The sequence below is a fragment of the Protopterus annectens genome, chromosome 4.part0 (assembly GCF_019279795.1).
Source record: "Protopterus annectens isolate FY-2018-M chromosome 4.part0, PAN1.0, whole genome shotgun sequence".
Taxonomy (NCBI): domain Eukaryota; kingdom Metazoa; phylum Chordata; order Ceratodontiformes; family Protopteridae; genus Protopterus; species Protopterus annectens.
Window position 1 is genome coordinate 1,685,727,184 of NC_056733.1, and position 144,179 is coordinate 1,685,871,362.

The window sequence follows — 144,179 nt, forward strand, 5'->3', positions numbered from 1 at the left end:
TAATCACAGTAAAGAGGGACACTACATCTAGGGTAACCAACAAACATGTATCCACCCTGGTGTTCATATTGTGTGTGTATAAATATAAGTCTCTCAAAAAGTGTTTCGTATCCTTGAGTATAAACTCTAATTTATCTAGAAGAGGTCTAAGATGATTTTCGATATATATAGAAATAGAGTCCAATCACCAGCTCCTATTAGATACTATGAGTCTCATCAGTGGATTTGTTTGTTTTTATGTACCTTAGGTAGATCCTGTATTATTGGTGTGATAGGGTGTTGCATAACAAAATATTTTCATAAATCAGTATCTATCAAGCTTTTATGTAAAAGGTCATTAATTTTACTTTTCACATTTTCCACCATTTGTTTCACTTGGGTTTGTGATATTCTCTTATAAAACTCAATGGTATTTAACATATTAAGCATAGCTTCATCATACTGCATTTTATCAAAAACGACTATAGGGCCACCTTTATCTGCTGGCCTAATCACTATGTGTGCATTTGTCTGTAAATTTTTTAAAGCTTCATTTTCCTCCTTTTTTTAATTGAAATGTGAATATTTCTTCCTATGTCATTGTTTATCCATATTTAGTTTGTACACATCTAAGGCACATAATTGCTCAAAAGCATTAACTAAAGAATTAATCTTGGGAACAAACATACTTGGCTTTCTATACACTTCTCTTTGTGCATTACAAACATTATTATCATTATTAAATATCAATTTCAACATTAAGTTACGTGTAAACTTTTTAATGTCAAAAATTACCTCAGTGAAATCTGAGTAAGCTGTGGGAATAAACAGAAGTCTTTTTAAAACATTTAGTTCATGTACTGATAGTTCGTAGCTGGATAAGTTACAAACTAATTATTTTTATTGTTGAAAAATGCTTTCTTGATGTTGTGTAGATTTTCTGTTGAAATATCCTGCTTGCGCTTCATTCAACTGTGGCTCTTTAGACTGTGACTCCTCCCTCTCCATTGTTTGTCTCCCAATAATGTCATCTTCTCCTTTATAGATAACAGAAAAGTTAACTTTTGAGGGCAAAGGGAGTGTAAAAAGGCCCTTTGTTTGAACTACCTCCAGTAAAACCATTCGGTATATCCGCTTGATGAACTTGCGCAACCACCAATGTGGTTTTGGGTATAGCTCCCAATTCCTTTTCTACGTGCGATGGTTCTCTGTGTTCACCCTGCCACTCACTGAAAGCACATTAGTGTGATTATTATTGATGAGGGAAGGCATAGGCAGAGTTACTCTGGAGGCATCATTTTGCATATCTTCAATTGTAGTTTGTGAACGAGGCCAGGAAAAAACATGTCCAAGGTCAAAGTCTCTCCTGTCCCTCGATAACTTTTTAATTTTAATCTTCATGAGCTTTCTATTGTACACTGACACTGACTCCATCAGTTCTATTACGTATTTTCAAGAACATCTTCACTAAAAAGTTGAACAAACTCACGATACTTCGTCTTTATAGACATCAAGAGATTTCCAGCTTCCTTATCTGCATAGGAAACCAGAAGTCTCATATATTCCATGCTAGTGCTAATATTCAATTTCTGCCATTCACTCAACATGCCAGGATCACAGTTAGTGTACGAGGGCATTATGAGTACATTTGAGTTTGAGAACTATATTAACAAGTCTACACAATTTTTAAGGTTCACTCTGAATTGGTCAGAGATAGAAAAAGATTTCTTAGATACGACAATATTCGTTGAAAATAGAACAAATGTATGTACAAGGATGCACAGAAAGAGTTGTCATGTAAATCATTTGTTAAGTAGAAACAGCATGCACCTCCTGTACATTTCCAGAAATGTGGTACAGCATCAAATATATAGGGCTTCCAGGTTCAATGCAAGAGATGCCGATTTTGAGAAACAGGTAGCCCTCACTAACAACACACTCAGAGAGAGAGGATACAATGATAAAGACATAATGGGTAACATTGCTTTGATAAAGGCTCATAGACAAATGGCAGCCAGACCCTATTTTTTTCAGAAAAACATCATAAATCTGTTATAGATAGGAATAGAAAGGATAACAACAAGCTTAGGGTTTATTTATCTTCTTCAAGAAACATTTCCAGCTATATAGATATAATAAGGAGGAACTGGAATATTTTGACTACAGATAAAGACATCAGCAGACTTATAGACTCAGAACCTAAGTTCACTTTTAGAAACATGAAGTCCCTTAAAAGTCGCCTTTGCATCCCCAAATTTCTGGTAGAAAGAAGTGTTGAGGGATGGACTAGACCCTGTACTAAATATTCTTTTTGGAGTTATATAGACACAAGCTCACGCTTTGTGCATCCTGATTCAGGGCATGTATTTAATTTTAGATTACAAGCTGCCTGTGAGAGCGAGCATATTGCCTATTTAGCAATAAGCCAAATATATGATGTTTTATGTTGGAAAAACTGACAGAGCACTCAAGGAAAGAATGAGAGAACATGTATGCCACATTAATAAGAAAAGCTGACTCAATGCATTGGTGAAGCACGTTATAGATACAGACGTTACACATCATTTCAAATTCATGGTCATCACTAAGGTATTTGTAAATAAAAGGGGAGGAGACATTAGGAACTTCACACAAGAGATTGAAGCTCAGTGGATAGTAAGATTAAGGGCTAATATAGGACATGGACTGAATGATCATGTCCCTTTAAGACCTATATTAAAGTCCAGACCCCTACATAGATAAGGAAGAGCTATAGGTATTTGTCATCCCCCTTTATTTGTATGTAATTCTGAGACTTTTTGTATAAATTTAATATTTCTAAATGTGCTACTAAGATCAAAAATGTGTTTTAGTTTTAAGATGTTTATTTTTTGTGTTATTTGGTCTATATTCAGTTACACCTGTTTTGTATAGTTTGATTAAAGGGACACTTCTACACTTTCTCTAATGTATAAGCAATTTTTTTTTATGAAGTTACAAAGAAGGTTTTATATTTAGAATTGTCAGTATTTGAATTGTATTTATTTTTAGAGTTGATGTAGCTTTTAGCTTATGGAAATTTGATTTCATAGGTCATGTGATATTATAGTGCTGTTTAAGATCCCTAATTTGTCAGTGGAAATATTAACACCTGAGGAAGCATTTGGTGAAAGCGCTTGTGTAATTTACTACAATAAAAGTTTTAAGAGACTGGAGCTTGAAGCCTTCCCTGCATTCATTTTTTTCTCATTGTTTGGACTCTTTTGGTTGAATACTGGCACCTGGATATTAGTGATATTTTTTATTGTTTGCATTAAATACCAAATAATGTTGACCATTCCTCTTGTAAATGTCGGTGGCTAGTGTCAACCAAGGTAGTTCAGGAATCTGGTTTAGCTGAAGTGGTTGCTTCTGTTGATATGGTGTAGTACTATTATCCATGGAACAAGGCAACAGTGCTGTCTCAATGTCTTGTGACACAGAAGGCCAAAATATTAGACCTCTCACCCTTCTTTTGGTAGAGTCGGTTCCTGGGTTATCAAAGTACAAGACAGTAATGTACTCTTTTTGCAAGGACTTTGGAACAATTGCTTTCAGGCTTTCATAATGATACCTTTGTCAGATAAAATCTCATCTCTGTATGGAAAATAAGATTGCATTTCTTAGGGTAAACTAAATTGCTTTGATGGCCATCCTTGACTGGTAAAGTAGCTGAGTGTTTGTAAAACTGGATCTGTGGCTGGGTGGTATCTCAGCTCATCAAGACAAGGAAGAAACATTTCTCACTTCCATGACTTTAAAATCAAGGTTCTCATTTTCATGCTGTTCTGTGGTATTTCTGGGCGATCTGGATAATGTATCCGCAAGATAAAGACATTTGCCTTTCTTGTAGACAGGAGTGAGATTGTACTTTTGCAATCTCAGCGTCATACATTGCAATCTGTCTGGAGCTGAATGCATAGGCTTTCTCAAGATAGTGAATAGAGGTCGGTGGTCTGTTTCAATCTGGATAGGTCTACCATAAACATAATCATAGAACTTTGAACAAGCAAACATAATTGCTAAAAGCTCTTTCTTGATCTGGGTATACTGCATCTCAGTTTGGGTAAGAGTTCTCGATGCATAGGGAACAGGTTGGCCCTCTTGTATAATGACTGCACCAAGACCAAATTTTGAAACATCACAGGAAAGAGTAACTGGGTTGTGAACATCATAGTATTTGAGAGTTGGTGGACTGGCAATTCTCTGTTTCAGGACATCAAATGCTCTTTAGTGTTGATCTAACTAAGACCAAGATACATCTTTACATGTCAGCTCTCTAAGCAGTGCTGATATTTATTTATTTATTTATTTCCAGTTTGATGACCGGGGAAGTCCACTGGGCCCAAAGAGCCCATTTTCAGTGGAGGCTCGAGAGAAAAGCTCCAAAAATACAAAATACAGTGGGATACAGAATACAATACAAAATACAGTGGGATACATATTCAAGCACATTCAAGTAAGCTGCTGGTCAGCTTCTCATCTCTTTCTCATTAAACAAGAAATGGAATTCTTTCCCTTCCACACTCAGGACAATAACTAACTCAGAAAACTTAAAAACCCAGCTTTTCACTTACTTGCACTCCAAATGGAAATGCTCCTGCTTCCACCCTGTCTGAGTCCTTCTAACTAGTACCCAAAGGAGTTTTTACTCCTTGCCTGCTTATTCTCCCTAACACCCCAACAACTAGTTCCCTGAGCTGTCTCTAGCTCTCTGCAACTCCTTCTGAAGATTCTATATCTATCTACCTTGTAAATATTGTAAATAGCGTCTTATGTCAAATGAATGCTTTTAAATGGTTCCCTTACTCTAACATACTATATCTATCTTCCTTGCAAATATTGTAAATAACCACTTTTATCAAACTAGTGCCTGTAAATGGTTTCGTTACTTTCATCAATTGTTTCTTATATGTTTGCTACACTTTAATTGTTATGATGATTTTTCCCAAGTGAATCTCCACAGTTCAGCCTTCCAGATACATCATAATTGTCTTTTGTCTACTAAGCCTGATACAGAATGTTCATTCATGTAAACTGCACTTTATTTTTGTAACTTCCATACTTTTGTATCTTAAATGTTTATGTAATTGTTGGTGCTTTTCTCCCCGGGCCTCCACTGAAAATGGGCATTCATGGGCCCAGTGGACTTTCCCGGTCACCAAACTGAACTAAATAAATAAATAAATAAATAAATAAATACACAGAATATAAGTACACAGCAAATGCAAAGTAGAAATACAAAAATATATGCTGTTTAGAGAAAACTATTTACAATATTGGTCTAAAAACTATTGTAGTTATCAAGTTCAGGACGTTAGTATGTTTGGAGTTATATTTATAATAGCATATTGGAACAAACAAGGTTTTCTAGATATGGGAGGTTGCAATGTAGAAAAAGATAGAGTATTGACGAGAGTTGTTATTCCTTTTATAGAGAAGGTTAGCATAGAGCTTAGGTGTTTAAGGGTTAGACGGGGGGGAGGGGTGAACTGGGTTGGGAGAATGTAGGCACATTTCCAGATAGGGGAGAGGTAGGAATGAAGCTGAGTTTTAAAGATTTCCACATTCTCCATTGTCCTTAGGGTAGGAGGAAGAGAATTCCATTTTTGACTACGGAAAAAGAGAGGAGAAGTTGTCCAGGTGGACGATTAGGTTTATGGACAATAATTAAGTTTTGATGAGCTGACCTAAGAGTCTATTATGGATGTAAGGCAGTAGGATGTTTGTAAGAGCAGGGGATTTGGTAGGGTTGAAGAATAGTTTATGGGCTGTGATGAGCTGGAGGTAGTCCAGATAGTTTGGGAGTTCTAGCCAATTTAGAGTTCGAAGGGCAATAGTGATGGAAGGAGTTTTTGGAGTTAGTGGCAAATTTGGAAATTTTGTTATAGTAGTTTTCTAATTTAGAAGTGATGGATGCAGATAGGTTGGTTAATCGCGGCGTGCCATATATTAGGGAGGGAAGGAGGTAAGTAGAGACAAGAGTATGTCTGGTATGCTGTGAGAGGAAGCGATTGTTTCTGTATAGCATACCAAGTTTATGCTGGGTTTTCTTTATGTTTTGAAGAATATGGTAGTCAAATTTTAGCTGCCCATCTATAGTTACACCTAGCAGTTTGGCATGAGGGATGATTTCAATAGGGGAGTTGTTTTGGCTTAGAACTTGGAAAGTGGTTTTGTCGAAAGGGAAGGATTTTGATTGGTGGGAAGATTAATATTTTGGATTTGTTTGCATTTAAGGAGAACTGGTTTTGGAGCATCTGGGCCTCAGTGGTTGAAAAGGCGAACTGAGTCTTTGTTAGAAGTTCAGGGAGATTAGTGGCAGAACAGACTAAGGTTGAATTGTCTGCATATTCGATTATTTGGCATTGTGTACAGTAGAGTGAAATGTATTGATAAAAATATTAAACACCATTGGACCAAGAATAGATCCCTGGAGTACATCAGTGGGGACGTGAAGAAAAGGAGATATACCTTTTTCTCCATTTTACAGCCTGAGATCTGTCAGTCAAGTAGCTTGAGAACCAGGAGATGGTACTTTGAGAGAGATTTAGGTTTGAAAGGTGGTTCAGTAGATGGGTGTGGGAAATAGTATCAAATGCCTTAGAGAGATCCAGCAGCACTGAGGAGACTATTTCCCTGGAATCCCGGGCATGGTTGACTGTATTTAGGAATGAGAGGGGGAGCTGTTGTTGTGCTGTGTCCAAGTCAGAATCCATGTTGTGCTGGTGTAAGAAGTTGGTTTTGGGTTAGGAAAGACTTAAGTTGCAGATGAACACATTTTTCGAGGAGTTTGGAGATATGGAAGAGTATCGTTATGGGACAGAAATTGGAGATATTAGTGTTTTTACCACCTTTGTGAAGAGGTAGAGTATATGCTATATGCCAGAGTTTGGGGACATAAGATTCCTGTAAGGCTCTATTGATTAGGATGCTAATATGGAATGCAATCCCATCAGCAGCAAGTTTCAGAAAAATTGAGGGCATATTGTCTGGGACATTGGGGCAGGGTTTTAGTTTGGACAGAAGTCTTTTAATGTAGTTGGTAGATATAGGTTTAAGGCTGGAAATGTGAGTGGGGAGGGGTGAGATCAGTGGGTAGGTTGGTAGAAGTGGCAGAGGTACCCGTGGAGAAAGGACTGTTTTTGGGGAAGGTTTTGGTTAGTTCAGATATGGAGTCAATAAAGAGTTGAATAATGAGGCTAATTCTTGATCAGATTTTCTGGGGTCTGGGCAGGAATTATTTTTTGGGCCTGGATTGAGAAGTGCATTTAGAGAGTTCCAGAACTGTTTAGGGTTTTTTGTTTGGGTGGACTGAAGTTTGATATAGTAAGATTTTTTTGTCTCTTATGATTTGTTTTTTTACGAGGTTATGGAGCTGAGTGTAATGAAGTAGGGTTTGGGGGAGTTTATTTTTCTTGTATTGTTTCCAGATTTTGTCCCTTTGGTGCTTCAGTTGTTTGGTGTCTTTGCTTAGCCATGGGACAGTATTGGTTTTTATTCTTTTTGTTCATATTGGTGCTATTTGACTCAAGTCTGAAATGAACTTGCCTAGATAGTTAACTGTGCCAAGAAAGCTTTGCAGGGCTTGAACATTGTCTGGAGCTGGCATCTAGAGAATGGGTGTTTGCTAAAAAGAGTCTGGTCATAGGATTGAACTAGTAAATAAATGACCAACATAAGCAACGTCTTATAGCCTGAATTTGCATTTCTCTGGATGGAGCTTAAGATTCACTTGATGTGCCCTTTCCAGAAATTTTCTGAGGTTTCTTCCATGATCAGCTTCACCATTACCTCCTACTAGTATGCTGTCTACTAAAATAACACAAGAATACCCAGAAACAAATTGCTCCATTGCATATTGAAAGACTTCACTTGCAAAATTTGTACCAAATGGCATTCTCAAAAATCTGTTCCTGCCAAATGGAATACTAAATGTAGAGAACAATGATGATTTCTTGTCAAGCTGAATTTTCCAAAATGAACTCTTTGCATCTAAGACAGAAAAGAGTGGCATTTGGCATCAAAGCTGCAACTTCTTTGACTGTGAGCATTGGAAGATGAGGTCTTTTTAGTGCTTTGTTCAAATGTTGTGGATCAATACATATTCTGATGTCATCTAGCTTTTCTTATGAGCTACCATCATGGAAGATACCCATTCACTTGGTATTGCAACTGGACAAATTAACCTTGTCACACCATTTTATCCAGTTCGGCTTTAACTCTGTCCTGTATGGCTATTGGAACTTTTTGAGCTGGCCTGATAACTGGACTGACATCTGGGTCTAATTTCATGGAGTACACAACTGGAAGCTTCCCTGGTTTGTGTTCGAAGACATCAGCACAGGTAGAAAAAATGTACTGGGCAAAATTAGGGTAGTGGTCTTTTAATCTAACTCAATGGACTTCCTTATTAAATGAAAGCAGTCCCATTTTCAAACTGTCTCTGAGCCCTAACAATGACTGGACATGCCTCTTGACCACATAAAATAACAAGTTGTAGCATCTCCCAGCAGAGTAACATGAAAGCACTATTGAACCTTCAGTTTGAATTTCTTCACCACCATAAGCAACAAGCTTCGCACACCTTGCCAAATCAAGCCTTTCACCATGACATACTCTAGAAAATGTTTCTGCTGACATAACATTGCCCGTGAAACCTGTGACAACTTTGAGCTCTATGCGTTTGACATTTATTTAAACAGTACAAAATACTTCATTCTTTGCCCTTAAATCTACTGCATTGACTGTTTCATGAAGCACTGACACACCATCCACATAAAGAGTAGGGTTGCATCTTTCTAATTGATCAATTTGTTTCTTAAAATGTTCCCTTTTAATGAAAGAATATGGGCCTTTTGATTTACAAACCTTTTTGAAATTATTCCATTTATTGCATTTGTGGCACTGTTGACCAAAACAAAAGCTAAATATTTTTCCCTTTTAGATTCATGATTACCTCGACAATTACAACAGTTGTTAATGAAACTGGGTTGGGACCCATGCATTCAGTTTGCTGACTCACTCTTATGCTTCACTGAGACTGTGCAAACTCTGGAATTTGCTGGAAAGATCAAGGGTTTACCAGTGAGTGTTGCAGGGGCTACAGTTGTTGCCATGTGTTTGGGCCTGTTTCTTTTAACCATGTGCGGCATACTATCAACATGAGCTTTGTCACCATGCCTTCTAGAGCTATTCTCATTTGTAAGCATATCTGTGTGCTTTTCTGTGAGCTCGTATATCTGACAAATCTCAATAGCTTTATTCAAAGTTAAATCGCTGTCACAAAGCAAAATCACTCTCACAACATCATCTTTAATACCTCACATAAGTCTGTCCTTTATCAGCTCATCCCTTAAATCACAAAATCTGCATGTTTTAACCTTGTTTCTCAAGTCAGTTATATATGCTGCAAAAGTTTCACCAGACTTTTGATCCCTTGTATAATATAAGTGCCTTTCCATTGTAAAATTTATCTGGGGGTTACACATTTTCTAAATTTACGTTTTAAACACTCAGGGTCCTCCCTTGACTCAACCTGTAGAGCAATATGATGATTTCCCCATTCTCCTCTATAGATAGCAGGTGCATACACAAATGAACACTCCCTTTCAATGGCTTTTGACCCAGCTTAGTTAAGCAGAATAAATGCCTTTGTATGGTCATCTTTATCAGAAAATGCAATCTGCATGAAAATGTATTCTTACTCAAACACTCTCCAGTTCTCTGCAATATTATGGTCAAACACAAGTGCACTAGATTTTAGAAATCTATCTGCTATGCCCACAAAGTATGCACAAACACAATGAAAAAATGGCCCAACATTCAAATGCACAATAAAATCTTCGAAATACTGTACTTTGCGAAATATGCTCTGTAATGGCTGTATTTTAAGAAATAACTTTACTATAGTACTGCGCAAACATGTAAACACTTTATACACTTCCGATAACTCGGATATCTTTAATTAATATGAAAATATGTACTTATAGAAAATGCAGTTGTTTCCTCTTATTTTATTCATTTTATGCAATTCAGACTTTATTTCAAACATTTTTCGTATTAATTTGAATATTTTATCAATATCAGACATAGTTCATTCAAATATCATTTAGAGCATTCTGTATGCTTCGTTTCATATTTTGCAAATAAGAAATAGTTTTTAGCAAGTTTTAATATCTGAAATTTGTTTGTGACCTGTTTTGCAAATTATGTGTGCAGTAGGGATTATCCACTCTTGCATATTCCTCCAATGGCAACCGTGTGCCTCTCGGACTTAAGTGGAAGAAACTCCATCTCCTTCTAGTAAAAAAATCATTTTGGCCATTCTTCTTCTAACACCATGCCCTTTAGACTTGTCACTTCTGACACCATGTTGTTCGTCCCTCTATAACATAGATGACAAGCAGGTGGGATGTTTCATTTAGATGCTTTAATACATAGAAACACATCAGCATGGAGAGCAGCATCATAAAATATAAATTAATTTATTAACAGACAAACCTTACATACATACATGCTTACATCTCAACAGCATACAACAAAATGGCTTGCATGTGCTAACCCTATTTATACACTTGTGCAAGCCCTTGGATAGCTTCTTAAAGTTACATACACACATATTGATCTACACCTTGTAAGCCAGGAATAGATCATCCCTCAACAATCTATAGGAGACTGAGCAGAGGGAAAGGGCTTTAAGGTGCTCTGTTTCAGACATGCTTGTTACGCCTTGTTTTCTTTTTATAAGAAGCCTCTAAGGCCACTCTAATTGCTGCATATGCTTGGGCAGGTACATTCCAAAGGGAGCATTGCACTCAATGCCTGGTCTGATAAGGGCAGAGTACAGTGGTATAATAACCTGTTTGGACCTAGATGCCATGCACTTACTTATAAGTTGCTCATCATAAAAAGATTTTCTCACCATTGTGGCACATGGTGGTCAAAATTAAGGCTACTGTGTATGTGTGTACCAAGATCCCTGACCATTGGGTTGACTATTCAGGGCATATTATCAACATGGTAATTAGCTGGGTTGGTTGGCTTTCCAAAGTGTCCAATTATGCATTTCTTAGCATTGTGTTTAAGACCATGGCTTTGGCACCATTTGTTAGTCAGAGATAGGCCTTCTTGAAGAATGATAGTGTCTGCAGTGAAGTCGATGATAACTCCCAGCTTGCCTTCATCTACAAACTTAGTCAGCCATGAACCTTTAGCATTTTCTTCTGCTTAAGAGAAATAGATGCCAAAAAGCAGCATTCCCAGTACCAAGCCATGGAGGACTCTGCTAGCGACTGGCCTCTTGATGCAGGTGACCTCACCAGTTTTCACCTCTTGGGTCCTACAAATGAGCCATTTGGCTATCCAGCAGGAGATAAAAGAGTTTATATCTAATTTAGTGAGCTTGTCTATAATGCCTGGGTGGTATATTGTATTGAAAGTCTTGGATAGGTCGAAGTAAGCTGTGTGCACAGTCTTGCGCTCATCCATTGCTTTGGTGATCCTCTCAAAGAAGTACACCAGATTTAATAGACATGACCTTCCTTTAACAAGCCTGATCTGTGATAGGCCCAGTGTTTGCAGGTTACCTATGCCCTCATTTACCACATCCATGATGATTCTTTCCATGGCCTTACATATAAGGCTGGTCAGAATTATGGACCTGCAGTTACCCACATCATTGTTTGGACCTCCTTTATGCAGGGGAATGATTGTAGCCATCTTTCATTCCTTGGGTATAAAACAAGACTGTAGGCTCCAAATGAAATGTGATTCAAGTGGACTAGAGAGGTAATTTGTCATGCTATTTACTAAGAATTCCAGGATGCTACTGGGGCCCATTGATGCAGTGCTTTTGGCATTGGAAAGTGGATTGAAGACCTGCTTCCTAGTAATGGCTGGGGTGGGGGGTTGCAGTATGCAGTATTTCCTTTGGACTATCGGGGAGAGTGCGGAGAAAATTTTGAGCTGAATCTGTCAGCCAAAGGGCTGATAATGCCCTGCAGTTCTGTGTGAGTGATGATATTTACAATAAGTTCTGTGCATTGCTGTGTATTTCCCTCGAGGTTACAGACACAGCTGTAGAAAGCTTTGTGGTTGTCCTTCGCCTCAGAAGCTATTTTTTTTCTTCAAATTTAGCCAATGAAGTATTAATTAACTCTATTAATTGCCTGTTAGATCGGTCAGGTTTCATTTACCATGTTGAGCTTTGTTTCTCTTAAGCTTGGCCAAGATTTTATTCTATTGTTGTATAAATCATTCATATTATGATTCCACAAGGGAGGTTGTCTTTTGAGTTTTTGTTATTCTTAATATAAGTGGGCACACCACACTCTATACAGCTATCAATATGGCTGTACATGGATTTTGTAAATAGTTCAGCATATTGTATGGTGTTTACTTGGTTTGGGTTGCTTGGAATTTAGCCAAGGCATTGCTTAGTAGAGACAGTTTAGCTTTGGAATAGCTCCTAAAGACTTTCGGTTTTGCTTGGTCCATGGATTTAATTTTTATTTCAAGCAGTGCTGTCTTATGGTCAGACCTGAGGAGTGAGGACATTGTATTGGGTGAGGAAAATCACTTACCATGTTTGTGAGTACAAGGTCAAGGATGTTTATATTCCTGGTAGAAGAATAGACCAACTGTTCCAGGATGTGGATATTAACAGAGTTAAGGCATTGCTGGGCTGGTGCATTAGAAGTGGTGTATGATTCCCAATCTACAGAAGGGTAGTTGAGATCCCAGATGAAGATTGTATTGGGTTGAAAGGTGAGGGACTCTAGTACATTGAGATAGTTAGCATAGGTTTTCTGGGACATGGAGGGGGACCTCTGGGTTGCAAGAATATTGTATGAGATTTTGTCTTTGGTGAGTTGCACATATATGAGTTTTGGTGGGTCACACAATTTATTCTAGATGTGAAGTTGTTTTAAATATAGACTGAGACTCCTCCACCTTTAGTTTTGTCCTGTGCAGTAGCTGGTTTAAAGATATGAAAGGCTTTATAACCTTGCACTGCCAGGGTACTCTTCATGACTTTAAACCATGTCTCCATTGCTATACAGATGTCTACACTCTCCAGGGCGAGGAAGGATTGCAGGGTGTGGAGCAGTACCACCTTCAGATATTTCTTTGTAGGTTCAGTTAAGTCAGGAGGTTTATCAGTTTGTCATTGCTTAAAAAGGCACCATGGGGGTGGAAAAGGTATTTGCCAATATCTGAAAGCATAGTGGGAATAAGTGCAGACCATCCCTGGCAAAGCAGCATGCCTGTGAAAACATGTCCTCCCAAGCCATCAAATATTGTACCACTTGGATTGACATCAGAAGCAAATCCAATTGTTAAAATCAATCATTTTCTGTTAATAATGCGGTATCCCCCTTGGAGAAGATAGTATGCTGGTCAGTTCTAGGTTCATACCTGCCTGAGAAATAATCAACAAGCTCGATCATGTCTTGCTTCATATACTCAAGGGAGGTAGGTCTCATATTATTAACACTGACATAAAATATGATAAAATCATATTGGTACCTGCAGTTCAATACCTAATGACCTGAGTGCCTGTGTGACCTGACAGATCATAGCCCCAGAAACACAACTAACTGTGACTCTCTTGTTACTCATTCTGGTAAGCATGACACTGGTGTGCCTCACTGTAGAATCACCAATTATCAGGAAATGTGGTTGTGCATTAGTTCACCTTAAGGGATTAGCAGTAGAAGCAATGGATACAGTGTTACTATGTGTAGTTGCAGATGGTGTTTTAACTGAATATTTATATGATGACTATGGACCCTTTTTTTGATTGTGCTGTGCAGGATGTCTTAGTATTTTAGAAAGCTTACTTGTAATTTCATCAACGTAAATAGTTTTACGTGTAGGGTCTTTACCCTGTGCAGTAGGCGTGGGGCAAGTGTTACTGACAACCTGTGTAGGATTCGTTTTGGCTGTATGACATAGTTTTACTCCAGCATTAAATTGTATTTGTACCTCTTGCACACTTTGTCTTATTAAGAAAAATTGGGCTGTCAGTGTACATGAGGCAATTGCTATGATGCTTCAGAATACCCATCTTAACCAGACTGGCCACAGAGACAATGTCAGGAAATGCATATCCATGGTTGCTGCTATACTAGGGAGGACTGAGGGAAATGTAAACATTGAATAGGGCAATAAAACAAGGAACTTGACAATCAGTGCTCAGATCTGTGCAAACTAGATGCTCTGCTACTTCAAAAAAATCTGTCTAGATGTCTGTAAGGCAGGTCCAAATGTTTAGATATTCAAACAGAAATAATCAGTTAATGCAGGTGTGACAAAACAATGAAAACAAGTGCCTAAACAGTGATAATGTAAGTCTTAGGTCTGTCTTGGGTTATGAGCCAAGTATTGTGCAACTGTGTTGCTTAAATAGTAAAGGTGATTTGATAAAAAAAAAAAAAAAAAAAAAAAAAAAAAAACAACCACAAGCAATGCCTGTGGCCAGTCAAAAACTGTGCACTCTTTTTCCTTTACACAATCCTGGGCCAGAAAATGACTCAGGCCCCCTCTACCCTCACTAAAGTGGAACCAAGGCAGTTCTAATTACTGAGTGCAAAAAAGGTCAAGAAAGTGCAGATATTCAACACAGAAAGACTCAATTAATGCAGCTATGACCAAAATAATGTGAAAATTAGTGCCAACCAGTGGATATAGTAATGTAAGTCTTAGCTTTTGTAGAGTTTAGCAGAAACCAGCAACACCACGTCTTCTCAAGTAGCATGTCAAACATTGCCAAATGTCTTGGAGCTCATGAGTTATGAGACAAGCATTGTGCAACTGTGGCACTAAATAGCAGTGGAAATTTGATAAAAAAAAGCCTGTGGCCAGTTAAAGACAGCACACTGTTCTTTCCTTTACACAATACCAGACTAGAAAATGGCTCAGGTCCCCTCCAGTCTCAATAAAAATGAACCAAGGTAGACTATAAAAAAATGTCAGAAAGTGCAGATATTCAACACAGAAACACTTAGTGCAGCAAAAAACAAGACCTGAAACAATGGCTATGTAAGCCTTAGCTTTCACAGAGTTTAGCAGAAAACAGCAACACTCTTCTTCTTAAGCAGCATGGTCACCAAATGTCATCAAATGCCTTAGGTACAGAGATTCAAATTTTAAATAAACTAGCCCTCTAGCCAATCAAATAAATGTATAATTAGACTTACACCTGAAATTCCCAGCTTAGAAAGGTGTAAGCTACCTCTATTGTCACTGCAGTGTAAACCACAAACCTTCCTAATGTAAAATTAATAGTTTGGAACCCAAGTGCTTAAATCAGAACTAAGAGGCTCAGAATAACAGTTAAAATCTAATCAGAATACTAACAAGCAGTAATAAATGCATCAGATTAAATTGAACACTTTAAGAACATGCAGAAAAAAGCTAAATAAAGCATGAATATGCACATCTACAGTAAAAGCAGCTAAATAAAATGCATTTTTAGTAAGTGTGAAGTGTGAAGTTGGGAATACGATAATTCAAGTTTAAGACAGTAAGGGGGGACTTCCCATTCAGTCTCTCAGTGTTCCATAGAGTGAGTTGATGAGATGAGACTGGGAAGAGTGTCCAAAGTCAGATTTATAGTAGGAGCAGGCAACTCAAAATCCAGCAAGTTTAAAAGCGGATGAGGAGTAATGTGGGTGGGTAGGAAAAATCAAATACTTAGACAGAGAACAGCAGGTCGCACAGCGCTAAAACTGAAAATGCCACTAAAAAACTTGTAGTTAACTGAGGAATGCTATTGCTTAGCTCATCCTACTAATTAGCTGGATTTTACTCACTGTCTGCGAAATAATTATTTTCTGACTGACCCTATCCAAGACCTTTTAAAACTCTAAAAAAAACAAATAATTAAAACAAAACAGAAAGCAACATAAGAGTAAAGATTAAAAAAAATGGAAGTAACCAAACATTAAATTAATAACCCCAATCTCCAATTAAACCTCTTACCTCCTTTTATTAATAACTGCACTCTCTCATTAGACCTCTTACTTCCTTTTAATTCATATTATATATCTTGGAGACTGTAATTTCTCATTGTCAAACGATGATCTTGCATTTCCATCATAGAAATGTCTCCAGGTTTTCTTATATGAGTGACCCAACACTGATTTCACTCTGGTACTGTTACATACTTAAAGTCTGGTATATAGTAGGAAGTGTCCTGGACCATTTCAAAATTTCTATAAAGTTATTCCATCTTTAAAAAAGTCATATCCTTCCTCTAATTGTCTGAAGTATCTGATTCCCTCTTGTCATGCAAACTATCTCAGTAGTTGACCATCCTCCATCTCAATTAAACACACTTTATTGACAGCATATGCCACCATGTCTTGTCACCATGTCTTTCATCATATATATATATATATATATATATATATATATATATATATATATATATATATACATTCATCCAGTTTATTGCCCATGTATCTCTTTAAACAGGGATGTTAGCCTATCATTTGCATACAAAGAGGCATTTTCCAGATCTATCACCTTTGCCTTTAATAGAAAACAATCCATCTTCGCCATCTTAGCTTTCTTTCTTGGCAATACCAAGACACAAATAATCCTTATCTGGGGGTTTGTCTAATATGTCCATAAATCTGGGATTACCAAAACTTTCCTTATCTTTTGGTTTAATAGTTTTTCCCATGTAATTGTCACCAGATGAAGTTTACTAGCATATATTTTTTAAGGTCTAAAGATATTGCTTGAAATACATATAGCATCTGCAGGAGAATATACATTTGGTGGGATTGTACTGTTTGGGCCAATTCTAAATCTAATAATTTACATTTTTTTAAATTTTCCATTATAGCTGACTAAGGTTGGTCAAAGTAATTCCCACTGTCTCTTTAATTGTGGTTAGAATTTGTGCACCTAAGTATTTTACTACCTTTGTTTTAAATAATTGGGGGTGTCTTTGGAACTGATCATAGGGGATTACTAGGCTAACAGCTGTAGAGCTTTTTTTAAGTGCAGCCATTCATGCCCCAATTTTCCCAATTATCAAGCATATGCCTCTGCTTTAGGGCATGTAGAAACTGCCCCATCCATAAAGGCTACAATCGATAAGCCAAGGGTAAATTTGTGATTTACCATTCTTTGGTCCAAACTGCATTTGAATAGGCTTAGAGAAGAGTTCTGTTTCACATTAATGGGAAGTATGTTCCAGAGAAGGGATAATCTGTCAGACACATATCTGTCCCTCCAACACGTTTTGCTTTCACCATAGATGAGGTTTAGATCTTTAGATCAGGTAATTTTAGTGCAGTATGTGTTGCAAATGTGCAGCAAATCCATCAGCATTGGATCAGGAATGCCTTGTAGGTTAGGCAGAGATTCCCCCGTCTGTAGTCTTTAGGAGACTGAGTACAGGTATAGTGTTTTGAGGTGATCCATATAGGATATATTATTTGCACCCTTATCCTTTTACTGAGGAACCTCTGTGGCAGCTCCAGTTATTGCAAATGCCTGGACAGGTTCATGCTGAAAGGTGCATTGTACTCGATTTTTGCTCTAATGAGAGATAAGTATAGTGGGACTATAATTTCCTTAGATCTGGATGTCCTGCTCTTACTTATAAATTGTATCATGCTGAAGGATTTTCTCACTACCACAGACACATAGTGGTCATATTTCTCAGGGTGATATCTTAGGAGGGCAATAAATTAGGGTTCTAGCTTTGGAGTCTTATCTATGTTTTTTCTGTACACTGTGATTTTCCCAAAATCTATCAATTCTTTAAATAAATTGTCAAGTTTTGTTGCAGGTTTACTAAAATATATCAGAAGATTATCTGCATAAAGTTCCAGTTTTGTTTCCCTAGCCCCTTCCCATGCCCCCTCCATTTTTAATCTTCTTAAGTCGTGTAGCCAATGGCTCCATATAAAGCACAAATAATATTGGTGACAATGGGCATCCTTAATAGGTGCCCCTGGTGACATTAAAACAAGGGGTAAGTTCTGCATTTGTTACAACAGATGCATTTACTCCATTATATATATATTCTAGCAACATTTTTAAACCCTGAGGTAAACCTACTTTATGTGACACTTTGAAAAGGTATCTCCAATTCACTGTGTTGAATGATTTATCTGTATCTACACATACCACCATTAATGGCTGACTGACCTCTTCCTTTTGTTGAATCACAACTTAAAGTCACTCTATGGCTTAATGCATCAGTGCGAAGGTCCAATGGTACTGGGTTCAAAATAGGGTAGCAGTATAACTCAAAAGGAATGTTTTGTCAAATGTATGTCTTCCCTTTTTAAAGCTGCACTGATCCGTGTCTACTGCATACAGGGCCCACTCAGCTAACCATCTGACATCCAGATCTAAGGAAATCATAGTCCCACTATACTTTTCTTTTTATTGTGCCTAGTCTGCTCCATTTCTAACCTACCAGAGCTCCAAACAAAAACTCAAATCGCCGTATCAACTACTGAGAACTGGATGCGTCAAAACCACCTCTCTCCAAATGCCAACAAATCTAAGATCCTACTTTTCTCTCCCTCGAAATCCCTCACTCTCAACAAAAACTCTTTCAAAATTATCAGTCATGCCAACTCCTCCATAGAAGTTGTTCCCTCTGCTAAACTTCTTGGGGTTACTATTGATGAACACCTAAAATTTGATACTCATATTCAGCTAAATATTAAGAAAACACATCAGAAACTTGGCATGTTGTACAGAAACTCTCACTTTCACTCTCCTTCTACAAGACAAATACTCACCACTACCTACTTACTACCATCACTTTTGTATGGTGCTCCTCTTCTAACTAACCTATCCTCCTCTATCTCTTCCAAACTGAAAATCTGTTACAATAAAATCTCTAAATTCGCCACTAAATACAAATACTCCTCCCACCACTGTACATCTCTCCACCAGCTAAATTGGCTAAAACTTCCCAACTACGTTAACTACCTCCAACTCACTACAGCCCACAAACTAATTTTAAACCCACTAGATGCCCAGCTCTAACTAACATCTTACCATCATACACCCCTCACAGAACTCTAAGATCTGCCCACCAAAATCTACTTTCTGTATACAAACCAAACCGTCCCGCTGGTCAACTTCTCCTATCATTTTCCCTAACAAAAACATGGAATTCCCTCCCTCCCACTCTAAGAACTTCAGAAAACTTTGAACACTTTAAAACTCAGCTCCATTCCCACCTCACCCAAAATTGGAAATGCAGTTGTACTCAACACTAATGTCCCTACTACAATTTAATCTACTCCACACTAATTATCTAAAAGAGTAGCCTCACTCTGAATATAACATAATTTAACATCTGTATCTTAAATGAATATATTGTAAATGGCTTACTAACTGTCCTCTTTCCCCCATCTCGGGGTGATTCTCTCTACTGACAACTCTTAAAGTTTGATGCTATTTAACTAAAAACATCCACACTTCTTATCCTGAATGGTGATGTATGCACCCCACCTTTTCTAGTTCTTAACCGTCTCAAATCTATACTTTTTAAATAATGCACTTTCCACCTATATTCATCCCCTCAATGCAACATTGTGCTTACAAATATCAGTTTATAACTCCATTCATATGAATAACTACATTCAAATGAATTGCAATTGTTATTTTATAACCTTGCTCACTTCATCTACTTCTTCAGTGCAATTAATCCTCTGCCCAACTTGTCCCAATTCTAGTGTATATGCATGCATGTAATGCATGTTCCACTATTTTTTGATTGTACCCTACTAAGTTTGAATATGTAATATTACTTTTTTGCTTCTTTTTACTGTGTTTTATGGAGCTTTTCTCCCCGGGCATCCACTGAAAATGGGCTCCTTGAGTCCAGTGGACCTCCCCGGTCATCATACTGGAAATAAATAAATATTATTGCTGTAAATATTTTATAGTCCTGGTTTAACACTGAAACATGTTTATATGAGCTGGGTAATATTGGATCTTTTTTTCTGGTTTCTTTATTGCTGAGATTACCACGCCTTAACATGATAAATGTGATGTCAGAGTCTCTGGAACTTCATTCCATCAAGTCTAACAATGCAATCCTGGCATCACTGACACCCAGTAAATAAAGCTTGAGTGAAATTCCGTCTAGGCCTGACATTTTTCTTCTATCCAGTTTATTAATAATCCCCTCCATCTCCTGTATACTTATCAGCTTCATCAGAAGATGTGCCTACTCTGGTTCTATTGTTGGACATGTTATATTTACCTATCTGTTTGTCTGATGCATCTTGTAATAGATACTGGGAATAAAGGTGTTGAGAATGTTGTTGTTGTCTTTTGGCTTTTCCTGGTTAGGGGTCGCCACAGCAGAACTCTGGTCCACTAATGATTGGCAGTAGATTTTCACGAACACTGAGGTGTCAGCTCGACGTTCAACCTTCCACGAAGGCACACCCATTTATGCATGTCTTTCGAACGCCCACCCAACTGCAGGGAGGACATGCAGACTCCACTCAGAAGGCACTCCCCGCACTCCAGCTGAGAATCAAACGGGAGAACCTCTTGCTTTGAGGCAACAATACTACTGCTGCACCACCGCAGAAGTCCAATAAAGGTATTGAAAATAACTCTGAAAATCACTTAGTATTTTTATTGCATCATTAGTAAATTTGTTGTTTTTTTTCTCTCTTTTACAGTGAATACCTATATGTCTGCTTTACTTTGCCTTATTGGATCATTAGTACATTTGTTGTTTTTTTTCTCTCTTTTACAGTGAATACCTATATGTCTGCTTTACACTGCCTTAAACTGGCTGCAAGGATTTGATGCACTTTCTGGGTATTACTTAACAGATTGCATGTTTCCTAATTGCTTTAGTCATGAAGGCACTTTCTGTTTCTAATATACTATCTGTCTTCCCGTGAGTATCTTTCATTTCATCTTCTGTACTTTTTCCAGTTATTTCTTGTATTTTTTGGAGCTTAATTAGATGCTGTATCTATATCTCAAAACAGAATTAAAAATATTTTGAACAAGATAGTCTCAGATATTTGAAAATATAGTTAAGCAAGAATGCAATAATTAAGGAAAATTATATTTCATGGTAAAGGAATTTAATTAAATATGTAAGGATATAAGGGAGATAAAAATGAGAAATTGCTTTTGTTTTATGCTAGAATTCATGCAGTCAAATAATATAGATTATCTGCATGATTTAACAGGCAGAAGCTTAAGGGCAATTTTTGTAAAGTAAAAATTTAAAATATACATTGAAAATCATCACCCATGGTAGTGGTGCTGTGGTAGCGTTGTCACCTCACAGCAAGATGTCATCGCGTTCGATTCTCAGCTAGAGCGTCTACTGTGTGGAGGCATTATGAATGGGTGTGCCTTTGTTGAAGGTTGTGTGTCAGGGCTGGTAACTTGGCATGTCAAAATCCACTGCCAAACATTAGCGGACTGGAGTTAGCTGTGGCGACCCCTAACCAGGATAAGCCAAAAGAAACAACAACAACATTGAAAATCATCAGAATGAAAGCAGAATCAGAAACAGTACCACTAAGCACAGTAAGGAATGCAGTAAAAAGTGGCTGTCTACACCATGCATGAATTTATACTAAAATGAGGAAAGACCTCATTATTGGCTAATTTCCATGTCTTTGAATTGCTGATTACTAAAATTAGTGCAGATCAGTACTTTCATATTGTTGTAAACATTGTTGGCCCATGCGTCATGTTGCTACAAGCAACCCCCCCTATTTATTCTGCCACACACACACACACACACACACACACACACACACACACACACACACACACACACACACACACACACACACACACACACACACACACACACACACACACACACACACACACAGAACACCCCCCATATTATGTCCTTATGTCCATCCCTCATACATAATAGATTTTTAGAGTCTGGCATCAGTGCCAGGCATTAGAGTTTCACACTTCATATATCTTTCAGTAGAAGCATGCTAGTGCAAAACCTGTTATGCTAGCAACTTTATAAGTTTATACAAGGAATGCTTAAATCCATCCAGGACTATATGTCTTTGTACCCCTTTTAGTTATGGCTTTGCCATAAGGTCTTACACTATGAGATTGAAATGTATGCTTTTATGTCTCCTGTCCCTCTTTCTTGTGACCCTTGAACTTGTGCATGCCTTGCATAAGGGTCAAGATAAATTATAGTATGAAAACGACAAAAAAATAGTACTATGCATAAGCTAATGCTGCTGCTCTTTGTTTCAAGGACGCAAGGTTCAAAGCCTTTCCCCCCTGCTTTCTGCTGTACTTTTTCTTTTTCAATTGTAAGTCTTATGCCATGGTATTTCTGGTGTCCTTTTGATGTCTTAGACGAGTAATACCCTCTGTGGGAAGTGGAAGGAAGGGAGGGTGAAGAGTCTCTCTGGTGTCAAGTATTCCCCCACCAACATCCTTTGTAAGCGCCATAATTCCAGGTGACCAGTGTTCCCCCTGACCCTAACTGCCATTAAGCTTACTACAAGCTGATGCAAGATAAAGTGAAGAAAAGCAATTTTCTGATATAAAACAAATCACCATCACCTAACTGCCATTAAGACATGATTTGAAAGAGTTATCTCCGGTGTCTAGATTTCCCTCACCCATATCATGTTTAAGTGCTGTGAAGACATAATAGTGCAGACTTATCCCTAATGGCTAGTGTTTCCCAGTTTCCCACACCACATGTCTTGTCTAAGTCCAGTTGAGACATGTTGTTAAAGATGAATTCCTGGATTCTAGTATTCCCCTGGTGTTGTAGTATTTGATCATTAATGTAGAAGACTCTGGAGGTATGAGACCCTACAACCTACACAAAAATTCACACACTCATGCACACATACAAACCTACCTTATACCCTACTTAACCTGCTATTACAGTCTCCCAGAATCAGACATGCACTCATACATGCAGCAGTCATTCATACACACACACACACACACACACACACACACACACACACACACACACACACACACACACACACACACACACACACACATACATCTTAATGTTAAAAGTCACCATGTTAACTGACACAGCCAAGAAATTCTCTGCATTGCTTGCTGCATAAGTGGTTTACAGCAGGAAGTTCCAGGGGAGAGCACATGGCTATGTATTTCCCCCAGAATGCCTCATTAACACTTAGCAAGGCCGTAGAGACAGCTCACATAAATGCTGCATATCTTTATGCCAAAGCACCATGGTAGGATTGTCTATGAATTTAAAATGGTTATCACAAAATGTATACTCTGTGTATACCTCATGGTAGCCTTTCTAAATTTGGCCCCCTATGCCTCAAGTAGCAGAGCACTAAATTCCATTGTCCTGTTCTCATTGCACTTATTTTGTGCACCTATAGTCTAATTCCTTAGGTTGAGTTCCTCTGATTCTGTAGGCTTGCAGTTGCATAAACTTCAGGTGTTCTTACTGAACTCCCCATGCTCCACTGCTGTCCTATAGGAGCATCAGTAAGTAAAAAAAAACTTGCTTGGGAACTGCATATAAAATAGTCACTGTCACAGATGCATGCATTGTGCTTCTTGCAAATGTCTTCTTTCCCAGTATGTGTTGTTTGAACCCAAGAGAAAAATCTCATAAAAAGTTCAGTAATTTATTAAATTTCTGGTAAAAAAAAGAGAAAGTTGTCATTCACTGGCTAGTCATGGAAGATATGGATTGTGTGCTGAAGAAAATATTTTCACAAAGAATATGGTTTGTGTAGTGGAAGAAAAATACTTTTGAGGAGAATTTGTTTCTGAGATGGAGTCAAGTTGCCACAATGTTCAGCATTCAGCGCTAAAAAGAAACTACAATAGTGTTGAAAATGCACTTGTAAGTTGACCAACAACCTGGAGTTCATAGATGGTCTTAGGTGAAATGACACCCTAGCTAAAGGGTTTGTTCTATAGTATACACTGCTACTCACTCTTCTCCATTTCACTCAAGCCTCAGAGCCCCCTCCTCAGTTTCCCCTTTCCCAATCTATAGAGATTACTTTTTCTTACATTTCTTACACTTTGTCTTACTTGAGTAACTCATTAGTAAATACATGAAACAAGCCAGGGGTATAGGGACTTTTAGTCGTGCACCCCCAATGACATGGTGTTCTAGATGCACTTTCTGTACATTTTAAATGTTTTTTTAACAATTTTTTCATCCAATTATGGCCTGAACACAAATCATGACTATGAAAATAAATTCCAACTTATTCTTCATTTTTGCTGTTCCCTGAATCCTTTCAACACATTTTAACTGCCTGGGAGATACTTTCATAACTCCATTATTAAGTAATCAAATTATACTAGAGGTTTGCATAACACTAGGCCCCCAGAGGCAGTTGTTTTACAAATGCTCTAAGTTTTATTTTAGAGCTTCTTTTCCAAACTTTTTATCCAGTAATAACATGAACAAAAAACATGAGCAAGAAAAGAAATTCAGTAAAATTTATTTTCAAGAAAGAAATTAATTTTATCTGACAAAGCAGAATCATAAAAAGTTCCTGCTTTACTACATCCCATAAATGTAAAAAATAGCCACCTTCTGTGTATCCCTCTGGTGTTAGTTTTGGATGTAGGCAAAAATATCCAGTCATAGATTTCAAGTAACTGTGATCAAGCATATATACAACATGCCTCCTCTTTCTACCTCCAAATGAAAGTAATTTTTCCTGCACTGATGTCATACTGGGCTAAAACAGAAATAATTATAAGAATATTGTAACACGTTTCAACCTGCTCACTTCAACTACCAAATGATAACCACCTATACATGCAAATGATGTTTAATTTACAGAAAATTGAAAATAATGATCATGCAATGCATTACAACTTATCGTTCCAAAATAGTACACTGTATTTAGACAAGCTATAAGGCCTTCTGTGCACAACTCTGAAGTTTGTGAGGAAACTTACATGAATAATGACCACACTATTAACATTCCAGCAAGCAATAGTAACATTTTATGCACATCTCAGATGTTTGATTGCAGGCAAAATGAAACATTTGAGCTGTGCTGCTTTTAATTAAAAGTGGTTCAAGGCATAGTCCAGCACTAAGCCCCTGTCAAAATCCACTTATATAACCTGGGATGTAGAGTCCACCAGGCACCCAGCAGCTCTGAGGGTCTAGCTGTACTCTGATACATGTTATGCTTTAGTTTAAAAGCCATTGACTTGGCAATTATTAATTTTATGTATTTATTGTTTTGATCTGCTACACATATGTGCCCTACAATATTGTGCTCAACAAACAACAGAAGGATTAATATTTATATTTTATTTATTGCCATTTGTTAACCTGGTTGCTCGAACTGAGCAAGGGGCCCATTTTCAATGGAGATCTGAGGAGAAAAGCTGCAAATACAGTTCACAATATCAAAAACAGAGATATATTTACAATGGTAAACTATGAAGTTGTTATACATAGAAAATAAGAATCACAATTTTACAGAGTTGTGTACAAGTTGCATAGTGTTAGTACAGAACAGCAATAAAAAGTTCACACGCAGAAATATATACAGATTTCAGCAATATCTTGATGTACAGCAGTATTTACAAGAATTAAGCTATAGGTCTACAGTAATAGATGTATTAAAAAGACATGTAGAAAATATGTTGAATGCATAGAGTCAGGAGATAGAATTAAGAGGAGAGCAGTAAGGTGTGAGGTAGGAGTTTGACAAGGACAGGACTAGGTGTTTAATAGGTAGTTTTTAACTTCGAGTTTGAATTAGGCTTCGTGGGGGATAATTCTTATATAATAGGGGAGGGTATTCCAGATATGAGCAACAGAGAATTTATAAAGGGATTTACCAATATTTTTATTGGGTTAGTAGATGTTGAGAAGATTTTTGTCAGATGTGGGAAGATGGCGTTGGGGGTAATAGTGTGATACTAGGTTTGAGATGGAGGGACAGGAAGTAGGGTTATAGAGTATAGAGTGTGTAATGTGTAACTGTGGAAGAAGAAGTTGTTTTTGGAGTTCAGGCCAAAGTAAAGAATTAAGAGCGAGCCAGTGGTGCGATTTATATGGTTGACTGGAGGCAAATCTAGCTATTTTCTGGTAGGTTTGTTCTAATTTGGAGAGGAGAGATTATTGAAGGTTAGTGAGTACTGGAGCTGCATACAGAAGACAGGATAAGTTGAGAGATATAGCAAAGGAGGGTATGGTGGGGGGGATTAAATCAAATATAACTAAAGATGGCCTCCATAAACATTAATTACAGTCAACTTACTCTGTGCAGCTTATATGTCAGATTTTGTTAAAAATAATAATAATAAAATAAATAATGGCCATAATAGTAAAGGGTCTTATTTTACTTCACATAAATATACATTAGTCTTGCAAGTCCTGACCAATGGCTGTTACACCATGGTAATTGTAAGAGGATCAGTAAAATATCGCAAGTCACTTCACATAATCAATAATAAGTCCTGTACAACCACAATAAAAAGAAAACATCAGTGAATCATTTTCTTTTACACAGACTGATCCAGAAATTAATGCCATTTTGTATATGTAGATCTCAGATGGCTGACTCTTATAAAATAAAACATATTTAAAAATAGCTTTTAAATTTATCAGTGAAAGAATCAGGAAGAATGTCAAAATATTTTAAGAAATGGCCAAAACCAAGTGCAGATTATTAAATGTTCCCCCTTAAAGAGCTAAACGAGTAACACATTTTAATGGCATTCATTTTCAGAAGGATATAAAGTCAGAAAAGCAAATGTCTGTCCTTATTTAGCTGCTGAAAGCCTGCATGATTATAGGTTCATAGGTTTATAGGTAGGTACTAGGCTATCGGCCCAAGGGTCTATGTAAGCCTAGCCAACCAGGTTCCCTGGTTTATGCCACCCAATAAAGTTATTTTACTGTGCCACTGTCGAGCAGAGACACAGAAGTGATCCCCGGGGTGTATTTCCTATTTCCCATCCACTCATCAAGATTTTTCTTGAAGAGTGCTAATGAAGAACTTTGCTTGACTTGGATGGGTAGCCTGTTCCAGAGTATGGTAAGTCTCTGGGACAGGAATCTATCCCTCCAGCATGTCCTGTTTATTGTGGTGAGAAGATTTAGGGTCCTGGAGCATGTAGCTCTGAGGAAATTGAGATTTCTTTAAGTGGAGCATGTCCAACAGCTCTGGGTTAGACATAGCTTTATATGTTAGGCAGAGATCACCTCGGAGTAGGCAATATGCTACGGTGTAAAGCTGGAGCTTTTTGAGATGGTCAGTGTAGGGCATTTGTTTGAGGCCAGTAATCCTCTTTGTGAGGTACTTCTGTGGCCTTTCCAGCTGCTGCAGATGTCTTGTGAGGTACATTCCAAAAGGGCCGTTGTACTCTATAATGGGTCTAATGAGTGTCGAGTAGAGGAGAACAATGACCTTGTTTTTCCTGGATGCGAACCCTTTTATGATGAGGTGTGCCACGTAGAAGGACATCCTGACTACTGTGGTGCTGTGAATATCAAAGGAGAGACTACTGTCCACCTGGGTACCAAGGTCTCTTATCATACATTCGGTGTTAAGTAGATTGCTGCCTATGTGGTAGTTCATGGGTACAGAGTTTTTACCAAAGGGGATGACACTGCACTTTTTGGCATTGAGCTTGAGGCCATGGCTCTGACACCAGGCATCTGTCTCAGCAAGGCCCTTCTGTAGGATGTCCACATCATTTGGGGACTTGACTATGCCTCCTAGTTTGCAGTCATCTGTGAACTTTGTTATCCAGAGGCCTTCTGTGTTAGCCTGTACTTCAGAGAAGTAGATACCTAACAGGAGAGGTCCCAGGACTGAACCTTGTGGTACTCCACTTGTCAATGGTTTGAGGTCAGATTTGGAGTCTGCAACTTTTACAGTGTGGGTTCTGTCAGTGTGCCAGTTGGCAACCCATCTTGTGACATAGGGATTTATACCTAGTTTAGTGAGTTAAGCTATAATTCCAGACTGGGGGATGGTGTTGAAAGCCTTGGCGAGGTCAAGATAGGCTGTGTGAACCAACTTACCCTCAGCTACGGCTTTCTTGACTGCCTCAAAGAAGTCGATCAGGTTCAGGAGGCATGCTCTGCCTTTCACAAACTTGAACTGGGTGGAATTCAGAGTTTGGGGGTTACCAATGTCTTGGTTTATGAGTTCCATGATGATATGTTACATGGCCTTGCAGACCAGGCTCATCGGTCTAATAGGGCGATAGTTCCAGGGATCAGTGGTGGCTCCCCCTTTGCGGAGTGGGATAACTGTTGCTGTGCATCATTCAGTGGGCACAAAGCCTGATGTGAGGCTATTATTGAACATGGTTCTTAGATGGGGAGCCAGTTTCTTCTGAAGTTTGTGTAAAACGCAGCCTGGGATGCTGTCTGGTCCCGTGAATGCTGTGTTTTCAGCTTTAGAGAGTGCAGCTTTTACCTGCATAGTTGTGAATACATGGACTCTGCATTCTTCCTGTATAGATATGGGCCCTTTAGTGGTGAGGGGGTGGGATAAAGTTAGTAGTGAACCTATCTGCCAGGATGTTGGCAATATCAGTTGGTTCTGTAATTTTTGTGCCTTTGTGCTGTAACTCAGAGCAGATCTGGGTGTTGCCACTGAAATTCTTGACATATCTATAGAATGCTTTGTGGTTGTCTTTAGAATTAGTGATGATTTTATTTTCATAGCTAGCTTTGGAGGATCTTATAAGGGATCTCAGCTTCTTACTGAGGCTGACCAGGGAGCTCCTCCACTCATGGGATTTTACTCTCGTTTGCAACAGTTTCTTCCTTCTGTTGTACAGTTTGTTTATGGCAGGGGACCACCAGATTGGCTTCCTTTTTTTTGAGGATAGTGTCTTGATTCATTTAGGATAGCATGATCCATGCACTCATGTAAGTGCTTATAGATTGCATTTGTGTAGGATTCAGCAGTTGTAACTTTATTGTCTATCTGCATTGGTGTCATGAAGTTCACCACTTCTGTTTTAAGAACCATAAAGTTGGCTTTGGAGAAAATTTTTACAGTGGTTACCTTAATGGGGGGTGGGGGCAGGATGTCAATATCAAGGGTGATTAGCTTATGGTCGGATCGGACCAATGAGGAGTTGACTTCAGGTGTGGAACACCGGTCACTCATGTTGGTAATGACTAGGTCTAGGATATTGTTGTGCCTGGTGGGGGTGTGGATAAGTTAATCCAGGGCATTGGACTTTATGAATTCCAGAAAGCATTGAGCTAAGGAGTTAGTGCATGAGTAGTTTTCTCAGTTAATAGTGGGTTAGTTGAAGTTGCCCATTATTAGGCTGTTTGGTTGAACCCTAATATTTTCCAGTACATCAAGAAAAGAGGAGTGGGAATCCTGGGGCATGGGGAGGGACCTGTAGAAAGCTACAATTTGGATTGCAGTTTTGCCCAGAGTTAGTTGCACTTGGATAACCTTGGATGCATTATGCCGAGTAACTAGCCTGGAGGTGTGGATATCCTTAATGAATATGGAAACACCTCCGCTTTTGGTGTTTCGGTCCAGCTTACATGGCCTAAAAGTGTGGTATGAGTTATAGCCTGGTAGTGCAGGGGTGCTCTCTGGGGCCTTTAACCAGGTTTCAGTCACTGCACAGATATCAGTGTTCTCTATTTTAAGGAGAGCCTCGAGTGAGTGCATTTTGAGATTTAGACTTCAAGCATTGAATAGCATTACCCTCAGTTTTTGCTTGCCTGTTCCTGTCACAGTGGTAAATTTGTCATTTGAACCTTGCCTAAAAAAGGCACTATAGGGGTGGCAAGTGCCTTAGCCAGTATCCAGAATCCCAGGGGTGACAGGTGCAGGCCATCTCTGGCAAAGCATCATGGTCTGCTGACCATGTCATCCCAAGCAGACAGATACTGGATCCCCTTAGAATGACACCAGAAGCTTTGCCTATTGTTGAAGCCAATCATTTTGTCCTTGTACTGCGGTATCATTCTGGGTGTTGGCAAAATGCTACTCAGGGCTAGGGTTATACCTGCCTGGGCTACAAGATCGGAGAGCTCTTCCATGTCTCTTTTCATGTAGTCCAGGGAGGTACATCTCAGGTCATTCACACCAACATGGACAATGACAGAGTCATATTTGTACTTGTTGTGGAGTGACCTGAGTGTGTTGGTTATGTGGCAGATCCTGGCACCTGACAAGCAGCTGGCAGTAACCTTCTCCTTGTTTAGCCTGGTGAGTGGGACATCAGTGTGCCTGACTATAGAGTCACCTATGACTACGTTGTTTTGCCCTATTGGCTGTGGTTGAGTGGCATGCTGAGTCTGTGGGCTTTGTGTCATTTGGGTTGTGTTGGGGGATGGAGGTTGCTTGTGTTTCTGCTTTGGCGGTCTCTGTTGCTTAGACAGATTATAATTGAGAGCCTCTGTAAATGTTTTTGTGTTACTATTTGTGGATTTTGGTGGTGTAGATTTAGTGAGACTATGTGGTGAGTGTGGTGTGGTGCAAGTGTTTACCTTCTCCTCTTGACTGTCAAGTTCAGTCTTGGTTGGAAAGAGCTTTACCTCCAATTTGGCTAGATAAGTGCATCTCTCACAGGTTGTAGTGTTGGCTGCTAGGAGGAGAGGGTTCTCTGTGTACATGAGGCAATTTCTACATTGCCTCAAGATGCCCAGATTCATCAGATAGACAGGAGAGAAGACTGGGATCTGACCTTTGGACATGCCTGAATAAAAAAATATTTTCCTCTAGATAAGTGAGGAAAGTGAGTACAAGAGCTGTTTTTCTCTAAGCAAGTGAGAAAAGTAAGTACAAAAACTGTTTTTCTTTAGGTAATGAGGAAGGTTAAGTGCTATAGTAATTAGCAGCTTATTTAGTGCTTACAAGTTCTGAACAAGTGCTGAGCACGAATAAGCAAATTTAGGTGCTAAAACTAAGAATCTGTATCTGCACTAGACGAGTTACAGGACAGAAACAAGTGCAAATGCATGTTTTCAAATCAGAAAGTTGAGAGAGATGGAAAAGATTGCCCAAACGGCCAATAACTACAATTTCTAGGCCAGAACCACTCCTTATGTGGTAGACAGGTTACCTATTGCTTACCACTTCCACTGATAAGCGAGAAGGCTTCCCTCCAACACAGAAAGACTTGGGGGGCTCAGAAGCTTACATACAGTCCTGGATACAGCAGATCTGTACCTGGAATACACTAGTTACAGGAAAGGTAGGAAACAGGCTTACAGTACTTTTTTTTTTTTTTTTTTTTTTTTTTTTTTTTTTACAGAAACGTAGCTAAAACAGCACTAAAAACAATTTGCATGCAGTGCAAGCTAGCACACTTGAGTATGTATCAATATTAGACCAAACACAGTTTAACAAATGCAATTAAATTAAAAAGGACTAAACGCAAGTGCAGAAGGAGTTTATTAGATAGAATGTGGTAAAGAGATGAGACTGGGAGAGTGTTCCAGATCAAATTTACAGTGGGTTGGGCAACAGCAAAAGCCACCAAATTTAAACTACGAGCCAGAAATAGGAAGGGTGGGTGGGAGAAAACACTTTCAGCAGAGATCTGAAAAACTATAAGCAACAATTAACAGTATAAACTCTAAAAATATACTTAGCTCTGTATATTTCCAGATAGATTGAAAAGCAGTCTCTCAGAACACAGGTTCCAGCTATGAAATGCAGGCTGTTACTAGCAGGTCTACTTTTATGCAAGTGATCCTGGAGTTAGATAACACACAAGCTGTAAAAAAACAATTATACCAACTGAAGACACAGCAGAAAATAGGGGAAGGTGGGGAAAACACTTTCAGCAGAGATCTGAAAAACTATAAGCAACAATTAACAGTAAAAACTTGAAAACCAAAAAAATATATAATTAGCTCTGTATATTTCCAGATCAATTGAAAAGCAGTCTCTCAGAACACAGGTTCCAGCAATGAAATGCAGGCTGTTACTAACAGGTCTAATTTTATGCAAATGATCCTTGAGTTAGATAACACACAAGCTGTAAAAAACAGTTATACCAACTGAAGACATGGCAGGAAATAGGGGGAGGTTGGGAAAACACTTTCAGCAGAGATCTGAAAAACTATAAGCAACAATTAACAGTACAAACTCTAAAACCAAAAATATACTTAGCTTTGTATATTTTCAGATAGATTGAAAAGCAGTATCTCAGAACACAGGTTCCAGCAATGAATCAGAAAAAACATATATTTTACAATGCCCAAGCCAAAAATACGAGACAAACTCAAGGATATTTCTGTAGCTAAACATCTTTGTTTAAGAATCAGAAACAAAAATGTTGGGGGGAGTCCAAAAGATGGGACAATTTATTAATATTACTCTAATTCACTGTAAAAATTAATAGAACAAAGGACTTTGCATCAATTCATATTTTCTGAACAATAAGTAGTATGAACCTCTAAAATAATGGCTGCCATTTTCTATCTGTAGTTCTCAAAGATTTATCAGAAAGAAAGAAATATAATATATGTGGTACAGGATAAAAATATGATGCAAAATTAGGGTTGTTTTGCAAAACTCCAAAATGTTGAGAGGAATTTGGATATTCTTTGAAATAAGGAACCTTTGGCAGGTACTATACTATATTTGCTCTACAAATAAATAAATAAATAAATAAATAAATAAATAAATAATAATAATAATCATAATAATAACTGGTGGCTGCTGTTATTGGCTGTCACAGCAATTATCTGCTTCTCTTCACCCATGAATGCCATGGGCTTTCTACTCCTTGCTGTATGATATCCAGTAGCAGAGTGCTCTGTCAATTGATTGGCCAGGTGAATGCCAAGCAATAGGAAGCTGGCACTCTTCCATACTATAATGTTTGGATGGGGCAACCTTTTCGCTTTCTTTCTTTCTTTTTTTCTTTCTTTCTTTCTTTCTTTCTTTCTTTCTTTCTTTCTTTCTCTCTCCCTCTCTCTTTCTCCCTCTTTATTTCACTTAAATGGGGCACATTTCCTTTTGTAGGTCAAGAAACATAGATAGATAGATAGATATATAGAGAGATAGATTAGGTAGATAGGCAATGGGCAGAAAGGCACTTCTAGAATACTGGCATCCTATGCAGCTACCTATCTCAGCAATGCATAAGCTTGAATATGTATGTATACACATACAGTACAAATCAAGCTATCAAATACAATGACAATGAATAAAATCTGTATGGAAAGGCTTGAAGTTACTACTCTTGGTGATGCTGAATACCTGCAAGCCCAACAACAGGTGATGGGTCCTGTTAGGCTGCAAATGGCAAAAATTCAGTAAAAATACTGCTGAAATAATTAGGAGATTTGATCAAGTCCATACCTATTCCACTTCACCCTGTATCCAAACTCTCATCACACTAAACAATTGTTTATGTTGTTAATCATCTGCCAACTTCCTCCACAAGCAGCACCTGTCTCCCCATACTAAGCTTGCCCTTAAAATCTTAACTCACTTCTAAGGTACTCTTAGCATTGTCTGCCCCCTCGCCCTTTTCTTATCATTCTCCCCCTCCTCTATATTCCCCTCATTCATAATCCTTATTAATTTTTCTCTATTGTACTCACTTTCCTCTTTCTTTTACCTTATTTATTAATTTATTTATTTATTTATTTGTTCCCTTCCACCAAAACCTGCATTAAACACTGTAAATAATGTATATACATAACTAAAACAATGTAATGATTCAGTCTGTTAAACTCTCATATTGGTAGTCAGTATTTATCCTCAGCTTGTAACAGTGTGACTTTCAACTGTGTGACTCCCAGTCTGATCCTGAAAATTACTCATGTGGGTCAGCTCTAAATCCTAGTTAACAAAGTCAATTTTAAAATACGTGGTGTCATATCTAACTGGATTGAAGGATAAAGTGAAACAATGGAATTTTAGGCTATATGGTGTTTTGGCAGAAGAAAAAAAAGTTACTTTGATAATTTAGGAGGCATAATGTTGGAAAAGACTGGTTTTAGTAAAGAAACATGGAATATTCCGGCCAGTACTGACAGTTTTGTATTGCTACAAGAAAGATAAAGTGCTTTGAAAACTATTGCAACTAAGCAAAAATTGTCAGTGGGTAAGAAAATGGTGTTCATGGATAGGATTATTTAGATATGATTTTTATGGAACCATTTTCCATTTATTAATGAGAAGTGCAGTGTAAACAAAATGGACCGAAGCTTAAAAGGTTTTGTCTACAGCATTAAAGATACTTTGATGTGTTGTTAAGAGATGTTATTGTGAAAGAGGGTTTGAAGTATGAGAGTGATTTAGGGAGAAATAGAAGAAGTTTATTTGCATTAAAAATAAGTTGGTTGCAAGAGAGAGACAATTTTCAATAGAATCAAAAGAATTGTGAGTGACGGTGAGCAAGTCAGAAAGGGTGTCAGGATACGAGATGATAGTAGAGTCATCAGCATATTGAATGAGGTTAGCATGAGAACAGGAAGTGTGTAGGTTATTAGTAAGGATGTTGAACAGTAAGGGACCAAGAACAGAACCTTGAGGAACTCCCATCTTGATGGGGAGAAGGGCAGATAGAAAGGACAGCCATTTGACAGATTATTTTCTGTTGGAGAGGTAGCTGCCAAACCAGGAGATGGTTATGGTTGAAAAGTAAAGGCTGGAGACTTTGGAGAGGAGCATTTTGTGAGAGGCAGCATCAAAAGCTTTAGCTAGGTCAAGAAAAAGACATGATACAAGCTTGTTATTCTCTCTGGTAAGGGAGATAAAGTGGGAAAAATAGATAAGGGCAGTAGTTGTACTCTGGTGAGGATGAAAACCATGTTGAATGAGGGTAAGTAGATTTTCAGATAGTAGATAGTCCAAGATTTGCTTATGTATACATGTTTCAAGTATTTTTAGAGAGGTGGGGAAATATAGCTATAGGACAATAGTTAGATAGTTCAGTGGAATTGCAGCCTTTGTGGATAGGTATAGTAAAGAATTATTTCCAGATTGAGGGAACAGTAAATTCAGATACAGAGTGGTTAATAATAATGGAAATGAAATGTGCTATGGAGTTTGCCTCTAGATTCAGGGAGAATGGAGGTAGGTTGTCAGCAGAAGGTGAGCATGGCTTAAGTTTATGGAGTAGACATTTTATGTAGCTGGAAAAGACAGGTTTTTGAGAGAAAGCATCATTATGTTTAAGGGGTATAGGGGAGTCCATGGGGTTAGACAAGTTTGAGGTTGATGTTATTTTACTGATAATGTTAATAAAGTAAGAGTTAAGTAATGTAGCTGTTTCGAGGGAGGTATATTAGGAAATGGGTTAGGGCTTGTGGGTTTGCCTGGGTGTAGAATATAATTGATATTTTTCCAAAATTTTTTGGGATTGCTGAGACACGTAGTCTGAGGTTTAAGGTAAACTTTTTTTCTGTCAATGATGACTTGTTTTTAGAGAGGTTACAAAGTTCTTTATATGTTTGTAGGTGGGAGGAGGGTATAGTCTTAGTCCAGAGTTTCCAGGTGTTATATATTTTATGCAAAAGAGACTGTGTTGACTGAGATAGCCAGGGAGAGCATAAATATTTCACTCTTATTGTTCTCGGGGGGGGGGGGGGGGCAAGCAAATTGAAAATATGAAGGAATATTGAATTTATTTTTTGGAACGCTTCATGTAAGGGAAGATAAAATAGGAAGGAGCAGTTTAAAGAGGTGAGCAAGTTACTGAATGTATCAGGGTGGAAGCTAGAGAGGTTATGTCAGTCTTTGTATTTATGTGCCCTTCCATGGTGATGCTGAAATCCTTGAACACAAATAGGTGAATGGTCACTGATGGCATCAGGAAATGTTTTAGGATGGTGATATAGGTCATGTTAGGATACTAGTATCCAGTCTATGCTAGAACTGCAGTTGGTAGGTTTGTTATAGTGAGTGGGAGTAGAGATTAGTTGAGTAAAGCCATGTAAGTTTAAACAAGAAATGGATGTACAAGAAGTAAGGGTTAACCAAATGATACTGACTTCTCCTAGTAGAGTGGTTTCATTGCGTATTTTGTGGGAGGACCAGGACATGATTTTTTCAAGTATGGGAATATTATCACAAGGGGGTATATATAATGCAGCTATTGTTAGAGTTTTATAGTCATTAAGTTTAAGGTTAGCAGTTAGGAGTTCTGCTGGGTGAAACAAAGGGGGAGGGTTTAATACATTAGTCAGGTTCAGGCAGTCTGAGTAAATTATAGCTACGCCTCCACATTATTTTTGTTTGGTTTGTCTGGATGAAGGGTGTTGTATCCTGTGTGGAGAAATTTCCTTGTGAAAGATCTGTGGTTTGAGCAAAAGTTTCAGTAATTGTTATTATGTCAGGAGAGTTCTGAGCCATCCAAGCATGGAATTCACTTATTTTATTCATGATATTGCATATATTGAGTGAAAAAAGTGTTAAATGTTGAGATGAGGAGTAAGGATGATGTGGCACAGATAGTATGTTTAGGCTGGTAGTAGAGGAGGTACCGGATAGTTCAGGGTTAGGGTGTACATCGCCAGAAAGTAGTAAAGTAAAAAAGAGGTAGTGTAGTCTTGGGGGTGAGAAGTTATAGAAGTGATGTTTATGCTTGGTGCTAAGGTGAAAAGTATTAAACTGAGAAGTACTGGTGCATCTTGGTAGACTGAAGATGAATGTGAGGAAAGCAGTTTGACAGAGAAGATGGTCTTCTTTGCAAGACTTACACCTGGTACAAGAAAGTAAAATGAAAGACTGACCAGTGGTGCAGTCAAGATTACATACAAATATATTTTATTTTTTATTGTGATTCTGCTCTTATAATATAAAGTAGACTTTCTGATTCTAAAATATATACTATTTACTTTAGTTGCTCCAGTGGGAAGGTTTTTATTAAGTTTAACAAAAGGTGTGCTTGTATTAACTGCATACTGAACAGCTGTCCACCTATTTCCTAATGATGGTAGAAATAGCTTATAGTGGGTGGTGCATTTTATGTACTCAGCAGTACCTTTCAACACAAAGTGACACAAACTCACACAAAATGAAAGAATAAGATCAAACCATCTTTCAGTTAATAAATAAATGCAGTTATTATTCAACCAAAATGTAACAGAAGCAAACAAAAAAAAAAATGAAATAAAATGTATGGATCACTAAAATAAATAGTCGACTACCAAAAAAATGATCACTTCTTAAATAGAGTGTGCCGTATTTCGGTTGAGATGCGAAATGGAGATCCATCTGCCTTAGAGGGTGGTAGCTTAGATGGATGTAAAGGATCCCATGGCACTTGTCAAACAGAGTAAGGAAAATTTCCCAGAGCCTTGGCTAAATTTCCCCTAGTAAGTGTCAATGCCACCTCGGATCTCTCCTGAAAAGAAGCCATTGGTCTACTGGAAATAACTTCTTCAATAAAGTTGAAATGTAAAAAAAAAATAAAACTTATAGTACTGCTGCAAAGTATTCTTTTTTATGGGTTATAAGCTATGTTTATGAAATTGCAGCTAGGCTAAGTGGATCTGTAATAAAGTCCTAACCATGCAGGAAGAACAATTATAACAACTTATTCTGTTTTTTTTTTTTTCATTGCTTTTATCAACCTATCAATTATAAACTAAAAAAAATGCTTTGGTAAACATATATATATAATTTACCGTTATTGACTTTCTAAAAAAAATCATGTAATGCAGCTCATTAATGGTAGGCGGCTAAGAACTTCACCACACCCACTTCCTGATATATATTTAACAAACTGGAAATCCTGAAAGACACAAAACCAAATGCAAGAGATCCTACATACAGTCAACTGCAGTTGAGTTAGAAAAGAAAAATAGCTAAAGACAGTCATGAGGCCCACGGAGCATGCACAGAACAATGATAATGAATTAATTAAATGATTTCCCATCCAGTTATCAAGATTGTTCTTGAAGAGTGCTAATGAGGAGCTCTGTTTGATATAGATAGGTAGTTTGTTCCAGAGTATGGGAAGTCTCTGGGACAGGACTCTATCCCTCCAGCATGTTCTGTTCATTGTGGTAACAAGATTTAGGCCTCTAGAACGTGTAGCTCAGAGGGATTGGGATTTCTTTAAGTGGATCATTTCCAACAGCTCTGGGTTTGACATACCTTTGTATGTTAGGCAGAGATCGCCTCTGAGTAGGCAATATGTGACGGAGTAAAGCTGGAGTTTTTTGAGACGGTATGCGTAGGGCATATGTTTGAGGCCAATAATCCTCTTTGTGAGGTATTTCTGTGGCCTTTCCAGTTGTTGTAGATGTCTTGTGAGATACATACCAAAAGGGGCATTGTACTCTATAATGGGTCTAATGAGTGATGAGTAGAGGGGGGCAATGATCTCTTTTTTCCTGGATGAGAAGCTTTTTGTGATGATGTGTGCCACGTAGAAGGATTTTCTGACTACTGTAGAGATGTGATTATCAAAGGGGAGACTACTCTCCACCTCTGTCCCAAGGTCTCTTATCACATTTTGGTGTTAAGTAGACTGCCACCTATGTGGTAGCTCATGGGTGCAGAGTTTTTACCAAAGGGCATGACAATGCACTTATTGGCATTGAGCTTGAGGCCATAGCTTTGACACCAGGCATCTGTCTCCATGAGGCCCTTTTGTAGGATGTCCACATCATTAGGAGTTTTGATTATGGCTCCTAATTTACAGTCATCTGTGAACTTCATTAGCGAAAGACCTTCTGTGTTAGCTTGTACTTCAGAAAAGTAGATACCAAACAGTAGAGGAGCCAGGACTGAACCCTGTGGTACTCCACTTATCACTGGTCTGAAGTCAGATTTGGAGTCTGCTACTTTCACAGTGTGGGTTCTGTCAGTGAGCCAGTTGGCAACCCATCTTGTGACATAGGGATTTATACTTAGTTTAGTGAGTTTATCTATAATTCCAGAGTGGAGATGGTGTCAAAAGCCTTGGAGAGATCTAGATAGGCTGTGTGAACCACCTTACCCTCATTTACGACTTTGGTGACTGCTTCAAAGAAGTCTATCAGATTTAGGAGACATGATCTGCCTTTTACAAACCTGAACTGGGTGGGATCCAGAGTTTGAAGATTGCCAATATCTTTGTTTATAAGATCCATGATGATACATTCCATGACCTTGCAGTCCAGGCTTGTTAGGCTAATAGGGTTGTATTTCCCGGGGTCCGTGGTGGCTCCCCCTTTGTGGAGTGGGATAACCGTTGCTGTGCACCATTCAGTGGATACAAAGCCTGAGTTGAGACTATGATTGAACATGGTGCTTAGGTGGGGTGCCAGTTCATTTTGCAGTTCGTGTAGAATGCAGCATAGGATGTTGTCGGGTCCCATGGATGCTGTGCTCTTGGCTTTGAAGAGTGTGTTTTTTACCTGTGCAGCTATGATTACTGGAACTTTGCATTCTTCCAGTATAGAGATGGGCCCTTTAGGGGGTGAGAGGGGGGTAAAGTTAGCACTGAACCTATCTGCCAGGATGTTGACAATATCAATTGTTTCTGTATATTCAGTGCCATTATGCTGTAACTCAGAGCAGATCTGAGTATTGCCATTGAGATTCTTGACATAGCTATAGAATGCTTTGTGGTTGTCTTTAGAATCAGTCACAATTTTGTTTTCGTAACTAACTTTGGAGGATTTTATGATCTTATTGGTCTTTTTATGTTCGTTACCTAGATCATCATCATCTTTCAGCTTTTCCCGTTAGGGGTCGCCACAGCGGATCATCTCTTTCCGTTTCTTCCTATCCTCTGCATCTTGCTCTGTCACACCAACCACATGCATGTCCTCTCTCACCACGTCCATAAACCTTATCTTACGCCTTCCTCTTTTCCTCTTACCTGGCAGCTCCATCCTTAGCATCTTTTTCCCAATATACCCATCATCCCTCCTCAGCACATGTCCAAACCAATGCAATCTCATCTCTCTTGCTTTGTATCCAAACTGTCCAACATGAGCTGACCCTCTAATATACTGATTCCTAATCCTATCCATCCTACTCACACCGAGTGCAAATCTTAACATCTTTAACTCTGCCACATCCAGCTGTGACTCCTGCCTTTTTTGTCAATGCCACTGTCTCCAACCCATATAACATAGCTGGTCTCACTACCCTCTTGTAGACCTTCCCTTTCACTCTTACTGGTACCCGTCTGTCACAAATCACTCCTGACACTCTTCTCCACTCATTCCACCCTGCCTGTACTCTCTTCTTCACCTGTCTTCCACATTCACCATTACTCTGAACTGTTGATCCCATGTACTTAAACTCGTCCACCTTTACCAACCCTACTCCCTGCATCTTCACCATTCCTCTACCCTCCCTCTCATTTACACACATATATTCTGTCTTAGCCCTGCTGACCTTCATTCCTCTGCTCTCTAGAGCATATCTCCACCTCTCCAGAGACTCCTCAACTTGATTCCTACTCTCACTACAGATCACAATGTCATCTGCAAACATCATAGTCCACGGGGCCTCCTGTTTGATATCATCTGTCAACATGTCCATCACTACTGCAAATAAGAAAGGACTCAGAGCTGATCCTTGATGTAATCCCACCTCCACCTTAAACGGATCTGTCACTCCCACTGCAGTCCTCACCACTGTCACAATACCCTTGTACATATCCTGTACCACTCTTACATACTTCTCTGCCACTCCCGACTTCCTCATACAATACCACAACTCTTCTCTAGGCACCCTGTCATATGCTTTCTCCAAGTCTTCAAAGACACAATGCAACTCCTTCTGACCTTCTCTGTATTTCTTCAATAACACTCACAGAGCAAACATTGCATCTGTAGTGCTCTTGCCTGGCATGAAACCACACTGCTGATCACTAATCATCACCTCCCTTCTTAACCTAGCGTTTACTACTCTTTCCCATAACTTCAAGCTGTGACTGATCACTTTTATCCCTCTGTAGTTACTGCAGCTCTGCACATCAACCTTATTCTTAAAGATAGGTACCAAAACACTTTTTCTCCACTCCTCAGGCATCCTCTGACTTTCCAAAATTTCATTAAACAATCTAGTTAAAAATTCCACTGCCATTTCTCCTAAGCACCTCCATGCTTCCATTGGGATGTCATCTGGGCCAACAGCCTTTTCATTCTTCATCCTCTTCATAGCTGTCCTTACTTCCTCCTTGCTAATCTGTTTCACTTCCTGATTCACTATCCCCACATCATCCAAACTTCTCTCGCTCTCATTCTCTTCATTCATCAGCCTCTCAAAATACTCTTTCCATCTACTCAACACACTCTCCTCTCTTGTGAGAACCTTTCCCTCACTATCCTTTATCACCCTTACTTGCTGCACATCTTTCCCAACTATGTTGCTCTGTTTAGCCAATCGGTACAGGTCCTTATCTCCCTCTTTAGTGTCCAATCTCTCATACAACTCTCCATACGCCTTATCTTTAGCTTTCACCACCTCTCTCTTTGCCATGCACCTCATCTCCTTATACTCATGTCTACTTTCTTTATCTCTTTAACAATCTCACTTCTTCATCACCAGCCTCTTCCTCTGTATACTCTCCTGTACTTCCTCATTCCACCACCAGGTCTCCTTGTCCTCCTTCCTCTGTCCAGATGTCACACCAAGCACCTTGGATGACATCATTATTTTGTGGAATAAGGGCAGGACAGAATTTGAGAATTTTCTGTGGTACTTGCAACTGAGCACAGATTTTTTGGAGTTCACTTACTCCATAAATGAAGATGAGGTTAATTACCTTGATATCACCATTAAAACAGATGTTATCATGAAGCAATTTACCTCAACCATTTACCGTAAGCCCACTTATTCCAACTGTTTGTTACATTACGACAGCTGACCCCCTCCACCAAAAGAAATCGCTAGTCAAGGGACAGGGGGTACGATTGTCTAGGACGGTTTCAGAACATGATGAATTCTTAGTACACATTGACATATTGAAGAACATGTTTCAAAAAAGGGGCTATCTAGAATACTATGTAAATAAAATCTTTCAAGAAGTAATCAAAAAGAGGCTGGATGGACATTTTGTTCCTCTACTTGGCACGGGAGGGGAGTTACAGACAGATAAACAACCTAATAATGAACATCAAGAAGTGAAGAGTTTCAAAAAATCAGCAACATTTAGGTTCAACCAACATTTTTTGATATTAGTAATATCATCAAACATAACTGGAATATTTTCAGTGTTGATGCAGAGCAAGCTGAATTGGTAGGGTCAGTCTCTAAGATTATCTACAAAAAAGATTGTAGTATTAAAAATATGTTAGAGAGACACGCACAAGACTACATGGTGGAGGTTGGGATGATAAAATGTGGTTATTGTCTGCAATGTCAACACATAATAGAGGCCAAGGAAATACATGTACCTTACAATGGGAGACATATTATAACGGGGAAGGTGTCCTCCAACTTAAAAGCTGTGGTATACTTGGCATTATGTTCACAATGCCCGGAGTTTTACATAGGAAAAACAATAAATGCATTGAGAAGCAAGATGTACTAACACTATTATGATAGTAAAAGAAAAGAAAATAAGAATGCATTAGCAACACATATCAACATCCATGAAGGACACAACTTTAAGTTTATCATCCTAGAACAGGTAACAGGTGAAAGAGGAGGACAACTCAATGATTTCTTAGAACTTTCTGAGCTGAGGTGGCAAATTAGGTCCAATGCTTCAGAACCACCTGGGATGAACAGTGCTGTGTCTATTAGTTCTATCCTTAGACTAAAATCACAATTCTTTAATTAACTTACACACTTTCTATAGCTTAAAATCAAGGAAATATTTGAAGGTGTTATATAGTTTTATATTTATATATTTTATGTGGATAGGTACATAAATACACATATACGTATACATTCACATTACACATTTTATCCGTATATATAAACATTTTACAAACATATACATATTCTTTAATTTTTAATAAAGAGTATATATTCATTTATATTTATATATGTTGGTTTTACACAGTTTTCATTTTATTATATTGTTTATGTCCTGTTTTATTTTGTGTATATACACAATGGTGTGGGGGAGGGGACTTTAAGGACTATGGCATATCTATTTAATTAAATTGATTGATTAAATGTTTAAGTGTACTAGGTATTTAAAGGTTTTTGCGATGTTTGTACTTCATTCTGAAGAAGTCTCTATCTCAGAGATGAAAGCGCTGAATAAATACTTATTGTGGATTTTTGTTTCTGGCTCCTGTTTCTGAGATTTATTAGTTTGTGGGCAGCAGTGTTTGTGTACGTATTTAGAAAAGGAAAGCTAGGTCTTCCAAGTTTGCAGGAACAGGAATTAAAACTAATTGGAACTATCTCACTTTTGATCTCAAAATGTCCCTAGATGTAGTTAGAGGATAGGAAGAAATGGATGGGCTAAATGTTTACTGTTAGGTTAGTTTAGACATGCTTTGTGGTTCAGTGACCATCGGTAGACTACATAAAATGTAAAAATGAAACACTGATTATCAATATTTTAATATAGTGGATTTGTTTAGTTGGATGATATAATCTAGTATGACAAAACACCTTATCTTTGATTCCTTGTTGTGTTACTCTCAGAGGGCAGTAAGGACTTTTCACTATGTATGAGTTACTGACTGTATGGATTAGCTCTTGAGATATGGGTTTTGTAATGGAATGCAACTTTAGATTGTTTTATTTGCAGACAACAGTTGCAATATCTGTGTACTGGCTTTGCATCTCATGCATGGTAAACTATTTAATATGGCTGTGGGTTTCCATAATGGAATGCCTCCTTTAGTGTTTGCTTGTGTTCCTTGCAGAGGGTATTTAAAGCATTTTATTACACATATGCTCTGAGCTGTGGACAAGAACTTTCAACTGGGTTTAATGTTACATGGACAGGATTAATGCAGCAAATCAGAATACCCTCTCCAACCAATAACAAAGACACAAAGTTTAACACTGTACAGAATAGATAGAGCTTGATTTTTAAGAAATAAGAAGCAGTCTTTCTTTACTGACCATATATACTTAATTTTGGAAGATGGTAAAGAAATCTAAAACTGTATTATTTCATTTTTCTTCTTTTTTTTTTTTTTTTTTTTTTTTTTTTACAAATTAAGTGTCATTTCAAAATTATTGCAGTATTTTCTAGTACTATAAGATATGGAACAGGAAGTGAGGATCAAGAAAAAACATTACGGAATTTCATTTCTCCCAGTCCTTTGCATTCCCTTTCTTAAGGTAACTATTATTAAAATATCTTGCTCAGCCCAGCTGGTGCAAGACTATACCAAAATGTCATACTATATACTATCCCAAGAAGTGCAGACGTTGTCATGGACTTCCAGAATAAGGCATGTTCTGCCAAGACGGATTGTGTAGTTATTATATATTTGATTATAAGATTTGAGCCTCATTTAGGACACACTGCTTACAATTGAAAAGTATATATATATATATATATATATATATATATATATATATATATATATATATATTTTTTTTTTTTTTTCACTGTTAAGGAAAATAATTAGAGCAGGATAAATTAACTTCTTAATCTTTTGGCTTGTATATTTGCTGGAATTTCAAGTGAATCATAGCTGCCACTATGCATAGCCACACTAGGTAGTTGTCTAGAGTGTCTTTCTGTCAAGAGATCTTTTCTGGCTTGCTTTTTGGTTTATTTATTTTGGGTGAAGGACGTGCTGCCACCATACTTTTTACCATCTTAGTGCAAGAAATCTGGACAAGACCCGACAAAATGGGGGGACAAAGGCACTAAAATAGAGACATACTTTAAATATTGCTTTTATACACTTAGAAAGTTGCTAGAGTAACAGGATTTGCTTTAACATACATTATCTGGAGGATTTGAAGTCTGCAACTCAAATGTATGTCGTTATTAAATGACTTAAATCCTCAGATCATCCCAGTGATTTGTCAGAAATCCACAAATTTTATGAAGAACAGACCCAACGTATGAGCCAAAAATATGGACATTCTGCAAAAATCTGGACAGTTGAAAGGTATGGCTGTCACTGCAGTTGTACTCCTTAAGGAAATGCCTTAGCTTGTGTGCTACCAATGTGGTTCCACTGATGAGCTACAGAAAGAATTAGGATTCAGTTTATAGTTACTGGATGAGACCAAACCAAAATCTCAAAAATTCCGAACCTGGAACTGAGATGAATGCTTATGATGAAATTTAAACAGTGGCAGGACAGAGAGTGTTATGACCAGAGTCTAAATCATTCTGGATGGTCTGGATAGTACTGGGCAAGTTTTTTTTTCCTTTCTTTTTTTTTTCCCCAGGAGGCAACCATATGTTATAGTCAGTGCAAAATTTGGAATAACATGCATTTTTTAATTTGAAAATAAGTTATAAAGTACAGAATGTGCTTGATTTTGCCTCAAAGCTATTTGTCTGCTTTTCTTTAAAAAATGGATGGCTTTTTGGCAAATCTTTGATAACTGTAGTCTCTAAATGGCATACATTTAAGTTTCAAACTACATAGTCTTTAGAAAATACATGGTTGTTACAAGACCTATTATTTTATGTGTTCAAAGCAAATAAAAGCAATATTTAAAATGTGTCTCTAGTTCTGGGCCTGTGTTCCCCCATTATCTTTCCCTCTGTACCTGATGTTTGTGGGTAAAGGATAAGGAAATCTACCATTGGTTAACTAATCTATGGTTACATACCATGGGAATTATTTTTTTAGTTATAGCTAGAAGTGTGAGGCACACTCAGTCAATAAAGTGGCTATAACAGTTGTGTATAGGACACTCTGTGGATAAATGCAACTTCTCCTGCTATTATCTGACCAGAGTTAACAGTCACTGATATGGCTTGGCAGGAGCAGTGTTACCTAATGTATTGTAATTTGTTTAAATTAGCATAAAATTAGCAATGTGGTCACTTATACACATATACTGTTGTGGGTGCAGTGTATCTGAGAGTAACAAGTTGAGTATAATTTCTTGCACTTCAACATTGCAGTCAATTTTCAGACAGGCACACAGTAACTGCCTATGTGTTGGAATTTGATGTGTGTGTGTGTGTGTGTGTGTGTGTGTGTGTGTGTGTGTGTGTGTGTGTGTGTGTGTGTGTGTAAGCACATTATCACTGTCAAAGTGAACAGTGTGGCATGGTGAGTAGTGCTGATGGGTCACAACACCATTCCATGGTTGATTTCCTGGCTATGTTTTTTCCTGTGTGGAATCTGCATGTCCTCCTTATATATGAAGGTTTTATCCAGATGCTATGGTTTCTTCTAACATCCCAAAGAGTAAGTTGGCATTCCTCCAATTTGGCTTTAGGTAATTGTACAAGATGACATAGATCACATAATTCTGCAGTTGATAACATTGACTATCTGGTTTATTTCATGGCTGAAGTGCCCTCTGTGCAGGATCTGTTTGTGCCCCCTTTGTTTGTTTATGTTTTCTCTAGGTAATGAGGTTTTCTTCAACATTCCAAGCATCTGGCAGTTGGATTTACAAATCTAAATTGCATATGTGTGCGTGTGTGCATGTGCATGTGTGCGCGTGTGCGCGTGTGTGCATGTGTGTGTGTTCTTATGATAGACTTAGCTTGTGAAGGGCAGTGTGTGCCTGTGCTTGTGTGAAAAAAAAATCATCAGTGCATCTTGTGATAGACATGGCTTTTGAAAACTGCATTATTACGTGTTTGCATATGTGAAAAATATCAACAATTTTATTTATGAATGAATATACATAATATTGGAGGAGGAGTATATAACTCTTCTAAATAGTAGTTTAAAATAAGTAATTTATCCACTAAAATAGGGCGTAAAGTACATTATAGAAAATCTGGACTGTCAGAACTTCTGGGTACCTGGTGCCACACCCTGCAGTACAAGGGGATTTTGTCACAAGCATAGTAGAGGGTCCCCCTTGCTGAATTTCACATCTGTGCCCCATTTATTCTAAAGTGTGTCATGTTCATAAATGTATAGAAGGTCCTATAACTTGTCTGTAGCTATGGATAGTGTGGTCATTCTTTTTTTCCCAGTGGGAGAATGTGCTTATTACTTCATTAACTTTTATCACAATCAGACTTCAGAGATATGTATAGAAGTCAGCATACTGTCTTGGAGCAACAGACTAGAATACATTACCTGGATCATTGTTTGCTCACTTCCTTCCTTATCAAGTAATATGCATATACTTTATACTGGTGGCTACCTTTTGGGGTTAGATTAAGGAGGCATTTCATTTGTATAGATCTGACAGCTACAAGTAGAACTATGTCACATTAGCTATTTGTTCTTTCACTTAGTACCAGTCTGACATCAGAATAGTGCATGGAAAGTGGTTGCTATTCAGGGATGGAGTGAGGAGGCATACTTTATGTGTGTATGACATCAGCAAATTTCAAGATATGACTATGGCCATTTCATCTTTCACTTTCATTCCAAACTAACTGTACAGGGACACACCTAAGGTGACTAGTTTTTTTTTTTTGTTAGGTGGACAGGCACTAATCCAATATATTACATATCTACATAAGCATTTGTCTTCTCATTTTATTACTACTATTATGTCAGCTTTGAATATTAAGCCTCTGACAAAATGTATTTCTTCCTTGGGGAAAGTAAAGATTGAATGGATTTCTTTTGTAATACTTTTCATTCACACCCTCATTGGATCATAACCAATAAAGCTCTAAAATACACCTCATAACAGCTAGAATCCTATGGATTCAGTGAAAATCTACCACTAGAAGTTGCTTAATTCAGTTATTTCCTGAGCAGTTTTGTGTTGTGGTTTTAGACAGCTAGGAAGCATTTAAAGTATGACTGAAGAAGATTAAGTGAAGATTTCTTTCTTTAGTCATGATTTTTGTTCAGGCCATTGTGTAACCAAAAGTTGGGGGAAGGTATAAACTTCCCATCAGGGAGCATATAGGAACATGTGGTTTCAAGTAGCCTAATGCCCCCAACCCCCTGACCCTTGTCTTGAGTTAATTATTTCCTTTATAGTAATTACGATGCAGTCTTGATCATTTAGGCTGTTGAAAGGATGAAGGAAAACATTTGGAGAAATGCAAAGTGTGAGGAAAAGAACAGACCAAACCACGGATACCTTGCTCGAGCAATCCAAAAAGAGTGTGTACAGTTAAACAGAAACAAACTGTTATAAAAACTGTTGTAAAAAGCCAAACAGACATTCCTCTGATGTAGCCAAGCTATTAAGCAAGGCGAAAACGTTTTTAAATAAAGTGGCGTTAAGGTGACCGTTTGGCTTTTTACAACAGTTTTTATAACAGTTTGTTTCTGTTTAACTGTACACACTCTTTTTGGATTGCTCGAGCAAGGTATCCGTGGTTTGGTCTGTTCTTTTACTAAAGTGTGAGGAAAACAAAGAAATGGCAATCTGGATGGTCTGTACAAAACAAGACTGTGGGCACTGGATTTGTTGTGGGAATCATTGGACAGTAGAAGGGCACTGTGTATATGTTGATGGGAGAAGAGTAGATAGTGTGTGTGTGTGTGTGTGGGGGTGGCATGGATTATTTTGTCTTGGAGTCCATTCCGCCAATGGCCAGACCTGATGTTATCATTATGTTGTGGATTAGCCTAAATACTTGCAGGAAACAATACCTATGAACTAGTCTGTGATGCCAGAGGATAACTTGCGCTGAGATTAACACAGTTAGTAATCTTCTCCTATGGAGATAAAAGTAGCATGCTGCCTTCTGTATTTAATGGGTAAAAAACAATCACAGTCACCCTTTTCATGTTTAAAAGATGCATTTATGTTTCATACTAGAATGGTGAAATTATTAAATAAAGAATCATAACATGGAAAATCAGATTTCATTCTCAAAGCCTTTGTGGTACTGCTCTGTCAGAGAAAGACTGAAAGTGCAAGTGCAAGGCATTCTATGTATATGGAGCAATATTCACATATCACTGTCCCAGTTTTGCTCTGTTATTGGCTGATGCTGTATTACTTTAAAGCAGTCATTTATAGCTGAATAGGAATGTCATGGAAAAATATGACACACATATGGCTACAAGTTGTTTTTTTTTTACTTTGGGAGGTTAGAAATAGACAAATAAACAACGATATGAAGACCAATACATATGAACAATAATAAAATAATGGCAAATACAGTTTTGTATAATAATAAATAGTTGTTTTCTTTCAATAATAATATATTTGCAGTGGGTACATGCTCCTGTCTCCAACATCCAAAATGTGAGTAACAGACATGGCAATGTCATACCATAATGTCAAGAAAGGTGTTAAGCAAGAGAGACTAATGCAATATGCCTGAATATTAGGCCCTTTATAAATTATGTAGTAGTAAACTGGCTTGATGACAGCACACAGTGAGGGTTGGTAGTAAACATTCCCCCAAAAGACAGTTGCATCCCACAGGGTTTCTTACTGGGCCTCCTCCTCTTCATTTGCATACACGTCTGACGTCCAGCTGATGTCAATGGTCTATGACAGGCAAACCATACTGATGACTACAGACTCAGTGCTGTCATTAATTCTTCAACTCATACCCATATCCAAGAAGGTCTGCATGACAGAAGTACCTGATGTGATAACCATGAGATCATTCTTAAGGGTAAATGTAGTATAGTACTCTCTGGGAAACAATTACACTCCTGCACCTACCACATAAAGATATGTCCCTAAAAGCTGATGCACTTACTATATTAGGCAATTTGGCAAATAAGTGGATAATGAACTCTATTCTAGCCATCATGTAGCAACTGTTATTTTGAAAAACATTCCAGCAGATCCCACTAATTGCTAGAAGCACATCCATCAAATCCAAAACTGTTGGTTTTCTCCTCTACTCCTTCATAATAATGTGCATAATAAATATAGTGTCACCTTTGGCATGTACCTATACAAACACATCATCAGAAAGAATCACAGCAGTGATTCTTATCAAATAAAATGTCATACATTTGCTTCTTAATTTATACAGACTAGCTAAGACCTCACATTATTTCACTCCATCTTATACAGGCTCAGGAGTGGCAACCTTTACCTGGTTTGCATCCTCTAAAAGACTAGGTACAGTCTAACCTCTTAAACCTACAAAAATGGAAAAAAAAAAAAAAAAAACAAGCAGCTGTTATATAGATTTAAACTTACATCACAATATATACATATCATGTTAGTATGACAGATATGTTGCCAGCAGGATCCTCTACCTATGTCATCAGCTCCCACTCAAGATCTAACAACTTAGCTCCCTAGCTCCATTTTAAATCAACTTCACTGAAAAGAAATGGACCTGTAATTTTACCCTGTATAGTGTTCCCAGGTTCATATATTTAGATGTAGCATATAGTAGGATTTGTGTTGTTAGGCTCCTAGTGATCTGCTGGACCCTGCTGTCTGGTAATAACCTAAAAACCTTTATAGTGAAAATATCTGTAGCAGAATAGAAGAGTTCCTGGCTGCAGTATTGTGACCAAGCCTTGTTTAAAAATGTATGCTTTGCAGGGTAAGCATGGTAGAAGTAAATGTGTTGTGACTGGAGGGCATGAGGTGCTGTCTGTGAAGTCTACCACACTGCCAGACTGCTTACCATAGGGCATACATCTAAGTAAGTGGATTTATATGAGGGATGCAGGTAAATATAATCAAACAGTGGTGATCACACCATCTTAACATATGTCAAGCAAAACGAAACACAAACTGACACACTCCCCTGACATATAACATGACAGTTTCAAGACATATTGTCCAAATGCCCCACCTTAGCTGGAAAGAGTGGGCTGCATGGGAAAAGTGAGTCCCACAGAAACCTTATGTAACTGGGGGTGGGCAACAAATAAATAAACAAAACCATTATCTTTGTTGACTTGTGTCCTTGTGAAAATTGAAACTGATGAGACTCAGTGCCAAAACAATACATAGGAATAACTACTTAGCCAAAAAAGATCATATCACAATTTTCATAAGAATGATATTGGATAACCCTGAGTTAACAATGCCACCAGGGACAAATTAGTCCACTTTGTGGGGGGGAGACAGGAATGAGACAAATAAAATGCCTATGTATTGCTTGGAACAAGGATTGGATTAGGAAATAAATATCTGGACTATTGGAATCAGAAGTTATGGTGAAGGCTACCTCTAGAATATGACTGGAAGAATACATGACTAATGACTGGAGGGAAGGAGGAATAGTTGCAAAATCAGGAGACTTTCATTTTTATGGGGTGAAAAATTAATGGGATTTTTTGCCTCAAATGACAATAGGATTAGTGACTGAATATGGTAGATTTTATGGAAAAGATAGAAAAAATATCCTTGGTTCCCAGCAGGAAACAGCATTCTTGTAGGGGTGTAGGTCACTTTCATTGCAAAGATGACAATTTACTGTGTCTTCTACAGCTGATGTATGTGCATTTTCATCAAGCTGCTGCCATTTATAATTATTTCACATTCTACTATTAAGAAACACGTTATTATATATTTTTATTTGCATGATATAGCATCCAGTTAAGTACAAATAAAATAATTGCTAGAGAAATCATAAATATCTTTCGGTGTTAGCTGGCCTACTGTTTCGTTGCTTTATGCCCTTTAACATGCTAGAGAAATAAAATGAAATCAGTGAAGTCTGCATAGGTGGAAAAGTGTTGACAGTATTCATTCATATTTATTTCTGGTTGGGATTTCAGAAAGCCAACTTTGTGATGAGCAGCATTAATTCTGTTCTGTTTTTTTTTTTAATAATTGCACATTTTGTGGCCAGACTTATACTGTCAGCAATTGTTGATACTTTCACTTAACTATGACTAAGTTTGCAGCATTCAAAGCATTATTTGAATACTGTAGATTCTTTTAAACAAAGACTATGGAAAAGAAAATACACTGTCAGCTGTTATAAATGTAAATTTGTAGTACAGAAGCAATTCTGATAATTTCCAGTGTAGGAGATCTCACTAGACATAAGCCCATTACTTTTTCTATTTTACAATTAAAACCAGAAAGCCAGGGCTCTGCTATCTACATTGGCTTTAGAATATTAGTAACCCTGCTACCTGTTTTGGCCAAAAGCTGTCTGTGACTCATATTTCTTAAAGTATGTGATTATATTGCTTAAAAATCAACAATATAACCAGGATTATATATTCTGAGAATTTTTGCTATAAATGAAAATCCTGAGAAGTATATGGGACTCAAAAATAAATAAATAAATAAAAATAAAAAATAAGATCCGCATACTGCACTATGTGTTTTGCAAATGTTTTCATCCGTACTTTTAGTCTTCATGAAATTAAGTTAAATATAGATTCACAAGTTATTAGGCTTTTACAGTGAAACTCATCTTGAGTATTCTGTAGAGGTTTCAGTATGCGGTATCACATCAAAAAAAGTATACTTATGTTTCATTATCTATCTTTGAGATGTTGTGCAACAGCATTTGGCAAGCGATTCTGCCCTGTAGAGAACAATACTCTGATATATATTATAAGTGCTCAGAGGTGACACAAGAATCCTAGTTTTGTATGATCTAAAAAGCTTTTGCTTCCTTCACGCCAATATTTTATCACGGCCTATCTCTGTCTGTAGTCAATATCTCAGAAGTAGTAATGGTTTTCCTGTCATGATTATGACAAGTTGGCACCTAAAAAGGAGGTCCTCTCTCTTTAATCTTCATAGAGTGGCACCTTATTTTTCTATTTTTTCTTCAGTGAGAGGTTCACAGAAGGAATAATGTACTTTGTTTTTTTCCCTTTCTTTTTAACAAGGGCTGAAAAAAAACTAAAAAATAGGCTTCCAATTTTCTAAATTCTTTGAAGTTTTGCCATTTAAAACAAAAGGAACTACTTTTGATTTCCAACTTACCACCTGTGGGAATCTATTAAAGATTTTTTCTTTATGTGCAGTTTCATTACCATTAGATGGAGTGTACCGATTTCACTGTCTTGTTCCTTTTACCTGAATATTTACTGATGACAGAAACCTGCAGCAGTTTACTGTGCCTGCAGCTTCATGAAATATAATGTTGTATAGTAATAGAGAAAATCCCTTCAACTCTTCTGAACATGATATAGGCTAGGTAAAGAGAAAAAAAGGCTGTGACAGATTGTTGTACATCAAGTAACTATTATGTTCTCAAAGTTGTGAATTCTTCTCATTGAATTAATGAATCCTTCATGCATGTTTACCTTTTCTATAGTTCATAGTTATATACTAGGCTAATGGCAACCAGAGCCTTTATAAGCCTAGCCATGCAGTGCAACCCAATTGTGTACCTAACTATCATGGGTGTGTATTAGGAGGGCTATGTTAGGAAGTTTCTACAGGCAATGTTGGGGGGTTCTGTTAGTCTAGCCATTGCTATCTGTCTCTGTCTATCAAAGACATGGGGGCCAGACCCACATTGAATTTTCAATTTCCCATTCATTTTTCAATGTTATGCTTAAATAGGGTTTAGGGTAGACTCTGCTTCACATGGATGAGAAGCTTGTTCAGAGCAGGAGGATCATCTGAGACACATATCTTTCTCACCAGCATGTCTTATATATCACAAACAAAACTGAAGTCCTTGGATTAAGTGCTTCTGATGCTGTTTGTTTTGCAGATGTGCAAACGGTCCGTCTGCGCTTGATCTAAAGATGCCTTGTATGTCAGGCATAGATCACCCCTCAGTAACCTGTAGATGACAGAGTATAGCAATATGGCTTTAAGGTGATCTGTATTTGGCAATGTGTTTAAACCTGGATTCTTTTGGTAAGGACGCATTGCTGACATTCCAACTGTTTCATGTATCTGATACAGTACATACCAATCGATATTATACTCAATGATGGGTCTGATAAGGGCTGAATAAAGTGGCACTATGACTTCCTTGGAACTGGATGTCATGCCCTTACTTAAAAAATTGGGGACATAGAATGATTTTCTCACTCTCTTGACCACATTTTGGTCAAAGGACAGATTACTGTCTACATATGTTCCCAGATCCATGACTACTGGGTTAACTCTTAGGGGATGTCTTATTGATGGAGTAATTACCCTTGGTGGCAGTTTTCTCCTCAGAAAACTATAATGCATTTCTTGGCATTAAGTTTTAGTGCATGACTTTGGCACCAGTTATTTGTCTATGGTTAGACCCTCTTGTAAGATGTTTGCATCATGGGAGGAATCTATGATAGATTCCAATCTGTAGTCATCTGTGAACACTGGTATAGCTAAAAGACTTATACAACTGAATTCTATAGCTCAAGACTATGAGAAGAACATAAGATAATTTATTAAAGAGAAACAAAGCATTCTATAAAAAACAGTGTAATAAGCCCCCTAAGCAAATCAATGTATGTGTGCATGAACATGTACTGTACACAGACACATATGGTGTATTTTAGTTTCTGAGTTCCCCAGACCTTTCTGTGTTAGAGGGAAGTCTCTCAGCTTATCAGTGGGAGTGGTAAGCACTCTATCTACCACAAGAGGAGAGGTTTCTAGCTCCCTTTCAACTTTCTGCTTTAAAAGCCCGTGTTTGCATGGGTTTGCATGCCATGCAGCACCATTAAGCTAGGGTAAACTATTACCGGTGCCAGAAAGTCTACTCTTCAATTTTTCCCTTAGATCTTGCTAGTTCTCTTCTTTCTTGCATATAACTAGCTTATTTGCTTAACACTTCATCTGGCATCTTGTAGCAATTATTGTAGCACACATAAGTGCTAACAGCACTAAACGTCCTTTAAGAAAACAGCCGCAGTACTTATAAATAATGACCATCCCTCCAGGCATGTCTAAAGGTCAGTTCCCTGTGCTTTCTCCTATTAACCTGGTGAACTTGGGCATTCTGTGGCGGTGTAGCAACTGCCTCATTTACACAGACAACCCTCTCCTCTTACCTCCCAACACTTAGACTTGTGAGAGATGCACTTATATATCCAAACTGGAAGGCATGCACTTTACAGCCAAGACTAGAATAGCTGTTCAGGAGAAGGTCAATACCTGCACCACATCACATGGAACACATAGCCCTCCAGAAGACCCACCATCACAGGTCTCACATTAAAACACAAACCACACGCCCACCTTCATGGAGGCTCTCAATAGAAATCTACCCAAACAGCAGAGACCTCCTAATCAGAAATGCACTCGACCACAACAACACAGCACAAATCACAAGACACATAGCTCACCTACACACTGTGCACCTCAACCTAAGTCCCTAAGGCAAAAAAGCTTGCCCAATACACTAACCATAGGTGACTCGATAGTGAGGCACACTGATGTCCCACTCACTAGGTTGAATAAGGAGAAGGCAACAGTCAGGTGTCTGTCAGGGGCCAGGATCCGACACATAACACATGCACTCAGGTCACTTCACAACAAGTACAAGTATGACTTTGTCATTGTCCATGTGGGTGAGAATGACCTGAGTTGCACCTCCCTGGACTAAATGAAAAGAGACATGGAGTAGCTCTTGGATTATGTGGCCGAGGCAGGTATGACCGTAGCCCTGAGCAGAATTCTAACGTCGCCCAGAGTGATACCACAGTACAAGCAGAAAATGACTGACTTCAACAATTGGCTAAGTTTCTGGTGTCATTCTAAAGGGATCTAGTATCTGTCTGTTTGGGATGACATGATTGACAGACCTTGATGCTTTGCTAGAGATGGCCTGCATCTGTTACCCCTAGGTTTCCGGATACTGGCCAAGGCTCTTGCCACCCCTATAGTGTCTTTTTTAGGCGGTCTTCCAAAGACCAAATTGCCACCATAACAGCTATAAATAAATGCAATCTGAGAGTCATGCTGCTCAACACTAGAAGTCTAAATCTCAAGATGCACTCGCTCGAAGCACTCCTCAAAATAGAGAACATCAACATTTGTGCTGTAATGGAGACCTGGTTTAAAGCAGCAGAAAGAACCCCTGCAGTACCAGGCTATAATTCATTCCACACCTTTTGGCCCCAGAACATGGACCAAAGCTCCAAAGGCAATGATGTCTCCATAGTCATAAAGGATATGCACACCTCCATACTAGTAGCCCAGCATAATGCATCGGAGATACTTCAGGTACAATTAACAGTCAGTAAAACAGCGATTCAGGTCATAGCCTGATTTATGTCCCCAACAATGTCCCAAGACTCTCACTCCACATTCCTAAGGGTCTATATTAAATCTTCAAATGCTTAGGTTGTCGAATGTCAAAACACTGACACCTAAATGACAAAATCTAATAAATGCGACAGGCCAATTACGCAAATCTTTTCCCAGGGAAAAAATTCACATGGCCAACAAAAAATAAACAAACTCTAAAACCCTAATCAAGTGGGGGCCTGTGCCACCCACACCCCCTAACTAAATATACCAACTCTGAGATCATTCTATATTGGGAAAAAGGGCAATTTCCCAATGATGCCCAAGCAAATTTTTTCCCATGGAAATATTTGCATAATTGGACTGTCGCATTTATTAGACTTTGACATTTAGGTGTCGATGTTTCAGCGTTCAACAACCTAAGTATTCGAAAATCTAATATAAACCTATTCCTAAGGACCCTGAAAACTATTAGGGTCCAACCCAACACTCTCATGCTGGGTGACTTCAGCTACCCCTCCATCAACTGGGAAAACTACTCATGCACCAATATACTTGCCCAATGCTTCCTAGAATTCATTAATTCCAATGCACCAGCTCATTCTTACCCCCACTAGGGGAAGCAACATCCTTGACCTGGTTATTACTATCATTGGCAACTGTTGCTCAACACCAGTAGTCAATTCCTTTCTGGTTAGATCTGACCACAAACTAATTACCATGGAAATCCACATCTCATGCACGCCACCAGCAAAGGTAACCACCAGAAAAACTTCTCCAAAGCTGACTTTGGGCTCCTAAAAACAGAGGTGGCTAACTTCATGGCACCCATGCAAATGGAAATTAGGTGCATGACCACCAAATCATACACCAATGCACTGTATGAGCATGTACATAAATGCATGGAACTAGCCATATCCAACAGAAACAAGACGATCTCCTCCAAAAAAAGGAAGTCAATCTGGTGGTCCCCTGCCATTATCAAACTCTACAACAAAAGCAAGAAACTGTTGCAGAAAAAAGTGAAGTCTCAAGACTGGAAAAACTCCCTTATTAGCCTCAACAAAAAGTTGAGATCCCTCATCAAAACCTCTAAAGCCAGCTATGAAGGCAGAATTGCAGCAGACACTAAAACCAACCACAAAGCCTTCTACAGTTATATCAGGAATCTCCACGGCAATACCCAAATTTGCTCTGAGTTACTGCAAAATGGTACCTCCTATACTGAGCGAACAAATATTGCCAACATACTGTCCGACAGATTCAGCACCAACTTTACCCCCCCCCCCCAAGGACCAATCACAATACTGGAAGAGCGCCACGCACCCAGCATTACTGCAGCACAGGTTATAGCTGCATTGTCCAAGGCCAAGAATACAGCTTCCATGGGACCCAACAATATCCCTGGCTGTGTTCTACATGAACTACAAAGTGAACAGGCACCACACCTGTGTGCCATGTTCAATCAGAGCCTCACCTCAGGCTTTGTCCCTACAGAATGGTGCACTGCTACAGTCATCCCTCTCCATAGAGGGGGAGTGACTACAGACCCTGGGAATTATCGCCCCATTAGCCTAACAAGTCTGATATGTAAGCCTATGGAATCATCATGGACCTAATTAACAAGGATATAAGGAATCTGCAAAATCTGGATCCCACACAATTTGGTTTTGTGAATGGTAGATCATGCCTGCTCAACCTGGTTGACTTCTTTGAGTGGGTCACCAGAGCTGTGGATGAGAGCAAGGCAGTTCATACAGCCTACCTTGATCTGGCCAAGGCCTTTGATACCATTCCCCACTCAAGAATTATTTATAGACTCACCAAACTAGGCATCAGCCCCTATATCATTAGGTGGGTTGCAAATTGGCTCACAGATAAAACCCACAGTGTGAAAGTAGCGGACTCTAAGTCAGACTGCTGACCAGTCATGACTGGAGTCCTACAGGGATCGGTCCTAGGACCTGTCCTGTTTGGCATCTACTTCTCAGAAGTCCAAGCCAGCACAGAAAGACTCTGGCTGACCAAGTTCGCCAATGATTGCAAGCTGGGAGCCATTATTAACTCCCCAAGTGATGTAGACATCCTATAGAAAGGCCTCACTGAGACCAATGACTGGTGATGAAATCATGGCCTTAAGCTTAATGCCAAAAAATGCGTTGTCATTCCATCTGGGAAAAACTCAGTTCTTACCAATTACCACATTTTTGGTAGCCCACTGAACACTGAAGGTGTTATAAGAGATCTGGGGACACAGGTTGACAGCAACCTCTCCTTTGACCACCACATTGCCACTGTGGTCAGAAAGTCCTTCTATGTGGCACATCTCATTACCAAGGGTTTTGCATCCAGGAAGAAAGAGGTCATCATCTCTCTCCTCTTCCCTCATTAGACCAATCATCGAATAAAATGCCACATTTGGCATGTACCTCACTAAACACCTGCAACAGCTGGAAAGGCCACAAAAGTACCTCATGAAGAGGATCCTAGGCCTTAAACACATGCCCTACATGGACAGACTAAAAAAAAACTCCAGCTTTTTTCTGTCTCATATCTTCTATTAAGAAGTGATCTCGGCTTGATTTGAAAAGCCATGTCTGACCCAGGCCTGTTATAAATGTTACACCTAAAGAAATCCCAATCCCTCTGCACCACACACTCCAGAGACCTCAACCTCATTACCACAATCAACAGAACATGCTGGAGAGACAGGTTCATAACCCAGAGACTGCCCATGTTCTGAAACAGACTTCCCATAAATGTCAAGCAGAGCACCTCATTGGCCCTTTTCAAGAGAAATCTTGATGAGTGGATGGTAATAGAAAGTTCACCCTGGGGATCACTCCAGTGGCTCTACTTGATAGAAGCACCAGGAACTAATGGTGGTGTGACGCCAGGGGACTTCTATGGTCCATGCTTGTAAAGGCTCCAGGGCCGTTGGCCTAGTACACACCTATGAACCTATGAACCTCTGAGGCTTTCAGCTATTTGATTGATACTGCATTGTTCATATCATATTGGGCCAACCATAACAGGTGAATATGGAGTTACTTTTGCTGCTGCTTACTTCCTACAGGAGAAATTTGAGCAATTTGTTGGTTCTTCAGCTGTACTTAGAGTTTTAACTGGCAGCCTCTTAGAGAAAGAGCAACACCGATCTTTTGTTCCTTTTGATGATCACTCTTTCTCTGAAATGTAGTGACCTTGGAGTGAGAAAACTAATGAAAGGGATATTGAGATGTCTGGGGGCATCTCTGAGGTACAAAGTGTAAGGGCAATGGATATAGATAAAGCTACAAGATACGTTTTACCTACATGGCATTCTCCGATCCAGCTCTGATGGATCTGTTACACATTATCAAAACAAATAGAACTAGAAATACCCAATCTAAACAAAACATATTGGCTGGATAGGTATGTGTCTCAGAGATTACCCCTTGTCTGGAATAGATTCCCGATTCATGTGAATCAGACTTCTTCCCTATGCCTATCCAAACACAATTTGTACCAATGGATGGGAAATTGCAAATTCACCCCTAGCTTGTTGCCTGTGGCTCTTATAAATAATGTCAGTTTGTAGATACCCTAAGTCACAGGCATGTACCAAAGCCATTCTAGCCCATGTGCATTGACCACTGGAACATTGGGGCATTAATGGCTAGGCTGAGAAAGGCCCTTGGGCCGTTGGCCTAGTAACCTCTCATGATCTTATGATCCTATGACCCCTGCAGAAAAAAGTACTTATTTTATACTGTGGTATATTCACATAAAGACTGTAGAATCATTAGTACATGTCTCAAAGATTTGTTTACTCAGTGTTAATTAGTTTTTGCCAGGAAATTATGATTCAAATTATGTAGATCACAGTGGATCATTTCAATGAGTGTGCCTTTTGCCAGGAACAAACTGTAGACACAATCTTATTTAAATCAATGCTGTAAATAGGCAGTCGATTACATGCAGTTTTTTTTTTTAGGTCCATAGATTCTAAAGTGAATACTAAGCTCACTGCAATGAAAGGCCATTTTAAGTTTAGCCAATAACCAGAGGTCACAGTCAAACCTTGTGTCTATGAAGTGAACACATTAACCAGAATGCCAACCCCCACAGCCATCATGTTGTCCATTTATATAGTCAATCCAAATCCACAGTATTAACAGACTGCAAAATGCCATGGAAAATATAGAGGATAACATAGCTAGAAATATCTTAAATAACCTTAATCAGTTAGAACCTTCTTCTTAAAAACTGCTATCATAGAAACGTTGTTCATTCTTATTTATTCTTGTCTCTGATCTTTCCTAGCTACTTTCACTTTCCACCTCATTGCTAGTATAACCACCTGGTTTTGAACATCATTCATCTCAAAAGCCAGGATATTCTCGCACACAAACCTTTATCCTAGCTATTGAAACCTGCTATTTTTATTTTTCAATCTTAGTTGATAGATTTGAGTCACTTCCACAAAGCTTATAATTACTATATAGAAGAGTGAGTTTTGCATATGTGTACTTTACTAAACAGAAGTAGTATGTCCATTGTCGAGCTATGCTCCTACATCAAAATGAACTTTACTATACTACATTTCTTAACTTACTTACTGACTATGGATAGGATAGTAAAAAATATTAAACTCTAAAATTCTCGCAGCGTCTGTCATTCTTTTCTTGCTCTGTTCTGAGCTACCTTTGTTGCATTTGCAGAAGTCAAGAGCTATGAAAAGCAAAACAGCATGTTAAACACATGATGGCTTTAATTTCTCAACCACAGTTTTAATTTGGTCTCTGACTTTTGACCTTTTTGTAGCCCTTCTTTTCAGTTGTTCTTTTAGTCTAGATTGTAGCACAATGATTTGCTGCACAAACAAGTTTGCCTTATAAATGTTTCTTAATTGCAAGTTAGCCAGATGCAGATTGTGTGAAAAAAACTACTAGAATGTGATTTTTCAGCAACAAGCCAGCAATGGGTTACCTTCAACACTGTAAGCAAGCAGTGTTTATTTTCTTCAAAAGTGTTATAATTAGTGGCCACTGCTTAGCTGGAGCATCCCAGTTTTAACTCCTAAGAGGCCTATCTTTTGCCAACTGAAATTTCAACAGTCAGTTAAGGCTAGTGCCCCAGCAGAATCAATTGCTTCTTCAGACAGATTCTAAGCAGAAAACCTTCAATTCTTCCGTCTCCACTTTCTTTTCTACTCCTCATCACACTAGTACCCTTCCAACACAACTTCTCTTCATATATTTTGCTTTCTCCTCTAAATTTATTTTTCCTCAGCTGCCTTTATTCTGGCACTGGGCCATTCCTGCATATATGTGCTTCCATTTCACTTTTCTTGGTATTTGTATTTATCACTCATCACCAGGATTTATAATTGCACATCCTGCAATATTTCATATCTGAACTCATCACTTTTCACTGACTGTTATTTTGCAATCCTCAGCTTTCTGGGGAAATGAAACCCATTCTGCTCATCCTCACTAATGCTCAGGTTCACCTTGCTACTCTGCCCAACCCCCAGTCCGATAAACCTCACCCTTCTCTACCCTTATATCACAACAGTATATTCCACAACCTTTCCTGAACAAACCATGCTTTGGTCTCTCTAACATACCCCCATGCCTCAATAGTCAATAATAACCACAACTTCCCACCTCCTTTCAATAGCCAATCATAGCTAGATACATCCAAATCATACTATCTCACCTCACCACACCCCACCTGCTTTTTTCTGTCACCTATATACTTTCAGCAGCAACCTGAAGTCCATAAAAATAATCCCTTCTTTCAATTCTACTCACTCTCACACATTTTTTTTCACTTGGAAGCAGTTAACTATGCCCTTAACCCATGGCTGTTCAAAGGCATGAAAACAATTTATGAGACCCTAGAGCAAAGCATGGAAACTATGGCTTCAACAGAGATTACAAACAAACATATACTACTTTAGAGAAATAAGTAATCAAACTAAACAATGCATTAGATCTGATAAGAAATTATATTTTGCATCATGCTTATAGACGTCTACAGTAAGAACCCAAAGCTAATCTGGTCCTCCATGTACAATCTGATGACCCTGGCCTCCTTTGCATTCTACTCTCATTTAAACATTCTAATACTTGGAAGCCAATATTACCCTCTCCAGTAACATCCTTTTTCCACACTATACCTCTCTTCTAGTCCTCTCCTTTAATAAAGCATGAACTCTATAAATCAATCTATCAGCAAGAAATATATCCAACTTTTCCTCAGTTCAAGCCTACACTATACTCTTGCACTCTTCAATAACTCTCCTCTTATAACAAAGTATTTTCTTAGAAACATTTTATTCTTTAAAACTCATATCTGTGTTATTATTGTGCTTCTTATCAATTCCCTTTGCAGCCCTTTGCACACACACACACACACACACACACACACACACACACACACACACACACACACACACACACACATACACACACACACACACGCACACACACACACACACACACATCTGACTTTCATAGCTGACTTCATAAATTCCCATTCCACCCCCCCACACACACACATATCTATCTATATATATATATATATATATATATATATATATATATATATATATATATACATGGGTTTACCTGACAACACCGACAGACAACAAAATCACCGACAACACAAAACCGAAAGTTCAGAAGCACAACACATTACATACCCGACAAACCACAATCTCCACACTCAACAAACAAAACAAATCCCCTGTCCAAAAAGCACACACACAACACAAGTACACCAAAAACTTTACAAACCTACATTGAACCTTACATGCTCAACTATCTATGCACTAACCTTAACCCAAACCCTAACCCTAAGGTCCGTCACTATCACACACTCACCTAACCTGCGCCCTAACCCTAACTCACTTAACCCACCCCTATCCCTAATGTCTGTCACTATCGCACACTCACCTGACCCACGCCCTAATCCTAACTCACTTAACCTGCCCCTAACTCTACAGACCGTTGCTATCACACACTTACCTTTCCCACACCCTAACCCTGATGTCCGTCACTATCGCATACTTACCCACTAGCGCTTGTTTGACATGTCGGTGTTCTCAGCACCGGGATTCTCAACTGTCTGTCATCTTTGTTGTTGATCTTCCGGTGTTGGTCTTCTCATCGTCGGCATTTCAAGCTTTCAGCGTTATCAGGTAGACCTATATATATATATATATATGTGTGTATATATATCATATCCAGGGTCCATACTCTCACTCAATCAAATCTTACATCTCTGTTTTCTATCATATTTTCCTGCACTCTCTCATCTACCTTCACAAAAAACTGTGCAATCTAAAAAACTATGTTTTAGTTAAACTTGGAATAAAATGCAACTACAAATCCAGATCCATTTTTCCTTATCTGTCAAATACTCAACCCCAAACACTATCTGGCAACATACATTCAAACACTGGCCCCTCCCCCTCATTCCTCTCCTTCCAGCTCTCTGTCCAACAGCAATAACCAATAGTTCCACCCTACTCCAGGTTTATTACTACATCATATAAACTACCAACATATATGTAACAAATGTCCAAAATTACATGCACGGTTAGTTCTCTACTCTCCTGTAGTCTTAATTGTAATTCAAACTTGGCTTACGCCTGTCATAAGAAATTAAATATTAAACCTCAGCAAGAGATCCTGAGAATGGACCAGTCAAATAAAAAAGTGGGTGACATTGCAGTAATCTGCAATAATAATAATAATAATAATAATAATACTATGAAATTCTCCACATGCACAGATTGTTCCATCTCCTGAAACACAGAATCATTAATTTCTCTCTTAAAAAGTAATAACTACAAGACCATCTGCTTATATAACCCCAGAGAAAATAACAGCCTCAGTGTAGAAGATCTGTTATCCTGGTTACCCACCAATACCAATCAAGGAAGACATTTTTTAGATTACCTAAATATTGACTGCCTACCTATCAGTATAAATCTTCCCTAAAATGTGATCAAACAGTACAATTTTACATGACTTAACTCACCAAATAGATATAATAAACATGTCAAAAGAACATCTACCTTCAGTTTGAATCTTATGTCTGTAAAAGCAAATTTTCTCCTTGGGCACCCATACTAACTTATTGAATGATCACCTGCCAAGCTTTATAATAAGGTTACCCATCCATCTCTCAAAGAGCACCATGCCCGTATTGTCTCTGATCTATCTACATTTAACAAAAACAACTTCATTAACATGTTAAAGCACTGTTATTGGCAGTTACTACAGGCTCTTCCCTTGGATGACACTATAACACATTTCAGTGAAATATTTCTCTGACTGCTAAACCAACAAACTCCAATTAGACAGAAAACAGTTAACTATGTTCATGACCCATGGCTATTTAAAGCCATGAAAAAACTTATGGGACTCCGGAGCAAAGCATGGAAGCTATGGCTTCAATGGAGATTACAATCAAACATGTAATATTTTAGAGAAATGAGTAATCAAACTAAGCAACACATTAGCTCTGATAAGAAATCATATTTTGCATCTTGCTTAACGATGCCTATAATATGTACCCAAAGCTGATCTGGTAATCAGTGCACAGTATGATTACCCTGGTCACACAATACAGCCATCTTATCTGTCCAAACCAGGCAGATCCCATTGCAACCAAATTTAATTTACATTTTATCATATCTTATTCATGCCTCACTAATGACCACTCATCAAACATCCTTACTATCTCTCCCCAACTATCCACTAGTAAAACTTATTTCCGTATCACTTCAGTCCCTATATCTATCATTAAAAAAAAATGCTTGTCATCTTAAACTCACCACTCTTGCCACACAGAACCTTCCAAATAAATACATTAAAATGGCTGCTGAATCCCTAGCATGCCACATCTCAATTTTAATAAACTGGACCGTTCAAGAAAACTATGTACTTAACATTTGGAGAAATTATCTATTTTACCTCTCTAAATAGGAGGTGTCTCAAATTATTTCTATAACTTATCAGTCTATTGGCATACTATGGCATACTACTTCTTTAATCAAAAATATTTCAGGTATCCAAACTCATCTCTTCAAGTAATTCATAGACAATAGCTTCCTTTTTTCTGTGCAGCATGGTTTTAAATCTCATTGCAGCACCACTACCACTCTCCTCAGCTTCGTTGTCCAAGTTAGTCTTTGTAAATACTCTGGAAGCCTAGTTCCATTAATGCATTTAGATCAATATAAAGCAATCAGTATGGCTTCTCATTAGATTCCTCTGCACAGACTATCCTTACTGGTCCTCAATAACTCCTTATTCTCATGGATCTTTGTCTACCTTTCAAATAGACGCCAGTAACTTAAATGGCAGAATGACTCTCCCTCAATTAATTACTCTCAGCTGTCAAAGCAATCACACTTATCCAAAACACAGATGATGCCATACTTGACTGTTCTGCCTGAATCCTATGCACCTGCAGGAAAAAATAAATAAATCACTTTTCCTACATTGAAATTGTAGATCAAAGAATCTCACTGCCTGTTAAATGCTAAGAAAAAAAAAAGCTCATGATTGTCACACCTAAAACACCCAATAAAATAAACATTAATTTTTCAATCACAGCAGTAAATAATACACCAACTGAAATAATCACCCAAAGGAAATTGCTTGGGGGTTAATCATCGGTGAGCATCTAAAGTACAATCTCAATACAGTGCAAAGTATTAAAAAAAACCCACCAAAATCTACGACATCTGTTACAAAGAATAGTTTCTAACTGGTATTACCATAAACCTATAGCCTTGACATTTCTGTTACCTTCAATTTTGTACACTGACCCAAGTTTTCACAAACCTGCAGCAATACCATCTAACTAAAACTGAAGAATACTATGACAAAATATCTAGGTTCACTTCCAGTCATGGAACTAAATCTCACTGCTATCTATCCTTGAGACAACTGCAGTGCCTGAACTGCCAAACTACCTCTCCATAACTCAATTACTGGTAGTCTATAATGTCATTTATAATCTAACTATGCCACCAAGATCTGGAATTACATTCCGACCCCACTAGACAACAATGAACCTTATAAAACGTTAACAGTCTTCTAAACCACCTCATCAATGATCCATGATTATGCTTTTGTCCATTTCCCAGCTATCTAGTCTCAATTCGCAATCTCTTTCACAATCCTGTACTGCACAGAACTGAAACAAACCTTTATCATGCTTATATATATTCTCTAGTTACACACGCATGCTGGGCCAGCAAGAAAGCCTTTGATAACATTCTCATCCTCCCACAATACACGTTTTCACTAAATTGTATCAAACTCTTCTTCCTCCTAAGTAAGCACTAAGCTCTTCAGTGCTCAGAAATCAGTCTTCTGCCTTCAAACTATGATGAGCTGCATTTATAGCTATCTTCTCTTCTTTCTATTTCCCACCAACCAAATAATTGACCTATGCTATACTATATCTTGTAGTTATCCTGTATCGATTAGAGTCACATTAACCTACCTAAATCTATTTCTCCTTATACTTTACAAAATGGTCTCCTTTCTCTCACGTTCATGGATTTATTTCCTTTCTCTTATATGTCATACTTTTTCTGTCTCCTTGAATTCCCTCGCTTTGTCCTTATTCTCAAGTCCGACTATGATGAGTTGTAGGTAACATCATTGCTACATTTCATGCTATATAACTTTTGGAAACTCAATTTTTTATCTATTTTCTTATACAGTATTAAGATGACTCATTGCAAATGATGCACTTTGAAACACTGAATTTTAACTCTGTATCACATTTATTTATTTTATTTATTCTTCATGTTTCTTTTCATAATCTTTTTATCTGTAATACTTTATTCACTGTGTTTTAAATTCATGTAACATTTTGCAAATGTCATGTTTAATTCTGTTGAGTTTGTCTTCTCAGCAGTTTATGTTTTTCTTTTTTTTTACTGAATCTGTATCAGACCACATAAAAGAATGAATTGTGTATGGCTTCAATATCTGGTTATTTGGTGAATTAGTATCACTGACCAAATAATTAGCCCAGTTTTACAAAGAAATGTAGTTTCTTCAGATAGTTGCTGAAGCTATGCATCAGAGACCATTCGTCAGATGTTAACGTCTGCTTGGGAGTCGGTACCTCAGATTTGATAGTGAATCCTGTTTCTTAAGTATTGGGCTTCTCCCAGTTTTATATATAACTGCAACATGGAGTATGGGGAAGATAGTCTCCCACAGGGTAGTTGTAGAAAGGCAATTTAAAGTAAATTGTTGCTCATCTACCTGAAACACAGCAAATAAGATTTTTTTTTTCTTTTTTTACTATTTTTTTCTTCCTATTTTAGTGACCTTCATGCGTTGTTCCATGTGTCTGTACCCTGTTGAAAAGTGGAGAGTGCATTCATTACCTATCCATGCTCATTTGTCGAGCATGGAACTCAACTCCCACTATAAATGCCCAGTAGCCCAGCCCTAGGTTAGTTAAGCAATGGGGATCAGCAAGGGCATATTGTTCATTTCTACAACTGAGTGGTACCTCAATACTGCCCCACCTCCCCTTGAAGCTATTGCTTATTTGGGCTCCCTGGTCTCTAGTGGGAATGCTGCAGTGGAAATGGAATCCCAAGCAAACACTCAATCTCTCTCTCTCTCTTTCTCCATGTGAAGAGATGAGCCGGCATCTTCACACATCTCCTCTCTTCCCTAGTGTTAGCTTTAGTAGGTAGCAGAGCTACTATTCACACTTGAGTAGCTTTTTTCAGCAGTGAGGAACAAAATCTGGACTACAATGGAATGGGCTCCCATTTGAAGTTATGGTCTGTTTGTAAGTGGTCTTTCAAGGAGCTCATGAAATATTGCCAGCTAGAATGAGCTATTACTGGATGATTTTACTGTATACCTCTCAAACTCTTAAGTCAAGAACAAAGGGCATAACAATAAATAATGAAGGACAGAGGCTCAAAATCAGAGATACTTTTAAAATATTGATACTGTTGATATAAGAAATTGAAAGACTGAGAGAACATGAATTAGCATGTATTTTCTGAAGAAAAGGAATGTGATGAACTGTGATGTAATCTTCTTCTTCTTCTTTCGGCTATTCCCAGTTAGGGGTCGCCACAGCGGAACTCCGGTCCGCTAATGATTGGCAGTCGATTTTTACAGTGCCGAGGTGCCCACTTGGCGCCCAACCTTCAAGGAAGGCACATGAACTGTGATGTAATAAGTATCATTATTTCTTGATAATAATCCACCATCTTTTTTCAGAATGTATGTCACTGATTTTAAGAGAGGAAGAGAGAATTTCTGAACCCAAGTAAGGGACATCACTGAAAATAAGTGATGAAAAAGACTTATGTCTGATTGTGAAATTATAAATGAAACATAATATCTCTTGAGAAAAGGCAATGTTTTTCCTGATGTGGCATTTATGGCCTCAGACTATCCTGGTGGCAACTTGTGCATCTTTGGATTGTGGATGGGTTTTGAAGGTTAGCCTGTTTATCGTTCATTAATTTGTTGTATATCAATGTCTTTGTCCCATTCATTGTGATGGGGAAACTACAATCTGTCCTGAAAGTCAGTTTGTACAAGGCAGAGAAACTAATTCTTGACAGGACTGCAGTCCATTTCAAGATGCAAATATACACATATGGCATACACACAAACATGCAATTTGGTGCATCATTGATGCACCTGTCATGCCTTTGAAATATGAAATAAGAACACTCTGTAAAAGCCCAACTAGACATAGAATGGCATCCAGACTCCTCAAATAATGCCCTAAGTTGAGAATAAAACCATTGTGAGGTAGCAGTGCTAACCACTGCACTGCCATGTTGGTGTCCAGTGGTTCTTGTGAACTGAAAACATTTCATTGCCTCTGGATCTAAGGCTGCTGTTCTATTTTATATTTCTTCCATTTGCTTATACTGCCATATCCAGATTAGACATTGAGACTACCAGACTGATGTTAATCTATGTGGATGCACCAAACACATTTATTTCAAGATTCTGCATTTTTACAAAGAACAGTGGTTTCCCATCAGCAAGATATTATCTTCTATTCCCAAAATATTTTTTCTAGGTTTGTAATTTCTACACAATTATTATACTTTCTTTAGATTAACATTCATTGGAAATTTTAATGACAAGATGGTTTATGTTCAATTTTAACTATCATTTAATCTACTAGTCACTGTGTTCAATGACGACAGTCAGTGGGTAATTAATCAATGAACTGTTCTGGGGGGGTGAGGACTGGATAGTGGGCTTCTCAGACCATGGCTGCATTTTTTTGTATTTTTTTTCTTCAAGTATGCAGATGGAGCTGCCACTCTGGGTATTGTTGAAGATCAATGAACCTGAGTGGGCAGAGAGTTTTATTTTGGAAGTAATTTGTATGATTTAGAAAAGAGGGCAAAAGAAGTGTTGGACTGGGATGATGTTATGGCCATCTTGAAAGGAGAAATAACATATGCAATTGGGAAGAAAACCAAGCAGTGCAAAAGTAAAGTAGAAGCCATACAACATCTACTGAGAGAGTGAGTAGCTGGTGAGAATGCAGTGATAACTGATGATGAATGGCAGAAATAGAAAACATGGAAGCCAAGCCAATACACAAACGAAGAAATGAATGACAACTTAAAGCCATCTGTAATGTGCCAAAGCTTTATTCCAAAGTTGATGGCTTTCATTCTCACTGTTTTCTGAACATCATCAGTACTTAAATCATGCATTAAAACACTGTTTAAATAGCCCACCCAGTGGTCACATGATATAAAAGTTACATGATAAAAAGAACAATTATACAATGACCCCCCCCATTAATATTCCAAACCGTGCACACTGATTGGCCAGCGTGCCTGTTGTAAATCCCACAATATACCAACAGAAAAAGGTTCGCTCACCCAAACTTTTTTCTGTTGGCATAAAGTGTCCAAAACTGTTTTTTTTTTTTATTTAAAAAAAAAAAAAAAAAATGGAGCAACGGAGAATTTTTTTCTCCTTTGCTTCCATTTCAAGGCATTGATGTACTGGGTATGCATGGAAATTCCCATACGCATGCGGAGAACATCACCATAAGGAAGCAGTATACCACCATGGGTGGAAGAACAGTAATGCGCCATTATACAAAGAAAAGTATTTTTTTCTTAAATAATGTCATTGTATAAAAGCAATAACCAACTCTGTGGTTGTGGTATATTGAAGATTTACCCATGGTTGGCATTATTTAATTACACGGGCTTCACCCTCATGATCAAACCATGCCAACCATGGGTAAATCTTCAATATACCACAACACGTCATTGGTTATTGCTTAAATAAATCACAAACTGTCAAAATGCTTCAATTTTAAAATTAAATTAATCGAAACATTCCCATTTCAACTAGGGTAGCTTGTGGTGTTTAACTCAATTTTTTAAAGCCATGGGAAACCTGACAATGCTTCTTCAACAGGTTAACCAGCAATTTTTCATCTTATTTGGGTGGTAATACGATACATTCTACAGAATGTTTGATGAACAGTTCCAAATGTAGTCTAGGCTTACCACTGACCAAAGCTACTGTAGTGTCAGGTCGGGACCACATGGAAAATCCGTCTTCCAGTTTTGAATTCAACATTTGAAATGTCAACCAGTTCAATATTAATATGAGGAGCCATGCCAGTCCATTCTTGCCAAATAGTTTCACTCAATGGGTGATTTACTGCACTCATTTGAAAAATCATTATTCTCCTTTGAAAAGCTACAGTTGGAGAATAGTTATTTCCTTAAAATTATTGAAGTTCAACGAGTACCTAAGGGACTTTTCCTGGGACGCTATCCTAATGGTATCACCGATAAGCCTGACATGGTCTGTGAATCACATACTGTATTTGTTAAAACTGGGTGTGACATCATGTGCATCATGGTTAAATACAACAATTTTCAACTGCAGAAGTTATCCCAACAAATAGATGCTTTAAACAAAGCCAGTTAAGTGGATCTTTACTTTATTCATTATAAAATGAATTATTCCAACTTTTTAACAGTGTGGATAACCAGTGCAATCTAATATAGCAATGAAAGACTGACAAGTTTAGAAAGGATACTGATGAGTATGTAAAGGGTAAAGCATACCGTTAACCTCCTTGTTTCCAAGGAAATGGCCTTATTACACCAATCAGTATGAACCTAGAGGTGAGGTTCCACTTCCACCATCATCAGGAGGTTTAAACAGAGCACAGAATACTGAGCCTGCCCCTTTAGTAGTGGAAGGAGTCAGGAGATCTGAGAGAATCAGGAGCAACAAACAACAAACAAACTCTTGGAGATACACTGATTCCCATGAGACCTATGTGAAGCAAAGGGCAAATCCCAAAAGGAACCGCTGGAACAATCACAACCTGAAATAACAGTTAGTGACTCTCTTTTAGATGAGACTGTTGTAGTGACTTATAATTTAGTTGTCAATAATACTGGTGACTTTACAATATTCAACTACACTTCTAAACAGGTCCCCACTTCACACGCAAACGTTTTGGTTAAAGGCCTTTCATCTGTGCTTGCGAGGAGATTAGACTTCACAAAAACTATTAATGATTTAAAATTGTTTGCACAGAAATTAAACCTGCCACTTTGGTTCAATGAAAATGGAATAGTTGGTAATAGCAATTGCCTGCATAGGCCTAGTGTATTTAACCTCCTTTATAACAAACAGTGCAGGTTTTTGAAAAATGTTGTGAAATTGATATCCGGTATCTCTTAAGTGCACCATGTGAGGTTAAGTTTAGTAACTTAAATGATAGTGAGAGAAAGTTGTTGCATGAGATTATCCAAGATTCTAGTATATATGTTATGAAGCCTGATAAAGGGGGAGTGCTTGTTATTGAGGAGAAAGAGAAAAACTAGTGTAATGTTGTTAATATAATATACTAGCCTTGTTTAGACTGCCTTGCTCTTTTTCCAGGGACATCAGAATTACCACCTCAAAGACCACCTGCACATGGAAGCACAAACTTTCTTTGATTAGTAATAGCACTTAGTTAGATGTAAGTCTGAGTAGAGAGCAGTACTGCATTCCTTTAGCATCTCAAATGGTTTAATATTACTGTTTAGAGCACAGTTTGGATCATTTCAACTCACTCTTTTTCTCCTTCTGTTGTGTGTTGCCTGTGAGCCTGACAGTGGCAGTGTAGTACTCATACCATCTGATGTCAGAATATCTGTAGGCTCTGATGATGCTGCTGCTTCTTATACAGAGGCACAGTTAGGGCATGCAGAGGTGTAGTCTGACACTGACGATGTAGTCGCACAGCTCCTGGCCTTATTTTGGGCACAGTCGGTATGCCTATGCATATCCATTCCACTGAGACTTCAGATATAGGACAGGTCGAGGGTGACACATGATCAGGGTAGTGAGCTTACTCTAGCTGCAGAGCTGGATGAGTCTGCCCATAGCCATTGTAAAGGCATGCTATGACACAGGAGGATTGCTAGAGGTACTTGGGGATGCCTACTGTCCACCCTTATCCTGATGCTGGTATGTCATTATGTGCCACCAGACATATCTATAGGGCCATCATGGAGGCATAGGCATGCTCCACCAAGGTCTCAGAAGAGATAGTGTGAGTTCTAAAAATGGCACATTTTGACATGCATGACAGCCTCAACCATGTTGTTGACTCATTGGATAGGATGAGTGACACACTGGATCAAGTAGTGCCTGTGATGGAATGTCTGCTGGTGGAGGGTTGTCATCCACATGTCTGTACTGCTACAACATCCTCTGTTGGCTGATGTGACAGTGCCAGATCCCCACTCCTGAAGTGGCACTACTTCCACTGCTCCATCAATGATTGAGGTGTCCACACCCAGACGTGGTAGGCCACACGGTTGTGGCACAGGATGTAGTCATGAAGAGAGCTCATCCAGCAGACATAGCTCATATTCAGGTAACACCTTCTCTTCAAACCAGGGATGTGGAAGATGAATATTTGCTCACCAGTAACTGCAAAGGGAGCTGGATTCTCTATACCAGATTTTTGCATAATATTTTTATTTTATGGAATGGCTCTAACAAAAGGTTGCAGGAATTTCTTAATTATATTAGCAACATTACACTAGTTTTTCTCAAGATCAAGAGAATACTGCTCTGCCTATCCTCCCCTTAAAAAACATCTCAGAATCAATCAGACTGACTATTCCCCCTCACAACACAATCTCCATTGAACTCTGTCTTTTTAAAGGAACACATATTAGTGTTTACAGACATAACAAAAGTATGCAAGTCTTAATACATAAACATGTCTAGAATGGCAGTAAATGCCTTATATATAGCATGCTTAGAAGGTCTACTTGGGACATACTTGGCTCGTCATCCACATAAGCCCTAAATTCAAGGTGTGAACCCTCCGCTGAGCTGTTGTGATCTCAGAAAGTGGACAGGAACTGCTCAGTTTCAGTGAGTGTTGGTTCAGTAGCAGGATCATTCCCCCATAGGCATCTGTTCTCAAGCTACCAAAGCTGCCATCCTGTGTGCCACTGTAGCATGGTGCTGCACGCAATGAGTTCATGGCATGGCCACCCACTGTGTTTATGTCAACAACCACCTGCTGGCATAGACTTTTCCTGGCAGGCATATCACCTCTACCTCTGTCCAGCAGAAAGGATCCATGATGGCATAAAGCTTTGATGATGACCTCATTCTATGCATCACTGAATGGTGGCTAGTGTGGAACAGATGGTCTAGGTACCATAATCCTTTATGACATGAAACAAAAAAAAACACATTTATAGAATGCAGTGAATTTATTCTTCTCAAATAAAATATGTGCAACCATCTTCAACACAAAACAACTGAACAAACAATGTTCATTTCAGACTACACACAAGCTAACTGACCCCCCCCCCAAAAAAAATTGTAATGCATTAACATTATATCCATTCTGTTCACATTTCTTTAATGAGGACAACAGTAGTGTAACAGACTACTTGATGGCTGTGTTATCAATCAATAGAAAAAATTCAAAACGTAGAAATGGCAAGACAATATTCCTTAGTCTTTCAACTATTTTGGAGGTCACCATGAGACATCTGAGAAGCCTAATACCTCTATTAACTACACATGTGCAACCCCTTGAAATTGATAATACAAATACACACAATATAATTGTCTCCAGTAAGTGGTGAAATTCCAAGAGCAAATGGTAACACAATACTCTGATATGACTATACCATTCATTGACAAACTTTGAAAGCACAGTAAAAGAATTGACATGTATGCAGTATATGAACAGTGAATACAAAAAAGCATACAGATAAAAAATGTATTGCATATTGAAATACATTCCAAATATTAAAATGCAAGCAGTTTATGAAGAGGGCAAACATACCTTATGAAATAAAGAAGTAGTTTGCACAAAAATATCCAAGTAAATAACAGTAATGCTCTGTCTCTGTCAAATCAGTTTCTTGTCTCCTTCCACTTCCACAGCTGCACCATTACCTTTATATAGTGTAGATTCAGTCCTCTGAGCACTGGGAAATGCAAATGAGGTGTTAAATCATTAGTGTGATACCCCTGCACTGGCCCAGTAATCATGGAGTCTCAAGCCTCAGCACTGGCAGCAGTCAGGGGACGTACACATTGGGAGGATGATAAGTACACACAAAGTAAAGTACAATTTCCCTTAAAAGTACACACAGGTTACAGCCAGTATGGGGCTGGTTTCTCCCACTTTGCAGTACAGTCTCACATAAATACAGAAGCCATGTAAACTAATCCTTACTATATTCCTATCTATATCTAAGAAAGATACTATGCCCTGAATCTTACTTCCAGACAAGCAAGTGCAGATGATGATGATGAGTGGATGTTTCCAGGTCAAAGACAAAATATAAAATGCACAGTCTCTCTCTCTCTCGCTGAGAGAGTTCTTAAATTATCACATTTTACTACTGGGTTAGCCTGGATGACATCATTTTTTTGTCACTCGACTTCAGTTCCCAGGCTAAACAGAAACTTAACAGATGTTTAACATATATGTGAAAAAATACATATCTCTCAGATGTTTGCTCAGAACTGTGTAGCTGCTAGGAAGTCATAAAGCAATAAAACACTGTACATTTTAAATCTAGCTCTAGACACTGTGTCTGCTATTGAACTGAAACTGAGAGATAACATCTTTTGTTTATGTCCCACCTTTGCAAGTTAATCTTCTATGTTCCAGCAGGGTGTGCTGTGATTATATTCTTGAAGCTCAGTACATAACATACAGTTCTGTATAAATCATATCAATATTCACAAATTACATAAAATTATTTACAAAATTCCAGATAGCTGGGCTGGCAGCATGACAATTAGCATTTCTGAATACCAAAAATCTCAGTTGGTGTGGTGTAGGTAAGCATTGTGTAAGTAGCTAGATTATTGCATGCATATGCTCTAAGACTGCAGGGAGGGGCAATGACAATTGTTAGCTGCTAATGTCTTGCAAGTGTTAATGATTATGACATGCAATACTGATGAGGATCTTCTCTCTGATGTTTATGTGTCATGCAGGCTATACTTAAGAAAAAGTGTGTAAGCACCTTGAGAGCTATGAAAACAACTCTAACAATATTGATATTCTTTTAATAATAGCACGCTCTCCATAGGTCCATAGGTTCATAAGTAGGTACTAGACTATTTGCCCTAGGGCCTGTATAAGCATAGTCAAAAAGGTACCCTGACATTTGCCATCCAAGAAAATTATTTTCCTGTGCCACTGTTGAGCAGAGCCACAGAAGTGATCCCTGGGGTGAATTTCCTATTTCCCATCCACTTATCAAGATTTTTCTTGAAGAGTGCTAATGAGGTTTGTTTGATATAGATAGTAGTTTGCTCCAGAGTACGGGGAGTCTCTGGGACAGGAATTTATTCCTACAGCATGTTCTGTTTATTGTGGTGACCAGGTTTAGGTTCCTAGAGCATGTAGCTTGGAGGGATTGTGATTTCTTTAAGTGGAGCATGTCCAACAGCTCTGGGTTTGACATAGCTTTGTATGTTAGGCAGAGATTGCATCTGAGTTGACTTTATGCAACGGAGTAAAGCTGGAGTTTTTTTAGATGGTCTGCATAGGGCATCTGTTTGAGGCCAATAATCATCTTTGTGAAGTATTTCTGTGGCCTTTCCAGTTGTTGTAGATGTCCTGTGAGGTACATACCAAAAGGAACGTTGTACTCTATGATGGGTCTAATGAGTGACGAGTAGAGGGGAACAATGACCTCTCTTTTCCTGGATGAGAAATCTTTTGTGATGAGGTGTGCCACATAGAAGGATTTACTGACTACTCTAGTGATGTGATTATCAAATGAGAGACTACTGTCCACCTGTATCCCAAGGTTTCTTATCACACTTTCTGTGTTAAGCAGACTATCGCCTATGTGGTAGTTCATGGGAACAGAGTTTTTATCAAAGGGGATGACAGAGCACTTTTTGGCATTGAGCTTGAGGCCATGGCTTTGACACCAGGCATCTGTCTCAGTGAGACCCTTCTGTAGGATGTCAACATCATTAGGAGTTTCAATTATGGCTCCTAATTTGCAGTCATCTTGGAACTTCATTAGCCAAAGACTTTCTGTGTTAGCCTGTACTTCAGAAAAGTAGATACCAAACAGGAGAGGACCCAGGACTGAACCCTGTGGTACTCCACTTGTCACTGGTCTGAAGTCGGATTTGGAGTCTGCTACTTTCACAGTGTGGGTTATGTCAGTGAGCCAGTTGGCAACTCATCTTGTGAGATAGGGATCTATACCTAGTTTAGTGTGTTTATCTATAATTCCAGAGTGGGGGATGGTGTTGAAAGCCTTGCAGAGATCTAGATAGGCTGTGTGAACCACCTTACCCTAATCTACAGCTTTGGTGACTGCTTCAAAGACATCTATAAGGTTTAGTAGACATGACCTGCCTTTTACAAACCTGAGCTGGGTAGAGTCCAGAGTTTGGAGATTACCAATGTCTTTGTCTATAAGTTCCATGATGATACGTTCCATGGCCTTACAGACCAGGCTCATCAGGCTAATGGGGCGGTAGTTCCCAGGGTCCATGGTGACTTCCCCTTTGTGAAGTGGGATAACCATCATTGTGCATCATTCAGTGGGCACAAAGCCTGAGGTGAGGCTATGATTGAACATGGTACTTAGGTGGGGTGCAGTTCATTCTGTAGTTCATGTAGAACGCAGCCTGGGATGTTGTCAGGTCCCATCAATGCTGATTCTTGGCTTCGGACAGTGTGTTTTTTTTACCTGTGCAGCCATGATTACAGGAACGTTGCATTTTTCTGGTATAGAGATGGGTCCTTTAGGGTGTGAGAGGGAGGTAAAGTTAGCACTGAGCCTATCTGCCAGGATGTTGGCGATATCAGTTGGCTCTGTATATTTAGTGCCATTGTGCTGTAACTTAGAGCAGATCTGAGTGTTGCCATTGAGATGCATGACATAGCTATAGAATGCTTTGTGGTTGTCTTTAGAATCAGTGGTGATTTTATTTTTGTAACTAGCTTTGGAGGACTTTATGAGGGATCTTAGCTTCTTACTGACCAGGGAGTTCCTCCAATCATGGGGTTTTTCCTTTTTTTTGCAACAGTTTCTTTCTTCTGTTGTAGAGTTTGTTTATGGCAGGGGACCACCAAATTGGCTTCATTTTTTTTGGAGAATAGCATCTTGGTTCTGTCAGGGATAGCATGATCCATGCACTCGTGTAAGTGCTTATAAAGTGCATTTGTGTAGGATTCAGGAGTTGTACCTCTATTGTCCGTCTGCATGGGTGTTGCGAAGTTTGCCACTTCTGTCTTAAGAAGCGTGAAATTGGCTTTGGAAAAAGTTTTTACATATTCTGCTTAAAAGTTGTTCTACAACACTAATCAGCTATATTACATTGAAACAAAGGTGCAAAGAAATGCCCATGACAGTGCATTTCTCTTAGTTAAGCTGAGAGAGGGGAAGATGCTCAGAAAATAAATAGCTGGCAATGTCACCAACTCACAGTAATATGGTGAGGGCTATTACTGGTATAAATTGCTTGTCAATATCACATTCATCGAAACATGCTCAAGCAATTGAGAATGGAACATTTTCTTATCTTTCTTCTGCTGGATCTGTAATTTGATGGTCTTCTAAGTCAGATCTGTGCTTTGACTGCTACTCTAACCCTGTGCTGTTGTCAAAGAGGGATAAGAAACACAACAAAGTGTTTGTCGTTACTGCACTGAATTGAGGGTTCAAATCCATATAGCATGCTGTTTGAGGCATTAAATGTATTTTTCCTGAGCATATGATGAGGTTGTAATGCAAACAGAGTAAGGAAACTTCACAATTCTGCATTTACATTTTAATTCTCTGATATTTGCTACTACTGACATTTTTTTTCTTTTATTGGGGTCATCATCTGCATGCATTTTTGCAAAGTATACCTTGGAGTGGCAGTGTTTTGTGACAATGAGGGAGAATCCACTGCCCAAGGTACAAACTGAGAAATTTAATTTGGATTGCCATCATTAGTGCATTTTGGAGTGCCACAAGTACGCTTTGCTATAACACTATGAATAGCAACAAAAGAAGAAATTCTACGTTTTACCTAAGTATCACTGTAGCACAATGGGTGAATTAAATGAATTAAAAAAAAAAACAAGAAAGATTATGCAGGGTTTGAATCCAGCTTGAAGATATTTTAATTTGTAAATGGAGATACAAAAGATATATAAGAATACATGTTGTACATGAAATGCATATGTTGAAGTATGTGATAACTGTTCCATATCTTACTTGTAGTTCATGTGAGCTGAGGTTGCAAAGGTATTGCTGTTGTCTCGTCACCTGTTGCCCTCATTAATAATATTATTATCAAGGGATGTTGTATCATATGACAATTTATACAGTATTATAACAGAAAAAGATTAACATGAGTACAGAAGACAGATGTGAGACATGCTATGTAAACTCACAATCATACCTCATCACAGTAAGAAGTACTTCTTTGGGGTCTACTTCAAATCATCGAAGTTTCAGAACATCGAACATCATATGGTCGAAGACCAGATGATCGAAGGTCTGAAACATCGAACATGAAATAAAAAAACATTAAAAAGAAAAGACGTCTTCTTTTATGTTTTTGCAGGGGGGGGCAGAAGCCCACATGATCCTCCCACACCCCCTGCTACTTAAATATACCAACTCCGAGGTCACACTACAGTGAGGAATATGGAAAAATTCCCTTTTCTGTGCTGTATAGTGATCTCCATTCAGAACCTTTCATGTTTCAGAACTTTGATCATCTGATCTTCGACCATATGATGTTTGATGTTCTGAAACTTCAGTGATTTGAAGCAGACCCCTTCTTTTTGGCATACTTTCTGTCTTGACTACTTGTATGTAGTCTGCCAAGCATGACCTCTTGTCATTGTCTGTATGTCCCCTTTCAGATCCATTCACACTACATGACATGCTAATAACGTGTAGCCCACATAATGCTTGTAATGTTTGCAGCAGATGTGAAAATGCAGCATGTGTCTTTTTAATGGTATAACTGTTGATGAATGGAAATGCAAGTTATGGTTGTCCTTGTGTTTTGTAATGTGGAATATAAATAGTTTTATATATATATATATATATATATATATATATATATATATATATATATATATATATATACATATGTATACGTTTATAGATATAGCTTTTGCCTTTGCAATTTGTGTGCTGCTCAGCAGAATGCAAACAGGTGTCACAGCATTACCTCTCACTTGTCCAGATTTTCACAGAATGTTCAGAAATTTGTATCATATTTTTGGTCTGTCCGTTACAAAAGTTGTAATTTTCTGTCATGTCATTGATGGTTGAAGTCATTAAACAATGACAGAAGTTAAGTTTCAGACCTCAATGCATGTGCTTGTGAAACCTATTATTCTAGCCACTTTCCAAATGTATATGCACAATATTTAAATTCTCTCCCTGCTTTTTGGTCTTTGTCCCCCCCCCATTATTTTTGGCTTTGACCAGATTTCTTGCACTAAGAGGTTGTGAAGTATGGTCACACCTGAAGAAAAAAGGTAAAAATGTAATTTCTGTAGTATTCCTTAGCTTAATCCTCCTGGCACTGTTACGCAGTATTTGTAATGTGTGAGTGATGTGCACCTGATATATACTTCATTCTGTGCAATGACACTGGACCAATAACAGAGTTTTTCTAGAGTTTATATCCATACTGTGTGAAGGAAATATGGAAATTATTACTCAAGATTAATGACTTACTTTTATCACAACTTATATGCTGTTTTTTTTCAGTTTCTTGCCTTCTTCTCTCACTTGTCGTTTAGAGATGTGCAATCAAGCTTACCTGCTTAAGGAAAAAAGTGAAACATGCTATTTGGGCAGCTTTCTGTAGCACAAGCAATCTTAGTGGTGATGTGTGGACATTAGCACTTTGTGGAGAACATCCACTATCTGTGCAAGATTCTCTATGGCGCAAGATATAAGTATAGTGACTCTGGACACACAGTACTGGTGAACTAGTGTTCAAACCCAGGTAAAGCTTATTTTTTTACAAAGGGTGCCAGAATGCAATTTCTATAAACAAAATCCAAAAGCACTTGTGAAGCAGGGTGTCTGGTTCACAATAAGCAATTTATTAAAATGCAAGCAATAAAAACTGGATATACTGCTTCACAAGTGCTTTGGGATTTTATCGATTTCCCTTTTGGGTTGCACTAATTTCTAACACTTTGACTAAGAAGGCAACACTGCCAACAAATGTAGGCTGATTGCAAAAAATGTTTCAGTCATGCTTTGATAACTACAATTTTCTAGGTAGCATATCTCATTAATGATTTAATTATGCAATCCATTCGATTGTGTGTGCAACAGTTTAAGCACAAAAATTATGATCATTACTGAAAAATCCACAGACATATTTATGATGGTTACAATAGTTCAGTTAAAATTATCTTGACTCCCCACATAGCCTAACTATGTATTTACAGCAGTATGAGTTGTGAACTGTGTATGTACGATACCCCAGCCTGTATTACTTAGCTCATGAAAGATTATCAATTAGAAATATATTTACAAACAGCAATGCCTCTTACATGAGAATGCAGTTCCCAGGAAGTCTGAAAGTCACACACATGTAGGCCTGTCTGAAATATACCTGCATTCATACTGAATGCATTGCATTTGTAAAGACTGTAGTTGGAATGAAGTTATTCTGTAGCACTGAGAAATACTAATATGTCTTTTTTATTCAGTAGGCTTGATTCCCACCTTGTAAAACTTTTTACAGTGTGTAACTGTCAACAAATTATGTCCCAAGTCATCCTATTTAACCTTCCAAACACCAAGGCTTACAATACAAGGCATTAAGCATGTCAGTGTTGACCACTGGAAAGAATGTGAATAGGGTGAACATCACAAAGAGCAATTATCATTGCCATGTTTCCCACCTTCATTGCTTTTTTTTAAATCCCTTCCTCATTGTCTCTCAATGGAGTGCTCTGCTTTACAATGCACAAATGCAGTTGGCATAGCTATGCATCTATTGTGCACTGGCTGTTAAATACAAGATTAGAATTTGTCACCAATTCAGACATAGAGTTGTTGCTTGATTACTGCAAACATGGCTGGTGAGGGAGATGATGAGGCTATATCTGGAGCACAGAGGTGGGGGTTTTGAGGAATCCAGAATTTTTGTGGCACTCCTAGTGAAGTGCTATAGCTGTAGGCTGCTGCAGGGGGACTTTACTGAGTCTCAGCATAAGACTGAGGCTTGGAACAGCTTAGCCAAGGCTGCCTGCTGTGCAACTGGCATACTATGCACCAGACAGAATTGGCAGCACCAGTATAGTTACCTGAAACGGCACAGGAAGGACCTCCTTGGCCAATGGGAGGATGAGTCTAGAACTGCTGATGCCTCTCAGTGGTGTAAGAATACTGATCCATCAGCAATCATTTATATCAAATTCAGTAGACAGCCCAGACTGGTGTTCATTATGCTTTCATGTGTCTTTTTCTTTTCTCCTGTATTTTACAGCTGCTGAAGACATTGTAGCAAACAGGGAGGCACACCAAGAGGGGTTAAATTACTTCAGAGAGGCACAGGGTACATATGCATCAAGTCTTACTGTAAGCCTAATAAGTATTGTAATTATATGCAATATGGCAGTACGTAAAGAAATAGTATTTATGATATAATAGTGGTGCAACTAATTAATGGTAAAACAGAGCAAGACCTTCTCTTCATACCTGGATATGGCAAAGATGTATAGACTGGATAATGATAGATATGTATATTATGAAATTTTGCAGTCATGTGGTATGCTATGGATGAAATTCTCTTTTTTTATCTCACCCATCCCATCTCTCTAATTTTTTTATTTATTTTATATTTTATATAGTTTAAAAATATTCTATTCTCATACATTTCTGCTTAAAAAAATTACATTCAGCACAGAGAGGAAGCCCGACAAGTACTGATTTGACCACCATCATTACACAGGTTGCAGCAATGACACCCAGCCCTTAGGGTCCTAATCTATCAGCACTACCTCCGCAATCCCTGCCCTACCTTCTCCATCTGCATCAGCTAGCTCTATCCTGGCTACCGGTGCACTGGCACCACCCAGAAGCAGTAGTAATGGAGGTGGTGTTTTTGTCACATAAAAAGAGCTGACAGGGTTGGTGGAGGATATCATGGAAAGGAGTCTTGGTGCCCGAATTAGCATTGTAGAAAAGGTGCTTCACCATGATACCAAGTCAAGCACTGACACAGGAAACTGAGACAGGAGACAATGATGACAGTTCTGAGGTGAGGACTAAATTCTCCCTGATCTCAGGCTTTAAGTGGGTGCACCACCGATGTCACCGACCTATCCACAGTCATGGTGCCCTCCCATCCTTTTGTGTCCATCACCATCAATGTCTGTCTTGTATGTCCTGTATGTCTATGCCTTCTTCATTGCCTACCCTATCTATCTGACCCTCACTTACATTAGCCCCTCCCCCAGCATTCCTCTCTCTGAAAATAAAAAAACAAATGGACACCTGTCCCACCCTTTGCGTTGTGGCAGTTCAAATTCAACAAATTCTGTCAATGCTTCTACATCTATGTTGTGATGAACTGTGCAGTTATGGTTCTGTCTTACTACCTGGAAATTATTATTTTCTTTTCCCTGTACTCCCCCCCCCCATTTCACCATTTTCCTATCAACCCCTTTTTTACACATTTAATCTGGGCAAAAAATAGAAACGCACACACAACAAGCATGGCCATAAATGGCAATAGAAAAGCCTTCACTTTTTGTCCTCAGCATTTGTGCAAAGTTTGGCATCATGCACTAAAGATGAGTGACAGTGAGTGGCTACGCATTCCTATATCTGGTCAGTTGTTGACATCACCCACAGTAGTTCAGGTATCCTCACACAAAGTTGCTTAAACATATTGCACTATCAGAATGCAGAGTAAAGGCAGAATTAAGGCAATATTTGACAGCAGTTACTCTAACACTTCTTTGGCTACTGGATGCAGTAAAGGGGAGCTTCCTCTGTGGAGTGTTGACAAATCACTTATATGAAATTTAATTCAATTCCAGATGTGTATCACTTTATTTCTTGCTGTGATATTATACTTGTGTGATATATTTCATAACATACATCTTAATTTTTATTCAGTAATGACCTTTAATGAAAAGATTTTGACTACTGTTGCAAAAAAGCTTTTGCAAACACATCAATGGCTATAAGGAAGAATTAGTAAACCACCCCTATTCTACTCATGTCTTAATCAGGTTTTGCTGCTCCTCCAACTTTTTGAATTTCACAGCCATCAGTCAGTGATGCAGAGCACGACAGGTGAATAATGAGGAAACATCATAAATATGTGCATAGATTACCCATAACACCAACCTTTGACATGTGTCTATCCATTTGTCTTTATCTGCACCTGTTTTCTCTCACCCTTCTGTACTGCTGACTATCCATTAGGCTGCTGGATGTAAATTTAATCCCATGGCATTTTCACACTCTCATTGCTTTGCTGAAGGCTAATACCTGCATCTTCCATTGGCTGAATCACTGTCCCTTCAATGGTGGGATTTTAACACATGTGCTGTAGCATTTCCCTTGTGGTGTGTTGAGGTCATGCTCAAGTCTATAAACTTAATTTCATATATTTACAATGGTTCAAATCCAGCATTAGGTGAAACGTTTACCGTCTGTTTTTATAAGTCTCTTTCACGTGTATGTGTTGCCCCCCTTTATGTTTTATCATTTGTAGTCCTCAGCATTTGCATGAGGTCTATAGCAACAAGCAAGTGTACTATGTGATGCTAAATGGCGTTTCCAGTGTTATTGCAAAATGTGATAAGTTTTCACCTTAGACTGCATTGCCACTCTTAACTTAGTGCAGAGACGGCTCATGCTATACAACTGCAGGACTGCAGCCCTTCAGCTGTGGAAAGAATAGAAAAAAAAAAAAAAAAAAATCGTGAGTCCCAGAACTCCATGCAAGCGTTCTTGGCATTCCTGGAACTCAACTCCAGACTGCTCTGTCAGCAGTCCTGATAGAGGGAAAAGCATCTCCGCCCGTCAGATGCCCGGAAGTCTATGTGGTGATGACCTCATAGAATGGAAGTGCTCTGGACTGCAACGTCTGCAGGCTGGAGCCTACTGTCATGGGGAAACCAGCTGACAAGACATTTAGCTTGAGCGGGATGGGACTGAGGACACAGGTACAGCTGCAGATGGACTCGGGAACTGAAATTCAGGTGTGTGTGTGTGTGTGTGTGTGTGTGTGTGTGTGTGTGTGTGTGTGTGTGTGTGTGTGTGTGTGTGTGTGTTTGTGTGTGGTGCATAAGATCAAATGCTCAGTTCAGCGAACTGCATGCAGAGAGGTAGAAAAGAGAGTGTGCATAAGTATGAACAGCTGAATTTGGGATCAGGAGAAATGCTTAAAGCTTAAGTAAGTGGTAGGAATTACTGGAGTCCAATTTATTTTCTTAGTTTTATGTGCTGAGTAAGATTTTGTGGTTAGATGTCTGTTGTTATGGTGTTTTTTTAGTGTTTATTTTGTAATGTAGATAATGTAAGGAATCTTTGTTGGTGGGTCTCTGCATCTATGGTAGCTGTTATTAGTGTTTACAGAGAGATCTCTCTCTATGATGTGACCATGGAGTTGTTATATTTAATCCCACACAAAAGAACACAAGGGTGCTTCCTATGTAATTTCCCTTGCACACTGTCCAAACAATCAAATAAACCAAATAACATCAAAAGAGAAAGAACAACCTGAAGTGAACCAGTCAGAGTGAGGTGACATCATATAAAGTCTACTGCAGAATGAACATTTAATTTATGGTTTAGCACTGAAAATGGTCTAAAGAATGTATTTTCCAGGTGTGTGTGTGTGTGTGTGTGTGTGTGTGTGTGTGTGTGTGTGTATATGTGTTGGATGTTTTTTATTTCATTTTATGTGCTTCAGTGAGTCCGATATATTATGTGTCACTACAACATTGTGTAATGTAGTGCTACACAAACGTATATATGCCTTCATTAAAGGATGTTGAATGACCTTTTGGTTGACATAAGATTAGCCAACACCATTTGTTTCAGTCCTGTTTTGTTGACCTTTTTAATGGTGCAAGAAAATGACTTGCCTACCTGCAGCATCCACAGTAGAGCACATCTCGGAGGTTCTGCAATCCAATTTTCCGTAGGGTGGGTTTGAAATAATGCATGTCAACAATGGATTGTCAGCACATGCAAATATATTCCTACGTGGACTCTATTAGGTTGACTATCAAAACTACAATCACTAGAGTGAAAGCACTTGATAACAAATGTTTAAAGTGAAAAAGCACTAAAAAAATCTAGGAAAAAAGGCATTTTAGGCCCCACTGCACTATCTATTGTGGGGGATGTACTCCCAACACCTCCACTAATTATATATTCCAACTCTGAAGTTGCATACCTTAGGAGAAAGGAGAAACCTCTGGGGTACCCCAATCTTAGCCTTTGGTGAAAAATCTGGCATTGCACATTAAAGATTAGTCATATGTCATGCAGTCATTAGTGTGTTGAATGGTTAAAAAGCCTCTGTGTGTGTGTGTGTGTGTGTGTGTGTGTGTGTGTGTGTGTATGTGTGTGTGTGTGTGTGTGTGTGTGTGTGTGTGTGTGTGTGTGTGTGTGTGTGTGTGTGTATGTGTGTGTGTGTTCCCTCTGGGTACTCTGGTGTCCTCCTATCTTACAAAGACATGTGTCTGGAGTGTTTCTCCCTGGGTCTCTGCTGAAAATTGGCTTTTGTTCCAAGTCAGACTTTCCTGGTTAACAAATGTTAAATAAATAAAAATGACAAGCATTTGAATTTCAGACTTCATATTCTTCAGAAAATACATGGTAACACAAAACCTTTTATTCTAGCAATTTTCTAAGTTTATAAGATGGATATTTGAAATGTGCCCCTATTTTGGACTGTAATCCCCATTATTGGCTTTGTTCAGATTTTTTTGTGCTAAGATTGAGAGCTCTGGTGAGAACTGAATTCACTGAATATGTTTGTGGGCTGTATTCCCCCATTATTGGCTTTGTTGAGGTGTTTTGTTCTGAGAGGTTGACAGCTATGGTGAGAACTGAATTCACTAAATGGTAGCCATTTACGTTTCAGTCAGCTTATTTGGCATAGTGGTATCTTGCTCTGACTGTTTTGCATAGGGTTCTGGGTTCAAGTCTTGGCAGTGCAATGTATGGTGATAACACAGCATTTTATTCTAGCAACTTTCCAAGATTATACAAGCAATGTTTAAAATGTGTCCCTGGTTTTTGGGCTTTTGCCCCCCCCAATAAATTTTGGCTTTTTCCAGATTTCTTTTGCTCCAAAGTTCAGAGATACAGCTAATTGTTGAGTAGATTTTATAAGGAGCTGAGAGCTGCAGGGGAAGAGAAGTTTAGTGCTACTTATGCTGAAGCTGCTTGCATTAGGAACAGCACAACAGGTAATATACTTGCTTTTGATGCAGAAGGCTGTGGGTTCTACTCCCAAAGTACGTAGATGCATTGCTTATACTTTACTGTGTTGTAAAGGGGATTGATGCTACAGTCCCTTTGGCGAAGATACCTAGTAACTATGAACCTGTTATCAGTTTGCCATCCATTCTCTATTGCAATATTACTAGCTTATCATTTTTTAATGTAGCATAGGCAATTTATTCCTCAAGAGCAGCAGGCGCTTTATTTGTAGATGAAACAATGAAATATAAAGTTATTTGCTAGCATCAACCTCTTCATTAATTACTGATCTCTTTAATATGGAATTGTTTAGCTTTCAGAGATTGTGCATATTTACTGATATTGGTGGAATGTAAATGTTTGAGTAGACTTTTATGATGAAAATTTTCTGAATTGGGCAGTTTTGTCATTATTGATGCATGCATTTTGTTTCATTGTTTACTGGAGAAATGTTCAAAACAATAAATTTAAAATACCCTCTAACAACTGTACTGTATTATGCAAGGAATATAATTTAATACAGTCAGGAAGATGTATCAAAGAACACATGTATGTTTTGTGTGCAAGGGGCCTATGATTTGAAAAAAAGCCCAAAGTTAATCTTTATCTGCCCCTGGCAAAATGTATTTTCTTTGAATGTGGGTTTCAATGCTGTTTCAAGGAATGTGAGGTTTCAAGGGCAGAGAAGTTTTAATGCTAAGTTTATTTCCATTGTGAGACTGCATTGCTTTGTTAAGCAGATGTCTATTAGTGTTAGTGTTGTAAAATGCAAAATAAAACTTTAAAATGAAATCCAAATCATTGCAGAAGTAAAGCAGTATGCACATTACAGTATTCATGGTAAATGGGGCAAAATAGCCAAGTAATGGCACATTGGAATAGCTGCAGGGGGGAGGCTCCATTCAACCATAACTTTGTGAGGGGGAAAGGGCAGAAAACTCAAAGACAGTCCTGGCTGAACTATACCTCTCAACTGTCCAGATTTTTGCAGAATGAATAGATTTTTTCTTATTATTTTTGCTTTGTTCCTCATAAAATTTGTGGTTTTCTGGAAAATCATTTAGGAATGAAGTCACTAAATAATGACAGACATTGAGTTTCAGACTTCATAACCTTCAGAAAAATGCATGCTAAGGCAAGACCTGTTATTCTATCAACTGTCTGTTTAGTACTTCATAGGTTCATAAGTTCATAGGTTGATACTAGGTTATCTGCCCTAGGGCATTTATAAGTTTAGCCAGAGTGTGTTTGGCATTCGCCACCCTTTTAGATTAGTTGACTGTGCCTCTGTATATTAGGTCACAGAAGGTAGCTCTTTTAAGGTTAGTTTACTGTACCTCTGTCAAGAAGGGATACAGAAGAGATCCCTGGGGTAAACTTACGATCTCCCACCCACTCATCAAGATTTCTCTTGAAGAAGATCAGCGAGGGGCTCTGCCTAACATGGAATGGGATTTTGTTCCAGAGTGAGGGGAGCCTCTGGGATATGTATCTGTCCCTCCAGCATGTCCTATTTCTTTCTGTGCTGAGGTTCAAGTCCCTGGAGCATGTAGCTGTAAGGGATTTGGATTTCCTGAGGTGAAGCATGTCCATTAATTCTGGGTTGTACATGGCTTTATATGTCAGACACAGTTTGTCTCTGACTAGGCGGTACGCAACTGAGTAGAGCTGGAGTTTCCTTTAGCCAAGCTGCATAGGGCATCTGTTTGAGCCCCTTGATCCTCTTGGTAAGGTACTTTTGGGGTCTTTCCAGTTGCTGCAGGTGACGGGTAAGGTACATCCCAAATGGGGCATTGTATTCAATTAAGGGCCTGATAAGTGATGGTTGAGGGGCACAATGACCTCTCTTGATCTGGATGTGAATCCTTTCATGATAAGGTGGACTGTATAGAAGGTTTTTCTAACCACTTTGGCAATGTGATTGTCAAAGGAGAGATTGCTATCTACTTGGGTCCCCAAGTCCCTAATTACTTCTTCCATACTTAATGGATTACCACCTATGTGGTAATTTGTGGGCACTTTGTTTTTCCCAAAGGGGATGACTATGCACTTTTTGGCATTTAGCTTTAGGCCATGGCTCTGGCACCAGTTATCCATCTCTGAGAGACCCTTTTGGAGGATGCTTGTGTCAGCTGGAGAGTCGATTATGGCACCCAGTTTGCAGTCATCTGCGAACTTGGTCAGCCATAGTCCATCCGTGTTTGCCTGTACCTCTGAGAAATATATACAGAACAAGAGAGGTCACAGAACTGAGCCTTGTGGGATGCCACTTGTAACTGGTTTAGAGTCTGACATGGCACCTGCTATTCTGACCATGTGGGTTCTATCCCTGACCCAGTTTGCAACCCATCTTATGACATAGGGGTTGATATTTAAGCTGGAGAGCTTATTTATGATACCCAAGTGGGGTATTGTGTTAAAGGCTTTTGTGAGGTCCAGGTAGGCTGTGGACTACCTTCCCTTCATCTATGGCTTTGGTAACTGTTTCAAAAAAGTTGACCTGGTTCAAGAGGCAAGATCTGCCCTTAACAAAGCCAAATTGGGTAGGAGCCAGTGTCTGGAGGTTCCCAATGTCTTTGTTTATGATTTCCATGATGATATGGTCCATAGCTTTGCAGACCAGGCTAGTGAGGCTTATAGGGTGATAGTTTCCGGGGTCTGTTGTGGCACCACCTTTGTGGAGTGGGACCACTGTTGCTGTACACCATCCCTTGGGTACATATCCTGTAGTAAGGCTGAGACTGAACAGTGACTTTATATGAGGGTTTAGTTCTTCTTGGTGCTCGTGTACGCAGCCCGGGACACCGTCCGGTCCCATTGATGCTGTGTTTTTTGCTTTGGAGAGGACAGCTCTCACCTGTGCATCTATGATCTCAGGAAGGCTACACTCTGTTGGGATAGACATTTGCTCTTTTGGAGGGGAAGGGGGGAGAAGTTTGCACTGAACCTTTCTGCCAGGATGTTGGCAATGTCTGTGGGTTCAGTGTATTTTTTGTCATTTTGCACTAACTCAGAGCATATCTGGGAGTTGCCTCCCAGGTTTCTGACATAACTAAAGAAGGCCTTGTGATTATCTTTAGTGTCTTGTGCAGTCTTTCTTTCAAAGCTGGCCTTAGATGATTTTATGAGGGATCGTAGTTTCTTGCTAGTACTGATCAGAGGCTCCTTCCCTTTTCGGGATTTTGCTCTATCATGTAGTAGCTTTCTTCTTCTGTTGTATAGCTTATTTATGACTGGGGTCCACCAGACAGGTCTCCTGCCTTTGGAGGAGTGAGTCTTGGTTTTATTTGGGATAGCATACTCCATGCATTCCTGTAGGTGTCCATAGAATGCTTTTGTAAAGGATTCTGCATTTTGGGCCGTATTTTCCACTGGCCCGGGGGCTTTGAAGGATTCCACCTCGGTTTTGAGAAGTGTGAAGTTTGCTTTTGAGAAGTTCTTCACCGTGGTTTCCTTGGATAGGGGTGGGGACGGAATATGGATGTCCAGTGAGATTAGTTTATGGTCTGATCTTACCAATGAGGGGTATACCTCTGGTGTGGAACATAGAGACCCCATGTTGGTGATGACCAGATCCAATATGTTTTCCCCTCTTGTGGGAGTGGTGACCAGTTGTTCCATAGCATTTGAGTTTATAAATTCTAGGAACCGTTGGGTGAGGGTGTTTGGGCTTGAGTAGTTTTCCCAATCAATGTTTGGGTAGTTGAAGATACCCAATATAATGGTGTTTGGAGAGACCTTCATATTCTCCAGTATTCTCAGGAAAGCCGAGTGAGGTTCTTGTGTTTGGGAGGGTGGTCTGTAGCAGGCTACAAACTGAAAGGCAGTTTTGCCCACTGTTAATTGCACATGGATGGTCTCTGATGCTTCGTGCAGTGCCACTAACCAGGAGGTGTGGGTATCTTAGATAAATATGTATACTCCCCCTCCTTTTCTGGTTCGGTCCGAGTTTTGGGGCCGGAAAGCATGGTATAAAGTATAACCTGTTAGTGCTGGGGTGCTCTCGGGAGCCTTGAACCAGGTTTCTGTTACTGCACAGATATCGATAGTCTCCATACTGAGGAGAGTCTCGAGTGCGTGCATCTTGAGGTTTAGACTTCTGGCGTTGAGCAGCATTACCCTTAGTTTTTTTTTTCTTTGTGTTGTCTATGGAGGTGGGTTTGTCTTTTGAGCCTTGCCTAAAAAAGGCACTATGGGGAGGCAAGAGCCTTTGCCAGTATTCAAAAACCCAGGGGTGACAGGTGCAAGCCATCCCTAGTGAAGCAACGGGGCTTGTGGAGCATGTCTTCTCAGGCTGACAGACACTGGATCCCCTTTGAATGACACCAAAACTTTAGCCAATTGTTAAAATTGATCATTTTGTCTTTATACTGTGGCATCATTTTTGGTGAGGGTAAGATGCTACTCAAGGTCAGGGTCATACCAGCCTGGGCTACATGATCAAAGAGCTCCTCTATATCTTTTTTCATGTAGTCCACGGAGGTACGTCTTAGGTCATTCACACCAGCATGTACAATGACAGAGTCATATTTGTACTTACTTTGGAGTGACCTGAGTGCCTGTGTTATGTGGTGGATCCTGGCACCCGACAGGCAGCTTACAGTGACCTTCTCCTTGTTCAGCCTGGTGAGTGGGACATCAGTGTGTCTGACAATAGAGTCACCTATTACAAGTGTATTAGATGTGTTGTTTAGCCTTAAGGGCTGTGACTGTGTGGCACACTGACTTTGTGAGCTATGTGCTATGTGGGTATTGTTTCATGGTAGGGGTTGCTTGGATGTCTGCTTTGGAGGTCTCTACTGCTTAGGCAGATTTTTATTTAGAGCCTCCAAGTATGTTTTTGTGTGTTTATGTGTTTGGTTTGCTGATGCATTAGGTCTATGTGAGACTGGATTTGTGGTGTGTGTGGTTTCCTTCTCCTCCTGACAGGCTGTGCCAGTACTGGGTTGAGAGAGCTTAGCCTCCAGTTTGGCTATATAGTTGCATCTCTCACATATATTTGAGCTTGTTGGGAGGAGGAGAGGGTGGTCTGTATACATAAGGCAGTTGTAACATTGTCTCAAGATTCCCACATTCACCAGCTGGACTGGAGAGTAAACCCGAAACTGACCTTTGGACATGCCTGAATAATATAGGGAATTACTTATTGACTGATTAGAAAGAACCAATAGGAAGCAACTGCATAAAAGGAGTATAACAGGATGTAGTGCTTAAGTTTAGTAGTGTTTACCTATGAGATTACTTGTATGAGCAAGTGCAGGGCTTTAGAATGAAAATAGAGTGCTTATTTTGAAATTTAGAGCAGTTCTAAGGGAAAAAGTGAAGAGCAGACTTTGTGGAGCCAGGACTAGCTTAAACCTCTTTAAGTGGCGAGGCCCGACGCTGGTCTATGTGCAAGACCGCGCTAAAAGAGGGTTGCAGGGTTTTAAGAGATAAAGATCAAGGAGTTTAGAATTGACCCAAAATGACCAATAAAACTACAGCTTCTAGGCAGTAACCACTGCTACAGGGACAGGCAGGCTGTTCAGCGTTAACCACTGCCACTGGTGAGCACAGAGACTTCCCTTTAGTCCAAGCAAGCACTGGCCTCCAAGAAACTTACAAACAGTTCAGAACAACAAATCTATAACTGAACTTTCTTAAATTTCAGAAAGTGGGAAAAAAGCAAGATTTTTTTGTTTTTTTTTTCTTTTTTGTTTTAGTTTAAAGGTAGCAGAGATACACAAGTAGCAAAATAATCACAACAGTGCAATAAATGACCCCACACTTGAGTGCTGGGCCAAAGTCAGGTAATATGCAGTTTTTGAGAAAAAAACGATTTTAAATTAATTGCAACACAGGAAATGCAGTAAACAGGCTTAGATGTGTTCTAAATACTGTTTCTAATACAGATATAAATTTTAGCAAGCTGGAAAACGCCGAAAAGTAGGCGGCAAAGCAGTAATTCTTAACAAAAAAGCAGAATACAATACTTAAAATCTCAAAAGTGGCTCCTTTCTGGTAGTTCAAAATGGCCGCTGTTCTGTGAGCACTGCTATCACCTAGGTCTCGATATACCCTGGATTAAAACAAACCCAGAATGCAACGCAGAATTAATAATACAGAAATAACTATAGATATTTACTGCTAATATCATCCAGCAAACAAAAGAGGAAGAAAAAGTGACAGATTCAGCTCAGAAACAGCAGGATTAACTAAGATTTCTGAATAACAGCTTAAGCAATGTGCTACTAAGGCCCTGCATCTGACTGCAAGATTGGTAAAACACTATACAGCAAGATGTCAAAAGAGGAAAATAATATGGAAACAACAACAGCTAAGACCAAATTCTCAGTACTAGCCTCACCTGAGAAAGACACAACTTCAAAAAGACAAAAGACAACTAAACAAACTGACAACTCTAAAAATACAAATAAATCCAAAACAGACCAGCCAGCTAATCTGGAAGACATAAAATCTGCCTTATTACATATCCAGCAAGCATTAAAGGACTTATCATTACAATTTCAAACCTTTGGTGACTCATTCAGCCAAATAATATCCGGAATGGAAAAATCTGAGTCCAAAATAATAGAAAATGAAATAAAAATAGACTCTATTTCTCAAAAAACTGATGCCCATGACAAAGAAATACAAAACTTACAAGCAAAATTAACAGACCTGGAAGCAAGATCTCGAAGGAACAATATCATTATCAGAGGAATGCCTGAAACTGTACTTCATAACAATCTAATACCAACAATCAAGCAAATAATAAATTCCCTCCTAGAGGAATCTGAAGAAATGCAGCAAATAACAATAGAGAGAGCCCACAGAGCCTTGAGGGAAATGCAAACATCACTGAAACCAAGACCTGTCTATATTAAAATATTAAACTACCAAGATGTAAATAAAATCATACTGGCAGCAAAGAAAAAAGGCACACTCACCTGGAATAATAATAAAATCTCCTTTGCTCAAGACCTCCCAATACAAATAAGACAAGCAAGACAACTACTATCTCCATACTGCAGGTTCCTAATAGAAAAAAAAATCAAATTCCAGATGAAATATCCAAATCAGTTAATCTTTTATATCAAAGAGGATAAATACATGGTTGCTAACCCCAAAGAGGCGAAAGAGACATTCCTGGCTGTTTTCAAGCAAATTCCACCTTCAGAAGTGAAATAAATCCACAAAAAAAAGATAAAGGTCCCTTGGATGAAAAAATGACCCCATTCACGAGCACTCTAGCTGGGATCCAACTCTGAAATCTTCCCCTTGCTGTCTAGGCCCTTGGGTCATTGATGTGAGCCATGAGGAACACAGGAAAGGGAAGTACAGCCTGGGTGGGAACCAAAAATGAACTGCTGTTTCCGATGCACGAATATAGGAAGGAAGTTCCCATCTCGGATATTGGCTTGCAAATTCAGTCCCCCTAGGCTTTTGATGGCTTCATTAAGAACAGTCAGACAAAATGGATTTCAACAAGCTCCAAAGGATTTTACTGCCTGAAAAATGAAAATTGATCTGCACCAGCTAAAAGAAGAAAGCTGCACCATAGATGTTAACCAACCTGCAAGCAAAACCTTGAAGAAATAAGGTACTCTTGAACTGAACCATTCACTAAAACAGTACACCCAGTACTGTGTAGGTGAATGAAACTCCAGCCTTAAATAATAGGCAAGAAATAAACTGTCAGAATTATGCTAGCTCATAGATTAATATTGGGAAAAAAAGGGAAAAAAATTGTTAAATGTTTTATGTAAATACTAGAAATGTGTTAAAAGATCCTGGAGAGAAGTAATCTCAGGAAATTAGTAAAATAACCTAACAATCCTGGGATAATGTAAATATAGCCTTAATATGTCAACTATAGCAGAAGGACTGTTTGGCTAAGCTGTTTTTTTTTTTTTTTCTTGTCTCTCTATACTTCCTACTTCTGTTAAATAGGTGCCAAGTATATATTTTATAACCCACACAGATTGATGTGGAAAAAACATCACTATAGGCACCAAAGAAGGCTGAAACCTGAATAAGTAAATGGGAGGAAAAAGAAGTCAAATGAGAGAAAAATGTAAAAATGACAAGATTGATTTTTTAACAATATTACTATGGTACACATACTGCTATAATTTACTGAGGAATGTATATTAATATGCTGTTTTAAAAATACTATTAGAAAGAATCAGTCACAAGACAAAAACAATACATGCTGTACCTTAAATGCAATACCATCACTGTATAAATAATATGTTGGAAGAGGCTAGGGATATTAAGTAGCAGTGTTTGTTGAGGGAACTAGTTTGTTCAGCTTTGTCCACATTGTTTATAGTAACACAGGGGGGATACTATGGAGTAAATCTATATCTAAAAAGAAAACACATTCCAAGATTAGACGTAAGGTAAACCATATAATGAACCTTCATCCCCGATTATTCCTGGTCCAGGGATATAGTGGTTAGGCACAGTGTAGGGACGGGGATAAATAGATGCTTTCCTAAACCATCACACAGTAACACATACAAAACTAATAAAACAAAACGAATATACATGGCATATCTAAGGAATACACCTAATAAATAAATGTGGGAAATAGAATCATGGAATGTTAAAGGGCTCCAAAACAAGAAGAAAAGAAAACTATTCTTACACCTTACATTAAAAACCACAGCCAACCTCATACTAATACAGGAAACGCACTTGACTGCAGATCAATGGGCAGAAATTAGCAGAAAGAAATGGATAAGTCAAATCATAGCTTCAGAGGGGAAAACAAACAGTGCTGGGGCTGCCATAATAACTAAAAAACAATTTAAGGAAAAAATACTTAAAACCAAAGCTGACAAGGAGGGAAGATGGTGCTATGTAACATTTAATTGTCCTATAATACCAAAACCTATAATGGTACTTAATGTTTACGCACCTTGTAATAACCAACAACACTTTTTTATGTCATTATACCCAATCTTAAACCAATTTAAAGATCACTACCTAGTGATTGGAGCTGACTGGAATACATATCAAAACCCAGAAAAGGATAAATCTAATCTGACCAAATCACATAATAAACAAGCCACATTAGCCCTTAATGAACTCAAACAAGATTTCAAACTATATGACCCTTTTAAACATGGGAACAGTGCAGATAAAACAGGGAAATTCACATTCTATTCGCAATGCCACAAAATGTGGTCAAGGATAGACTTCTTCTTAATCTCTGACATATTCATTAACATGGACCCAACAATAACTATACATACCAGGTTCTTTTCAGATCACTCCAAAATCACACTGAACATTAACTGGGATAAAAAGATATATTTAGAGAATAGGGGTCATAATTGGTCATTAAACCCTAATTTACTTTCCAAAATGGATGTAATAAAAGAAACAGAAGCAATACTAAAAATAGTTCTTACAAATATCACTAACTCCCAAGTACCAACTGACATAGAATGGGCTGCAACCAAAGCACAAATCAGAGGATTGTTTATCAAAAAAGCAGCATACTATAAAAAAATATAACTGAAAGAGGAGCATATACTGAAAGGGAAAATAGAGCATCTTGAAAAAGAACTAATAAATAACCCTAAGAACCAAACAGAAGCAGAACTTTTAAAACTGCAAAGGGATCTATATATGTTAGAAACCAGGAACCTATCTTTCTATGAAGCCAGAATGTTAGCCACTTACACAGAAGAAGCTCAATTACCATCTAGAGCTCTGGCCAGAATTATCTGCCAACACAAAAATGCCTCCAATATATCAGAAATAAACTACAGAGACAAAAACTACACAAAAAATGAAGACATTATTAAAACATTTGAACAAATATACTCTGAAATATATGGAGCACAAATACTACAAGCCTCAAAGGAAGATAGAACTCTTTTTCTTCAAAAACTGAAATTCCCTAAACTCAATTTAGACCAACAAAAAAAACTAACTGAACCGATATCCATCAGTGAAATTATTACAACAATCAAACACTTAAAAGTGCATAAGGCTCCGGGTCCGGATGGACTCACATCAGAATTTTACAAAGCATTTTCCCCCTTGATAGCCAAACTACTCTACTATACACTGAATTACATAATAAACTATAAAATAAATGATATCCACTTTAATGCCTCAAAAACTATATTTATATTAAAAGAACACACAGACCCCAAAAACCCCGACAGCTACAGACCCATCTCCCTCTTAAATATAGATACTAAAATATTTACCTCTATACTTGCAAACAGAATGAACAATCTGATAGAAAAAATCCTCTCCCCAGAACAATCCGGTTTTACACCACATAGACAGACTAGTGACAATACATTAACATTAGATGCACTAATATCCTACGCTAACCGATACAATATCAACATCTACACAATGGTAGTGGATGCCCACAAGGCATTTGATAGGGTTAATCTAGAATTCTTACTCCAAACACTACCCTACTTTAATATACCCAATAACTTCATTCAGATCATCCAAACTCTCTATAGCAACCCATACACATCTCTGTATATAAATAAAACTTGGTCAAATAGGATACTAATAAAAAATGGAACAAGACAAGGATGCCCACTATCACCCTTCCTGTTTAACCTATACCTAGAACCACTCTTTCTATACATTAAACAAAATACATATCACAATCCTCCATCAATACACAATTTCAAAATATACCTCACTGCATTTGCAGATGATCTGAACATATACTGCACTACACCAAATTCAGATATAAACAAAATAATAGCTGCAATTGAACATTTCTCGACTATGTCTAACTACAAACTAAACCTTAATAAAACTAATATTTTCCCCCTAAAAACACCCAAACTCATCTCACTAATACCATTGTTAAACACAATAAAAATTAAAGAAGAAACTAAATACCTGGGAATCACCTTTTTCCAGAGTAACAAAGACTTCTACCAACACAATGTAAACCTTAAATGGCAAAATATAATGCAAGACTGCAAAAGATGGAACAACCTAAAACTACCATTCTTGGCCAAAGTATCAATAATCAAAATAAACATTTTACCTAGATTAATATATATATTCATGACATCACAGACAACAATACATAATAAATTCTTCAAACAAATTCATACCTTCCTAGCAAAATTTATATGGGATCCCAAAAAAACCAGAATCTCCTATCCAAAATTAACACTCCCCAAAAGCAAAGGAGGACTAAATCTACCAGATTTTAAAAGGTACTACTCGATCATTAACACTAACAGAATATTGAGAATAGCTGAACATAACCCGTCAATGGAAAATTGGTCTCCTCTCTTGGTGACAATATATTATAGATATATTAAAGCTCTAGGTTTCAATCCCAAAGCACTTCCATTCCTGAAGCAGAAAGAAATACAAACTTATAACATTATAGAGCCCTTAAAACATTCTATCAACCTAGCACAAAAATGCTTTCAATTCTTGAACCTTAGACATGCCATGACAATACTGCAACCACTTCATAAAAACCCAAATTTAAAAATAAACAATAAGATGCTGGACTTAGTCCCTTTTCCCAGACTAAAAGATAAAACAATCCAAGATATCTATCCCTACCTTAACTGTTCAATACAAGAAATGAGGACCAACTTAAACCTCCCTAAATCACACATAATAATCGTAAGACAAATCAAAGAACTGTGTTCCAGTTATCTCCAAAATATTACTATGACCAATAGTGACATAGAAACTTGTAGCAGGCTTTGGAAAACTATTATCACAACAAAGAAAACTATTACCAATTCATAAAAAATGATAAATGAAATCAAATACCAGAAAGACCTCCTCTTCTCTAACTACTGGAGAAAAAATAAGCCATCCATAGATGATCAGCAAATAAGCCAGGCAATCAATCTAACACTGAAGATTCTACCCCTCAAAAAGTTAGCATACACTCAGCTCATGATCAATAATAATGCTTATTTTACACCTGCAATCCTACACAAATTTAACACATCAAAATCACCTTTCTGCCCACACTGTAAGGACCAGATAGCTGACTTAATCCATGTATTTTGGAGCTGTAAATGTGTCTATAAACTCTGGAACTCTCTCAAGGTACACTTACAAAAAACGGGTTATCAAACATCAACATTAACTTGGGAATTCACTCTGTTGCACATTCTCCCACCCAACATCCCAAGAAAACAAGCAAATACACTTTTAACATTTTTCCTACTAATGAAACTGTATATAGCTTTTAAATGGCTAGATACGATAAATATCTCTTGGGAGGGTTTTAAACAAGTAGCTATACAACACCTTTTAGCTCATAAAATAGTAATAGATAAAAGAAACAAAAACATGAAATCCAGAGAAATTTGGGAACAAACCTTTAACATCATATTAGCATAATTCATCACACAGCAACTTAGAAATACACTATAATGGAACCAAAGAACACATACAAGTTCAGATAGTAAATAATAACTTGGATATTACAAATGTATATACTGTCTATATAACTGTAGAATTAACAATGAAAGCATCTATGTACATAGTGTAAATAGATATGTTGTATGACCTGTATCCTGTGGTATTTGACATCAATGTATAACATATGTATATGTGTGTATGTGTATGTATGTATATATGTGTGTATGTATGTATGTATGTATAAATATATATAGATATATATATATATATATATATATATATATATATATATATATCTGTGTGTATGTATGTGTATGTATATGTATATATATGTATATGCACACGGTCATGTTGTAAGATGGTTTTTATTTGTGAAATTTATTAATGTAAAAATAAAAATAAAAATTATTGAAAAAAAAAAGTGGCTCCTTTCTCCTCTCAGCGTTTTCTCCCCTTGGTAGGTGCTTCAGCAACAACTAACAAGCCTGGAAAGATGCCAAAACCACGAGGCAGCCAGGTTTTAAGAGATAGAGGTCAAGGAGTTTAGAATTGACCCAAAATGGCCAATAAAACTACAGCTTCTAGGCAGTAACCACTCCTACAGGGACAGACAGGCTGTTCAGCGTTAACCACTGCCACTGGTGAACACAGAGACTTCTCTTTAGTCCAAGCACGCACTGGCCTCCAAGAAACTTACAAACAGTTCAGAACAGCAAATCTGTAACTGAACTTTCTTAAATTTCAGAAAGTGGGAAAAAAGCAAGATTTTTTTTTTCTTTTTTGTTTTAGTTTAAAGGTAGCAGAGATACACAAGTAGCAAAATAATCACAACAGTGCAGTAAATGAGCCCACACTTGAGTGCTGGGCCAAAGTCAGGTAAAATGCAGTTTTTAGAGTAAAAAACAATTTTAAGTTAAGTGCAACACAGGAAATGCAGTAAACAGGCACTAGATGTGTTCTAAATACTGTTTCTAATACAGATATAAACTTTAGCAAGCTGGAAAACGCCGAAAAGTAGGTGGCAAAGTAGTAATTCTTAACAAAAAAGCAGAAGAAAATACTGTTTGTATGTTTCCCCACTCTATTTGGCCTTGTTCAGATTTTCTGCATTAAGAGGTTGAGAGGTATGTGCAAATAAATCACTATAGAATTAGGAATATCCAAATCTCTCAAATGTCCCCAATTTTGGCTCAACATGTTGCTCTCCCCCTAATAATCCCTCTACAAAATGGTAATTTTGGAAGAAAACATGGAGTGTTTACAATTATAAATAACTGTAATGATCAGAGTCATAGATTAATTTTATTTCAGAAATGCATATAGATTCTCTTATTTTGTCAGCTGCTCAAGTTAACAGTACTAATATTAAAAAAGTGTTCCTTCTTTGACAGGTTCCCAGCTGCATTGTGTGGCAATTATATATTTTTGCATCACATTTTTGGTCCGTTTTTCAAAATATTTTGGTTTTCTGGCAAATTAGTGGCAAATCATTAAAGAATGAAGTAAGAAAATGACAGACATTTGAGTTTCAAATTTCATACCCTTTAGAAAATTCATACTAATGCAAGACCTACTACCATTCTATTATCCATCTAAGTTTATAAGAGCAATATTTAAAAATTGTCCTTATTTTTGGGCCTTTGTCCCACTTCTATGTGTGGCTTTGTCCAGATTTCTTGCTCTGAGGTTGAGAGGTATGAGTGTCAGAGCCATCACTGTCAGCCAGAGACATTTCAAATTGTGACATACTTGTTGCACCCCACTCCCCTCTGGATGTGTCCCAGCAAGGCAAGGAACAGTTATGCAGTGTAAGTGTGCAGAGTACCTCCCCATCCAAGGTAGACACAAGTACGACAGTGGCGTTTCATCTGTCCTTGATTTTGCAGAATGTTCTGATTTTCTGTCATATTTTTATACTATTGATTTATGCTTATTATTCAGAAAATGCATGCTGTTGCAGTGCCCTGTTGCTCTGTGTTTAAGTAGCAATGCTTTAATGACCATCAGTTAAGCTTGTCTGAGATTGTAAGATGCAAGTAAGCTTTAATAAGCATACTATTAAAGAATTAACAACATTGAAAGCCTTTTTGTTGTTGCCATGCAGAGAATATTTACATAACTAGCTAACATATAAGCCTTAGGTATTGAAATGTATATGACAGTACTAGTAAAAGAGACATGGAGTAGTTCTCAGATCTTGTAGCCCAGACAGGTATGACCCTAGCTCTGAGTAACATCCTGCCATCACCTAGAATGATACCACATTACAAGGACAAAATGATTGACTTCAACAATTGGCTAAGCTTCTGGTTTCATTTTAAGGGGATCCAGTATCTGTCTGCCTGGGATGACATGATCAACAGACCACGATTCTTTGCCAGAGATGGCCTGCACCTGTTGCCCTTGGGATTCCGGATACTGGCTAAGGCTCTTGCCACCCCTATAGTGCCTTTTTTAGGCAAGGTTCAAATGACAAATTCACAACCATAACAGGTGCAAGCAAGAAAAATCTGAGGGTAATGTTACTCATTGCTAGAAGTCTAAACCTCAAAATGCATTTACTCGAGGCACTCCTTAAAATGGAGAACATCCACATCTGTGCAGTGACAGAGACCTGGTTCAAGGCTCCAGAGAGCACCCCTGCATTTCCAGGCTATAATTCATACCACACCTTTTGGCCACCTAACGTGGACCAAAACACTAAAGGTGGAGGCGTGTCCAGGCTAGTTGCTCAGCATAATGCATCTGAGATTATCAAAATGCAACTAACTCTGGGCAAGACCGCAATCCAAATTGTAACTTGCTACAGATCCCCCACCATGCCCCAGGATTCCCAAACCTCATTTCTTGATACACTGAAAAATATTAGGGTAAAACCCAACACCATAATAATGGGCGATTTCAACTACCCCACCATGAACTTGGAAAAGTACTCATGTGCCAACTCTTTAGCTCATCATTTTCTGGAATTCATAAATTCCAACACCTTGGAGCAACTTATCCACAGCCCCACTAGGGGCAGCAATATCCTAGACCTGGTCATTACCAACATGGGCGACCACAGTTCCATAGCAGAGGTAATTTCCTCTTTGGTCAGATCTGACCACAAGCTAATCAGCCTAGACATCCACATCCCACCCCACCTCCCATTAGGGAAACCACCGTAAAATTTTTTTCCAAAGCCAACTTCACACTTCTTAAGACAGAAGTGGCAAACTTCACTACACCCATGCAGACAAACAGTAGAGGTACGATTGCTGAATCCTACACAAATGCAATTTATAAGCCCTTACATGAGTGCATGGATCGTACTATCCCTAACAGAACCAAGATGCTATCCTCCAAAAAAAGGAAGCTAATCTGGTGGTCCCCTGCCATAAACAAACTCTACAACAGAAGAAAGAAACTGTTGCAAAAATGAGTAAAATCCCATGACTGGAAGAACTCCCTGGTCAGCCTCAGTAAGAAGCTGAGATCCCTCATAAAATCCTCCAAAGCTAGTTATGAAAACAAAATTGCCACTGATTCTAAAGACAACCACAAAGCATTCTATAGCTATGTAAAGAATCTCAATGGCAACACTCAGATCTGCTCTGGGTTACAGCACAATGGCACTGAATATACAGACCCAAGTGATATTGCCAACATCCTGGCAGATAGGTTCAGTGCTAAATTTACCTCCCCCCTCACCCCCTAAAAGGGCCCATCTCTATACCGGAAGAATGCAAAGTTCCTGTAATCACAGCTGTACAGGTAAAAACCACACTGTCTAAACCAAGAACACAGCATCCATGGGACGTGGCAACATCCCAGGCTGCATTCTACATGAACTACAGAATGAACTGGCAGCCCACCTAAGCACCATGTTCAATCATAGCCTCACCTCAGGCTTTGTGCCCACTGAATGGTGCACAGTGACAGTTATCCCACACCATAAAGGGGGAGCCACCACAGACCCCGGGGAACTACTGCCCCATTAGCCTTACGAGCCTGGTCTGCAAGGTCATGGAATGTATCATCATGGAACTTATAAACAAAGACATTGGTAATCTCCAAACTCTAGACCCAAGTCAGTTTGGGTTTGTAAAAGGCGGATCATGTCTTCTAAACATGATTTACTTCTTTGAAACAGTCACCAAAGCTGTAGACGAGGGTAAGGTGGTTCACACAGCCTATCTAGATCTCACCAAGGCTTTTGACATCATCCCCCACTCTGGAATTATAGATAAACTCACTAAACTAGGTATAAATCCCTATGTCACAAGATGGATTGCCAACTGGCTCACTGACAGAACCCACACTGTGAAAGTAGAAGACTCCAAATCTGACTTCAGACCAGTGGCAAGTGGAGTACCACAGGGTTCAGTCCTGGGTCCTCTCCTGTTTGGTATCTATTTTTCTGAAGTTCAGGCTAACACAGAAGGTCTTTGGCTAATGAAGTTTGCAGATGACTGCAACCTTGGAGCCATAACTGAAACTCCTAATGATGTGGACATCCTACAAAAGGGCCTCACTGCGACAGATGCCTGGTGTCATAAGCCATGGCCTCAATCTCAATGCCAAAAAGTGCATTGCCATCCTCTTTGGTAAAAACTCTGTACCCATGAGCTACCACATAGGTGGTAGTCTACTTAACACCGGAAGTGTGATAAGAGACCTTGGGACACAGGTGGACAGTAGTCTGCCTTTGATAATCACATTGCCACAGTAGTCAGGATATCCTTCTATGTGGCACACCTCATCTCAAAAGGTTTCTCATCCAGGAAAAAAGAGGTCATTGTTCCCCTCTACTCGTCCTTCATTAAACCCATTATAGAGTACAACATCCCTTTTGATATGTACCTCATAGGACATCTACAACAACTGGAAAGGCCACAGAAATACATCACAAAGAGGATTACTGGCCTCAAACAGATGCCCTACGTAGACCGTCTAAAAAAACTCTAGCTTTACTCCATCACATATCACCTACTCAGAGGCGATCTCTGCCTAACATACAAAGCTGTGTCAAACCCAGAGCTGTGGGACATGCGCCACTTAAAGAAATCTCAATGCTTCTGACCTACATGCTCTAGGGACCTAAACCTTGTCACCACAATAAACAGAACATGCTGGAGGGATAGATTCCTGTCCCAGAGACTTCCCATAGTCTCGAATAAACTACCAATCAATATCAAACAAAGCTCCTTATTAGCACTCTTCAAGAAAAATCTTGATGATTGGATGGGAAATAGGAAATTAGCCCAGGGATCACTTCTGTGGCTTTGCTCGACAGGGGCACAGAAAAATTATTTTCTTGCATGGCAAAAGCCAGGGTACCTTTTTGGCCAAGCTTATATAGGCTCTAGGGCCAATAGCCTTGTACCTACCTACGAATCTATGAATAAAGACAGGATTACAGTATTTTCAGAAGCTCATTTCATTTGTTGGAGACTTGCAGTCATCCTTGCAGACTTTACCTGTAAACTAAACAGAATGCCAATCTATCATATGTGGTCCACAACCTGTGCAGTAATCCTTTAAGAAATTTATCTTGAGCTTGTTTCTTGTGTGTTGTTCATTTTTTTACTTTGATCATGTTTTCCCATGAAATAATTAGATAGTTGTCAGGCAGCAGGTCTTTTTTGGATAAGAAAATTTTTTACAAGTGGGGGTATCACAGAGATTGCTACTTTCAGCATGTTACTTGGTACTTTTATAAAGTTGAATATAAATTATAATTAGAACTGCAGTGCAAGGAGAAGTGGTTTGATTTGAGTGCTGCTTTTTTATTTAATACTTGATTCTGACTGACATTCCAGTAATGTGTTTAAAAAAGTAATTTATTTTTTCATGCCTCATACCCTTTTTGTTTTCATCTAGATATTAAATAAGTTGTCATGTTGCCAATGCATTGAAATATTTTTTTCTACACTTCATTTTGTCTTGATTGGACTCTTGTAATGATGGTTTGGCACACCCTGCAGCATATTTAATTAAAGTTCCAATTGTTGTGGTTTTGAGCATAGATATGCCCCTTTCTAGTTGGCCACACCCCTTCCCATTGGGACCCACCCATTCAGCTGTCTCCTGCAGCCCCCCTTTAATTTGAAGTCACCAGCCGCCACTGGCTTAGTGCAAATAGCAATATGCTTGCTGCACTATAATAAAACAGAATGTGGGTAATAAACTCTGATACACTTATTCGTCCATATGTATCACACTGCTGGATATCATATAAGCTGTAAGGGATATTAAAATTGACATAACCATAATGAATACTGTAGCCTATCTAATGGTTTTTTTGAACATATGCAACTGAAAGTTAATATAGCATGATGTCTTCTGTAGGGAGATAAGATAATCAACCTGTCTGTATTTTTTTTTATTTTTACTGCTAAAGGTTCAAATCCTTACATATTCCATAAAGTAACATAATTTGTTCTCCATATTAATACTACTTGTGTAAGTGTGAGCTACATCTGTTATCAACAAAACACCATCCTCATGTCAACATCATGTTTCCAGTTTCCTATACCTTCTTTAATGAGATGCACATGGATTTATTCATTATTGTCAGTCCTGCACCTTTTCTATCCCTATATCAATCACTTAACGGTACAGAGCACAACACATTCTGAATGAGGAAAAAAGTAATATAAGCATATCATACAGGTGTTTATACATGTGCCATAACACCAACTGTTATGTTTCTGTCCATGTCTGTCTCCTTCATCACCTCTTCTAGCTCATTACATTACACTGTAACATATTTAGTAGGCTGATGTATGAAATGTTCATCTTATATTGTTTGGCTACTGTTTTTGCTGTGATGAAACATAATTCCCACACTTCACAAGAAAACCCTGCCCTACACACATAGTTAGGATATGTGCTGAGTCATGATAATTATTTCAAAATACATACCATTTTTGTCAAGTTTAACAAATTGTGCAACCAATTAACTTGTGATTTCCCTTGAAGCATGGCTGATATGCTGTAAGTATAAAAGATCATTTCAGTTAGCATTACTGACACAGTTTGGTCAGTTAACATAATTAGGGTAGTCATTCCTATGCAGTTTTACAGTCATGATCAAAATTAATTAATGGTAATCACATTCTGACACACTTTGTAAAATGATATGCATAGTAGGCTCAAACCCTGCTTTTTCATTTAAGTCACTGAGCTTATACCTTGTGCCAATGAGAAAGTAAGGTGGATTTTCTCCACTTGGTACAGTTCAGAGAGCTAATAGTCACAAATCACTACTAAGCCTACTTGCACTACAGAAGGCTAACAAAATTAAAATGTTCACTTTTTTCCTTCAGCAGTGAACCCTGTTTGCTCACTGTCTAACATTGGGCAAATGGAGAAGGCAAGCACAATAATTCATTTTATAATTAAGCTTTTTCCCTAACATGTTATAGGTAGACTCCAACATGTAAAGTGTATCTCTGCAACATGTTAACATAAAAAAAATCTGTTCTATAGTTAATCACAATCACAACATTTTCTCTCTGCTCCTTACTTGCAAAAAGGCTGGTATGGAGCATAACTGAATAGCTCTGAACACTGATACTACACATTCCAAGTTCAACACCTCAAAGTATAATTATGCATGTGCTAATACATTGCCAACATCTACACAAATAAGAGTCTTAGCACTGTAAGTATTGTTACTGGACTGTATTACTTCACTACATGAAAACTGCTTTATGTACTCAAGTGAACTGTGTGGTTGACTGAACACTTCATTCTGGACAGTTAGGTTTGCATTGCAGCACTTATATTTGTAAATGATATACAGTCACATAGAGCCTTGGCACACATAATTTAGCATTACAAACCTTCTGCAATGGAACATTAAGGATTGTTTTGTACTGACTCTGCACATTGCCCATGCATGAGCAGATACCATTGGAGATATCAGTAGCATTCATTATTGTTTACATACCATCATCTTAAACTGATGATCCATGACTGCTTTATTGTCCATCATGGGTTTTGCAAGTGTGTGTCTCATGTATAAAACATTGTGCAAAACAGGTACATGTTTGTATCAGTTCTGCAATATAAATTAATGACAGCATAGCTGACCTAAGTCAGCAGTATGTATTTATTATTGATCAGAAGTTTGCACTTACTCCTTCATATCAATAAATATGTTTTGCACAAAAACATCAACATTACAATATCTTCTCTGACACAGAATGAGAAACTAATCATATGTACAATGCACTGTCACACTCTAGAATTCAGACTTTTTTGATGGCACTTGTATTAAGCAGTATGTCCTCTATATTGTGCAATTAGACTGGTAGAGGGTTTTACTCTCACAGCAGTCAACTTGTGCTTGTGCGTGTGTGTGTGTGTGTGTGTGTGTGTGTGTGTGTGTGTGTGTGTGTGTGTGTGTGTGTGTGTGTGTGGATTGCATATAGTAGCCTTTTGAAACTTTTACACTGCAGGGTGAGTCCACATCAATGTCAAATCCTTCTCACAGCATCATCTTCTCTGCAATACAATGCTAATGTCATTCTCTATAATGTGCACTCTCACACTGTAGAAGTCAGACTTCTGTAGTGACACTTGCATTAAGTATGATGTGCTCTAGATTGTGTAACTACATAGGCAAGGGGGTTAATCTCACATCATCTCAGTCAACATGTGCATGTGGGCTTTGTATAGAGTTGTATAAATATGACCTTACATATTGCTGGACTCACTGAAATAGCTTTCTGGAGAAACTTTCACACTGCAGGGTGAGTCTACATCAATGTCAAACCCTTCTTCCAACATCATCTTGTCTGCAAAACAACACTGATGCCATTCTTTATAGAGTGTACTCTCACATTATAAAAAACAGGCTTCTATAGTTATGCTTGTCTTAACTATAGATTGTGTGATTTAGTTAGGTTGGGGTTCTAATCTCACAACAATCAGCTTCTATGTGTAATGTTAGATCTATAGCATGATTGCAGGATTAATTTAGCAGTTGTACTCATTTAACTTCCACTCATGAGAAACATTTACATGGTTATATCAATCTCACATCCCCTTTTCACCCTATTCACAAACACATGCTGTCCGTACCACACCAATGAGGTCAACATTTCAATAATGCACTCTCACACCACCAAAGGCAGATCGCTGTGATAGCACATGCCTATAATACACTTGCATGTAGATTGTGTCAGTAGGTAAGGAGGGAATTCAAAGACAGTAGTGAGAAACTCATATATGTGTGTGAACAAATGTAAATAGATGCAGGAGTGTCTTGCACCTCTTAGCAATGACAACATTTAGAATCCCACATGACTACAGAAGTCATTTTTGCATACAAATCACCTTTGTGTATCTCAGCTGATGTCATCCCTTCAAAGATGCACTATGGCTCACATACAGTGAGTCTTCTTCTGCGGTGCATGTCATTAATACACTCTCATATAGATTGTGCAAGTAGATAGGTCAGGGGTTTGAATACAGCAGTGAGACTCTCCTGACTGTGTTTGTGTGTGAATGTGAATGGATGCAGGAGTTTCTTACACCTCTTAGTAATGACAACATTTGGGATCCCACCTAACTGCAGAAGTCATTTTTGCAGACATTTAACCTCAGTTGCCATAAAGTCTCCTTACGTTATATCAAATCTGTGCATGCACCACCCCCAAACTCACAGGTATGGTATCAATGTAAAAAAATACAAATGCATGACTGGGGTGTTTCTCCACATGTTTGCATAATGAGTTATTAATTTATTTGTTCATTATGTCTAATGTCCTCATAAGCATGTTCTCTAAATTTATGCTGAGTCTTCCCTATGTAAATATTATCACAATTTTGGCACAAAGCTCAGTATATAATACTTGAGTTTTACTGGGTCTTAATGAACAGATTTCTATAGCTAGTATTTTAAGACTCAATTCTTACAAAGTATATATATTTTTTTGATTCACAAGGTTATGTCCATCTATGTACTTAGGATTTTAATTATATTTAACATAGGTATAGAATTTATTTAATGAATACAAAACGCATTATTTTAGAGTTACTAAGTTTTTAATTTAATTGTTGTTGAACTGTTAAATTGTTTTATGGGTTTAGCAAGCCATATGATTGTAAAGAGAGATGTTTAAATTGGTGTGCTTTGATGGCTTGATTTGATTCTGAAGTAGTCTATGAATTAGCGTGACAAAAGTGCTTAATCTGTATTTTTTCAATAAACTGTTACTGGAGTTGCTGTGCTTATGAGCTTTTGTGGGTTTTAATAACGTATGTTGTTGCCTAAGAAAGGCATGTATTCTAATATGGGATTATATCCACACTATACATAATCTCTGTCCTATCGCCATAGTGACAACAGCAGGGGGCTACCTAGCATCAGATAATGTTGCCTGACATCCAGCAAGATTATTTCTAATTACTGAGGCACATATTGCTTGATTCTTACAAATAATGAAATATTTTCACTTAACCACATATATGACAATTGGCAATGCACTTATACCAGGGCACATTCATTGATCCCACTATGGTGTTGATATTTTCAATGCATAAGGCAAGTGCTCCATATGAACATTGAGTGACTGTAAGCACTGGTGTCCTAAAATTTTCTACAGGAATGACATCCTCCTCAATTATACTGTCTATGCATATAGTGGCAGAAGCCTCCCCCATTCATTTTATCACATAAAAATTATAGGCAAATATTGTATAGCTGATTTCATGACTTTACACAGGTGGAGTTCAATAGCTGTGATAACAGTTCCCTTGTGGTGCATGTGATTAATAACCATATTGTTAGTTATAGGAGATGTACAACTTGATGTTAAAGTCTAGCATAGGCAATTATTTGGTGTGAATGTACTAACATCACACAACAACCACTGCATCACTTCAGTATTACCCTTTGATACATTGCACAATATGTTGCACAAAGACATGTGAATGTAGCTTTGGGTTTCATGGCAGCAGACATTTGTTCTGCCAGTGTCATGGTGAGGACACTACTATGGCACATACATTGAGTCCTGTCGTGTACAGGAGTGTGCTCCAGTTCTTGTGTATCAGTACAACAATGCAGATAAATCTTCCCTTACCAAGGAGCATTGATACAGGGATGCACACAATTGTGTGTACATGGGAAAACTACATTAATTGCCATCTGTCTGACATGCTGGTATAACATTCATTATCTGGTATCCTTTCTTAATTCAGACATTAATTTCAGTTCTTTGTGATAGTATGCATGGCTAACTCCTGTGGCAGATGGTGAGAATATACTACACAGCTCTCTGGAATATATTGCATCATGTTGGGGTGTTTGCATCATGTTGGGGTGTTTGCATCTGTTCTTATCTGTCTGCACAATAACTATGTTAAGCAGGACTGCCTTATGCATGGACATTATGTATGTACCACTCTGCTCCCACATTTTATAACACCATATACACGCACCTACATAAGGGATGCATTATCATTGTGTGATCCTCATCTTATATGTGTTATGCCTATTTCTGTGGCACATGCAGTTAATGCACACAGCTCACTGCACCTATTCTGAAGTATATTAATGGGGCTGGCAATCAACATGCACAAATGGATACAATTAATGAAAACCCAGTGTGTAACATGACTAGGGATTCCATTATGACACAGGTTATTGGATCTTTCAAGAACTCATTGCTCACCATGTTTAATGTGGACAATGATAAAATTAGATACATTTTTGAAAAAAACTGGGCTATTTTAAAAGATGATAGATGTATTGGGTCAAAGACAGGTGAAAAAACACTTTCTGTCTATAGAAGAAATTATAATTTGAAAACTATTTTAGAAAATTTTAGCCAAAATAGATATGAGATTAATTTGAAAAGAAGTGTGAAAATAGGGAACTGTGGTTGTTGTTCTTTTTGTAATTTCATTCTAGTTGGGGATGCTTTTGCAATAAAATATACCATTTAGAGGTTACAGAATTGCCAGACTAGTGGGGTTGTATATGTCTATTTTTGTCAACAATGCTTTGTGTACTACATAGGTAAAACAGAGCACAAATTAAAAGAGTTTGCAAACATATAAATAATATAAACAATAAAAAGGAAACAAATGCTCTAGCTAAGCATATACTTGAATACCCAGGGCACACATTTAAATTTGTTATTACAGAGAAAGTTAGACTGCATGAACATGGAAGTCCATAGCTACTACTTTTATAAAAGCAAGAACTTTGCTGTCAGTTGCTGTTTAACATCAGTGCATGGCCTGGGCTAAACGATCATGTTTGTATTAGTGTCATTTTAAAATTAAAGTCACTTTTAAGATAATCACTGTATATTTACTGTAGATTTATTATATATTTATTATATATTTATTAATGGTTTTAGGGTATGTGTAAAATTAGCAATGGTTGTATTTATTTGCTACATGTTTTTTATGAATGAATCATTGTGTGATGTCACTTTAATTCACAATTTTTGGTTGGGGGCTTGGTTATCATGTGATGGGTAAAACAAAGTATTTAATAGTGTAACTAACTTTTAAGTGTTTTAATTGTTCTGAAGAAAGTTTTAAAGTGAATTAAAAATGAAAGTGCTTAATATTAAGTTTTTTGCATTGGTTCTTGAGGTCAGTTATAACAGTTGAACTTCAGGAGCAGTTTGAGTTGTTCGGAGCTAGTGTAGGAGTCTCTGCAGGCAGGTGTTTTGTGGTATGTGCATATTGTGAAGGTGTGCAAAATGAGTTGCTTGATTATGACTGAAATGTCAGCATAGATTTCTACCAATCAGGGACACAAATCAACAAGTCCATGGACAACATTGGACAGAAGCAGCAAGAATCATGGACACTTTTAAATTAATACCATCATTAATATGTGATATTGGCATAAATTTGTGACAATATGGTATTATACAAGTTCTGTAGTAACTTATATAACTGTATTGATTTCTCAGCAATCTATAAAGGGAAACCAACAAACCTTCCTCAAAAATGACAACTCTGTAGAAGTGTTAAGAGGGACAGTGTTATACCTGTTGTTTAAATTAGGGGCAATCCTGCCCATCTGAGTGGTTTGTCTGACACATAAACCTCAATCCACACCTTCAGGAACATGACCAGAGCCATCAGTGTTCTCAATGAGCTGCGTATTTACTGGGTGCATCACAGAAAGACTTATTACACATGCATCTTGTAAAATACCTTGAAGGGAAGTCTGCTTTGTCAACTCCTAATGGCTATGCCTCACAAAGAACATGTAATAGCAGTGGATATTGTGTGCAGAATTGCAATTGATGTGCAAATTCAGAAGTGCTCCATCATAATGAATAGTACAGCACTTAGTGAGTCTCATGCTGTGCACAGAAACTACAACACTACAAAGTCTAGCTTCAGTGAGTGTCACTGTGATATTATTCACATACCAAACAATGCACAGAACACACTTTCTGTCAGCACATGTCAAACCCATGACATATGCCACACCATCACTGTCACCCTGGCATTGCCATGGAAAATTTTATACAACCATGAAATCCTGACAAGCATGAATATGTTTTCATGCAAACTATCAAGTGGTAGTACTGATGTGATGTACTGATGCTGCACAGTCACATTATAGCTGCATCTAATACACAACTGAACTTCATATGTTTTAGGTGCATAGGAGCGTCCTAGTTTAAAGTTTCAAGATCCCATAAAAGCTTAGCCATATTTAACCTGACTTACACAATATTTAATAGCTATGTGAACAATGTTCACAAAGGGATGTGCTTATGATATGTTATCTAATACCAACTACCTCTATCCATGAGAGACATGGGCACAACACCAAGAGTACAATCATGATTAACCATTCATTTATATATGCTGCACTTGAAGAGGGTCAGAAAATGCCTTTGCATTACATGAATGACAAGCATGCTCCAGAAAAGTGGTAGTGTCTGAGAGATGCAGCTATCTCTCCAACATGACTTATTATGTCAGAGGCTTGGTTAACATCCTTGGAATGACTGACCCTTGTGCAGTTTGTTAATGTGTAACACTGCCATTAAGGACAGACTGTAGGGTGCCCTGTAGACCAGATACAGATTGACTCTTATCAGTCTGTTGTAGATATAAAACAGTGATAGGGCTTTAAACATTTCTGCATGTGACTTGTTAACACCATTTATATTCATTGTGCAGATATTCTGGGGTTGTTCCAGATATTGCAGAAATGCACTGAAGTACATGCAAAACAGTGCATTGCACTCAGTTACTGATGTGTTGAGGGCTGAGTACAATGGCAATATAATGTCCTTTGATGTGGATGTTCTGCCCTTACTTTTCAGTTGTGCCACATGCAAGGGATTTGTCACCACTGTGGACACATGGTGGTCGACTTTCTGATTACTATTTAACTAAGTATCCAGATCATATACCACTGGGTGTAGTCATAGAGGTGTGCTGTCTTTATTGTGATTAGCTTGAGTATTTCTGCAGTATATCAATAATGTTTTTGGATTCAATGATTGTTCATATTTTGCTGTTATCCACAAAGCTGAAAAGACAAAGGCTGTCAAACTTTGTCTCAACTTCCGGGAAGTAAATACCAAACAGGGAAGGACATAGTACAGAAACCTGTGGTACATCCCTGGTTACTGGCATCTTGCTAGTGAATTCACACACTTCAACAATATGCGGGCTGTCAGTGATTCATTCAGTTACCCACCTGGTAATGTATGTGTCTATAGCCAGTTGAAACAGTTTATCTGCAATACCTGAGTGTGGATTTGTGTCAAATGCCTTGGCCAGGTCTAGTTAGGTGAGATGCATAATCTTTCCCTCATCCATGCCCTTGGTGACCTTCTTGAAGAAGTCAAACAGATTTAACAGATATGATGTATCCTTAATGAATCATAAATGGGTTGGGTGCCTAGTCGGGAGAATGCCCGTATATTTTTGATAAAGTCCATGATGATTCCATGCTTTACAGATAGTTTTACAGATAAGGTAAGTCTGGCTTATGGTCTATCCTTCCCTGGGTTAGGTGATGGTCCAACATTTTTCAGATAGATGACTGTTGCTGTACAGACTTCTGTCTGAACATAGTCCGCCTGGAGGCTGTGGTTAAGCAGGGATCCAACAGTGCCTGCTAGGTCAGGTTGCAAGATATTGAAAACGCAACCTGGGATGTTGTCAAGGCCCATTCATGCTGTGTTTTTTGCCTTAGAGAGTGCACAGATGAGCTAATCTCTTCAGAAAATAAATAAGTTGAGTAATGTTTGTTTGTATACTTTGGGTGATGTCCAGTGTGGATGGGGGGTGGGGAGTAAATTTTGATCCAATCTGTCATCTACACAGTCTGTTTCCTATGGTTGAGTATGTGTGGTGTCCCCTATAAATAGCTCTGCACTTAGGTGTTTATTCACCATGTGAATTTGTACTTATTTAAAAAATGACTTGTCACAACACCTCCAAATACAACCCTGGGCTGGCATCACATGCCACACAGTGGATGTGTTCACACAGTCATACAACTTTACCTATGCCACATAATTATATTAACTGCACATAGGTTCATAGGTGTGTATTAGACTAATGACCACAAGAGCCTAGCCATGTACCTCAAATCTCTGACAAGTTCTGGTACCTTTGATAAGAGAAAGTAGGGGCTTGAAAGGTAAAACATTTACAGGCAGGGGTCTAGGAGATGAAGCATTTACTAGCTGCCTGTCTCCATTAGAGACATAGGTGCCAAACCGGGAATGAATTTCTTGTTCCCTATGCAATTTTATAAGTTACACTTGAATTGGGTTAGAGAGGAACTCTGCTTCACTTGGATGGGGACCCACTTCCAGAAAGATGGTAGTCTCTGGGATATATACCTGTCCCTCCAGCAGTTCCTATTTATATCACAGGTAAGGTATATGTGTTTGGAACAGGTAAATCTGATGCTGTTTATTTTGTAGATATGCAGGAGGTCCATCAGAGTGTGGGCTAACAACACCTTGTATGCAAGGCATAGATCTCTTCTTAACAGGCTGTAGGACACAGAATTCAGGGATAGGGTGACTTGAGGAGGTCAGCACAGGACATGTTACTAATGCCCTGCATTATTTTAGTGAGGAACCACTGTGGATATTCCAATTCTTGGATATGCCTGGTAAGATATATACTAAATGGGGCATGGTACTCAATGATAGACCTGATAATTGCCAAAAAAAGTGGAACAATGGCTTCTTTGGATCTAGATGGCATACCTTTGTTTATAAGTTGTACAATATAGAATAAGTTCCTCAGTACAGTAGACACACTGTCTATGTGTGTTCCAAAGTCCCTGACTACTGGGTCAGCTCTTAAGGGTGTGTTGTCAATATGATAGTTTCCAGGGGTGGATGACTTCTCACAGGATAATATTATACATTTCTTGGCATTTATCTTTAGTCCATGGCTCTGGCACTAGTGTTTGCCTATGTCAGCCCTTCCTGGAGAATATTTGTGTCAGTGGACAATGCAATAGCCACTCCTAATTTGCAATCATCTGCAAATTTTGTCAGTCAGAGGCCATTGACATTGGACTTGACTTCAGAGAAGTAAATGCCAAAAATGAGTGGTCCCTGAGGGACTCTGCTTGTGACTGACCTCTTTTTAGAGGTGGACTCCCCAATTCTAACTTCTTGTGTCCTGTCTGAGAATCAGCTGGCTATCCACTGGGTGACATAAGGGTTTGTACTTAACCTGCTAAGTTTACAAACAATGTCTGAGTGGGGGATTGTGTCAAATGTCTTGGCCAGGTCAGGGTAGGCAGTTTGAACTATTTTGACCTCATCCATTACTTTGCTGGCCTTCTCAAAGTCCACCAGGCTGAGTAGTCATGACCTTCTCTTGATGAAACCAAATTGGGTTGGGCCCAGTGTCTGGAGGTTTCCTATCTCATTATTGATCATCTCCATGACAATTATTTCCATGGCTTTGCATATGAGACTGTTGAGACTTATGGGTCTGTAGTTTCCAGGGTCAGTAGATGATCCACCTTTGTGCAGAGGGGTGACTGTTGCCTTTCCTCATTCATGACGCATGAAACCTGTTTGGAGGCTACAGTTAAATAGCAATTTGAGAGGGTCTAATAGATCATGTTTCATGCTATTTAGACAGCATTTTCTGATATCGTCTTGGTCCATTTATGTAGTGTTCTTGGCCTTAGAGAGAGCATTAAGGACTTGTTCCCTAGCAATAGCAGGGGGAGTAATATTTGATGGTATTTCCTGAAGGAAGGTTGATGGGGAGAGAGAGGTAAAACTGGAGCTGAATTTGATGGCCAGTAGGTTTTCTATAACTTCTGTCTGAGTATAGGTGGATCCATTATAATGAGTTCTGCACACAATTGTGTATTGCCTTTGAGATTGCAGACATAGCTAAAGAATACTGTGTGGTTGCTCTTGGCCGGGGAGGTCAAATTTAACTCATATTTGGCTTTGGTAAACTTTATTTGTGCTCTGAAATGTTTGATTAATATGATGAGAGTGCCTTTACCCTGCTAGGTGCTGTACCTCCTAATTTTTGCCATGATTTTCTTCCTTCTTTTATACAGCCTATGAATGTTGTAATTCTACCAGGGTGGCTTGTTTTCTGAATTAGTTCTATATTTCTTACTGGTGGGTACAGCTGACACTATGGAGCTATTGACATGGTTGTATATAGGATGTCTGAAAAAAGTTCTGCATAGGCTAAAAACGATGATGAAGTCCCATTATTGAAGTGTGGAGAGAAAATAAATGCTTGATGGAGTGGATTTCAATAAACAACATTGGATTTTATGGTTTTGCTGTTTTATTAAAGAGATCACATGTGGGAAGGTCTCAACTAAAGTTTTTTTTTTATTTTTAGTCCTGCATAGGCAAAAGTGTTCACAAGGTTTATGGGTCTTGAAATGTTGCCAGGTTATCACTTAATAGAAGGAAATTAGCCTTAGAGTATTTCAAAGGACACCATTTTGTGGTCTGACATTACCAGAGAAGTTATTACACTAGGGGTATGAATATCTCTCCCATATTATTGAGGACCAGATCCAGTATGTTTGCTCTCCTTGTTGGTGTATTGACTATCTGGTCCAGGGAGTTTTGTGTTTACAAAATCAAAGAATTGTTGTGCATATATGTTTGGTGTTGTATATGATCCCCATGTTTTAATGGGGTAATTAGAGTCACCCATAAATATGGTATTTGGTTGGATGATGAGTGTTTTCAATAAGTTTAAATACATGTTATGGGTTTCCTGGGTCATAGAGGGAGAGATATAGCCTGCAAAGAAGTGGCAGTTATTTTTTGACTATAGTGAATTGAATTTGGAGAAGCTCAAGTACATTGCCCTGCTTGACCAGCCTTGAGGTATATTTATTTTTGATGTAAAGTGACACAATTCCACCTTTCATCCCTGACTGTGTAGTAGCTGGTAAATATGTGTGGAAGGCATTATAACCCAGCACTGTTGATGTGCACCCCTTGCCTTTAAACCATGTCTCAGTGACTGCACAGATGTCAGCATTCTCTATGGTGATGAGAGCTTCAAGAGAGTGGCATTTTTTTGTTTAGATTGCTAGCACTGAGCAGTAACACCTTCAGACTTTCTCGGTTTTGATTTGCTATGTCAGAAGTACTCTCAGTTTGGCATTGCCTAAAAAAGGCACACATGCATATATGTTTTTCACTGTGAAGATGTATGTGAGTGACCTGGTGCCATATATGGATGCATTACAAATGAGGTGAATGCAGTTCATGCATTACAGTTACTGACATGAATGCTGTTAGTCACACAATGCTGCTGGGCACCAACTCAATAATCCTTATGAATATTAACACAATTATGTATACAATGAATTCTTAAAGGTTGCAACTGAATCTGGACTACTTACATGTTTGCGTATATAACAGCATTACAATGTGTGGATGAAACAGGATATTTGTGCCCATTTAATCAGTATGATATTATACTGATGTATCTCATACAGCATTTAATGATGGTAGGTATACACATGCACACCTGTGCCATACTGCAAGGTACACTGTGAGGGTTGAATGACAACTGCCAAGAAAGTTGGTATACTCCACTACAAAATGACATGCTTTACTAAGGAAGCAACATACATAGCATTATTCCATCTCAGCATTTCCCAGGAGGCATATTGCTACAGTTGTTTTGTAAGGAATATGTAATCAAATGGCAGCAGCAGACATCAATGCTTTACCTCAAATCACAGACTGAAATGCAATGTTGTAGAGCTATCATATAAGCTCACCACTACACAGCATGTGTAGATGACAGAAACATTGACATCTGTAGTATTCATAGTGCCATAGGAATTTAGTAGGCTAAAGCTCAACATCACATAAAATCCTAGCCATTATTATGGCACTTAAAAATTGCAATATCTATAGGATGGAAGATAGCAATGTATGTGCATATGTATATATGTGTTTGGTTGTATTACATACTGCCTCTCTTCATATGTGACATGTGCAACACACCATGACAGAATTAGCAAGCACACATCCAGTGGTCTGGAGATGGCTTGCAGACAGTCATGGAAGAACACTGCTTCACGATGTGTCTATGCATCTTTGATATGATGACATCCTCCAGTCTTCTGCAGAAAGGATGTTATGTGCACAGTGAGAAAAAGGGGATATTGGATTCATGTGGTTATGTTAAAGGTTCTCCTGAGTAGAAGTCAAATGAAAAGAGTTTTAAAAGATCATACAGTGACCATAACATACCACCAGCCACATACACACACAGCAGATGACTGACATTAGATTTGAAAATTAAGTCAGTGTAGGTATGGCAGTTGGATTCCATACAATGTAAGGCAAGCACCACACCATATGTTTGAGTTAAACAGTGTCATAGTGCACTTTATAGAGGATGATAACAGCATTGTATGCTGAGAAGATGATGTTTGGAGGCATTATCGACATAGATGTGGAGTCACATCTCGGTGTAAAATTGTCTGCAAAATATTATTTGGATAAGCATACACTCAGATTGACTGCTGTGAGATTAAAACCTCTAATTATCTAGTTACAGAAGCTGGCAAACCCAGTACTTAACATCAGTGCCACAGCACAAGTTTGATATAAATAGTGTCTGTCTGCATTTTATAGAGGATGACAACGTCAGTGTGTTTGGAGAAGAAAATATTATGAGGAGTGTCTCACACACTTCTCTAAAATGGTCTCCACAATAACAACTAATTGAATACAGACACATAAGTTGACTGCATTGGGATTAGAACCCCTGCCTACCTAAAGAACGCAGTACTTAATTCAAGCACCATGGCACAAATCTGATTTTCATGCTGTCAGACAGCACTTTATAGATTATGACATCAGCAGTGTCTGTTGAGAAGAAGATGGTAGTGGGAGCATCTCTCGTGATGCTCTAAAATGGTCTCCAGAATGTGAACTAACTGAACATAGAAGCACACACACCCACACCCACATATTGACTGCAAAGTGATTATAACCTCTACATATCTATCTACAGAACACAGTTCTTAATGCAAGCATCACAGCACAAGACTGACTTTCATTGTGGCAGACAACACTGTACAGATGATGACATCAGTGTTGGGTGAGAAGAAGATAGTAGTGGGAGCATCTTAAATGTTGTTCTAAAATGGTTTTCAGAATGTGAACTAACTGAACATCAACATACACAACAGTTAACCATAGTAAGACTAGAGCCCCCTACCTATCTATCTACAGGTCACAGTACTTAATGGAAGTGCCATGGCACAAGTCTGACTTTCAACCTGTCAGACAACACTTTATAGATGATGTCATCAGTAGTGTTTTGTGACAAGAAGATGGTAGTAGGAGTGTCTCACATGCTGTTCTAAAACTGTCTCCAGAATGTGAACTAATTGAACACAAACACACACACCAGCTGAACACAGTGAGACTAGAATCCCTACCTACCTGTCCACAGAACACAGTAATGAAAGTTCCATGCCATAAGTCTGATTTTCAGTGTCAGACAACACTTCATAGATGATGACATCAACAGTGTATGGTTGGGCGAAGATATTGGGAGACCTGTATGAAATAGATGTGTAGGCATGTATAACTTTAAACATGTTTGTTCTCCATTGTACTGGGTTGCTGTCAGTAGGATAGAGACTCATACTCTTCTGACTATGTGCACAGACACACACACACACACACACACACACACACACACACACACACACACACACACACACACACACACACACACACACACACACCAGTTAACTACATTGAGATTAGAACTTCTACCTAACTAGTTAAACAAGCTAGAGAAAACAGTCTGATTTCTACACTGTTGCTGAACACTTTATAGCAGATGACATCATAATCGTATGTTTGGGAGAAAATGCTGAGAAGCCTGTAAGAAATGGCTGTGTAGGCATGTATGACTGTAAACATTTTTGTTCTCCATGACACTTGATTGCTGACAGTAGGATGAAGACTCATGCTCTTCTGACTATGCACACCCTAATTTACACGTACTTATAGACATACCCACAATGTGGCTGTTGTGCTAAGTTAACCCCCACCTAACTATTTTGTTCCCATCTACAGAACACAGTAGTTAATTTTTATGCCATCCCTGAAGTATCCTTTTTCCTTGTCATAGTGATCTTTACAGATGATTGCATCATCATTATATACTGAAGGTAACATATCCTGTTATGGGTGCTGTACAAACTGTGGATTTTGGATTTTCTGTTTTGGCTCCAATGTGCAGATATACTTTAAAAGACAGCTTCTAAAATGAGATGCAATAAGCTGTGAGGAATGCATGTTGCAGAACTGAGACATATGCACCTGTCTCGCAAAATGTTGTGTTCATTAAAGACTTACAGTCACACACACACATTTTGTGATCAGTGTTAGATATTATCAATTTATGGTTGAAATTAATTATGTTGTAAATATGCTGAAAGAAAAAGCTTGCTTAAATGCAGAAACAGAGTTTAGTAATATGTGATCAGCAACCATACTAAATGACTGTGGCTTAAAAAAATAAGGAACTTGCTTATGAGTATATTACACACACATCAAGAAAGCTGACTTCTTACAGACATGACAAGAATGTAATCTGCTTTCACTGGACAACAGGACATGTTTTTCTAAGAAAGTTTAAAAATATGTTATTCTAAGAAAGTTAACCAACAAGGCGTTTTCTTGAAGACAGTTTACTTATCAGCATTTGCACAAGAACAGATGTGTTAGCATTTGCGTCATCAAGGCAGTATCTTTCCAAAACCAAGAGGGTGTGTGTTTAACTAAAATATGTATAAAAAGTCTGTATTAAATCTAGTTATGTTAGAGGTATGGTAAGGACACAAGTCCTGAGGTAAATGTTATATCTCTCACATCATCTGTACTATATGAGAAGTAAAGTTGGAACGGTACTTTAAGCTGCAACGTTTGTCCAGTTTGGTTTATTATAAAATTTATTGGTTACTGCTCTTAAAGTCAGATGTGTATCAGTGTATATTCTGCAAGTTTCTTTGGTAAACAGACTGTGATAATTAGACTTTGATTTCAGCAGCCAGAAAGACTGAGTGTCTTAAGAAGGCTTCAAATCCATCACACCAAGCAAGCAGCAAGCAAGCAGTAAGAAGAGAGCTAAATATTTTTTCAATAGCGACCCAGCTGAGTGTCAAGAGCCATATAATATTTTTCAATGGCAAGCTAGCCTGCATTTGAACCTAAAATCTGCATTTGAACCTAAAAATCTGCATTTGAACCTACACTCTGCATTCAAACACAGGGGGAGTGATGGTAAGCCCTGCAGAGGGTTACTTCAGTTAAATTGCAGTAACTAACATTTGTACGTATGTGTCAATTCTGAACAGAAGTATTCCAGTTTATGCAGCTTGCAGTAGTAAAGTTTTTTAGACGTCTACATCTGGAGTGAGACAGAAGTTCCAGTCGCAGTGCTATAATTTCACTAAAGAAAAGGGGGATATCCACTAGCCCAACAGTCCACTGCCTGTTGTGCTTTCCCAGCTTCTCAAGTGACTCTGAAAAATTTCTAGCCATCAGCAACAACAGCCTGATCACCTGTTTTCTTGATAACTGGTAAGACTTTTTTCTGCGTCACATATTTAGTGTGGATGATGTTAAATAGTTTGTATATTTCTTAGACAGTTTGTATATTTTTAGACAGTTTGGATATTTAATTAGACAGTATGGATATTTTCATGCATAATTCAAGCAAATGTAAAAAATTGCAATGTTGGTATACACAGCATATTAGTAAATGTAAAACCTTAGTAGGGCAGGTTGATAGTAAGGCATTATGCAAATGTATTACAATATTTAACTGGTATCTCAAAGAAAACCATGTGAAATATGACAAATGTTTATTGTGTGCTTCAACAAAAATTGCGTTTTGTGTATTATGCCATAAAAAAGTATTGCATCATATTGCTAAAAAAATAGACTGTAAAGACAGATCTGTTCATGATAAAGAATTAACTAAGGGTAAAGTGTTTCCATTATAGTCAGATGTTGAACAGTTATGTCCTGTCACCACATGTGAGTCAAATCAGTTACTGATAGAACCCCTAGTACATTTTGTTACTAAGGAATGTAGTAAACTTCTAAAAGACAGACACAATGAGTTCAGGAAGTTTAGACAAGTTATACATACATCTTTTCAAAAGTGCATAGGAGTTTCAAATTCAGCAGAACAGCTTACTAAAGAATGTCAGAAAGACCATGCAATATTACAGGAGACTCTTAAACAACAGTTACAAGATGAAGAAAATAGATTAGCTGAACTGACAGAGACTAACTTCCTTCATACATTGGGAAAGAGTAGGAAACTACAGCTGATCTGTACAAAAGAAATATATTTTATAACATGTTTGTGTTTTGAAAATGGTTAAGCTTACATGGTAGGATGATAGGATCTGACAAATCATTCTCAAATGTTTAAAACTCCCATTCAATTAAAGCAATGTATTTATCAGTACTACAGTAAAGTAGAGCATATGACTGACATTCTCATAGCATAGTCAAAAGGTAAACAAAACAGTTCTTGCATATGCAAATTAAATAAAAATAGTTAATAAGAATAATGATTTAAAGTTACAAGACAGACATGCATGTATGTTATTTTCATCTAGAGTACAGTTGTTTACAATGCACAAAAGCAAAAGGCAGACAGCAAATATAAATAATGTAAGTATAAACATAAGTTAATTAAGCTAATATCTATTTTGTTTTTTACAATTTTTTTTATAATTATATAGTAACACCAAACAGTTAAAGTTCTGAATTTTAAAAAGAAATAAAATCACGGATGGTATTAGTCAAACAGTCTTTTTAAAATGAATGTCAGAACAGTTAAATAAATAAAAATACTGAAATCAAAAGTTAAAAAATATATATGATTAAAGGAAAAATGCTAAAAAGGGTTAACTGAAATGTGGGCTCAGACCTTCCTAAACTGGATGAATAGTTACAGGAAATGTTGAAAAGATAAGATAAGAAACAAGACTGCTAGACAAGTGGTTTGAGTTTTTCTAAAAACTTATTATTTAAAACATAATTGTTAAAATGTTCACATGCAACACTATTTGGTAATTATAATAAAACATCACAATTGTGCATATATGTCATTGATAAAAAAAAAAAACCTTAGTTACATCAAGTATAGCCAACAGATGGGTTATAGTATACATACAGTTTAAATAAAGTAGACAGGAGGGTACAAATAACTACTACTAGTAGAAGTAGACAGCAAAGGCAACAGAAAAGATGATGAAATCAGACAAAGGTCTATAGTTTGGTAACCTAATAAAATAAATGTATAACCAAAGTGTTGGGCTGACATACAATCTATTCTCACAGTATAAAGCAGATAAACAGTGCTGCAATACTACAGGGGGAGGCGTACTTTTTCAGTTTTATACTGACTGTATAAGCAGTACTGCACAAGGGTCTGAAATAAAGCTATATAAAAAATAAACAACAAGAAAAAAATAAACAACAAGGGTCTAAAATAAAGCTACAGAAAAAATAAACAACAAGGGTCTGAAATAAAGTTGCAGAAAAAAAAATAAACAAGGGTCTGAAATAACGCTACAGAAAAAAATAAACAACAAGGGTCAGAAATAAAGCTACAAGAAAAAAAAAATAATATTTCATTCCTTCTTGACAATACTCTTTTAGGGGAGAAGGAAAAAACAGGTATTAGTGCATTAGACATACTGGTAAACTGGATTAAACCTTACAGAATAAGATATTTTACAAGTTAATAGCTATCATAATGGTTATTATTGTATTGTTTAGTATTAAATTGTATTTACAACTTGTTAAACTGTAAAGCTATACAAGAGATGGTTTAAAAAAAGAGATGACTTAAAATTGATAACAGCTATACAAGAGAGAGTAAAGATATGTAAAAAAATTGAACAAGATTGGTCACTATTTCAATATGTTTTTGGCAATATTAATGCTATTAAATTTGTAAGATTAGACTAAATTTACTTTATAGTCTTTGTATGTACAAATACAGAAGAATTCAGTGCAAATTAAATTAATGTCTAGCAATGAATATGTGTGAAAAACCATGTTTTAAAAAAATTGGGTTCAGGATAGCTGCTAGATTGAAATGCATAAATAGCAAACAGTCTGTGTAAATACATACTGTACAGAATACATTGTAATAAGTTTAAAAGTAATTTGTCAAGTTGTAATATCACTGGTTTTACCCCAGTAAAATAATTGCTTTCAAATATTTATTATCTAAACCCAGTTCAGTAGTTTATGTTCACTTCACTGTCAACCAAGATGTTAATCAGCAGTTCAAAGACATGATCATAATGTTATGGTTAAAATGACACTAAAATTGTATATTTTCAGTAGTGTATAAATGCTTGCAGTAGCACATGGTTCTTGTCTCTAATAGTTAATTCAACATTTGCAAAGAGTTAATGAAACAGTTCTAAGTCATAAATTAAATTCTGTAATTGCAAAGGAATAAATTAATCAAGTTAAACTAAAGCAGACACAGCTCATAAATGATAAAATAATTTCACAGAATGGTCTGCAGAAGAAAAAGTTGTTAAATACATTCAGTTTGGTAGTAATACTTTAATATAATTGTATTAACTATGTAAAATTGCATTTTGATTTGTTGTATCAAAAGACATAATGAGATCAAAAAATACATATCAGTATAAACTGTTTTGAGTATGTTTAAAACAGAGGGAATTGTTAGATATTATGAATTTAAGGTTGAAATTAATTATGTTGTAAATATGCTGAAAGAAAAAGCTTGCTTAAATGCAGAAACAGAGTTTAGTAATATGTGATCAGCAACCATACTAAATGACTGTGGCTTAAAAAAATAAGGAACTTGCTTATGAGTGTATTACACACACATCAAGAAAGCTGACTTCTTACAGACATGACAAGAATGTAATCTGCTTTCACTGGACAACAGGACATGTTTTTCTAAGAAAGTTTAAACATATGTTTTTCTAAGAAAGTTAATCCACAAGGCATTTTCTTGAAGACAGTTTACTTATCAGCATTTGCACAAGAACAGATGTGTTAGCATTTGCGTCATCAAGGCAGTATCTTTCCAAAACCAAGAGGGTGTGTGTTTAACTAAAATATGTATAAAAAGTCTGTATTAAATCTAGTTATGTTAGAGGTATGGTAAGGACACAAGTCCTGAGGTAAATGTTATATCTCTCACATCATCTGTACTATATGAGAAGTAAAGTTGGAACGGTACTTTAAGCTGCAACGTTTGTCCGGTTTGGTTTATTATAAAAGTTATTGGTTACTGCTCTTAAAGTCAGATGCTGTATCAGTGTATATTCTGCAAGTTTCTTTGGTAAACAGACTGTGATAATTAGACTTTGATTTCAGCAGCCAGAAAGACTGAGTGTCTTAAGAAGACTTCAAATCCATCACACCAAGCAAGCAGCAAGCAAGCAGTAAGCAGAGAGCTAAATATTTTTTCAATAGCGACCCAGCTGAGTGTCAAGAGCCATATAATATTTTTTAATCAGTATAGATGCAATTGCGGATATATTTGAGTTCATATTTGTGATGAATAGATGTCAGTATTATGACATGTATAAGAAAGTCTGAATGTCTATTGTCAGTATAAAGTTTTAGAGGATGTAATAATGCAGTTGCACTATTTATTTTTGTAGTTTAGTTGACATTTGGAAACCATTACTGACATATCCACTTTCAAGTGCATGGGTACAGGGCACACATGAGTCTGAGTAAATATGTGTTTAGTTTCTAAAAAGTCTCTTCCCTATGTTTGTGTTTTTACATAAATTTTGATGGGATGAAGACTAACTGGGCATTAAACATAGTACTACATGCCAATCATCTCTTTTCATATTGTACTATCTAGCAAATGGTTTGCGCATTTGATGGCAAAGCGTTTGAGCATGCTAGACTCACACTGAATGAATACAAATTGATCTTGAGAATTACTTATGCATATACGCTAGGATGACAGATAGTATGGTGTTCTTACTGTATATATTATATTATATTATAATATATTATATTATATTATATTATATTATATTATATTATATTATATTGGAAATGTTGTGTCATAACTTTTATAACATTAAGGGCTGCTGCTATTGCCTTCCCTGATTGTGATGTTAAGTGACATGTTTGTGATATTAAGCAACAAGCAAATGCGGTTTGTTGCTTAAATGGGAAAATAGCATAGGTTTATAGGTTCATAAGTAGGTACTAGGCTATCGGACCTAGGGCCTATACAAGCCTAGCCAAAAAGGTTCCCTGGCTTTCGGCACCCAAGAAAATTATTTTCCTGTGCCCCTGTCGAGCAGAGCCACAGAGGTGACCTCTGGGGTAAATTTCCTATTTTCCATCCAATCATCAAGATATTTCTTGAAGAGTGCTAATGAGGAGCTTTGTTTGATATAAATAGGTAGTTTGTTCCAAAGTTTGGTAAATCTCTGGGACAAGAATCCATCCCTCCAGCATGTTCTGTTTATTGTGGTGACAAGGTTTAGGTTTCTAGAGAATGTAGCTTGGAGGGATTGGGATTTCTTTAAGTGGAGCATGTCCAACAGCTCTGGGTTTGACATAGCTTTGTATTTTAGGCAGAGATCGCCTCTGAGTAGGTGATATGTGATGGAGTAAAGATGGAGTTTTTTTAGACGGTCTGCATAGGGCATCTGTTTTAGGCTGGTAATCCTCTTTGTGAGGTATTACTGTGGCCTTTGCAGTTGTTGTATATATCTTGTTAGGTACATACCAAAAGGTGCATTGTACTCTATAATGGATCTAATGAGTGATGAGTAGAGGGTAACAATGACCTCTTTTTTCCTGGATGAGAAGCCTTTTGTGATGAGGTGTGCCAAGTAGAAGGATTTCCTGACTACTGAGGCGATGTGATTATCAAAGGAGAGACTACTGTCCACCTGTGTCCCAAGGTGGTAGCTCATGGGTACAGAGTTTTTACCAAAGGGGATGACAATGCACTTTTTGGCATTGAGCTTGAGGCCATGGCTTTGACACCAGGCATCTGTCTCAGTGAAGCCCTTTTGTAGGATGTCCATATTGTTAGGAGTTTCAATCATGGCTCCTAGTTTGCAGTCATTTGCAAACTTCATTAGCCAAGGACCTTCTGTGCTAGCCTGTACTTCAGAAAAGTAGATACCAAACAGGAGAGGACCCAGGACTGAACCCTGTGGTACTCCACTTGTCACTGGTCTGAAGTAGGATTTGGAGTCTGCTACTTTCACAGTGTGGGTTCTGTCAGTGAGTCAGTTGGCAACCCATCTTGTGACATAGGAATTTATACCTCGTTTAGTAAGTTTATCTATAATTCCAGAGTGGGGGATGGTGTCAAAAGCCTTGGCGAGATCTAGATAGGCTGTGTGAATCACCTTACCCTCATCTACAGCTTTGGTGACTGCTTCAAAGAAGTCAGTCAGGTTTAGGAGGCATGAGCTACCTTTTACAAACCCGAACTGGGTGTGGTCCAGAGTTTGGAGATTATAAATGTCTTTGTTTATAAGTTCCATGATGATACAGTCCATGGCTTTGCAGACCAGGCCTGTTAGGCTAATGGGGTGGTAGTTCCCAGAATCCGTGGTGGCTAAGCCTTTGTGAAGTGGGATAACTGTCACTGTGCACCATTCATTGGGTACAAGGCCTGAGGAGAGGCTATGATTGAACATGGTGCTTAAGTTGGGTGCCAGTTCATCCTGTAGTTCATGTAGAAAGCAGCCTGGGATGTTGTCTGGTCCCATGGATGCTGTATTCTTGGCTTTGGAGTGTGTGTTTTTTTACCTGTGCAGTCATGATTACAGGAACTTTCATTCTTCCAATATAGAGATGGGCCCTTTAGGGGGTGAGGGGGGTAAAGTTAGCACTGAATCTATCTGCCAAGATTTTGGTAATATCATTTGGTTCTGTATATTTAGTGCCATTGTGCTGTAACTCAGAGCAGATCTGAGTGTTGCTATTGAGATTCTTGACATAGCTATAGAACTTTGTGGTTATCTTTAGAATCAGTGGCAATTTTGTTTTCATGACTAGCTTTGGAGGATTTTATGAGGGATCTCAGCTGAGCCTGGCCAGGGAGATATTCCAGTAATGGGATTTTTACTCTTTTTTTGCAACAGTTTCCTTCTTCTGTTGTAGAGTTTTTTTATGGCAGGGGACCACCAGATTGGCTTACTTTTTTGGAGGATAGTATCTTGGTTCTGTTAGGGATAGCACGATACTCACACTCATGTACGTGCTTATAAAGTGCATTTGTGTAGGATTCAGCAGTCATACCTCTATTGTCCATCTGCATGAGTGTTGTGAAGTTTGCCACTTCTGTCTTAAGAAGTGTGAAGTTGGGTTTGAAAAATTTTTATGGTGGTTTCCCTAATGAGGGGTGGGATGTGGATGTCTAGGCTGATTAGCTTGTGGTCAGATCTGACCAACGAGGAATTGAACTCTGGTGTGGAAAACTGTCACCCATGTTGGTAATGACCAGGTCTAGAATATTGCTGCCCCTGGTGCTGGTGTGGATAAGTTGATCCAAGGCATTGGAATTTATGAATTCCAGAAAACGTTGAGCAAAATAGTTGGTTTATGAGTAGTTTTCCCAATTAATGCTGGGTAGTTGAATTTGCCCATTATTATGGTGTTGGGTTGTACCCTAATATTTTCAAGTGTATCAAGAAATGAGGAGTGGGAATCCTGGGGCATGGTGGGGGATCTGAAGCAAGTTACAATTTGATTTGCACTCTTCCCAGAGTTAGTTGCACTTGGATAATCTCGGATTGTGCTGAGCAACTAGCTTGGAGGTGTGGATATCTTAATGAATATGGAAACACATCCACCTTTAGTGTTTTCGTCCAGGTTAGGTGGCTGAAAGGTGTGGTATGAGTTATAGCCTGGTAATATATGGGTGCTCTCTGAAGCCTTGAACCAGGTCTCTGTCACTGTACAGATGTCGATGTTCTCCATTTTAAGGAGTGCCTTGAGTGAATGCATTTTGAAGTTTAGACTTCTAGCACTAAAGGAACACACAGCAATATTTCTGTTGGTTAGTCTTCCTTTGCACAGACATGGTAACTGTCAAGGTGTGGCCATCAGCAATTTGGGCAGTACTTAGTTTGAGAAATAAACCTGCTGTCTAGATTTCCCTGTGGTTGCATGCTGAAGGGTCAGTTGCTGGCATCCTCTCCTGTTCAGCTGGTGAATCTGGGAATCTTGAGGCAATGTTACAACTGCCTCATGTACACAGACAACCCTCTCCTCCTCCCAACAAATACAAATATATGTGAGAGATGCAACTATATAGCCAAACTGGAGGCTAAGCTCTCTCAACTCAGTACTGGCAAAACCAGTCAGGAGGAGAAGGTAACCACGCACACCACAATCCCAGTCTCACATAGACCTATCATAACTGCAAACCAAACACATAAACAGACAAAAACATACTCAGAGGCTCTAATCAAAAATCTACCAAAACAACAGAGGCCTCCAAAGCAGATACCCAAGCGACCACTACTTCAAGACCTAGCACATGCAACACATAGTTCACAAAGTCAGTGTGCTAAACAGTCACAGCCCTTAAGGCTAAACAACATGCCAGATACACTTGTAATAGGTAATAGGTGACTCCATAGTCAGACACACTGACGTCCGACTCACCAGACTGAACAAGGAAAAGGTTACAGTAAGCTGCCTGTCGGGCACTAGAATCCGCCACATAACACAAGCACTCAGATCACTCCAAAGCAAGTACAAATATGACTCAGTCATTGTCCATGCCGGTGTGAATGTCCTGAGATGTACCTCCCTGGACTACATGGAAAGAGACATAGAGGTGCTCTCTGATTATGTAGCCCAGGCTGGTATGACCCTGACCCTGAGCAGCATCTAACCCTCACCAAGAATGATGCCACAGTACTGAGACAAAATGAACAGCTTTAACAATTGGCTTAATTACTGGTGTCATTCTAAGGGGATCCAATATCTGTCCACTTGGGATGACATGCTTGACAAGCCACGCTGCTTCGCAAGGGATGGCTTGCACCTGTCACCCCTGGGCTTCCGGATATTGGCCAAGGCTCTTGCCACCCCCATAGTGCCTTTTTTAGGCAAGGCTCAAAAGACAAACCCACCACCCTAGAAAACACAAGTGAAAAAAAACTAAGGGTAATGCTGCTCAATGCCAGAAGTCTAAACCTCAAAATGCACGCTCTCGAAGCCCTCCTCAGTATGGAGAACATCGATGGTGACTGAAACCTGGTTCAAGGCTCCTGAGAGCACCCCAGCACTACCAGGTTATACCTCATAGCATGCTTTCTGGCCCCAAAACTTGGACCGAACCACAAAAGGAGAGGGAGTATCCATAGTCATCAAAGATACCTACACCTCCAGGTTAGTGGCAACGCACGAAGCATTGGAGACCATCCAGGTGCAACTAACCATAGGCAAAACTGCCCTACAGTTTGTAACATGCTACAGACCACCCTCTTAAACTCAGGAACCCCACTCAGCCTTCCTGAAGACACTGGAGAGTATGAATGTTTCTCCAAATACCATCATATTGGGAGACTTCAACTACCCAAACATAGACTGGGAACATTACTCAAGCCCCAACACCCTAACCCAAAGGTTCCTAGAATTCATACATTCAAATGCAATGGAACAACTAGTCACTACACCCACAAGAGGAGATAATATACTAGACCTGATCATCACAAACATGGGGACAAAATGCTCCACACCAGAAGTATACCCTTCATTGGTGAGATCAGACCATAAATTAATCTCACTGGAAATCTACATCTCACCCCCACCCCCTGCACAGAAGACCACAGTGAAGAATTTCTCAAAAGCCAACTTCACACTTCTTAAGACTGAAGTGGTATCTTTCAAGGCCCCTGGGCCAGTGGAAACCACAACCCACACCGCTGAATCCTTTATAAAAGGCTTCTACGCACACCTTCAAGAATGCATGGATCATGCAATCCCTAATAAAACCAAGACCCATTCCCACAAAGGCAGGCATCCTGTTTTGTGGACCCCAGCCATTAACAAACTTTGCAACAGGAGGAGGGAGCTACTACATGACAGTGCAAAATCCCCAAAAGGGAAGGCATCTCTGATCAGTACTAGCAAAAAACTTCGATCACTCATAAAATCATCCAAGGCCAACTTTGAGAGAAAAATCGCAAAAGACACAAAAGACAATCACAAGGCCTTTTTTAGCTATGTTAGAAACCTGGGTGGAAACTCCCAGATATGCTCAGAGTTAGTCCAAAATGACAAAAAATACACTGAACCCACAGATATTGCCAACATTCTGGCAGACAGGTTCAGTGCATATTTCTCAGCCCCCTCCCCCCCAAAAGGAGAAATATCTATCCCAGCAGAGTGTAGCCTGCCTAACATCTCAGATGCCCAGGTGAGAGCCGCCCTCTCCAAAGCTAAAAAGACAGCATCAATGGGACCGGACGGTGTCCTGGGCTGCGTGCTACATGAACTCCAAGAGGAACTAAACCCGCACATAAGGCTGCTGTTTAATCTTAGCCTTACTACAGGATACGTACCCAAAGAGTGGCGTAAAGCAACAGTGGTCCCACTCCACAAAGGAGGTGCTTCTATGGAACCTGGAAATTACCACCCCATAAGCTTGATGAGCCTGGTCTGCAAAGCTATGGAAAGGATCATTATGGAACTCATAAACAAAGATATTGGGGACCTACAGACATTGGATCCTACCCAATTCAGCTTTGTCAAAGGCAGATCCTGCCTTTTGAACCTAGTCGACTTTTTTGAAACAGTCACTAAGGCCATTGATGAGGGTAAGGCAGTTCATACAGCCTACCTTGACCTTGCAAAATCCTTCGACACAATACCCCACTCGGGCATCATTGACAAACTCACCAGCTTAAATGTAAACCCATATGTCACAAGATGGGTTGCAAACTGGCTCAAGGACAGAACCCACAAGGTCAGAATTGCTGGAGCCATGTCAGACTCTAAGCCAATCACAAACGGTGTCCCACAGGGCTCAGTCCTGGGACCCCTCTTGTTCGGCATTTATTTTTCCGAGGTGCAAGCAAACATAGGAGGATTGTGGCTGACAAAGTTTGCAGATGACTGCAAACTGGGTGCCATAATTGATACTCCAGTGGACACAAGCATCCTTCAGAAAGGCCTCATAGAAATGGATAATTGGTGCCAGAGCCATGGCCTTAAACTGAACGCCAAAAAATGTATAGTCATACCCTTTGGGAAAAACAAGGTACCCACAAATTACCACATAGGTGGTAATCCATTAAGTACAGAAGAGGTAATCAGGTACCTAGGGACCCAAGTCGACAGTAACCTTTCATTTGACACTCACATTGCCAAGGTGGTTAGGAAGATCTTCTATATTGCCCACCTTATCATGAAGGGATTCACATCTAGATCAAGAGGGGTCATTGTGCCCCTGTACTCTTCTCTTATTAGGCCCATGATTGAGTACAATGCCCCATTTGAGATGTATCTTGCCCGACACCTGCAGCCATTAGAAAGACCCCAAAAGTTCCTCATCAAGAGGATAAAGGGTCTCAAGCATATGTCATATGCTGTCCGGCTGAAGAAACTCCAGCTCTATTCAGTCGCATACCGCCCACTCAGAGGTGATCTATGCCTGACGTACAAGGCCATGTCCAATCCGGAATTAATGGACATGCTCCACCTCAGAAAATCCAAATCCATCAGAGCCATGTGAGCAAGAGATTTGAACCTCAACACAGAAATAAATAGGACATGCTGGAGGGACAGATTCATAACTCAGAGGCTCCCTACACTCTGGAACAGAATCCCAGTCCATGTTAGGCAGAGCCCCTCACTAACTCTCTTCAAGAGAAATCTTGACAAGTGGATGGGAGATCGTAGGTTTACCCCGGGAGTCATTTCTGTGTCACTACTAGACAGAGGCACAGTAAACTAAACCCTAAATGGGCGTAGTATTCTCATCCCAAGGTGTGGTGAAAGCCACACACACTCTGGCTAGGCTTATAAATGCCCTAGGGCAGATAGCCTAGTATGAACCTATGAACCTATGAACCTATATATGCATGCTTAATTTGCTACTAATGTATGGAAGAGCAATACTTTTCATAATATAATTATTAATTTGTGCAGCATATATACCCCTTGCTTCTCTGTCTTTCTAAGCATTCAGCATGGGACTCCCTGTTCAGTAAATCTCCTGGGCAGCTGTAAAATAAAGAGGAGACAAAAACAGAAGAGCATTATGCATACCAGTCTTGGCTCTCTCCAACTTTTTATAAAATTGAATGTATCTTTATCTGTATGCTTACACAGCTGTGGGATTTCAACAGTCCTAAACTCATCCAGCCACTGGCTGAGTTGTTCCTGCTTGCGTCTTTTCAGGTCATTTTAATAGTACCTTCATTGCTCTCCAGTGTGTGAAATGTCAGTCACATTGGAGACAGCCTTGCTAGACTATTCCAAGCCTCTGATTTATATTAAGACCCGGTATAGTCCCACTGCAAAAACCTACAGCTGTGAAGCTTTACAAGGAGTCCAGTGAATATTTTGGGCTCCTCTACACTCCATCTTTAAGACCTAAATTTGGCATCTTCCTTCCTACTTATTGCAATGTCTGCACAGGTCATCCAAAAACAGCTAAAGTGTTTTCCCCATCAATTAATGATATCATGTTTTTGTGGTTAGTGCACAAACCCACACAACCATGCCAATCATATTTGCATGTGGTTAAGTGGAGAGCAACAATGTCAAACAGAGAGGAAAGCAGTTTATGAAATAAGAAGGGTAACGTGACAGTTGGCATTAGTTTATGGCTTGTCTGCTGCTGTACCGGTTAGATGACTTTTTAGACATGTATTGGGGCTTGTAAATTTTATAACTTGGCACATTTTTTGTGTGGCTTTACATGCTGATAAATGTTTTTTGTACAATGTGGGACTCTAACCTATGTAAAATTGTGAATACATATTCCTCCACATGGGTGCTTGTTTCCTTCTTGTCGCAGAAGAATTGTTTGATATACTCAGTAATTATATAGATACATACAGATACATTAAAGACTGAGTGGTTAACCATGTATGTGTGTGACCTGACAAGGTCCTGGTTTATACATTCAATGAAGTAGGAAGTACATCCCAGTGGAGAAAAGAAACTTTTAATTGCAGAAAGATAATTGTCAGGTTACCCTCACTCACACATATAATTCATATGATATCCACTCCTATACATAGTTATTGTAATGTATAATTATCTCTACATTGTTCTTTATTTTTAAAAATTGAGTAGAACATCATTAATTAAACTTGGAGTATGCTAGATTATAACCCTGGCTCATCTGTATTGTGGCCCTAAAATTACACCAGTTGCCACAGGAAAGGATGCGTAATAGGTGTATTTTTATACCCATTACTGTCCAGAGTGCTCATTGCCACTGAGGACTTCTTTGTCAAACATACTCATTATTTATATATATATGCATTAATGAGTTCATTGGTTAACCATGTATGTCTGTGACATGAAAGCTAAGAAAATGAATTGTTAATTGTAGAACAATGATTGTACTGACACCTTCAGTTAGACATATATATCATACCATATGTATGCTCAATCCACCTAAAGCTTGCTTCATTAGTACACTGACTCACCTGTATTGCAGCTATTAACTTACACCTGTTGCCACAGGTAAAGCTAGGCAGCAGATGTATCTTTTACACTCATTACTGTGTATGAGTGCTGACAGCCACTCAATGCCACTTAACATATCTGGATGATGGAAGACCACACATGTTACAATGTATTGTTTTAGAAATTGACAATGTCCACTTATTGTCTGCAGGTGTTTTGAAACTGCAGGTGTTGTATGTGTATGCTGGCCATGTGTATGTGCAAGGAAAAGTAAAAGATATACAACAATGTATCTTTTTGAAATTGACAATGTCTCCTTATTATCTGCATGTGTTATGGAACTGCAGGTGTTATATGTGCATGCTGACTGCTGTGGAATGTCACTTAGCATGTTTCAGTGATGTAAGACAAAAGATGCAATAACGTATCTTTTTTAAAACTGACAATGTCTGCTTATTGTCTGTGGCATTACATCATGGTTGCTCATAGGTGAGCAATGTGCAAATGAGACAGGCAAACCCCAACATGCATATTATTATAAAAAGTGTTTATTAATTTTTATCATTAAAAGAAAAATAAGGGACTTGAACCATGATCTACATATCCTATGTGCTGCATGTTTCATCATGTTTACCAGATGTGCTACACACACAGTTGATTCACAGCTCTAATTATGCTGTCATTATTATAGAAGCAACTTCCATTAAATTTAAATTATTTATCCATTTCACCATATTTGCATTAAGATGCACTCCACGCAAATATTAATATTTAAAAATAATTACAAAACACATTTTAATACACATTACAGATTTTTGCACAACTCTGCAATTGATCTATCATACTAATGAACCTACAAAAAACACTAGTAGTGATGTTTCTCTACCACAGAAACAACTGTGCAGCAGGAAAGCAAATCATGTGCATACAAGCAATTCCTCTTTCCTCCACAGTATTAACGAGACATTTACACTTGTACACTGTCATTTGCTTGTACATGTGTGGCTTGCATATTTAGTGCAATGAGTGATCACACAACTATTTATGACTATGTTTGCACCAATGCAGCTCTGTCTTCTCTTTGTATTGTGTTCATTCTTCTCTTATCTGTGCTGTACTTTCAGACATGCAGTCTATACTGCATTTTGTATCACTGTATCACTGTACTTTAATTGTATGATAAAAATACACAACAGTGAAATATATTTTTCAGCAAAGGCAGGAGGGTTGCTATTAGTGAGCAAAAATGATGAATGTGTGTTGTTTAGTTCAGTTAAAAGCTTGGTAAAGTTACATCTACACTTTGTAAGTGTAGCCTGCATGACACACCCAATGCAGTTAAGGTAGTCTGAATTAGTTCTCACTCCCACTAATCATTCACTGTTGCAATCTATTAACAACTAACCGTGAGGTAGTGCCTACACTATGTTTACACTTGCTACACAAAGTCAAAAGTTTGGTATTCAGCAATTCTAATAACATTAAGTCTCATTTGCATCTTCACCATGCTCAGAGGTCTGACTCTACACAATGATGAGGAGGCTTGTGTATTTTGAAAAAACAGAAGATTGCTATTTCTTTCGATTTATCTGCAGACAAGGCTTCTAATTTTTCTAAGGTATGATTGCATTTTTCAAGTACATTCTAGATTGTGTTACTTTACAAAGCAAATGATATATATGCAGAAAAAAAAATATTTTTATCTGTATGCATTTCTTGTAGTTCACTGTTGGCATAGGAATTTTTGGCAAGCAATTACATTTTTCAGATAGGTTATTAACTTTCATTACACATGTTATTGTTAAAATTATTTTACAATTTTCTATGTTATTTCAGGGAAATGTAATGCACTACATCAATGAAACTGGGTGTTATGCTTCTAAGATGGCCCAGAAACAATTCAAGGGGAGTACTGGGTATAGTGAGAGGTGAATGGCACTCATATAAAATTAACTCTTCTATTGTAAATGTGCATTGTGAGAATTGTGTTGAATGCATATATAACTATTGAATTATGTGTTTTCCTTGGTTTGTACAAACTTTCATTTGCTTGTTATTTTGAGGGTGGGGGCCCACCAACCATTTGTGTGTTGCTCCAACAAATGTGCGTTTCAAGAGCTTTCCCCTTGAAAATGTGAAGTCATTATTTTATTTCAATGGAAAACAATTGTCCGGATTAATGATGGCTTGCACAGAGTGTACGAATAGAGTAAGACTCCATGCAGCCATCATGTCCGACGAGCGATCCAGGAACAGCCTGTAGGGGCGTGTAAGAGAGCTCCTAAAACGTCTCCTACACGGACAGGGCTGGGATATGCAAATTACCTAACTTGCAGCCGAAAGGCATGCAAATTAGGTAAATTTGCAATCCAGGAAGCACAAACCTGTACGAGTAGGAGCCGTGTTAGTTGCAGAAATGTACTCAGTTGACAACTGAGTACCGTTCTGCAAATAGCACAATGGAGCCTTGTCAGCTCCAAATAAAGGTTGCATATGGTTGAGGAAGCATGCCAATGGCCAAATATATGGCCATTGGAAATGTTCCCAGATGCAAAATTAAAATAAAAATACTTTTTTTTCCTGGCGATTTCGGATGTTTAAGCGTAGCGCAGCGCCGCGCAAATGGAGTGCGCTATAAAAATATAAACTAAGAAAATAAAAGCCACAAACATGGAACTTATGAAAATTGTTAAATTACAATGTAAGGGAACAGCAGGCTGCAGACAACATGGCCACTGAGTAGGGGTTGCTAAGGGGAGAAGCCCAGTCTAAGACATGTAACCAAGCATTAGTAGGCAATCCTATGTAAATGAGTGGTAGGATAGTGAATCGCACTTTTACATAGCAAATGAGCACAGTCAGTGGAGTGTAGGAGTAGGATATGGGGAGTAACAAAGTAGGAGATAGGTGACATCACAAGGGGGGTATGTTTGAAAGTAGTGAAGCTCATTGGAGCAGACTTGCATGTGTTAGCTGTCAGTTATACATCATGGAAAGAGGTGTGTCAACAGGTAGGCCAGGGAAAGCCAAGAACTGGAAGGTGTATACTGTGGATAACACCAAAGTTTCTTGCTGAGCGGGTATGCGTACATGTGCGTGCCTGTAATCTCGAGTAAGACAGAGTGCGCGCGTGGAAGCATGAGTGCGCGTGTTTAAGCCGGAGTAAGCATGTATAAGGCTGTTTAAAGACCTGTAAGTGCGTTTGTGCTGGTGTGCACGCGTTTTAACCCAAATAAGCAAGTATTAGTCCATCTAAGCATGTGTGCGCGCGTGTGAGCTGCTGTGAGTGTGTTTGTGCTTGTATGCACATCGCTCCCCCCTGAGGAAACAGGAAAAGGAAGCACAACAAATAATAGGAAGCTACCAGGGAATACTAGTAGAGCTAGCAGGTGCAAACAGTCGGAATCAGGCAATTACACAGGCAGAACACTAGCCCAGCCCAGCACGTAAAACTGTGCAAACAACAGTGCAGATTGTTTCTCTCAAGAGACACTGCAACACTGGAGTAAGCTACTAGAAGTGAAAACTGAAAAAGCATCACTCAGACAAAAAATGCTAGGGGCTGCCATTGCTGTTATAAGGCAACATATGCAACATGCTGAAGGTGGTGACAATGCAAATGCTGCCGGACAACCCACAGTGAGGAGACGGAGAAGTGTGTACAGGCCCAGGTCACCTACCAGGGGATACATGAGCTGGAGATAGTGGAGTGCTATAGAGTGGACAGAGACCTCCTGCAGCAAATTGTTGAGCTGTGCAGGCCACGCCTCACACACAGAACCAACAGAGGGGAACCCATCCCAGTGGAAACCAAGGTATGTGTTGGCCTAAAAATACTAGCAACAGGTACCTTCCATAGACCAATTGGTGATATGATGGGGATATCACAGGCATCAGCATCCAGGGTACTGCACCAGTTCCTGGATGCCATGTCAGCACATGTCGGTGATCATGTATATTTCCCCAATTCCCGTGAGGTATTGGCCAGCAATATGTGTATCTTCCAGCAAATACCAGAATACCCTGAGGTAGTGGGTGCAATAGACTGCACGCATATATGCATCGAAGCACCAGCCGGTGAGCGGGGTAGGGCCTACATTAACCACAAGGGCTTCCCCTTCATCAACTGCCAGGTCATGTGTGATGCCCAGGGCATAATAATGAATGTGTGTGTGCTGGCTGCCCTGGAAGCTACCATGATTCCCATATCTGACATCTGACGCAGCTGTACCAGACATTTGCCAATGGGGACATCCCACATGGTCACCTAGTGTGGGATGCTGGCTATGCACTGGAGCCGTGGCTGATGACACCCATCAAAAACGCACACACACCTGAACAGGAACGCCATAATGAGGCACACGCACAAACACAAAATGTAATTGAGCGTGTGTTTGGGCTGCTCAAGTCATGGTTCCAGTGCCTGGACACATCTGGTGGAGCCTTGCAATACTCACCAACTACATGTACCCAAATTGTCATGGTATGTGCCATGCCACATAATATGATTCTGCAAAAACAGCTGCAGCACGACCAGCATAGGCCTGGGCCAAACAACCCCCCACCATTGCCAAGGCCATCACAGGCAGAGCGTGACTCGAAGGAGGAACCTGAGCCTGCCCCAGTAGGCAGAAGGAGGCATGCCCAGTATGACTTGGCCTTGGCAAAGAGGCAATGCATAGCACATACACTGGCTCAGTAGGAACCCTGGAATTGATACCTCTCTCTGACTCCCACATATAGTGAAAGGGATGCCTAAGTTGACACAACCTGCTTTCAAACATGTGCAGGGAGTGTAGTATGTGCATCCGACATAGGCAGCCCAGCAGCACCACCTGAGGCATGATTGCCATGTGTTAAGCAATGTAAGATAGTGCTAAACAGCATTTACCACCATGTAGTATATGCAAACTTGATGACCTTGAGTATCATCCTACCCTCACCAAGCATGATGCCACAATATGAAGACAAGATGATCAATTACAACAATTGGCTTAAGTATTGGTGTCAGTGAAAGGGGATCCAATGCCTGTCAGCCTGGGATGACATGCTCGACAAGACATGATGCTTCGCTAGGGATGGCTTTCACCTGTCACCTGTGGCCTTTTGGATATTGCCAAAGGATCTTGTCACCTCCATAGTGCCTTTTTCAGGTAAGGCTCAAAAGACAAACCCACCTCCATAGGTATCACAAAGGATAAGAAACTAGAAGTAATGCTACTCAATGCCAGAAGTCTAAACCACAAGATGCACGCACTCCAAACTCTCCTCAGCATGGTGAATGTTGATATCTGTGCAGTAACAGAAACCTGGTTCAAGGCTCCCAAGAGCACCATAGCACTAACAGGTTACACCTCATACCATACTTTACAGCCACAAAACATGGAACAAACTACAAAAGGAGGGTGAGTATCAATATTTGTCAAAGATACCCACACACCCAGGTTGGTGGCACAGCATGAAGCATCAGAGACTATCCATGTGCAACTAACAGTGGGTAAAACTGCCTTCCAGTTCATAGCCTGCTACAGACCACCCTCCTAAATGTAGGAACCACACTTGGCCGACTGGAGAACACATGAAAATATGAAAGTCTCCCCAAACACCATTATATTGGGCGACTTCAACTACCCAAACATAGACTGGGAGCATTACCCTAGCTCCAACACCCTAGCCCAAAGGTTCCTAGAATTTATAAACTCAAATGCTATAGAACAACTTGCTACCACTCCCACAAGAGGGGAAAACATACTGGACCTGATCATCACCAACATGGGGACTCTATGCCCAAGACCAGAAGTGTATCCCTCACTGGTAAGATCAGACCATAGAGTAATCTCACTGGATATTCACATCCTGACCCCAGCCCATGCCCAGAAAACCAAAGTGAAAATTTTTCACTAAAGCAAATGTCACACTCTTCCAAACCGAGGTGGAATCCTTCACAGCCCCAGTGCCTGTGGAAAATATGGCCCAGACCTCAGAACCCTTTATAAACGCATTCTATGAACACCTTCAGGAATGCATGGATCATGCAGTCACAAATAAAACCAAGACCCAATCCTCCAAAGGCAGGCATCCTGTCTGGTGGACCCCAGCCATAAACAAACCATACAATACAAGGAGGAAGCTACTGTATGATAGAGCAAAATCCCAAAAAGGGAAGGCATCTCTGATCAGTATTATTAAAAAACTACTGCCACACATAAAATCATCTAAGGCCATCTTTGAGATAAAAATTTTACAGGACACTAAGGATATTCACAAGGCTTTCTTTAGTTATGGTAGGAACCTGGGTGGGAATTCCCAGATATGCTCAGAATTAGTCCAAAAATGACAAACAATACACCAAATCCACAGACATTGCCAACATCCGAGCTGACAGGTTCAGTGCAAACTTCTTCCACCCCTACCAAAAGGGCAAATATCTATCCCAGCAGAGTGCTGGACCCTGACATCTCAGATACTCAGGTAACAGCCAGCCTCTCCAAAGCAAAACACACAGCATCAATGGGACCAGATGGTGTCCTGGGCTGTGTCCAACATGAACCCTAAGAAGAATTGAGCACAAACATAAAACCACTGTTCAGTCTCAGCCTTGCCACAGGATATGTAACCAAAGAGCAGTGTACAGCAACAGTGGTCCCTCTCCACAAAGGTGGTGCCTTAATGGATACTGCAAACTATCACCCCAGAAGCCTGACTAGCTTGGTCTGCAAAGCTATGGAAAGGATCATCATGGACCTCAGAAATAAAGATATTGGTGACCTACAGACACTGGATCCTACCCAGTTTGGCTTTGGTAAGGGCAGATCCTGCCTCTTAAACCTGGTTGAGTCATTTGAAAAACTCACCAAGGCCATTGACGAGGGGAAGGTTGTCCACACAGCCTACCTGGACCTTGCAAAAGCCTTCCATACAATACCCCACTTGGTCATTATAGATAAGCTCACCAACTTCAATATAAACCCCTATGTCACTAGATGGGTTGCAAACTGGCTCAAGAACGGAACCCACATGGTCAGAAATGCTGGAGCTATGTCAGACCCCAAACCAGCTACAAGTGGCATCCCACAAGGTTCAGTCCTGGGACCTCCCTTGTTTAGTATATATTTCTCAGAGGTACAGGCCAACACAGAAGGACTGTGGCTGAACAAGTTTGCAGATGACTGCAAACTGGGCGCCATAATCGACCCTCCAGCTGACACAAGCATCTTACAAAAGGGCCTCATAGAAACAGACAACTGGTGCCAGAGACATGTCCTCAAGCTAAACGAAAAAAAGTGTATAGTCATCTCCTTTGGCAAAAACTAAGTGCCCACAACTTACCACATAGGTGGTAACCCATTAAGTATGGAAGAAGTGATAAGGGACCTGGGGACCCAAGTTAATAGCAATCTCTCATTCGACAACCACGTGGCCAAAGTGTTTAGAAAAACATTTCATATAGCCCACCTAATCATGAAGGTATTCACATCTAGATCAGGGGAGGTCATCGTGCCTCTTTACTCATCCCTCATCAGGCCCATAATTGAGTACAATGCCCTTTGTGGGATGTACCTTATCAGACACCTGCAGCAGCTGGAAAGACCACAAAAGTACCTCACCAGGAAGATCAAAGGGCTCAAACAGATGCCATTTGCTGCCCGGTTAAAGAACCTGCAGCTCCACTCAGTGGCATACCGCAACCCAGAGGCAATCTGTGCCTGATGTATAAAGCCATGTCCGACCTGGAATCAATGGACATGCTGCACCTCAGAAAATCCGAATCCCATCAAGCTATGTGCTCAAGATACTTGAATCTCAGGACTGAAATAAATAGGACATGCTGGAGTGACAGATTCATAACACAGAGGCTCCCTCCACTCTTGAGTAAACTCCCACTCCAGGTTAGCTAGAGTCCCTCATTGACTCTCTTCAAGAGGAATCTTGATGAGTGGATGGGAGATTGTCAGTTTACCCTGGGTATCACTTCTTTGTCACTGTTAGACAGAGGCAGAGTATACTAACCTTGAAAAATGTCATGGCAAACTCCACTTAAAATGTGTGTTGAAAGCCAAACACACTCTGGCTAGGCTTATAAATGCCCTAGGTCAGATAGCCTAGTATGAACCTATGAACAGAATCACACACACCAACTAGTACAACTGTGGTCAATGTGGAGTAATGTTTGGCAATGTCCACCCAAGTTGGTGAATACACAGCAATTTTGGACAAGCCTGGTTTAAGTAGGCCATAGCTGAACAAAATGCACCATGCTCATAGTTGCCCAACTGGCCCTTAACCAGTCTTGTCTGCTCAGTATGAACATTTAAAGCAGTGATGGGACTCAAACCCATGATACTGTGCACCATAGTGAAACTATTGAACCACTACACCATGACAGTATTGCAGTGTTCAGGCAGTATGAAAGAATGTTGACAGGTCTTTGCAAACTATCCCATGGAAACTCTGCAGGCACAGCATAATCCCTGTTGAGTAATGACACAAAGGAGTCTGGCAGTAAGAACACAACATGACTTCCAACACACACAGTATAAATATCAATATTGGTCACGTTCACACACAACCACAAATGTAGTGGACTTCAGATAA